General features: G+C 49.3%; 3 protein-coding genes and 3 pseudogenes across 3 annotated transcripts; all 6 read left to right on the top strand.

Annotated features, from left to right (window-relative positions):
• Positions 1 to 4,586, top strand: part of LOC142912324 (uncharacterized) — a 4,869-nt pseudogene extending 283 nt beyond the window's left edge.
• Positions 4,587 to 5,303: 717 nt separating this feature from the next.
• LOC142912348 (uncharacterized) lies at positions 5,304 to 18,325 on the top strand (annotated as a pseudogene).
• Positions 18,326 to 31,640: 13,315 nt separating this feature from the next.
• On the top strand, positions 31,641 to 37,230 carry LOC142912347 (uncharacterized). Its single transcript, XM_076060518.1, has 3 exons — positions 31,641 to 32,550; positions 32,716 to 32,938; positions 37,227 to 37,230. Exons 1-3 carry the CDS (start codon positions 31,671 to 31,673, stop codon positions 37,228 to 37,230), a joined length of 1,107 nt encoding a protein of 368 aa, XP_075916633.1. The 5' UTR covers positions 31,641 to 31,670.
• A 36-nt stretch (positions 37,231 to 37,266) lies between these two features.
• On the top strand, positions 37,267 to 39,906 carry LOC142912346 (uncharacterized; annotated as a pseudogene).
• Positions 39,907 to 41,859: 1,953 nt separating this feature from the next.
• On the top strand, positions 41,860 to 105,673 carry LOC142912323 (uncharacterized). Its single transcript, XM_076060489.1, has 11 exons — positions 41,860 to 42,002; positions 44,293 to 44,491; positions 45,424 to 45,602; positions 90,148 to 90,626; positions 90,829 to 90,994; positions 91,747 to 92,106; positions 102,540 to 102,842; positions 103,347 to 103,500; positions 103,635 to 103,695; positions 105,153 to 105,254; positions 105,443 to 105,673. The coding sequence occupies exons 1-11, from the start codon at positions 41,909 to 41,911 to the stop codon at positions 105,488 to 105,490; spliced, it is 2,145 nt and encodes a 714-aa protein (XP_075916604.1). The 5' UTR covers positions 41,860 to 41,908; the 3' UTR covers positions 105,491 to 105,673.
• A 10,428-nt stretch (positions 105,674 to 116,101) lies between these two features.
• On the top strand, positions 116,102 to 135,470 carry LOC142912345 (protein phosphatase 1D-like). Its single transcript, XM_076060517.1, has 4 exons — positions 116,102 to 116,601; positions 117,358 to 117,443; positions 118,500 to 118,707; positions 135,346 to 135,470. Exons 2-4 carry the CDS (start codon positions 117,366 to 117,368, stop codon positions 135,468 to 135,470), a joined length of 411 nt encoding a protein of 136 aa, XP_075916632.1. The 5' UTR covers positions 116,102 to 116,601; positions 117,358 to 117,365.
• The last annotated feature ends 8,709 nt before the right edge of the window (positions 135,471 to 144,179 follow it).

Genomic DNA, 144,179 nt, shown 5'->3' with positions numbered 1-144,179 from the left:
GCTCGCCACTTTGTAACTTTGTTTTATTGTCAATATTCACGCAGTTTTTATTTTATTTTGTTAGCAGGCCAAGCCCCCTTGAGCTGCTATACCGCTCTTGTTATCAGAAGCGACCTGCCCACAACAACACAAGGTGAGGCTTTGTCAACGTGTGTGAATGTTTTGACTTAAAACTTTGGTGACTGCAGGAATTAATATTCTTGGTTCTTTCGGTAAAGTCACGTAGATAGAAAATAAAATTAAAATAACAGATAATCATTTTTCTTTTTTTACAATGAAGCAAAAAACCCCACAACGTTTCTATGGCAACATTAATGTTGAAGATGCGAGGGCTTACAGGAATATTTATGACATTTGCCCTCTCATTGCGTGCCATGACAGTGCTGTTTGCACAGTCACACATAGTCACTGTAAGATGATTTTCTTGGTTGTGTTGTTGTTTTGTTGCTTGTTGTGGTTGCACCCGATTCAAGAGCCGAATGGCTCACGGGACTATAACCAAAATAAATCAAACTGAAAATAAAAAAACTGAAACCGCGTGATGAATTTGGGAAAGTTTTTCACTGCATCTCCAAATATATATAAAAGGCAAAGTTGTGATTGTGTGTGTCCGTTCAAAATGTTTAGCGTACTTCCCGACATGCAACAAACTGTAAATGTGCCATGTGGGTACTTTCCAGACTGTACACCGTGCAAACATTATACAAATACACTTTTGTGTTTTTAGGGGGGGAGGGGAGCTCAATAATGTATAGATTTTTTGGACGGCAAGTGAGCTGTGACGTCAAATCTGTCACGTGACCCTCGCATGTGGAAGAGTAACGCGTTGTAGTGTAGTGGTTAGCGTTGTCTGTGTGTGTGTATGTGTGTCTGTGTGTGTGTATCTGTGTGTGTGTGTCTGTGTGTGTGTCTGTGTGTGTGTCTGTGTGTGTGTCTGTGTGTGTCTGTGTGTGTGTATCTGTGTCTATGTGTCTGTGTGTGTGTGTGTCTGTGTGTGTATGTGTCTGTGTGTATGTGAAAGCGTAACGCATTGCAGTGTAGCGGTTAGCGCTACGCCGCACTACGAACCCGGTGACCCGAGTTCGATTGCCGCTCACGGCCACCACCGGCGACGATTATTTGAACCGCTTCTGGGCCTCCCCTAGGTCGACTCAGCCTCAAACGAGTAACTGCTGTGGTGTGAACATCGCCACTGGGGAGACAAAGGCGGCCGGACGTGGTGGATCCAAGTCCCGGGCGAAGCCGGATAGTACAGCTAGTCATGAATACATGAATGAATATAGACGTGTAAGCCACGTGTGACTGTATATATTAATTCCTCCATGGCTCGATACTGACGTGTAGATGGTGTGGATATTCTTATTTTCTGTCTGCACCTGACGCTGGTCTGATGGAGCAAAGGCAGTCAGCACAGCAAGCCGGGACGACAAGTCAACAATGCGACCAGCGTGCATACAGCACGGATCGGACTGGAAATTTGACACAGCACCAGAGAACTCGCAAAGAAGAGAAACCCTTCAAGTGCAGTGTGTGTGACAAGGCATTTGCATGGCCATCAGTTCTTGAGACCCACCAGAGAACACACACAGGAGAGAAACCCTTCAAGTGCACTGTGTGTGGGAAGGCATTTTCACAGTCATCTGCTCTTAAAATACACCAGAGAACACACACGGGAGAGAAACCTTTCAAGTGCAGTGTTTGTGGGAAGACATTTTCAGATTCATCTACTCTTAAAACACACCAGAGAACACACACGGGAGAGAAACCCTTCAAGTGCAGTGTGTGTGGGAAGGCATTTTCAGATTCATCTCATCTTCAAAGACACCAGAGAACACACACGGGAGAGAAACCCTTCAAGTGCAGTGTGTGTGGGAAGACATTTTCAGATTCATTTGCTCTTAAAACACACCAGAGAACACACACGGGAGAGAAACCCTTCAAGTGCAGTGTGTGTGTGGAAAGGCATTTTCACAGTCATTTGCTCTTAAAAAACACCAGAGAACACATACGGGAGAGAAACCCTTCAAATGCACTGTGTGTGGGAAAACATTTTCAGATTCATCTACTCTTAAAACACACCAGAGAACACACACGGGAGAGAAACCCTTCAAGTGCAGTGTGTGTGGGAAGACATTTTCATGGTCATCTGCTCTTAAAACACACCAGAGAACACACACGGGAGATAAACCCTTCAAGTGCAGTGTGTGTGGGAAGACATTTTCAGATTCATCTACTCTTAAAAAACACCACAGAACACACACGGGAGAGAAACCCTTCAGGTGCAGTGTGTGTCGGAAGACATTTTCAGGTTCATTTGCTCTTAAAACACACCAGAGAACACACACGGGAGAGAAACCCTTCAAGTGCAGTGTGTGTGGGAAGGCATTTTCAGATTCATCTCATCTTCAAAGACACCAGAGAACACACACGGGAGAGAAACCCTTCAAGTGCAGTGTGTGTGACAAGGCATTTGCATGGCCATCAGTTCTTAAGACCCACCAGAGAACTCACACAGGAGAGAAACCCTTCAGGTGCAGTGTGTGTGGGAAGGCATTTTCACGGTCATCTGCTCTTAAAATACACCAGAGAACACACACGGGAGAGAAACCCTTCAAGTGCAGTGTGTGTGTGAAGGCATTTTCAGATTCATCTACTCTTAAAAAACACCAGAGAACACACACGGGAGAGAAACCCTTCAGGTGCAGTGTGTGTGCGAAGACATTTTCATGGTCATCCGCTCTTAAAACACACCAGAGAACACACACAGGAGAGAAACCCTTCAGGTGCAGTGTGTGTGGGAAGACATTTTCAGATTCATCTACTCTTAAAACACACCAGGGATCACACACGGGAGAGAAACCCTTCAGGTGCAGTGTGTGTGGGAAGACATTTTCAGGTTCATTTGCTCTTAAAACACACCAGAGAACACACACGGGAGAGAAACCCTTCAAGTGCAGTGTGTGTGGGAAGACATTTTCAGGTTCCTCTGCTCTTAAATCACACCAGAGAACACACACGGGAGAGAAACCTTTCAAGTGCAGTGTGTGCGGGAAGGCGTTTGCACATTCATCAAATCTTCAAGTACACCAGAGTACACACACGGGAGAGAAACCCTTCAAGTGCAGTGTGTGCGGGAAGGCATTTGCACATTCATCAAATCTTCAAGTACACCAGAGAACACAGAAGCATCAAAAGATCTGCAAGGAGTGGAGTCTGAAATCAGCTTGTGAAAGTCAAAGTGCCGCAATGAGCCCATCCCTCATGAAACACGAACCGGAAGAAAATCCCAGCCTGGACACTTTTAAAGGTATCGAGCTGAAATATGAAGAGGTGAAGGTAAAATGTGAAGAGGTGAAGAGGGAAGAAGTGATGGTGAAGAACGAAGAAGTGAAGGTGAAATGTGAAGATGAAGATTAAACACCAAAATGGGACCTTCACATCGATGGAGGCGACGTAAAGCAGGAGGAGAATTCTGACTGTGAGGGAGAGCGAGGCAACTCCCAGCAGTTTGTGGAAGTGGAGGTGTGGGTGGACTTCCTCCGAGACAATACAAAGTCAAGTGGAGACCCGGTAGATGTGTAAGCCAGAGACGATGTCGCTACAATAGATGCACCTTTGTCACAGGCCTTTAATGACAGGAATGTGAAGTTGAACACTCATTTCTTAGGTTCATCCTGCAGAGTAAGGGCGGCCAGTTTTTGTGGACCTGTGGGTTGGGTAGATCTCTAACCAGGAGCGAGAGACAATAAGCTCCCAAGCATTCACTATGTTATAACAATTGCATTTACACGGTGCTTGCTTTATCGCCTCAGCAACTCAAAGTTTCGTGTCGTACCTCGTCTGAAACACTCGAAGAGCATCCCCAAGTTGCAGCTGCCCCTGTGTGGCACAAGGTGGTGGCCCTGCACCGGCCTGCATGTGGACAAGAGCCTGTCAGTAGGGGGCGATGATTGATGTGTCATCCCAGTTGTGTAGTTTGTAGGCAATCTTGATTCCAAGCTTTCGTGACTGCAGGAATCCACACTCTTGAGTTCTTTCGGTAAAGTCACCACGTGGGTAGAAACATAACACATCACGGCATTTAGATCACAACACAAGCAATCGTCATCAGGTGGGACAACCACAGCAAGAGAAACTGCTGAAGAAGTAGGCGCCTACTCCAGCAGTTTCTTCTTGCTGCTGTGCTTGTCCCACCTGATGACGATTGCTTGTGTTGCCATCGAAACGCCGTGATTTATTATTTGTAGCGTAATGGTTTGAATTTGCTACATTTTGACCCAGACGCCAGCATGCAACGGCCTACTCATTTTGAATGACGCAACAATAGTACGTTGTACATACACTGTTAAGCAGACGGTGCGCATTTGTAAAATAACTTCTTGTTAATGCGATGTAACGTGATGCAGTCAATTTCGCTGCAGTAATTCAATGTTGTTAATATGCCCGTCAATGATTTAGAATGAATACTTGTCTGATTGTGCGCGTGCATGTAACATTTTGTCTGAGGGTCAAACATTGAATAAGTGATGTTAGGACAATGTGTGTGTGTGTGTTTTGGAAGTAACCTGTACAGAGAACTCGGGTGAGACCCGTTGTTCTTGTGATACAGGTCAAAGGGTACTTTTGTGTTTCACGAAGCGTCTGCCTCTGGAGCAACTCATTGTCTTTGAAATAGGGAGCACGCTCGGATCATTCATCAGTTACAAGGCATACCACTTGAAAGTTACACGTATAGGAGGAGGTACATTCTCTACAACACGAATTGTAGTTTTGTCTTACGTGTTGACGTAGATTTTGTCTTACTGGGACTATAAATGCTCCTTGCTGATTCACGTCTGGATGTTCGTACCTATCGGTTGAAGCAAACCCCACTGCTGTTGTTGAGACGCTGTGCACCAATGAGGGTCCAAGCATTTTAGGGCCTTCGGCCAGGAAAGTCACAACATTTACGGCACACGAAGGACGCATTCACGCCAGCGCCCCGTGCTCCGTTTTGAAGTTTTAAAATGAAACATCTTTGAATCGTGTTGTGTTTTGAATTAGATGATTGTTATTTCTTCATTAAAAGCTTATTTCATATTACATCCAGAAGGCTTCGTTGAGAAGGATATTTCGCGTGAATTTTCTCTCGTCGTTAAGTAGGCGGCCTTGCCGGGGGTTCGGTTCGATGCGGACTTTCACCTGTTTGGGATTGCGAGATCGAGATAAGGTGACACGGAGCTGCTGGCCGTCTGCAGATCGATTCCAACGTAATCGAACGTCTGTCCCTGCGCCTCCGTCGTTGGTACAGGGGGTGCTCGATAATGATTGGAATCACCCCAATTTTGACCGTGACACCAACATGCGTTGTGAATGACGCAACGTTATGTTTTACATCTGCCGTTTAGCAGACTGCGCATATTGTGGTGAATGTTACTGGGGTAGCCAGGTGTGCCTGTCCGTCGTTCGCATGCAGGGGGTGCGTGTAGGTTTACAGCGCCCCCTGCGTGAAAACGACGGAAAGGGCAGCGTTCGTCACGGTTAAAGTTGTGCGCTTTTATTTTAAATGTTATTCTTTTATAAGGTGATGTTGATATCGAAAACTGACACATAGCTGGCATGCCATAAATAGGAAATTAACTCTGCTTATTCGAATCAATGTATTCATATATGTTGATGAACTGTTTTCAAGCAGATTGTCTCTAACGGCGACTACAGGGACCACGTGATTGTTTAAAAATGTCTTTGATTATAACTATAATTGCCTACAATTCGTCATGTGTAGCTTATTTAGACTATAATTTATTCACTACCCAAAATGTATTTACTTGAAAACATAGAGCTGATATTTATTCTTGTTCTTTCGGTAAAGTCACGTAGAAGGGAAACAATAAAATAACAAAAATATAAAACAATTACATTCTCACGACAATTCGACTGCAACACAAGCAATCATCATCAGGTGTCACACACAGGCACACACACAGAGACACAGGCACACACAGATACAGGCACACAGTGTGTACACACACACAGTGTACACACATAGTGTACACACACACAGTGTAGACACAGTGTACACACACACTGTACACACAGTGTATACACAGTGTGTGTACACACACACTGTGTGTACACACACAGTATATACATATAGTGTACACACAGAAACAGTGTGTACACACAGTAATGTCCACGTTGTAGTTGCTGAGCTCACGCACCCAAGGGGTCTCTGTTCAAGAGATGGAGCAATGGAAAATGAATCTAAATCAACTTAAACTCCATTCCCGCTCTGTGACGTCACCACTCAGCATGACCTCATCGCTGTGAAACGCCAGGGGGAGGTGTGCCTCGCTAGTGACGTCATGTCACCAAGGTATTCACCCCACCCCCGTCCACCGCGCCCTTGAGCGTGACATCACCTCTGCTTGGTCACTGCCGATATGTTCCGGTACAATCCTTATTTGGGCAAAGCTACGCCCAGTGACTGGCGGCTCATTAACATAATGTGTTCGTGAAAGCCGTCGCGAGTTTATTGGGACGGGTTCAGCACCCACGCCCCCATCCCTCGACATATGGCCCGGCCTCATTAACATAATTTATTCATATTCTTAGTTTTTTCGGTAAAGTCACGTTGAAGAGAAACAACAAAATAACAAAATATATATAAAACAATAAAAAATTCTCACGACGTTTCGACCATAACTCAAACGGTCATCATCAGGTGTGTCGGTTTGCACACACCTTAAAATATACACCAGAGAACACACACAGGAGAGAAACCCTTCAAGTGCACTGTGTGTGTGAAGGCATTTTCACAGTCATCTGCTCTTGTAACACACCAGAGAACACACACGGGAGAGAAACCCTTCAAGTGCAGTGTGTGTGGGAAGGCATTTGCGCAGTCATCTGCTCTTGTAGCACACCAGAGAACTCACACGGGAGCGAAACCCTTCAAGTGTAGTGTGTGTGGGAAGGCATTTGCGCAGTCATCTGCTCTTGTAACACACCAGAGAATTCACACGGGAGAGAAACCCTTCAAGTGCACTCTGTGCAGGCAGATGTTTGCAAATTCATCAAATTTTCAAGTACACCAGAGAACACAGAAGCATCAGAAGATTCACAAGGAGTGGAGTCTGAAATCGGCTTGTGAAAGTCAAAGTGCCGCAATGAGCCCATCCCTCATGAAACACGAACCGGAAGAAAATCCCAGCTTGGACACTTTTAAAGGTATCGAGGTGAAATATGAAGAGGTGAAGGTGAAATGTGAAGAAGTGAAGAGCGAAGAAGTGAAGGTGAAATGTGAAGATGAAGATTCATCTCCAGAATGGGACCTTTACATTGATGAAGGCAACGTGAAGCAGGAGGAGAATCCTGACTGAGGCAGAGCGAGGCAACTCCCAGCAGTTTGTGGAGGTGTGGGTGGACTTCCGAGACAATCCAAAGTCAAGTTGAGACCCGGTAGATGTGTAAGCCAGAGACGATGTCGCTACAATAGATGCACCTTTGTCACAGGCCTTTAATGACAAGAACGTTAAGTTGAACACTCAATTCCTAGGTTCATCCTGCAGAGTAAGAGCGAGCGGACAGTCTTTGTGGACCTGTGGGTTGGGTAGATCTCTAACCAGGAGCAAGAGCCAATAAGCTCCCAAGCATTCACTATGTTATAATTGCTTTTACATGGTGCTTGCTTAATCGCCTCAGCAACTCGGAGTTTTGTGTCGTACCTCGCCTGAAACACTCGAAGAGCATCCCCAAGTAGCAGCTGCCCCTGTGTGGCACAAGGTGGTGGCCCTGCACCGGCCTGCATGTGGACAAGAGCCTATCAGTAGGGGGCGATGATTGATGTGTAATCTTAGTTGTGTAGTTTGTAGGTAATGTTTAGAATTTGCTACATTTTCACTCAGACGCCAGCATGCAATGGCCTACTCGTTTTGAATGACACAATAGTATGTTTTACATACACTGTTAAGCAGACGGCGCATTTTTTTTTAAATAGCTTAATCAGATGTTATCTGATGCAGTATATTTCACTGCAGTAATTAAATTTGTAACTTTGTTTTATTGTAAATATTCACGCAGTTTTTATTTTCTTTTGTTAGCAGGCCAAGCCCGCTTGAGCTGCTATACCGCTCTTGTTATCAGAAGCGACCTGCCTACAACAACACAAGGTGAGGCTTTGTCAACGTGTGTGAATGTTTTGACTTAAAACTTTGGTGACTGCAGGAATTAATATTCTTGGTTCTTTCGGTGAAGTCACGTAGATAGAAAATGAAATTAAAATAACGTGATAATTTTTCTTTTTTAAATGAAGCAAAACACCCCACAACGTTTCTATGGCAACATTAATGTTGAAGATGCGAGGGCTTACAGGAATATTTATGACATTTGCCCTCTCATTGCGTGCCATGACAGTGCTGTTTGCACAGTCACACATAGTCACTGTAAGATGATTTTCTTGGTCGTGTTTTTGTTTTTTTGCTTGTTGTGGTTGCACCCGATTCAAGAGCCGAATGGCTCACGTTACTATACCAAAATAAATCAAACTGAAAATAAAAAAACTGAAACCGCGTGATGAATTTTGGGAAAGTTTTTCACTGCATCTCCAAATATATATAAAAGGCAAAGTTGTGATTGTGTGTGTTGTCTGTTCAAAATGTTTAGCGTACTTCCCGACATGCAACAAACTGGAAATTTGCCATGTGGGTACTTTCCAGACTGTACACCGTGCAAACGTTATACAAATACACTTTTGTGTTTTTGTTGGGGGTGGGGAGGGGAGTTCAATAATGTATAGATTTTTTGCACGGCAAGTGAGCTGTGACGCCAAATCTGTCACGTGACCCTCGCATGTGGAAGCGTCACGCATTGTAGTGTAGCGGTTAGCGTTGTCTGTGTGTGTCTGTGTGTGTCTGTGTGTGTGTGTGTCTGTGTGTGTGTCTGTGTGTGTGTGTCTGTGTGTGTGTGGAAGCGTAACGCATTGTAGTGTATCGGTTAGCGCTACGCCGCGCTACGAACCCGGCGACCTGAGTTCGATTCCCGCTCACGGCCACCACTGGCGACGATTATTTGAACCGCTTCTGGGCCTCTCCTAGGTCGACTCAGCCTCAAACGAGTAACTGTTGTGGTGTGAACATTGCCACTGGGGAGACAAAGGCGGCCGGACGTGGTGGATCCAAGTCCCGGGCGAAGCCGGGTAGTACAGCTAGTCATGAATACATGAATGAATATAGACGTGTAAGTCACGTGTGACTGTATATATTAATTCCTCCATGGCTTGATACTGACGTGTAGATGGTGTGGATGTTCTTATTTTCTGTCTGCAGCTGACACTGGTCTGATGGAGCAAAGGCCCTCAGCGCAGCAGCTCGGTACGACAAGTCAACATTGCGACCAGCGTGCATACAGCACGGATCAGCCTGGAAATTTGACACAGCACCAGAGAACTCACACAGGAGAGAAACCCTTCAAGTGCACTGTGTGTGGGAAGACATTTTCAGATTCATCGACTCTTAAAACACACCAGAGAACACACACGGGAGAGAAACCCTTCAGGTGCAGTGTGTGTGGGAAGACATTTTCATGGTCATCCGCTCTTAAAACACACCAGAGAACACACACGGGAGAGAAACCCTTCAGGTGCAGTGTGTGTGGGAAGACATTTTCAGATTCATCTACTCTTAAAACACACCAGAGAACACACACGGGAGAGAAACCCTTCAAGTGCAGTGTGTGTGGGAAGACATTTTCAGATTCATCTACTCTTTAAAGACACCAGAGAACACACACAGGAGAGAAACCCTTCAGGTGCAGTGTGTGCGTGAAGGCATTTGCACAGTCATCTGATCTTGTAAAACACCAGAGAACACACACAGGAGAGAAACCCTTCAAGTGTGCTCTGTGCAGGAAGCCGTTTGCAGATTCATCAAATCTTCGAAGACACCAGAGAACACAAAAGCATCACAAGGAGCGGAGTCGGAGTCTGAAATCAGCTTGTGAAAGTCAAAGTGCCGCAATGAGCCCATCCCTCATGAAACAAGAACTGGACGAAAATCCCAGTTTGGACACTTTTAAAGGTATAAAGGTGAAATATGAAGATGTGATGAGCGAAGAAGTGAAGGTAAAATGTGAAGATGACGATTCAACTCCAAAATGGGACCTTCACATCGTGAAGCAGGAGGAGAATTCTGACTGTGAGGCAGAGTGAGGCAACTCCCAGCAGTTTGTGGAAGTGGAGGTGTGGGTGCACTTGCTCCTAGACAATACAAAGTCAAGTGGAGACCCGGTAGATATGTAAGCCAGAGACGATGTTGCTCCAATAGATGCACCTTTGTCACAGGCCTTTAATGACTAGAATGTGAAGTTGAACATCAGTTCCTAGGTTCATCCTGCAGAGTAAGGGCGGCCAGTCTTTGTGGGCCCGTGGGTTGGGTAGATCTCTAACCAGGAGCAAGAGCCAATAAGCTCCCAAGCATTCACTATGTTATAATAATTTATTTTACACGGTGCTTGCTTAACTGCCTCAGCAACTCGGAGTTTTGTGTCGTACCTCCTCTGAAACACTCGAAGAGCATCCCCAAGTAGCAGCTGCCCCTGTGTGGCACAAGGTGCTGGCCCAGCACCGGCCTGCATGTGGACAAGAGCCTGTCAGTAGGGGGCGATGATTGATGTGTCATCTCAGTTGTGTAGTTTGTAGGTAATGTTTAGAATTTGCTACATTTTCACTCAGACGCCAGCATGCAATAGCCTACTCGTTTTGAATGACACAATAGTTTGTTTTACATACACTGTGCAGCAGACTATGCCACTTTTTTTAAAAGCTTCTTGTTAATACGATGTAACGTGATGCAGTATATTTCACTGCAGTAATCCAATTTTGTTAATATGCCTGTCAATAATTTAGAATGTATACTTGTCTGGTTTTGTGCATACTTGTAACATTTGATCTATAAGGGTCAAACATTGAATAAGTGATGTTAGGACAAAGTGTGTGTGCGTGTTTGAAAGTAACCTGTACAGAGAACTCAGGTGAGACCCGTTGTTCTTGTGATACAGGTCAAACGGTGTTTTTGTGTTCCACGAAGCATCTGGAGCAACTCATTGTCTTTGAAATAGGTAGTACGCTCGGATCATTTATCAGTTACAAGGCATGCCACTTAAAGGTTACACGTATAGGAGGAGGTACATTCTCTACAACACGAATTGTAGTTTTGTCTTATGTGTTGACATAGATTTTGTCTAACTGGGACTAGAAATGCTCCTTGCTGACTGACGTCTGCATGTTCGTAACCATCGGTTGAAGCAAACCCCACTGCTATTGTTGAGACGCTGTTCACCAATAAGGGTCCAACACATTGACGGCCTTCAGGCCAGGAAAGTCACAACATTTGCACACGAAGGACGCATTCACGCAAGTACCCCATGCTCCGTTTTGAAGTTTTAAAATGAAACATCTTTGAATTGTGTTGTGTTTTGAATTAGATGATTTTATTTCCTCATTAAAAGCTTATATCAATTTACATGTGGAAGACTTCATTGAAAAGGACATTTCGTGTGAATTTTCTCTCGTCGTTAAGTAGATGGCCTTGCCGGGGGTTCGGTTCGATGCGGACTTTCACCTGTTTGGGATTGCGGGATCGAGATAAGGCGACACGGAGCTGGCCGTGTGAGAAGACCGCCGTCTGCAGATCGATTCCAACGTAATCGAACGTCTGTCCCTGCGCCTCCGTCGTCCATGCAGGGGGTGCGTAGGTTTGCAGCGCCCCCTGCATGAAAACAACGGAAAGTGCAGCGCTCATCACAGATAGACAAAGTTGTGCGCTTATATTTAAAATGTCATTCTTTTATAAGGTGATGTTGAAATCGGAAAGTGTTTAGCCAGTTGATGATTTCAATCAGATTGATTCATTTATTATGCACCACATATCCGAGCTTTTGTGGTCCTGTTGAGCTAAAGTTGGAAAAAGTCCGTGACTATAACTTCGCTCAATATTGTAAACGTGTTTCTGTTATTTAGTTATTGTTTAATACAAACTACTTCAGATAATGGGTTTCAAGATGTACTTGAATGGCACGTTCGTTGTTCCGGTGTTTAATAGCTTGGACGTCATGGCAAATGGCTTTGATCGATGTGGAAGTCAATGGTGGATGATAATTTGACATTTTGGTGTTGATTTGGAGTAGATTGTTTAACTGTTGCATACCGGGTGGTGAAATGCTTTGCCGAGTACCTGAACTGTTTGACCAAGTGAATTCATGAAGAGTTCGATACGAGTTTGAGCGTTAACATTCTTGCGGAACAACGAAGATCGGAAATTTTAAAGATTCCTGATCGTACGTTTATTGCGACAATGTTCAAGGGGAACACGTGTGGATGCGAGTTCCAGGTGAAGTCTCCCCTTACCTGGCAACCATGGTGGCTGTCTGCTGATCACTCTCACTCCGTCACAGCTACAAGCTGTAGGAATCAGGACTCTCTGCCCTGGCACTGTTTTAATTCACAGCACCAAGAGCGGAGAGCCTCATCCCTGCAGTTCCCTCCTGTCGTGCCACATCATTTACCGCGTAACGAGGCAATGTTTTCATGAGCAGTGCGTTCCACTACACACCCACACGAGCGAACCATGTGCGTACATACAGACACGAACAAACACGCGGGTGCACATACACACATGAGCGCTTACTTGCAAACACGGACGAGTGGAGATGCACGCACGAGTGTGGTCACCACCTGGCTAGCTACACTAGTCACGTGATAACTAGTATACTAAACTATACACTTCACTGTACACTACACTACTATACACTACACTATACACTACACTAAACACTATTATACACTACACTACTATACACTACACTATACACTTATACACTACAATATGCACTACTATACACTATACAATACACTATTATACACTACACTATTATACACTACACTATGCACTTATACACTACAATATACACTACAATATCCACTACTATACACTACACTGTACACTACACTATACACTACACTATACACTACAATATACACTACTATACACTACAATATGCACTACACTATACACTACAATATACATACACTATACACTACACTATACACTACTATAAACTACACTATACACTACACTATACACTACTATACACTACACTATACTATACACTACAATATACACTATAATATGTACTACTATACACTACACTACTATACACTACACTATACACTTATACACTACAATATACACTACAATATACACTTCACTATACACTACACTATACACTACACTATAAACTACACTATACACTACACTATACACTACACTATAGACTACTATATACACTACACTATACTACTATACACTACACTATACACTACTATACACTACACTATACACTACTATAAACTACACTATACACTACAATATGCACTACTATACACTACACTATACACTACTATACACTACAATATACACCACAATATGTACAACTATACACTACTATACACTGCACTATACACTACACACTAGTGCTGTACTAGTATACTACACTATACACTACTATACACTACACTATACACTACTATACACTAGACTACTATACACTACTATACACTTATACACTACAATATGCACTACTATACACTACACTATACACTACTATACACTACACTACTGTACACTAATATACACTACACTATACACTACACACTAGTACTGTACTAGTATACTACACTATTCACTACACTATACACTACACTACTATACACTACTATACACTACACTATACACTTATACACTACAATATACACTACACTGTACACTACTATACACTACACTATACACAACTATACACTACACTATACACTACTATACACTATACACTACTATACACTACACTACACACTACTATACACTACACTATACACTACTATACACTACACACTATACACTACACTACTATGCACTACTATACACTACACTATACACTTATACACTACAATATACACTACACTGTACACTACTATACACTACACTATACACAACTATACACTACACTATACACTACTATACACTATACACTACTATACACTACACTACACACTACTATACACTACACTATACACTACTACACTACACACTATACACTACACTACTATACACTACACTATACACTACTACACACTAGTGCTGCACTAGTCCCCAAACTGCAAAGACAAAGGCTCCCCAATGTAGACTGACGCATCCACAGACCCACACGTGGACCCACGGACTCGCACAGAAACCCACGGACTCATCGACTCCCACTGGGCGTGCGCTGTTAGCGAGCACCGGTGAGGGTCGCAATGGAACAACACCAGGGGCTGGTGTGGACAGAACCACGGCTGGCCGCTTGTCTCTCAAATTCTGATGTTAGCACCCCCACCCACCTCACCACCTCCTTAATTATGGCTGAGTCAACCTAAGTGACGCTCAGGACTGCTTCAGGTAAGGGGCCGACCTTAAATGACGTCACGCGATTTTAGAGGATTTTTGACCCCCCATCGTCACACGATGTCATACGACGTCACACAAAGTCAGACCCCTCCCCCTCAATTATGACGTCACAAAGTTCTGCCCCCCTCCCCCCCCCAAAAAAACATGCTTCAAATCCCTTTAAACTGTTGTCATTGTAGTGCGTATTTAATGTAGCGCTGCACTCTGTGTGTGTGTGTACACACACACACACAGAGTGTACACAATAATGTCCACGTTGTTGTTGCTGAGTTCACGCACCCAAGAGAGGGGGCAATGGAAAATGAATCTAAATCAACTTAAACTCCATCCCCGCTCTGTGACGTCACCACTCAGCATGATCTCATCGGCATGAAGTGCCAGCGGGAGGTGTAACTCGCTAGTGACGTCATGTCACCAAGGTATTCAAACTCCCCCAACTCCGTCCACGGCGCTCTTGAGCGTGACGTCACCTCCGCTTGGGTCACTGCCGATATCAATCCAGTGCCAATCCTTATTTGGGCAAAGGTACGCCCAGTGACTGGCGGTTCATTAACATAATGTGTTCGTTGAAGCCGTTGAGTGTTTATTGCGACGGGTTCTGCAGCCACGCCCCATCCCTCGACATATGGCCCGGACTCATTAGCATAATTTATTCAGTTACAGAGCCGCTCATTGTGGGAGGAGCGTGTCTCTTACCCCGGACGTGACGTCATGTTACCTGCTTGAACTGAAATCCGAGGTGAGAAATTCTCATCGTTGTGGTGGTGGTGGTCGTTGTGGTGGTGGTTTTTGTTTACCAGGGTAGAGCCTCTCTCTCTCGTAGGGATGTCAGTTGAGTAGCAGTGAGCATGGGAATCGATGTCCAGGTTGGAACTTTACAACGCGGGGCCTAGCCACGCGGGGCCTTGCCTCCTGCCCTCGCCTGATTGCATTCACTTTAATTATCTCGCTTAAGTTTAATTTGTCTTCACCCGGAACGCCACTTTGTAACTTTGTTTTATTGTAAATATTCACGCTGTTTTTATTTTCTTTTGTTAGCAGGCCAAGCCCGCTTGAGCTGCTATACCGCTCTTGTTATCAGAAGCGACCTGCCCACAACAACACAAGGTGAGGCTTTGTCAACGTGTGTGAATGTTTTGACTTAAAACTTTGGTGACTGCAGGAATTAATATTCTTGGTTCTTTCGGTAAAGTCACGTAGATAAAAAATACAATGAAAATAAAATAATTTTTTTAAAATAAAGCAAAAAACCCACGACGTTTCGATCGTAACACAAGTGGTCTTTATCTTATTAAATTTAATCTGTTATTTTTATTTTCTATCTACGTGACTTTACTGAAAGAACCAACAATACGTGTGTCAATGTATCTATCGGTCAAAGACGCTAAGCGCGTGCCGCTGTTGACTCTGAATGTGTGGAGGGGAACACCTTCACCACGGGGAGAGAGAGACAGAGACACGGATAGCCTCGGCTGTGTTGATTGGTCCTCGATTCATTACTTGGTGGAGTGAGGAAGAATTGATGCTGAGCAGATGAAGGTGGCCAGGCATGGTTCTGGTCACACCACCACCTGTTTACTCATGGCAGTGTGTGACAGTGTCAAGTTTGTGTTTGCAGTAAAGTCTATTAACTCTGTTGAACACGGAGGTTATATCAAAACAATAGTTTATTTTTGTTTTCCTCTGGAACTCTTTATACGAATAGAAACAGGAGGTGAACACAGCACACACATGCATCTGAGCCTGGATTCACACCTCTAAGTTGCGATTGAACATTGATTTATGCATTTCTGCATAACACAAATAGTATTGTTTTCAACACCCTTTGCTATGTCAGCTGAATTTAGCTCTCATAAATATTCCTTTTGTAGTCAGACAGCCGAAATTGTGTGCTTAGAGTTTTGGGTTAACATTCATCTTGAAGATATGAAGGCTTCCAGGCATATTAATGACATTTGCCCTCTCATTGTGTGCCATAGCAGCCCGTGGAGAGAAACCCTTCAGGTGTACTCTGTACGTGAAGGCGTTTGCACGTTCATCAAATCTGATGAATTTGGGAAACTTTTTCACTACATCATGAATATATTAATAAGTATAGACGTGTAAGTCACGTGTGCATTCCTCTGTGCCTGACGTGTAGATGGTGTGGATATTCTTTTTTATGTCTGCAGCTGACGCTTCCTCTGCAGAATTGGTCTGATGGAGCAAAGGCAGTCAGCCCAGCAGCTCGGTACGACAAGTCAACAATGCGACCAGCATGCATACAGCACGGATCGGACTGGAAATTTGACACGGCACCAGAGAACTCACACAGGAGAGAAACCCTTCAAGTGCACTGTGTGTGACAAGGCATTTGCATGGCCATCAGTTCTTGAGACCCACCAGAGAACTCACACAGGAGAGCAACCCTTCAAATGTACTGTGTGTGGGAAGGCATTTTCACGGTCATCTGCTCTTAAAAAACACCAGAGAACACACACAGGAGAGAAACCCTTCAGGTGCAGTGTTTGTGGGAAGACATTTTCATGGTCATCTACTCTTAAAAAACACCAGAGAACACACACAGGAGAGAAACCCTTCAAGTGCAGTGTGTGTGGGAAGACATTTTCAGATTCATATAATCTTGTAACACACCAGAGAACACACACGGGAGAGAAACCCTTCAGGTGCACTCTGTGCGGGAAGGCGTTTGCACAGTCACCACATCTTAAAGTACACCAGAGAACACACACGGGAGAGAAACCCTTCAAAGTGCAGTGTGTGCGTGATGGCGTTTGCACATTCATCTGCTCTTGTAAAACACCAGAGAACACACACGGGAGAGAAACCCTTCAGGTGCACGATGTACGGGATGGCGTTTACACAGTCATCAACTTTTCGAAGACACCAGAGAACACAAAAGCATTGGAAGATCCACAAGGAGCGGAGTCGGAGTCTGAAATCAGCTTGTGAAAGTCAAAGTGCCGCAATGATCCCATCCCTCATGAAACAAGAACCGGACGAAAATCTCAGCTTGGACACTTTTAAAGGTATAAAGGTGAAATATGAAGAGGTGATGGTGAAATGTGAAGAAGTGATGAGCGAAGAAGTGAAGGTAAAAAGTGAAGATGAAGATTCAACTCCAAAATGGGACCTTCACATCGTGAAGCAGGAGGAGAATTCTGACTGTGAATCAGAGTGAGGCAACTCCCAGCAGTTTGTGGAAGTGGAGGTGTGGGTGGACTTGCTCCTAGACAATACAAAGTCAAGTGGAGACCCGGTAGATGTGTAAGCCAGAGACGATGTTGCTACAATAGATGCACCTTTGTCACAGGCCTTTAATGACAAGAACGTGAATTTGGACACTCAATTCCTAGGTTCAACCTGCAGAGTAAGGGCAGCCAGTCTTTGTGGGCCCGTGGGTTGGGTAGACCTCTAGCCAGGAGCAAGAGCGAATAAGCTTCCATTATGTTATAATAATTGCTTTTACATGGTGCTTGCTTAATTGCCTCAGCAACTCGGAGTTTTGTGACGTACCTCGCCTCAAACACTCGAAGAGCATCCCCAAGTAGCAGCTTCCCCTGTGTGGCACAAGGTGGTGGCCCTGCACCGGCCTGCATGTGGACAAGAGCCTGTCAGTAGGGGGCGATGATTGATGTGTCATCTCAGTTGTGTAGTTTGTAGGTAATGTTTAGAATTTGCTACATTTTCACTCAGACGCCAGCATGCAATGGCCTACTCGTTTTGAATGACACAATAGTATGTTTTACATACACTGTGAAGCACAATGTGCAACTTTTTTTAAAAGCTTCTTGTTAATACGATGTAACGTGATGCAGTATATTTCACTGCAGTAATCCAATTTTGTTAATATGCCTGTCAATAATTTAGAATGTATACTTGTCTGGTTTTGTGCATACTTGTAACATTTGATCTATAAGGGTCAAACATTGATTAAGTGATGTTAGGACAAAGTGTGTGTGTGTGTTTGAAAGTAACCTGTACAGAGAACTCAGGTGAGACCCGTTGTTCTTGTGATACAGGTCAAACGGTGTTTTTGTGTTCCACGAAGCATCTGGAGCAACTCATTGTGTTTGAAATAGGTAGCACGCTCGGATCATTCATCAGTTACAAGGCATACCACTTAAATGTTACACGTATAGGAGGAGGTACATTCTCTACAACATGAATTGTTGTTTTGTCTTACGTGTTGACGTAGATTTTGTCTAGCTAGGACTAGAAATGCTCCTTGCTGATTCACGTCTGGATGTTCGTAACCATCGGTTGAAGCAAACCCCACTGCTGTTGTTGAGATGCTGTGCACCAATAATGGTCAAACACATTGACGGCCTTCAGGCCAGGAAAGTCACAACATTCGCACACGAAGGACGCATTCACGCAAGTACCCCATGCTCCGTTTTGAAGTTTTAAAATGAAACATCTTTGAATTGTGTTGTGTTTTGAATTAGATGATTTTATTTCCTCATTAAAAGCTTGTATCAATTTACATCTTGAAGACTTCATTGCAAAGGACATTTCGTGTGAATTTTCTCTCGTCATTAAGTAGATGGCCTTGCCGGGGTTTCGGTTCAATGTGGACACAGTGTACACACACAGTGTACACACAGTTTATACACACAGTGTACACACACACAGTGTATACACACAGTGTACACACACACAATGTACACACACAGTGTACACACACACTGTACACAGTGTACACACTGTACACAGTTTATACACACAGTGTACACACACAGGGTACACACACAGTGTACACACACACAGTGTATACACACAGTGTACACACAGTGTATACACAATAATGTCCACGTTGTTGTTGCTGAGCTCACACACCCAAGGGAGGGAGCAATGGAAAATGAATCTAAATCAACTTAAACTCCAACTCTGTGACGTCACCACTCTGCATTACCTCATTGGCGTGAAACGCCAGGGGGAGGTGTCCCTCGCTAGTGACGTCATGTCACCAAGGTATTCACCCCGCCCCGTCTACCGCGCCCTTGAGCGTGACGTCACCTCTGCCTGGGTCACTTCCGTTATCTGTTCAAGTACAATCCTTATTTGGGCAAAGCTACGCCCGGTGACTGGCGGCTCATTAACATAATATATTCGTGAAGGCCGTCGCGAGTTTATTGCGACGGGTTTCAGCACCCACGCCCCATCCCTCCACGTATGGGCCGGGCTCATTAACATAATTTATTTAAATCAAAACCCGCTCGGTGCAGGAGGAAAGTGTCTTGTACCACGCGAGTGACGTCACCCATCCTGCTGCCGCGTGACGTCACGAGGTAACAGAAATCTGCCGCTCCGCGCGTGAACTGAAATCCGAGGTGAGAAATTCTCATTGCGATTGTGGTTGTTGTGGTGGTGGTTGTGGTGGTTGTTGTTGTTTACCAAGGTAGAGCCTCGCTCTCTCTCGTAGGGATGTCAGTTGAGTAGCAGCGAGCATGGGAATCGATGTCCAGGTTGGAACTTTACAACGCGGGGCCTAGCCACGCGGGGCCTTGCCTCCTGCCCTCGCCTGATTGCGTTTACTTTAATTATCTCGCTTAAGTTTAATTTGTCTTCACCCGGCTCGCTACTTTGTAACTTTGTTTTATTGTAAATATTCACGCAGTTTTGATTTTCTTTTGTTACCAGGCCAAGCCCGCTTGAGCTGCTATACCTCTCTTGTTATCAGAAGCGACCTGCCCACAACAACACAAGGTGAAGCTTTGTCAACGTGTGTGAATGTTTTGACTTTTTTACAATGAAGCAAAAAACCCCACAACGTTTCTATGGCAACATTAATGTTGAAGATGCGAGTGCTTACAGGAATATTTATGACATTTGCCCTCTCATTGCGTGCCATGACAGTGCTGTTTGCACAGTCACACATAGTCACTGTAAGATGTTTCTCTTGGTCGTGTTTTTGTTTTGTTGCTTGTTGTGGTTGCACCCGATTCAAGAGCCGAATGCCTCACGGGACTATAACCAAAATAAATCAAACTGAAAATCAAAAAACTGAAACCGCGTGATGAATTTGGGAAATCTTCTTTGGTTCTTTCGGTAAAGTCACGTAGAATGAGAATAAAATAATAAATTGATAAAATAAAATAACACAATAATATTCTGACGACGTTTCGGCCACAACACAAGCGGCCTTCATCAGGTGAAGGGGGCGAGATTGTCTGGTAGGACAGCGCTGGAGTGAGAGAGCCACGTTCAGATCACGGCTTTTAAGCTGTGTGAGAGGAACAAAGAGCCTTGACAAAGCAATTAGCATAAAATTTAGCATTGAAATGGCTGAATGATTAGCTTGTGACTGGTCACAGAAATAGCTATGTTAAAAGTTAAAGCATACACATCCGCAGAGGCACCCATTGTTAAAAGGAATTAGCATAGAATTTAGCATTGAAATAGCTAAGTTAAGGCATACACATCCGCAGAGGCACCCCTTGACAATGGGATTAGCCTAGAATTTAGCATTGAAATGGCTGAGTGATTCGCTTGTAACTGCTACAGAAATAGTTACGTTGAAGTCAGAGCATACACATTCACCGAGGCACTTAGTGCAAATCAAACAGGATAATTTAGCATTGAAATAACTAGGCGAATTTAGCATTGAAATAACTGGGTGATTTGCTAGTGACTGGTCACAGAAATGACTACACATCTGAGCTATTCACAGTACTATATAGTGAACCAATAAAAACTAAAATATAAATTACCTTCATGTTATCAATAAACTCTATATTCTCCAATCAGCTAAGCTACCAACCATAAGTCGTTATATATCACAATGCTATATGGCGAAAAAATGGGTGGATTCTTACCCTCAAATTTCCGTACCACGGATAGCTACGGGCCCCGTTCAGACGGACGAGTTCGTCCATGGTCGGAACAGAGGAGGGGGAGAGAGACAGCTGCGAAGCCCTAGTATACTCCATGTTGTAAACCATACCATTAACCGTGGTGTGAGAGGTATTAAGAGGCAATGCTGGCGAAAGAGCTGCGGTCTGAAGGTCATCGTAAAATTACAATTAATTAAGAACAGAAATGATTTAACACATCTTTCCAGTGGTTACTAAGCCTGAATCCATCTTCTCGGTTGAAATTGTCTCTGTGCTTGTATATGTGAATGGCCTCATGAACGAATCTCTCATGGTAGCCAGTTGGTTTGCAAAGAACCTCCGTCTTGGAGAAGTCAATGTCATGTGAGCCCACTGAATTGTAACAGTGATCTGCCACGGCAGAGGAGTTCGTCTTACCGTGTTTCAAGTCTGCTTTATGTTCGTGGATGCGGTCCGAGATATGTCTTTTGGTTTCTCCAATGTAGCTACTACCACAGAGGCACTTTAGTTTGTAAACGCCCGGGTACTGTATGTCTGGAAGAGCATCTTTTACAGATGGAACTAAATCACGGATTTTGTGTACTGTGTTGAATCGGACCTGGATCTTGTGTTTATTCAGGATTTTGGAGATCTTTTTAGTGACCCCTGCAATGTAGGGTAAGGTGATGGTTTTGAGTGGCTCCACAAGAGGATCCTTCTTCATGACTGGAGTGATGGCTTTGCGGATTGTGTAGTCGGAGTAGCCATTAGCCCTGAGAGCCTGGTGTACGTGCTTGAGTTCACTGGTAATGTGTTCCTGGTCGGAAATGCATTGGGCTCTATGGTATACAGTCTTGATGAGGCAGTTCTTCTGGGATGGATGGTGGTGGGAATCCGGTTTCAAGTAAGCATCTGTATGGGTAGCTTTCCTGTAGACAGAGTGGCTCATTGAACCATCATGTCTCCTTTTAATTAAGACATCCAGAAAGGGTAGTTTGCCATCTTTTTCGACCTCCATGGTAAATCTGATGGCTGGGTGTATGGAATTGATGTGGTCGCGGAATTGGTCTAGAGCAGGCTGGCCATGTGGCCAGATGACAAAGGTGTCATCAACGTACCTCTTCCATAAGGTCGGGCGTAGAGTGGCAGTCTGGATGGCGTCAGTTTCAAATTTTTCCATGAATACGTTGGCTACAACCGGAGATAGGGGGGAGCCCATTGGGGTGCCCTCAGTTTGTTTGTAGAAAGTTCCATTCCAGGTGAAGTATGTGTTGGTTAAGCAATGTCTCACCAGGGGGGGTACATCAGTATGCAGTCCTTGATGAACCAGGTCTTCAATGATAGCGATGGTGTCAGGTACCGGGACTTTGGTGAACAAGGACACCACATCAAAACTGACAAGCAGGTCGTTTGGGGACAGGGAAATGTCTTTGATTGTCGATACCAGGTGAGTAGAATTTAGTACCGCAGAGGTGGTTCTTCCAGTGAAAGGTCGCAGTATATCAGCCAGAAAACGTGCCAGTTTGTAGGTGGGGGAGCTGATAGTAGAGACGATGGGACGAAGGGGTGTATCTTCTTTGTGTATCTTTGGAAGGCCATATAATCTTGGTGGTCTGGCAGCAGAGGGTTTCAACGAGAACTGTTTGATCTCATCAATTAATGCTGTTGAATCAGAGATAATTTTGTTCGTTTTGGTGACCAGGCTGTTGGTGGGATCTCTTTTTATTTTTGTATAGCTGCCATCGTTGAGTAGTTCTTGAATTTTGTTGTTATATTCTGTTTTGTCCATGATGACAGTGGCATTGCCTTTGTCGGCTGAGAGAACGACAATATCATCCCTCTTTTTTAATTGAGATAATTCAAAACGTTCGTCTTTGCTGATGTTGCTAGGTGGCAACTTATCGTTTTTGAGGGTTGCACGTTGATGACACCTTTGTCATCTGGCCACATGGCCAGCCTGCTCTAGACCAATTCTGCGACCACATCAATTCCATACACCCAGCCATCAGATTTACCATGGAGGTCGAAAAAGATGGCAAACTACCCTTTCTGGATGTCTTAATTAAAAGGAGACATGATGGTTCAATGAGCCACTCTGTCTACAGGAAAGCTACCCATACAGATGCTTACTTGAAACCGGATTCCCACCACCATCCATCCCAGAAGAACTGCCTCATCAAGACTGTATACCATAGAGCCCAATGCATTTCCGACCAGGAACACATTACCAGTGAACTCAAGCACGTACACCAGGCTCTCAGGGCTAATGGCTACTCCGACTACACAATCCGCAAAGCCATCACTCCAGTCATGAAGAAGGATCCTCTTGTGGAGCCACTCAAACCCATCACCTTACCCTACATTGCAGGGGTCACTAAAAAGATCTCCAAAATCCTGAATAAACACAAGATCCAGGTCCGATTCAACACAGTACACAAAATCCGTGATTTAGTTCCATCTGTAAAAGATGCTCTTCCAGACATACAGTACCCGGGCGTTTACAAACTAAAGTGCCTCTGTGGTAGTAGCTACATTGGAGAAACCAAAAGACATATCTCGGACCGCATCCACGAACATAAAGCAGACTTGAAACACGGTAAGACGAACTCCTCTGCCGTGGCAGATCACTGTTACAATTCAGTGGGCTCACATGACATTGACTTCTCCAAGACGGAGGTTCTTTGCAAACCAACTGGCTACCATGAGAGATTCGTTCATGAGGCCATTCACATATACAAGCACAGAGACAATTTCAACCGAGAAGATGGATTCAGGCTTAGTAACCACTGGAAAGATGTGTTAAATCATTTCTGTTCTTAATTAATTGTAATTTTACGATGACCTTCAGACCGCAGCTCTTTCGCCAGCATTGCCTCTTAATACCTCTCACACCACGGTTAATGGTATGGTTTACAACATGGAGTATACTAGGGCTTCGCAGCTGTCTCTCTCCCCCTCCTCTGTTCCGACCATGGACGAACTCGTCCGTCTGAACGGGGCCCGTAGCTATCCGTGGTACGGAAATTTGAGGGTAAGAATCCACCCATTTTTTCGCCATATAGCATTGTGATATATAACGACTTATGGTTGGTAGCTTAGCTGATTGGAGAATATAGAGTTTATTGATAACATGAAGGTAATTTATATTTTAGTTTTTATTGGTTCACTATATAGTACTGTGAATAGCTCAGATGTGTAGTCATTTCTGTGACCAGTCACTAGCAAATCACCCAGTTATTTCAATGCTAAATTCGCCTAGTTATTTCAATGCTAAATTCTCCTGTTTGATTTGCACTAAGTGCCTCGGTGAATGTGTATGCTCTGACTTCAACGTAACTATTTCTGTAGCAGTTACAAGCGAATCACTCAGCCATTTCAATGCTAAATTCTAGGCTAATCCCATTGTCAAGGGGTGCCTCTGCGGATGTGTATGCCTTAACTTAGCTATTTCAATGCTAAATTCTATGCTAATTCCTTTTAACAATGGGTGCCTCTGCGGATGTGTATGCTTTAACTTTTAACATAGCTATTTCTGTGACCAGTCACAAGCTAATCATTCAGCCATTTCAATGCTAAATTTTATGCTAATTGCTTTGTCAAGGCTCTTTGTTCCTCTCACACAGCTTAAAAGCCGTGATCTGAACGTGGCTCTCTCACTCCAGCGCTGTCCTACCAGACAGTCTCGCCCCCTTCACCTGATGAAGGCCGCTTGTGTTGTGGCCGAAACGTCGTGAGAATATTATTGTGTTATTTTATTTTATCAATTTATTATTTTATTCTCATTCTACGTGACTTTACCGAAAGAACCAAAGAAGATGAATCATTACAGTCACGAAAGCTTTAAATCGAAATTTAACCGCCTCTACGGGGAGGGATTCCACACATCCTTAAGATCATTCAACAGACTTCGGGATAAGAAGGCTCAACTAATCGAGTCTCTCACCTTTCTGAAGAGATGCCGTGACTCTAAGGTAATACCAACCGCATTTACACTAACCTCTGCTGTTGCAACTTCTCTCAATGCAAAACGAATTCTAGCTAGAACTAGCTTCGCTCTTATCTCGTAAAAAATCAGACTTACACGCACCGAACTCGATCAGTTAGACAAGACACTCTACAAATCACACTTAAAATTGACAGCAACAATGTCTACATCGGATTGGGAACATGTAGACAATATGACTACCTCTTCGGCTGCCACTATGTCGAACAAATGTAGGGACAATTTGATTTCCAAATTCAATCACCTCTCCAGCAAAAAATCGGATCCACACACCGAAAAGATAGACGTCAACAAAGTCGTAATTAATCGCAGTAACAGTTCCATTTCTGATGGTCTGAAATCCGTTTTAGCTAAAGGTCTAAACTTTGCTGTCACACCGAGACACTTACCGGTTAATTATATCATTGCCCATGTCGACGTTGCACTCAAGGGCTTGAGTCACATCTCTGCAGACGTAGCAAGATCTGAAATCGCTGCAACCCTCAAAAACGCTAAGTTGCCACCTAGCAACATCAGCAAAGACGAACGTTTTGAATTATCTCAATTAAAAAAGAGGGATGATATTGTCGTTCTCTCAGCCGACAAAGGCAATGCCACTGTCATCATGGACAAAACAGAATATAACAACAAAATTCAAGAACTACTCAACGATGGCAGCTATACAAAAATAAAAAGAGATCCCACCAACAGCCTGGTCACCAAAACGAACAAAATTATCTCTGATTCAACAGCATTAATTGATGAGATCAAACAGTTCTCGTTGAAACCCTCTGCTGCCAGACCACCAAGATTATATGGCCTTCCAAAGATACACAAAGAAGATACACCCCTTCGTCCCATCGTCTCTACTATCAGCTCCCCCACCTACAAACTGGCACGTTTTCTGGCTGATATACTGCGACCTTTCACTGGAAGAACCACCTCTGCGGTACTAAATTCTACTCACCTGGTATCGACAATCAAAGACATTTCCCTGTCCCCAAACGACCTGCTTGTCAGTTTTGATGTGGTGTCCTTGTTCACCAAAGTCCCGGTACCTGACACCATCGCTATCATTGAAGACCTGGTTCATCAAGGACTGCATACTGATGTACCCCCCCTGGTGAGACATTGCTTAACCAACACATACTTCACCTGGAATGGAACTTTCTACAAACAAACTGAGGGCACCCCAATGGGCTCCCCCCTATCTCCGGTTGTAGCCAACGTATTCATGGAAAAATTTGAAACTGACGCCATCCAGACTGCCACTCTATGCCCGACCTTATGGAAGAGGTACGTTGATGACACCTTTGTCATCTGGCCACATGGCCAGCCTGCTCTAGACCAATTCCGCGACCACATCAATTCCATACACCCAGCCATCAGATTTACCATGGAGGTCGAAAAAGATGGCAAACTACCCTTTCTGGATGTCTTAATTAAAAGGAGACATGATGGTTCAATGAGCCACTCTGTCTACAGGAAAGCTACCCATACAGATGCTTACTTGAAACCGGATTCCCACCACCATCCATCCCAGAAGAACTGCCTCATCAAGACTCTATACCATAGAGCCCAATGCATTTCCGACCAGGAACACATTACCAGTGAACTCAAGCACGTACACCAGGCTCTCAGGGCTAATGGCTACTCCGACTACACAATCCGCAAAGCCATCACTCCAGTCATGAAGAAGGATCCTCTTGTGGAGCCACTCAAACCCATCACCTTACCCTACATTGCAGGGGTCACTAAAAAGATCTCCAAAATCCTGAATAAACACAAGATCCAGGTCCGATTCAACACAGTACACAAAATCCGTGATTTAGTTCCATCTGTAAAAGATGCTCTTCCAGACATACAGTACCCGGGCGTTTACAAACTAAAGTGCCTCTGTGGTAGTAGCTACATTGGAGAAACCAAAAGACATATCTCGGACCGCATCCACGAACATAAAGCAGACTTGAAACACGGTAAGACGAACTCCTCTGCCGTGGCAGATCACTGTTACAATTCAGTGGGCTCACATGACATTGACTTCTCCAAGACGGAGGTTCTTTGCAAACCAACTGGCTACCATGAGAGATTCGTTCATGAGGCCATTCACATATACAAGCACAGAGACAATTTCAACCGAGAAGATGGATTCAGGCTTAGTAACCACTGGAAAGATGTGTTAAATCATTTCTGTTCTTAATTAATTGTAATTTTACGATGACCTTCAGACCGCAGCTCTTTCGCCAGCATTGCCTCTTAATACCTCTCACACCACGGTTAATGGTATGGTTTACAACATGGAGTATACTAGGGCTTCGCAGCTGTCTCTCTCCCCCTCCTCTGTTCCGACCATGGACGAACTCGTCCGTCTGAACGGGGCCCGTAGCTATCCGTGGTACGGAAATTTGAGGGTAAGAATCCACCCATTTTTTCGCCATATAGCATTGTGATATATAACGACTTATGGTTGGTAGCTTAGCTGATTGGAGAATATAGAGTTTATTGATAACATGAAGGTAATTTATATTTTAGTTTTATTGGTTCACTATATAGTACTGTGAATAGCTCAGATGTGTAGTCATTTCTGTGACCAGTCACTAGCAAATCACCCAGTTATTTCAATGCTAAATTCGCCTAGTTATTTCAATGCTAAATTCTCCTGTTTGATTTGCACTAAGTGCCTCGGTGAATGTGTATGCTCTGACTTCAACATAACTATTTCTGTAGCAGTTACAAGCGAATCACTCAGCCATTTCAATGCTAAATTCTAGGCTAATCCCATTGTCAAGGGGTGCCTCTGCGGATGTGTATGCCTTAACTTAGCTATTTCAATGCTAAATTCTATGCTAATTCCTTTTAACAATGGGTGCCTCTGCGGATGTGTATGCTTTAACTTTTAACATAGCTATTTCTGTGACCAGTCACAAGCTAATCATTCAGCCATTTCAATGCTAAATTTTATGCTAATTGCTTTGTCAAGGCTCTTTGTTCCTCTCACACAGCTTAAAAGCCGTGATCTGAACGTGGCTCTCTCACTCCAGCGCTGTCCTACCAGACAGTCTCGCCCCCTTCACCTGATGAAGGCCGCTTGTGTTGTGGCCGAAACGTCGTGAGAATATTATTGTGTTATTTTATTTTATCAATTTATTATTTTATTCTCATTCTACGTGACTTTACCGAAAGAACCAAAGAAGATGAATCATTGCAGTCACGAAAGCTTTAAATCGGAATTTGGGAAAGTTTTTCACTGCATCTCCAAATTTATATAAAAGGCAAAGTTGTGATTTTGTGCGTCTGTTCAAAATGTTTAGCGTACTTCCCGACATGCAACAAACTGGAAATTTGCCATGTGGGTACTTTCCAGACTGTACACCGTGCAAACATTATACAAATACACTTTTGTGTTTTTTGTTGCGGGGGGGAGGGGAGCTCAATGCATTTATTTTTTGCACGGCAAGTGAGCTGTGACGTCAAATCTGTCACGTGACCCTCGCATGTGGAAGAGTAACGCATTGTAGTGTAGCAGTTAGCGTTGTCTGTGTCTGTCTGTGTGTGTATGCGGTCAAGGGATGGCTCTCTATTGCTCAACCACGTTATGTATGCTGATGATTTGGTAATAGCTGCACATTCGGAGGAGTTAGAGACGCTGCTGCTGAGACTGGAGCGTGCCACTAAGAGGTGGGGCCTTACCATCAGCCCCACCAAAACTAAGCACCTGCCTGGGTATTTTGTACCATCGGACACTCCACCCCCACAAATCCCAATCGGTGATGGGGCAGTTGTGGAGAGAGTGGAGAGTTTCCCATACCTGGGCAGTGTGCTTATGACCGGCTCCAGTTTAACAGCAGAGGTCTCACTCCCAATCAGTCGAGCGGCAATATCTTTTCATCGGTTGCGTAACGCTGTGCGGAAGCTACCTGGTCTGTCGCTCCGCACTAAGCTTCAGGTCTTCTCGGCCACGGTCATTCCCTCCCTTCTCTACGCTTGAGAAACGTGGACCCCCCTAATGGAACATCTTCGCCGGTTAGAAACATTTAGGCTGGCCTGCCTACGATCCATCCTGGGTTTAACCAAACTGGATTGTGTGAGGAGCTCACAAATCCTTGAAAGATCTGGGCAAGGTCCCATCGGTGAGCTCCGGCGGGCAAGGCTTCGATGGCTGGGTCATGTAACCCGCATGCCCAGACACCGCATGCCGAAACAGCTTTTGTTTGGCCGGATTGAGGGGGCTAAGCGGGCGCGGCACGGGCTAGAGAAGAGATGGAGTGATGTGGTACAGGAGGACGTGGAGCTGAGTGGACTTGCCGATGACTGGTACCAGCGGTGTCAAGATCGGCCTCTGTGGAGGAGGCTCGTGAAGGATGCTACTGGGCAGTTGGAGGCAGTCGCCCTCCAACAACAACGGAGGACGGAGGAGCGACGCTCAGAACAACGAGCGGAGCGCCAGGTGGCTAAAGCACAGCAGGTTGGCACAGTAGGGGGCACAGGTGGTGCATCAGCCAGTCATCTCAGTCAGTCGACCCGTGGCACTTGGGTCTGCCCCGTGACCTCCTGCCAGCGGGCGTTCGACACTTCACGTGGCCTCAGGGTGTGTATGTGTGTGTGTGTCTTGTGTGTGTGTGTGTCTTGTGTGTGTGTGTATGTGTGTATGTGCATCTCCTCACCTCTGCGTGCCCTCACAGGTGTGTGTGTGTGTCTGTGTGTGTGTGTCTGTGTGTGTGTGTCTGTATGTGTGTGTGTGTCTTGTGTGTGTGCGTGTGTCTGTGTGTGTGTCTGCATCTCCTCACCTGCCCGTGCCCCCACAGGTGTGTGTGTTCGTGTGTGTGTGTCTTGTGTGTGTCTGTGTGTGTGTGTCTGTGTGTGTGTGTCTGTATGTGTGTGTGTGTCTTGTGTGTGTGCGTGTGTCTGTGTGTGTGTGCATCTCCTCACCTGCCCGTGCCCCCACAGGTGTGTGTGTTCGTGTGTGTGTGTCTTGTGTGTGTGTGTGTCTGTGTGTGTGTGTGTGTCTGTGTGTGTGTGTCTGTGTGTGTGTAGTCCGGCAAAACAACCCCCTACCTCCTCGCGGTGCCGGACGGGCAACTCTGTCGTGGACAGTGCTGTGGGGGGAGATCCAATTTTGATTGGCTCCTCCCCTCATGGCATATGTGTCCAACACAGGGGCTAAACGGGGGCTCTGGACGGGTGCGAGGGGCTGGTAACCCCTTCACCTTCAATTAATTACCACGAAACCACGAGTTAAACTGAAATATGTAACTAATAAGCTTGTGCCGGAGGCCCCAGGGGGCCAGGCGTCTATGACTTCTGGCCAAACCCCAATTGGCGGAGCCAGGAGATTGAATACCTACCCTCGGGGCTACTCCAGAAACAACGAAAAGCCACTACGGGTGGCCACGTGGAATGTTCGAACGCTCACTGTAGAGGAGAGGCTGCCACTCCTCTGTCGGGAGCTGGACCGGTACCGCCTGGATCTATGCGGCATTCAGGAGGTCCGGTGGACCGGCTCTGGCTCCTGCCACCGTGAGGGGTGGACAGTCCTCTACTCGGGGCAGCAGACTGCCAAACAACAGGGTGTGGGTCTTCTTTTGAACAAAAGAATGAAGGGGACGTGGGAGCGTGGCGGTGAGGTGTGGGAAGCTGTAAGCCCCAGGCTACTTTGGGCTCGCCTTCCCATCAACCGGAGGTGAGGAATGGTGGTCGTGGTTACTTATGCCCCCACCGAAGATGAACATCCGTGGAGGGATGCAGGCAAAGACGATGAGTCAGATGCCTTCTATGACCTCCTGTCACAAGCGCCGGGTGGCTAAAGCACAGCAGGTTGACACAGGAGGCACAGGTGGTGCATCAGCCAGTCATCTCAGTCAGTCGACCCGTGGCACCTGGGTCTGCCCCGTGACCTCCTGCCAGCGGGCGTTCAACACTTCACGTGGCCTCAGGGTGCACATAGCCTGGCACAAGCGTCGTCGTGACGTCACCGCCACTTAGTGGCGAATGGCGGTTGTTGTTGTCTGTGTGTGTGTCTGTGTGTGGAAGCGTAACGCATTGTAGTGTATCGGTTAGCGCTACGCCGTGCTCCGAACCCGGTGACCCGAGTTCGATTCCCGCTCACGGCCACCACCGGTGACGATTATTTTAACCGCTTCTGGGCCTCCCCTAGGTAGACTCAGCCTCAAACGAGTAACTGCTGTAACTGACGTGGTGGATCCAAGTCTCGGGCGAAGCCGGGTAGTACAGCTAGTCGTGAATACATGAATGAATATAGACGTGTAAGTCACGTGTGACTGTATATATTAATTCCTCCATGGCTCGATACTGACGTGTAGATGGTGTGGATATTCTTATTTTCTGTCTGCAGCTGACGCTGGTCTGATGGAGCAAAGACACTCAGCACAGCAAGCCGGGATGACAAGTCAACAATGCGACCAGCGTGCATACAGCACAGATCGGACTGGGAATTTGACACAGCACCAGAGAACTCGCACAGGAGAGAAATCCTTCAAATGCACTGTATGTGGGAAGACATTTTCAGATTCATCTACTCTTAAAACACACCAGAGAACACACACGGGAGAGAAACCTTTCAAGTGCAGTGTGTGTGGGAAGGCATGTTCAGATTCATCTACTCTTAAAAAACACCAGAGAACACACACGGGAGAGAAACCCTTCGAGTACAGTGTGTGGGGGAAGGCATTTTCAGATTCATTTGCTCTTAAAACACACCAGAGAACACACACGGGAGAGAAACCCTTGAAGTGCAGTGTGTGTGGGAAGGCATTTTCAGATTCATCTCATCTTCAAAGACACCAGAGAACACACACGGGAGAGAAACCCTTCAAGTGCAGTGTGTGTGGGAAGACTTTTTCAGATTCATCTACTCTTAAAACACACCAGAGAACACACACGGGAGAGAAACCCTTCAAGTGCAGTGTGTGTGGGAGGACATTTTCAGATTCATCTACTCTTAAAAAACACCAGAGAACACACACGGGAGAGAAACCCTTTAGGTGCAGTGTGTGTCGGAAGACATTTTCAGGTTCATTTGCTCTTAAAACACACCAGAGAACACACACGGGAGAGAAACCCTTCAAATGCAGTGTGTGTGGGAAGACGTTTTCAGATTCATCTACTCTTAGAACACACCAGAGAACACACACGGGAGAGACACCCTTCAAGTGCAGTGTGTGTGTGAAGGCATTTTCACGGTCATCTGCTCTTAAAACACACCAGAGAACACACACGGGAGAGAAACCCTTGTGCAGTGTGTGTGGGAAGACATTTTCTGATTCATCTGCTCTTAAAAACACCAGAGAACACACACGGGAGAGAAACCCTTCAAGTGCAGTGTTTGTGGGAAGACATTTTCACAGTCATCTGCTCTTAAAAAACACCAGAGAACACACACGGGAGAGAAACCCTTCAAGTGCACTGTGTGTGAAGGCATTTTCACAGTCATCTGCTCTTAAAACACACCAGAAAACACACACGGGAGAGAAACCCTTCAAGTGCAGTGTGTGTGGGAAGGCATTTTCACAGTCATCTGGTCTTAAATCACACAAGAAAACACACACGGGAGAGAAACCCTTCAAGTGCACTGTGTGTGGGAAGGCATTTTCACAGTCATCTGGTCTTAAATCACACCAGAGAACACACATGGAAGAGAAACCCTTCAAGTGCAGTGTGTGTGGGAAGGCATTTTCACAGTCATCTGCTCTTAAAAAACACCAGAGCACACACGGGAGAGAAACCCTTCAAGTGCAGTGTGTGCGGAAAGGCATTTGCACATTCATCAAATCTTCTAGTACACCAGAGAACACAGACAGGAGAGAAACCCTTGAGGTACACTCTGTGTGGGATGATGTTTGCACAGTCATCACATCTTAAAGTACACCAGAGAACACACACGGGAGAGAAACCCTTCAGGTGCACTCTGCGGGAAGGCGTTTGCACATTCATGAAAATCTTCAAGTACACCAGAAAACACGGAAGCATCAGAAGAGCTGCAAGGAGTGGAATCTGAAATCAGCTTGTGAAAGTCAAAGTGCCACAATAAGCCCATCCCTCATGAAACAAGAACCGGACGAAAATCGCAGCTTGGACACTTTTAAAGGTATCGAGGTGAAATATGAAGAGGTGATGGTGAAGAGGGAAGAAGTGATGGTGAAGAGGGAAGAAGTGAAGGTGAAATGTGAAGATGAAGATTCAACTCCAAAATGGGACCTTCACATCGATGGAGGCAACGTAAAGCAGGAGGAGAATTCTGACTGAGGCAGAGCGAGGCAACTCCCAGCAGTTTGTTGAGGTGTGGGTGGACTTCCTCCGAGACAATCCAAAGTCAAGTGGAGACCCGGTAGATGTGTAAGCCAGAGACGATGTCGCTACAATAGATGCACCTTTGTCACAAGCCTTTAATGACAATGTGAAGTTGAACACTTTGTGGGCCCGTGGGTTGGGTAGATCTCTAACCAGGAGCAAGAGCCAATAAGCTCCCAAGCATTCACTATGTTATAATTGCTTTTACACGGTGCTTGCTTAATCGCCTCAGCAACTCGGAGTTTTGTGTCGTACCTCGCCTGAAACACTCAAAGAGCATCCCCAAGTAGCAGCTGCCCCTGTGTGGCACAAGGTGGTGGCCCTGCACCGGCCTGCATGTGGACAAGAGCCTGTCAGTAGGGGGCGATGATTGATGTGTCATCTCAGTTGTGTGGTTTGTAGGTAATGTTTAGAATTTGCTACATTTTCACTCAGACGGCCAGCATGCAATGGCCTACTCGTTTTAAATGACACAATAGTATGTTTTACATACACTGTGAAGCAGACTGTGCAACTTTTTTTAAAAGCTTCTTGTTAATACGATGTAACGTGATGCAGTATATTTCACTGCAGTAATCCAATTTTGTTAATATGCCTGTCAATAATTTAGAATGAATACTTGTCTGGTTTTGTCCATACTTGTAACATTTGATCTATAAGGGTCAAACATTGAACAAGTGATGTTAGGACAAAGTGTGTGTGTGTTTGAAAGTAACCTGTACAGAGTTCTCAGGTGAGACCCGTTGTTCTTGTGATACAGGTCAAACGGTGTTTTTGTGTTCCACGAAGCATCTGGAGCAACTCATTGTCTTTGAAATAGGTAGTACGCTCGGATCATTCATCAGTTACAAGGTATACCACTTAAAGGTTACACGTATAGGAGGAGGTACATTCTCTACAACACGAATTGTAGTTTTGTCTTACGTGTTGACGTAGATTTTGTCTAACTGGGACTAGAATGCACCTTGCTGATTCACGTCTGGATGTTCGTACCTATCGGTTGAAGCAAACCCCACTGCTGTTGTTGAGACGCTGTGCACCATTTAAGGGTCCAACACATTGACGGCCTTCAGGCCAGGAAAGTCACAACATTTGCACACGAAGGACGCATTCACGCAAGTACCCCATGCTCCATTTTGAAGTTTTAAAATGAAACATCTTTCAATTGTGTTGTGTTTTGAATTAGATGATTTTATTTCTTCATTAAAAGCTTGTATCAATTTACATCTGGAAGACTTCATTGCAAAGGACATTTCGTGTGAATTTTCTCTCAACGTTAAGTAGATGGCCTTGCAGGGGGTTCGGTTCAATGTGGACACAAACAGTGTACACACACACAGTGTACACACACACAGTGTACACACAGTGTGTACATACAGTGTACACACACACAGTGTATACACAATAATGTCCACGTTATTGCTGAGCTCACACACCCAAGGGAGGGAGCAATGGAAAATTAATCTAAATCAACTTAAACTCCAACTCTGGGACGTCACCACTCTGCATTACCTCATCGGCGTGAAACGCCAGGGTGAGGTGTACCTCGCTAGAGACGTCATGTCACCAAGGTATTCACCCCTCCCCCGTCCACCGCGCTCTTGAGCGTGATGTCACCTCCGCATTGGTCACTGCCGATATCGGTCCAGTGGAAATCCTTATTTGGCCACAGCTACGCCCAGTGGCTAGCGGCTCATTAACAATGTTTCCGTTAAAGCCGTCGCGAGTTTCGACGAGTTCAGCGCCGACGCCCCCATCCCTCGACGTATGGGCCGGTCTCATTAACATAATTTATTCAGTTACAGAGCCGCTCGTGGGAGGGAAGTGACGTCATACTACTTCCTGCTGTCGCGAGGTAACAGGAAGCTGCCGCGTGCGCGCTTGCACTGAAATCCGAGGTGAGAAATTCTCATCGTTGTGGTGGTGGTCGTTGTTGTGGTGGTTGTTGTTGTTGTTTACCAAGGTAGAGCCTCTCTCTCGTAGGGATGTCAGTTGAGTAGCAGCGAGCATGGGAATCGATGTCCAGGTTGGAACTTTACAACGCGGGGCCTAGCCACGCGGGGCCTTGCCTCCTGCCCTCGCCTGATTGCATTCACTTTAATGATCTCGCTTAAGTTTAATTTGTCTTCACCCGGCTCGCCACTTTGTAACTTTGTTTTATTGTAAATATTCACGCAGTTTTTATTTTCTTTTGTTAGCAGGCCAAGCCCACTTGAGCTGCTATACCGCTCTTGTTATCAGAAGCGACCTGCCCACAACAACACAAGGTGAGGCTTTGTCAACGTGTGTGAATGTTTTGACTTAAAACTTTGGTGACTGCAGGAATTAATATTCTTGGTTCTTTCGGTAAAGTCACGCAGATAGAAAGTTAAATAAAAATAACAATGAAAATAAATAAAAATAAATTGTAAATAGAGCAAAACAACTCACGTTGTTTTGATCGCAACACAAGTAGTCTTTAATTTTCGATTTAAAGCTTTCGTGACTGCAAGGATTCATCTTCTTTGGTTCTTTCGGTAAAGTCACGTAGAATGAGAATAAAATAATAAATTGCTAAAATAGAATAACACAATAATATTCTCACGACGTTTCGGCCACAACGATGAAGGCCGCTTGTGTTGTGGCCGAAACGTCGTGAGAATATGATTGTGTTATTTTATTTTATCAATTTATTATTTTATTCTCATTCTATGTGACTTTACCGAAAGAACCAAAGAAGAAGTAGTCTTTATTTAATGTAATTGTATTATCTGTTATTGTTATTTTCTATCTACGTAACTTTACCGAAATCAACAAGAATACGTGTGTCAATGTCTATCGGTCAAAGACGCTAAACGGAGTGACGCGCAAACTCCAAATATACAGCAGGCGTCACGGTCGGGATCGAACCCACGACTTCCTGTATACCAGGTGAGGTAGTTAACATCTCAACACGCAGAGAGACACGCAAACTCCAGTTAGCCTCGGCTATGTTCGTTGATCCTCAATTACTTGGTGGAGTGAGGAAGCATTCATGCCAAGCAGATGAAGGTGGCCAGGCATGATTCTAGACACGCCACCGCCTGTTTACCCAGTGACAGTGTACAGTTTGTGTTTGCAGTAACGTCTATTAACTCTGTTGAACACGGAGGTTATATCATAACAGTAGTTTACTTTTGTTTTCCTCTGGAACGCTTTATAAGAATGGAAACAGGAGGTGAACACAGCACACACATTCAGCTGAAGTTTGAACTGTTCATCCCAGCATTTAAGGACATCTGAGCCTGGATTCACACCTCTAAGTTGCGATTGAACATTAATTTATGCATAACACAAATGGTATTGTTTTAAACACCCTTTGCTATGTCAGCTGAATTTAGCTCTCATAAATATTCCTTTTGTAGCCAGACAGCCGAAATTATGTGCTCGGAGTTTTGGGTGAACATTCATTTTGAAGATACGAGGGCTTCCAGGCATGTTTACGACCATTTGCCCTCTCATTGCGTGCCATAACAGCCCTGTGATGAATATGGGAAACTTTTTCACTGCATCATGAATATATGAATAAGTATAGACGTGTAAGTCACGTGTTACTGTGAATGTATGCATTCCTCTGTGCCTCGATACTGACGTGTAGATGGTGTGGATATTATTTTTTTCTGTCTGCAGCTGACGCTTCCTCTGACGCTTCCTCCGCAGAATTGGTCTGATGGAGCAAATGCACTCAGCGCAGCTCGGTATGACATGTCAACAATGCGACCAGCGTGCATACAGCACGGATCGGACTGGAAATTTGACACGGCACCAGAGAACTCACACAGGAGAGAAACCCTTCAAATGTACTGTGTGTAACAAGACATTTCCACAGTCATCTGTTCTTAAAATACACCAGAGAACACACACGGGAGAGAAACCCTTCAAGTGCAGTGTGTGTGTGTGAAGGCATTTTCACAGTCATCTACTCTTGTAGCACACCAGAGAACTCACACGGGAGAGAAACCCTTCAAGTGCAGTGTGTGTGGGAAGGCATTTGCAGGGTCATCTGCTCTTGTAGAACACCAGAGAACACACACGGGAGAGAAACCCTTCAAGTGCAGTGTGTGTGGGAAGGCATTTGCGCAGTCATCTGCTCTTGTAGCACACCAGAGAACTCACACGGGAGAGAAACCCTTCAAGTGCAGTGTGTGTGGGAAGGCATTTGCACAGTCAGCTGCTCTTATAGTACACCAGAGAACACACACAGGAGAGAAACCCTTCAAGTGTACTCTGTGCAGGCAGATGTTTGCAAATTCATCAAATCTTCAAGTACACCAGAGAACACAGAAGCATCAGAAGATCCACAAGGAGTTTAATCTGAAGTCAGCTTGTGAAAGTCAAAGTGCCGCAATGAGCCCATCCCTCATGAAACAAGAACCGGAGGAAAATCGCAGCTTTGACACTTAAAGGTATCGAGGTGAAATGTGAAGAGGTGATGGTGAAGAGCGAAGAAGTGAAGGTAAAATGTGAAGATGAAGATTCACCAAAATGAGACCTTCTCATCGATGGAGGCAACGTGAAGCAGGAGGAGAATTCTGACTGAGACAGAGCGAGGCAACTCCCAGCAGTTTGTGGAGGTGTGGGTGGACTTCCTAGACAATACAAAGTTAAATGGAGACCCGGTAGATGTGTAAGCTTGAGACAATGTCGTTACAATAGATGCACCTTTGTCACAGGCCTTTAACGAAAAGAATGCGATGTTGAACACTCAGGTCCTAGGTTCATCCTGCAGAGTAAGAGCGAGCGGCCAGTCTTTGTGGACCTGTGTGTTGGGGAGATCTCTGACCAGGAGCGAGAGCCAATAAGCTCCCAAGCATTCACTATGTTATAATAATTGCTTTTACACGGTGCTTGCTTAATTGCCTCGGCAACTCGGAGTTTTGTATCTCGTCTGAAACACTCGAAGAGCATCCCCAAGTAGCAGCTGCCCCTGTGTGGCACAGGGTGGTGGCCCTGCACCGGCCTGCATTTATTATTTTTTCCGCCTGAGGACGACCGCTTGTGTTACGATCGAAACGTCGTGATCTATTATTATTTTTTGTACCTACATGACTTTACTGAAAGAACCAAAGAGTATGTGAACAAGAGGCTGTCAGTAGGGGACGATGATTGATGTTTCATCTCAGTTTTGTAATTTGTCGCTAATGTTTAGAATTCGCCAGCATGCAATGGTCTACTCGTTTTGAATGACACAATAGTATGTTTTACATCCACTGTTAAGCAGACGGTGCATATTTTTTTAAATAGCTTTTTAATCAGATGTTATCTGATGCAGTAGATTTCACTGCAGTAATTAAATTTTGTTAAAATTCCAGTCAATAATTTAGAATGAACATCTTCTTTGGTTCTTTCGGTAAAGTCACGTAGAATGAGAATAAATTAATAAATTAATAAAATAACACTAAAATTCTCACGACGTTTCGGCCACAACACAAGTGGCCTACAGGTGAAAGGAACAAACCTGTCGGGACGACAGAGCTTCAATGAACGCTGTTAAGATTTGTAGCGTCTTTTAAGCTGGTTTAGAGAGGTCAGGCACCTTGACAAAGGGGTTTACATATAAAACAGGAGACTTTAGCATTGAAATAGCTGAGTGATTAGCTTGTGACTGGTCATAGAAATAGACTGGTCATAGAAATAGCTTTATTGTGTTATTTTATTATTTTATTCTCATATTCTCATTCTACGTGACTTAAGATGAATCCTTGCAGTCACGAAAGCTTTAAATCGAAATTTAGAATGAACACTTGTCTGATTGTGTGTGTACATGCATCACTTTATTTTTTATAAGGGTCAAACATTGAATAAGTGATGTTAGGACAAAGTGTGTGTGTGTTTTTGGACGTAACCTGTACAGAGAACTCAGGTGAGACCCGTTGTTCTTGTGATACAGGTCAAAGGGTACTTTTGTGTTTCAGGAAGCATCTGGAGCAACTCATTGTCTTTGACATAGGAAGCACACTCGGATCATTCATCAGTTACAAGCCATACCACCTTAAAGTTACACGTAGAGGAGATACATTCTCTACAACACGAATTATAATTTTGTCTTACGTGTTGACGTAGATTTTGTCGAACTCGGACTAGAAATGCTCCTTGCTGATTAACGTCTGGATGTTCACAACCATGGCTTGAAGCAAGCCCCACTGCTGTTGAGACATTGTCCACCAAAACCGGTCCACAGTTGGCTTGTACTTAAGCAATGCTGCAGTTATTATGGACTCGCACGAAGGCCGTGGGATTTATATTTCGTGTTAAACATTCCTTTGTTTCGTGGAGAGACCGATTAAATTAAAGACGTCTTGTCTGCTGATCTTGTTCATATCTGTGTACATCGATATCCCACATTGCTTGCACGTACACACCACACACAATTAAATCAATAAGAATAAGAACGACTTCCGGGCATTGCTAAGATCGAGGAATCTCTTTCAATGGAGCGAGTTCAGTTTGTTCGATTTAACATCTCTCTGTCCGTCTGTGTCATCTGTTTGCCTCTGTGTTTCTCTCTGCCTGTGTTTCTCTGTCGTCTCTGTGTTCCTCTTGTCTGTCCGCCTGTCTTGTCTCTGTCTCTCTAGCAGCGTCTATCCAACCGTATTCAACGACTGTCAGTAGCAACACGCGCCCGGTCAACTTCCACGGCCCGCGACTCAAACTTGTTTATCTGTAACTTTCGCACCATACCTAGCCAACCTTGTGTGAGTCTGTGAGTCTCTGTGTGTGTATCTGTGTGAATCTCTGTGTGTGTATCTGTGTGAATCTCTGTGTGTGTATCTGTGTGTGTATCTGTGTGAGTCTCTGTGTGTGTGTATCTGTGTGTATCTGTGTATCTGTGCGAGTCTCTGTGTGTGTATCTGTGTGTGTATCTGTGTGAGTCTCTGTGTGTGTATCTGGAACTTATTTCGCACCGTACGTAACCGAACCTGCCCAGGAGGAGCGGCTGGTATCATAAGTCGCTTGCCTTATTGCCTCAGCAACTCGGTGTTTCGTATCGAACCTCATCTCAAACAATGGAAGGGCGCCCCCTAGTGGCAGCTGCCCCTGTGTGGCACAAGGTGGCCCTGCACCGGCCTGCACGTGGACATGAGTCTGTCGGTAGGAGGCGATCATTGACGCGTCATCTCCCTTGTGGAGTTTCTGGATAGTGTTACTGGAATTGCCACAATTTTGACCGTGACACCAACATGCAATGTGTGTTGTGAGTGACACAGTGGCTTGTTTGACATCCGCTGTTAAGCAGACTGCACAGAGGATGTACTTTCTACGGCAGCTGAAGAAATTCAACCTGCCAAAGACAATGATGGTGCAATTCTATACAGCGATCATTGAATCCATCCTCACCTCCTCCATAACCGTCTGGTACGCTGCTGCCACTGCCAAGGACAAGAGCAGACTGCAGCGTATCATCCACACTGCTGAGAAGGTGATTGCCTGCAATCTACCAACCCTCGAGGACCTGCACACGACAAGGACCATGAGGCGAGCGAGGAAGATTATGGCCGATTCCTCCCACCCTGGACACTCTCTGTTTCAGCTACTCCCCTCCGGCAGAAGGCTTCGGTCCATCAGGACCAAAACCTCACGCCATAAAAACAGCTTCTTCCCATCTGCTGCTGGCCTGTTAAACAAGGCCAAGGGCTAACACTGTTTTTAACATTTTATCTACATGATGAAACCTTGCCGATATTAACTATGTTAACCTATTTGTATTTTTTATTTTTAAATTACTTAAAGCTATTTTATATTCGATATTTATTCAATTTTATATACTTCAGCCCCTTGGTGTTAGACTTTTAACCCTTATTATAGTAAGACTTGTTTAAAACTTATTTAAGATTTTAGATTCCTATATGTTGAATGTATGCACCATCCTGCCAAAGTAAATTCCGTGTTGGTGTGAACTTTCATGGCGAATAAAACCCTTTCTGATTCATAGACTACAATGTTATCTCAATAGGAATCGATTCTAAACGCTCTCCTTTTCTAACAATCGATTCTCATGGTAGGTATCCCAATGGGATTCGATTTTATGCGCTTTAAATCACTAGCTAGATCGATTCCTAAGTTATTAGAACAAATCGCCATAATCAATTCCCATGTTATCGAAAATGTATTCGATTCCATTTTACACTCACGACCAACGTCAATTCCAATGCAGTCCCAATAGGGATCGATGCCATCGGCTACATTTTTGACCACTATCGATTCGCATTTGTTATCCCCATAGGAATCGATCTGAGTTTTAATTAAACCTTGAATCGATTTCCTCAGCACGTGACTTGGGTGAGGCGGCCACGTGGCTGCGTGTGGGGTTAATGGCGATGTCGAAACTCTACAAACTTGGCCTACTCTTCCCCTTCATCCTGCCTCTCCTCCACCACCACCACCTCGTCACGTGCAGCAGCCACGGTGAGCAGAGCCCGAGGTGATCGATAAATCGAGCAGAGCCCGAGGAGTGGTGGTGCAGTGGTTAGCGCACTGTGTGTGTGTGGGGAGTGGTGGTGCAGTGGTTAGCGCACTGTGTGTGTGTGAGGAGTGGTGGTGCAGTGGTTAGCGCACTGTATAAGTGTGAGTGTGGAGTGGTGGTGCAGTGGTTAGCGCACTGTGTGTGTGTGAGTGGGGAGTGGTGGTGCAGTGATTAGCGCAGTGTGTGTGAGTGGGGAGTGGTGGTGCAATGGTTAGCGCACTGTGTGTGTGGGGAGTGGTGGTGCAGTGGTTAGCGCACTGTGTGAGTGGGGAGTGGTGGTGCAGTGGTTAGCGCACTGTGTGTGAGTGAGGAGTGGTGGTGCAGTGGTTAGCGCACTGTGTGTGAGTGTGTGGGGAGTGGTGGTGCAGTGGTTAGCGCACTGTGTGAGTGGGGAGTGGTGGTGCAGTGGTTAGCGCACTGTGTGTGTGAGTGGTGGTGCAGTGGTTAGCGCACTGTGTGATTGTGGGGGGAGTGGTGGTGCAGTGGTTAGCGCACTGTGTGTGTGTGTGGGGAGTTGTGGTGCAGTGGTTAGCGCACTGTGTGTGAGTGAGGAGTGGTGGTGCAGTGGTTAGCTCACTGTGTGTGAGTGGGGAGTGGTGGTGCAGTGGTTAGCGCACTGTCTGTGAGTGGGGAGTGGTGGTGCAGTGGTTAGCGCACTGTGTGTGTGAGTGGTGGTGCAGTGGTTAGCGCACTGTGTGATTGTGGGGGGAGTGGTGGTGCAGTGGTTAGCGCACTGTGTGTGTGTGTGGGGAGTTGTGGTGCAGTGGTTAGCGCACTGTGTGTGAGTGAGGAGTGGTGGTGCAGTGGTTAGCTCACTGTGTGTGAGTGGGGAGTGGTGGTGCAGTGGTTAGCGCAGTCTGTGAGTGGGGAGTGGTGGTGCAGTGGTTAGCGCACTGTGTGTGTGTGTGTGTGGAGTGGTGGTGCAGTGGTTAACGCACTGTGTGTGAGTGTGTGGGGAGTGGTGGTGCAGTGGTTAGCGCACTGTGTGTGTGTGTGTGTGGAGTGGTGGTGCAGTGGTTAACGCACTGTGTGTGAGTGTGTGGGGAGTGGTGGTGCAGTGGTTAGCGCACTGTGTGTGTGAGTGAGGAGTGGTGATGCAGTGGTTAGCGCACTGTGTGTGTGTGAGTGGGGAGTGGTGGTGCAGTGATTAGCGCAGTGTGTGTGAGTGGGGAGTGGTGGTGCAATGGTTAGCGCACTGTGTGTGTGGGGAGTGGTGGTGCAGTGGTTAGCGCACTGTGTGAGTGGGGAGTGGTGGTGCAGTGGTTAGCGCACTGTGTGTGAGTGAGGAGTGGTGGTGCAGTGGTTAGCGCACTGTGTGTGAGTGTGTGGGGAGTGGTGGTGCAGTGGTTAGCGCACTGTGTGAGTGGGGAGTGGTGGTGCAGTGGTTAGCGCACTGTGTGTGTGAGTGGTGGTGCAGTGGTTAGCGCACTGTGTGATTGTGGGGGGAGTGGTGGTGCAGTGGTTAGCGCACTGTGTGTGTGTGTGGGGAGTTGTGGTGCAGTGGTTAGCGCACTTTGTGTGAGTGAGGAGTGGTGGTGCAGTGGTTAGCTCACTGTGTGTGAGTGGGGAGTGGTGGTGCAGTGGTTAGCGCAGTCTGTGAGTGGGGAGTGGTGGTGCAGTGGTTAGCGCACTGTGTGTGTGTGTGGAGTGGTGGTGCAGTGGTTAACGCACTGTGTGTGAGTGTGTGGGGAGTGGTGGTGCAGTGGTTAGCGCACTGTGTGTGTGAGTGAGGAGTGGTGGTGCAGTGGTTAGCGCACTGTGTGTGAGTGTGGAGTGGTGGTGCAGTGGTTAGCGCACTGTGTGTGTGAGTGGTGGTGCAGTGGTTAGCGCACTGTGTGATTGTGGGGGGAGTGGTGGTGCAGTGGTTAGCGCACTGTGTGTGTGTGTGGGGAGTTGTGGTGCAGTGGTTAGCGCACTGTGTGTGAGTGAGGAGTGGTGGTGCAGTGGTTAGCTCACTGTGTGTGAGTGGGGAGTGGTGGTGCAGTGGTTAGCGCACTGTCTGTGAGTGGGGAGTGGTGGTGCAGTGGTTAGCGCACTGTGTGTGTGTGGAGTGGTGGTGCAGTGGTTAACGCACTGTGTGTGAGTGTGTGGGGAGTGGTGGTGCAGTGTTAGCGCACTGTGTGTGTCAGTGAGGAGTGGTGGTGCAGTGGTTAGCGCACTGTGTGTGAGTGTGTGAGGAGTGGTGGTGCAGTGGTTAGCGCACTCTTGAGTGTTTTTTCCCCATCTGCCCAGCTCCGCTGTTCCCACTGAATGTTCGTTTGGAGTCTCGAGACCTCCTGGCGACCCTTTGCTGGGACCCCGTTGAAGCGGCTCCCAGTGGGGATGGAGGGGATAGACCCCCACTTGTTGATCCTTTCACCATCAACTCGACCACCACGACCACGACCAACTCAACGTTCCTGAATGTTACATACACAGTTCAGAGCAAACTGTGAGATGCTCACTCACTCACTCAGCCACTCACTCACCAACCCACTCACTCACCAACCCATTCACTCACCCATTCACTCAGCCACTCACTCACCAACCCACTCACTCACCCACTCACTCACCAACCCACTCACCAACCCACTCACCCACTCACTCACCCACTCACTTACTCACCCACTCACTCACCAACCTACTCACCCACTCACTCACCAACCCACTCACCCACCCACTCACCAACCAATTACCCACTCACTCACCAACCCACTCACCCACCCACTCACCCACTCACTCACCAACCCACTCACTCACCCACTCACCAACCAACTTACCCACTCACTCACCAACCCACTCACTCACCCACTCACCAACCAACTTACCCACTCACTCACCAACCCACTCACCCACCCACTCACCCACTCACTCACCAACCCACTCACCAACCCACTCACTCACCAACCCACTCACTCACCCACTCACTCACCAACCCACTCACTCATCCACTCACCAACCAACTTACCCACTCACTCACCAACCCACTCACCCACCCACTCACCCACTCACTCACCAACCCACTCACCAACCCACTCACTGACCAACCCACTCACTCACCCACTCACTCACCAACCCACTCACCAACCCCCTCACCCACTCACTCACCAACCCACTCAATCACCCACTCACTCACCCACTCAATCACCCACTCACCCATTCACCCACTCACTCACCAACCCATTCACCCACTCACCAACCCACTCACCCACTCACTCACCAACCCACTCACCCACCAACCCACTCACTCACACACACACCCATTCACCCACTCACTCACCAACCCACTCACCCACCAACCCACTCACACACACACACACGTCTCTCTCACCCACTGGCTCCTCACCACCCTCACCACTCCTCCCTGTGTCACTGTCTGCGCAGCTTCAGACGAGCCCGCTGGCAGACCGTCTGCGCTGCCACAACGGAGACGCGGTGCGACGTCTCCTCGGCGCTGGACGATCCCGGTGGCCGCTACCTCCTCCGTGTGAGATTCTCCTTCTCATCCTCGCCATCGCGATCCTCACCCTGGGTAGCGGTTGTGGTCGTGCCCTTGAGGGAAAGTGAGTGGCACGAGATTGTACATATGCCTGTGTCTTTGTGTGTGTCTCTCTCTCTGTGTCTCTGTGTGTGTGTCTCTCTCTGTGCCTGTCTGGTGCTCACTAACAGCACTTGCCCCAACGGTGTTTGTCAGGCTACACGGAGGATCTTTGTCATCTTTGTCTGTGTGTGTCTCTCTGTGTGTTTGTGTCTCTGTGTATGTCTGTGACTTTTTCTGCCTGTGTGTGTGTCTTCGGCTCACAGGGGGAGATCACACAAACTCCACTCACTCGCTGTGTAGGACAGGGGAAGATCACACAAACTCCACTCACACTGTAGAACAGGGGGAGATCACACAAACTCCACTCACTCGCTGTGTAGGACAGGGGGAGATCACACAAACTCCACTCACACTCTCTGTAGGACAGGGGGAGATCACACAAACTCCACTCGCTCTGTAGGACAGGGGGAGATCACACAAACTCCACTCACTCTGTAGAACAGGGGGAAATCACACAAACTCCACTCACTCAATCTGTAGAACAGGGGGAGATCACACAAACTCCACTCACTCTGTAGAACAGGGGGAGATCACACAAACTCCACTCACACACTCTGTAGGACAGGGGGAGATCATACAAACTCCACTCACACACTCTGTAGGACAGGGGGAGATCATACAAACTCCACTCACTCTGTAAAACAGGGGGAGATCACACAAACTCCACACACTCCTTCTGTAGAACAGGGGGAGATCACACAAACTCTACTCACTCTGTAGGACAGGGGGAGATCATACAAACTCCACTCACTCACTGTAGAACAGGGGGAGATCACACAAACTCCACTCACTCTGTAGAACAGGGGGAGATCACACAAACTCCACTCACTCTGTAGGACAGGGGGAGATCACACAAACTCCACTCACTCACTCTGTAGGACAGGGGGAGATCACACAAACTCCACTCACTCGCTGTGTAGGACAGGGGGAGATCACACAAACTCCACTCACTCTGTAGAACAGGGGGAGATCACAAACTCCATTCACTCACTCTGTAGGACAGGGGGAGATCATACAAACTCAACTCACTCACTCACTCTGTAGGACAGGGGGAGATCACACAAACTCCACTCACTCACTCTGTAGGACAGGGGGAGATCACACAAACTCAACTCACTTGCTGTGCAGGACAGGGGGAGATCACACAAACTCCACTCACACTGTAGAACAGGGGGAGATCACACAAACTCCACACACTCACTCTGTAGAACAGGGGGAGATCACACAAACTCCACTCACTCACTCTGTAGGACAGGGGGAGATCACACAAACTCCACTCACTCTGTAGAACAGGGAGAGATCACACAAACTCCACTCACTCACTCTGTAGAACAGGGGGAGATCACACAAACTCCACTCACTCACTCTGTAGGACAGGGGGAGATCATACAAAGTCCACTCTGTAAAACAGGGGGAGATCACACAAACTCCACACACTCACTCTGTAGAACAGGGGGGGATCACACAAACTCCACTCACTCTGTAGGACAGGGGGAGATCATACAAACTCCACTCACTCACTCTGTAGGACAGGGGGAGATCATACAAACTCCACTCACACACTCTGTAGAACAGGGGCAGATCATACAAACTCCACTCACTCACTGCACAACAGGGGGAGATCACACAAACTCCACTCACTCACTCTGTAGGACAGGGGGAGATCACACAAACTCCACTCACTCTGTAGAACAGGGGGAGATCACACAAACTCCACTCACTCTGTAGAACAGGGGGAGATCACACAAACTCCACTTACTCAATCTGTAGAACAGGGGGGAAATCATACAAACTCCACTCACTCTGTAGTACAGGGGGAGATCACACAAACTCCACTCACTCTGTAGAACAGGGGGAGATCACACAAACTCCACTCACACACTCTGTAGGACAGGGGGAGATCATACAAACTCCACTCACACACTCTGTAGGACAGGGGGAGATCACACAAAGTCCACTCACACTCACTCTGTGGAACAGGGGGAGATCACACAAACTCCACTCACTCTGTAGAACAGGGGGAGATCACACAAATTCCACTCACTCTGTAGAACAGGGGGAGATGACACAAACTCCACTCACTCACACTGTAAGACAGGGGGAGATCATACAAACTCTACTCACACACTCTGTAGGACAGGGGGAGATCATACAAACTCCACTCACACACTCTGTAGGACAGGGGGAGATCATACAAACTCCACTCACTCACTGTAGAACAGGGGGAGATCACACAAACTCCACTCACTCTGTAGAACAGGGGGAGATCACACAAACTCCACTCACTCTGTAGGACAGGGGGAGATCACACAAACTCCACTCACTCACTCTGTAGGACAGGGGGAGATCACACAAACTCCACTCACTCGCTGTGTAGGACAGGGGGAGATCACACAAACTCCACTCACTCTGTAGAACAGGGGGAGATCACAAACTCCATTCACTCACTCTGTAGGACAGGGGGAGATCATACAAACTCAACTCACTCACTCACTCTGTAGGACAGGGGGAGATCACACAAACTCCACTCACTCACTCTGTAGGACAGGGGGAGATCACACAAACTCAACTCACTTGCTGTGCAGGACAGGGGGAGATCACACAAACTCCACTCACACTGTAGAACAGGGGGAGATCACACAAACTCCACACACTCACTCTGTAGAACAGGGGGAGATCACACAAACTCCACTCACTCACTCTGTAGGACAGGGGGAGATCACACAAACTCCACTCACTCTGTAGAACAGGGAGAGATCACACAAACTCCACTCACTCACTCTGTAGAACAGGGGGAGATCACACAAACTCCACTCACTCACTCTGTAGGACAGGGGGAGATCATACAAAGTCCACTCTGTAAAACAGGGGGAGATCACACAAACTCCACACACTCACTCTGTAGAACAGGGGGGGATCACACAAACTCCACTCACTCTGTAGGACAGGGGGAGATCATACAAACTCCACTCACTCACTCTGTAGGACAGGGGGAGATCATACAAACTCCACTCACACACTCTGTAGAACAGGGGCAGATCATACAAACTCCACTCACTCACTGCACAACAGGGGGAGATCACACAAACTCCACTCACTCACTCTGTAGGACAGGGGGAGATCACACAAACTCCACTCACTCTGTAGAACAGGGGGAGATCACACAAACTCCACTTACTCAATCTGTAGAACAGGGGGGAAATCATACAAACTCCACTCACTCTGTAGTACAGGGGGAGATCACACAAACTCCACTCACTCTGTAGAACAGGGGGAGATCACACAAACTCCACTCACACACTCTGTAGGACAGGGGGAGATCATACAAACTCCACTCACACACTCTGTAGGACAGGGGGAGATCACACAAAGTCCACTCACACTCACTCTGTGGAACAGGGGGAGATCACACAAACTCCACTCACTCTGTAGAACAGGGGGAGATCACACAAATTCCACTCACTCTGTAGAACAGGGGGAGATGACACAAACTCCACTCACTCACACTGTAAGACAGGGGGAGATCATACAAACTCTACTCACACACTCTGTAGGACAGGGGGAGATCATACAAACTCCACTCACACACTCTGTAGGACAGGGGGAGATCATACAAACTCCACTCACTCTGTAAAACAGGGGGAGATCACACAAACTCCACACACTCCTTCTGTAGAACAGGGGGAGATCACACAAACTCTACTCACTCTGTAGGACAGGGGGAGATCATACAAACTCCACTCACTCACTGTAGAACAGGGGGAGATCACACAAACTCCACTCACTCTGTAGAACAGGGGGAGATCACACAAACTCCACTCACTCTGTAGGACAGGGGGAGATCACACAAACTCCACTCACTCACTCTGTAGGACAGGGGGAGATCACACAAACTCCACTCACTCGCTGTGTAGGACAGGGGGAGATCACACAAACTCCACTCACTCTGTAGAACAGGGGGAGATCACAAACTCCATTCACTCACTCTGTAGGACAGGGGGAGATCATACAAACTCAACTCACTCACTCACTCTGTAGGACAGGGGGAGATCACACAAACTCCACTCACTCTGTAGGACAGGGGGAGATCACACAAACTCCACTCACTCACTCTGTAGGACAGGGGGAGATCACACAAACTCCACTCACTCGCTGTGTAGGACAGGGGGAGATCACACAAACTCCACTCACTCTGTAGAACAGGGGGAGATCACAAACTCCACTCACTCACTCTGTAGGACAGGGGGAGATCACACAAACTCAACTCACTTGCTGTGTAGGACAGGGGGAGATCACACAAACTCCACTCACACTGTAGAACAGGGGGAGATCACACAAACTCCACACACTCACTCTGTAGAACAGGGGGAGATCACACAAACTCCACTCACTCACTCTGTAGGACAGGGGGAGATCACACAAACTCCACTCACTCTGTAGAACAGGGAGAGATCACACAAACTCCACTCACTCACTCTGTAGAACAGGGGGAGATCACACAAACTCCACTCACTCACTCTGTAGGACAGGGGGAGATCATACAAAGTCCACTCTGTAAAACAGGGGGAGATCACACAAACTCCACACACTCACTCTGTAGAACAGGGGGGGATCACACAAACTCCACTCACTCTGTAGGACAGGGGGAGATCATACAAACTCCACTCACTCACTCTGTAGGACAGGGGGAGATCATACAAACTCCACTCACACACTCTGTAGAACAGGGGCAGATCATACAAACTCCACTCACTCACTGTAGAACAGGGGGAGATCACACAAACTCCACTCACTCACTCTGTAGGACAGGGGGAGATCACACAAACTCCACTCACTCTGTAGAACAGGGGGAGATCACACAAACTCCACTCACTCTGTAGAACAGGGGGAGATCACACAAACTCCACTTACTCAATCTGTAGAACAGGGGGGAAATCATACAAACTCCACTCACTCTGTAGTACAGGGGGAGATCACACAAACTCCACTCACTCTGTAGAACAGGGGGCGATCACACAAACTCCACTCACACACTCTGTAGGACAGGGGGAGATCATACAAACTCCACTCACACACTCTGTAGGACAGGGGGAGATCACACAAAGTCCACTCACACTCACTCTGTGGAACAGGGGGAGATCACACAAACTCCACTCACTCTGTAGAACAGGGGGAGATGACACAAACTCCACTCACTCACACTGTAAGACAGGGGGAGATCACACAAACTCCACTCACTCTGTAGAACAGGGGGAGATCACACAAACTCCACTCACTCTGTAGGACAGGGGGAGATCACACAAACTCCACTCACTCTGTAGGACAGGGGGAGATCACACAAACTCCACTCACTCACTCTGTAGGACAGGGGGAGATCACACAAACTCCACTCACTCTGTAGGACAGGGGGAGATCACACAAACTCCACTCACTCGCTGTGTAGGACAGGGGGAGATCACACAAACTCCACTCACACTCTCTGTAGGACAGGGGGAGATCACACAAACTCCACTCGCTCTGTAGGACAGGGGGAGATCACACAAACTCCACTCACTCTGTAGAACAGGGGGAGATCACACAAACTCCACTCACTCTGTAGAACAGGGGGAAATCACACAAACTCCACTCACTCAATCTGTATAAACAGGGGGAGATCATACAAACTCCACTCACTCTGTAGTACAGGGGGAGATCACACAAACTCCACTCACTCTGTAGAACAGGGGGAGATCACACAAACTCCACTCACACACTCTGTAGGACAGGGGGAGATCATACAAACTCCACTCACACACTCTGTAGGACAGGGGGAGATCATACAAACTCCACTCACTCACTGTAGAACAGGGGGAGATCACACAAACTCCACTCACTCTGTAGGACAGGGGGAGATCACACAAACTCCACTCACTGACTCTGTAGGACAGAGGGAGATCACACAAACTCCACTCACTCTGTAGAACAGGGGGAGATCACACAAACTCCACTCACTCTGTAGAACAGGGGGAGATCACACAAACTCCACTCACTCTGTAGGACAGGGGGAGATCACACAAACTCCACTCACTCACTCTGTAGGACAGGGGGAGATCACACAAACTCCACTCACTCGCTGTGTAGGACAGGGGGAGATCACACAAACTCCACTCACTCTGTAGAACAGGGGGGGATCACAAACTCCATTCACTCACTCTGTAGGACAGGGGGAGATCATACAAACTCAACTCACTCACTCACTCTGTAGGACAGGGGGAGATCACACAAACTCCACTCACTCACTCTGTAGGACAGGGGGAGATCACACAAACTCAACTCACTTGCTGTGTAGGACAGGGGGAGATCACACAAACTCCACTCACACTGTAGAACAGGGGGAGATCACACAAACTCCACACACTCACTCTGTAGAACAGGGGGAGATCACACAAACTCCACTCACTCACTCTGTAGGACAGGGGGAGATCACACAAACTCCACTCACTCTGTAGAACAGGGAGAGATCACACAAACTCCACTCACTCACTCTGTAGAACAGGGGGAGATCACACAAACTCCACTCACTCACTCTGTAGGACAGGGGGAGATCATACAAAGTCCACTCTGTAAAACAGGGGGAGATCACACAAACTCCACACAGTCACTCTGTAGAACAGGGGGGGATCACACAAACTCCACTCACTCTGTAGGACAGGGGGAGATCATACAAACTCCACTCACTCACTCTGTAGGACAGGGGGAGATCATACAAACTCCACTCACACACTCTGTAGAACAGGGGCAGATCATACAAACTCCACTCACTCACTGTAGAACAGGGGGAGATCACACAAACTCCACTCACTCACTCTGTAGGACAGGGGGAGATCACACAAACTCCACTCACTCTGTAGAACAGGGGGAGATCACACAAACTCCACTCACTCTGTAGAACAGGGGGAAATCACACAAACTCCACTTACTCAATCTGTAGAACAGGGGGGAAATCATACAAACTCCACTCACTCTGTAGTACAGGGGGAGATCACACAAACTCCACTCACTCTGTAGAACAGGGGGAGATCACACAAACTCCACTCACACACTCTGTAGGACAGGGGGAGATCACACAAACTCCACTCTGTAGAACAGGGGGAGATCACACAAACTCCACTCACTCTGTAGAACAGGGGGAGATCACACAAACTCCACTCACTCAATCTGTAGAACAGGGGGGAAATCATACAAACTCCACTCACTCTGTAGTACAGGGGGAGATCACACAAACTCCACTCACTCTGTAGGACAGGGGGAGATCACACAAACTCCACTCACTCACTCTGTAGGACAGGGGGAGATCACACAAACTCCACTCACTCTGTAGGACAGGGGGAGATCACACAAACTCCACTCACTCGCTGTGTAGGACAGGGGGAGATCACACAAACTCCACTCACACTCTCTGTAGGACAGGGGGAGATCACACAAACTCCACTCGCTCTGTAGGACAGGGGGAGATCACACAAACTCCACTCACTCTGTAGAACAGGGGGAGATCACACAAACTCCACTCACTCTGTAGAACAGGGGGAAATCACACAAACTCCACTCACTCAATCTGTATAAACAGGGGGAGATCATACAAACTCCACTCACTCTGTAGTACAGGGGGAGATCACACAAACTCCACTCACTCTGTAGAACAGGGGGAGATCACACAAACTCCACTCACACACTCTGTAGGACAGGGGGAGATCATACAAACTCCACTCACACACTCTGTAGGACAGGGGGAGATCATACAAACTCCACTCACTCACTGTAGAACAGGGGGAGATCACACAAACTCCACTCACTCTGTAGGACAGGGGGAGATCACACAAACTCCACTCACTGACTCTGTAGGACAGAGGGAGATCACACAAACTCCACTCACTCTGTAGAACAGGGGGAGATCACACAAACTCCACTCACTCTGTAGAACAGGGGGAGATCACACAAACTCCACTCACTCTGTAGGACAGGGGGAGATCACACAAACTCCACTCACTCACTCTGTAGGACAGGGGGAGATCACACAAACTCCACTCACTCGCTGTGTAGGACAGGGGGAGATCACACAAACTCCACTCACTCTGTAGAACAAGGGGAGATCACAAACTCCATTCACTCACTCTGTAGGACAGGGGGAGATCATACAAACTCAACTCACTCACTCACTCTGTAGGACAGGGGGAGATCACACAAACTCCACTCACTCACTCTGTAGGACAGGGGGAGATCACACAAACTCAACTCACTTGCTGTGTAGGACAGGGGGAGATCACACAAACTCCACTCACACTGTAGAACAGGGGGAGATCACACAAACTCCACACACTCACTCTGTAGAACAGGGGGAGATCACACAAACTCCACTCACTCACTCTGTAGGACAGGGGGAGATCACACAAACTCCACTCACTCTGTAGAACAGGGAGAGATCACACAAACTCCACTCACTCACTCTGTAGAACAGGGGGAGATCACACAAACTCCACTCACTCACTCTGTAGGACAGGGGGAGATCATACAAAGTCCACTCTGTAAAACAGGGGGAGATCACACAAACTCCACACAGTCACTCTGTAGAACAGGGGGGGATCACACAAACTCCACTCACTCTGTAGGACAGGGGGAGATCATACAAACTCCACTCACTCACTCTGTAGGACAGGGGGAGATCATACAAACTCCACTCACACACTCTGTAGAACAGGGGCAGATCATACAAACTCCACTCACTCACTGTAGAACAGGGGGAGATCACACAAACTCCACTCACTCACTCTGTAGGACAGGGGGAGATCACACAAACTCCACTCACTCTGTAGAACAGGGGGAGATCACACAAACTCCACTCACTCTGTAGAACAGGGGGAGATCACACAAACTCCACTTACTCAATCTGTAGAACAGGGGGGAAATCATACAAACTCCACTCACTCTGTAGTACAGGGGGAGATCACACAAACTCCACTCACTCTGTAGAACAGGGGGAGATCACACAAACTCCACTCACACACTCTGTAGGACAGGGGGAGATCACACAAACTCCACTCTGTAGAACAGGGGGAGATCACACAAACTCCACTCACTCTGTAGAACAGGGGGAGATCACACAAACTCCACTCACTCAATCTGTAGAACAGGGGGGAAATCATACAAACTCCACTCACTCTGTAGTACAGGGGGAGATCACACAAACTCCACTCACTCTGTAGAACAGGGGGAGATCACACAAACTCCACTCACACACTCTGTAGGACAGGGGGAGATCATACAAACTCCACTCACACACTCTGTAGGACAGGGGGAGATCATACAAACTCCACTCACACACTCTGTAGGACAGGGGGAGATCATACAAACTCCACTCACTCTGTAAAACAGGGGGAGATCACACAAACTCCACACACTCCTTCTGTAGAACAGGGGGAGATCACACAAACTCTACTCACTCTGTAGGACAGGGGTAGATCATACAAACTCCACTCACTCACTGTAGAACAGGGGGAGATCACACAAACTCCACTCACTCTGTAGAACAGGGGGAGATCACACAAACTCCACTCACTCTGTAGGACAGGGGGAGATCACACAAACTCCACTCACTCACTCTGTAGGACAGGGGGAGATCACACAAACTCCACTCACTCGCTGTGTAGGACAGGGGGAGATCACACAAACTCCACTCACTCTGTAGAACAGGGGGAGATCACAAACTCCATTCACTCACTCTGTAGGACAGGGGGAGATCATACAAACTCAACTCACTCACTCACTCTGTAGGACAGGGGGAGATCACACAAACTCCACTCACTCTGTAGGACAGGGGGAGATCACACAAACTCCACTCACTCACTCTGTAGGACAGGGGGAGATCACACAAACTCCACTCACTCGCTGTGTAGGACAGGGGGAGATCACACAAACTCCACTCACTCTGTAGAACAGGGGGAGATCACAAACTCCACTCACTCACTCTGTAGGACAGGGGGAGATCACACAAACTCAACTCACTTGCTGTGTAGGACAGGGGGAGATCACACAAACTCCACTCACACTGTAGAACAGGGGGAGATCACACAAACTCCACACACTCACTCTGTAGAATAGGGGGAGATCACACAAACTCCACTCACTCACTCTGTAGGACAGGGGGAGATCACACAAACTCCACTCACTCTGTAGAACAGGGAGAGATCACACAAACTCCACTCACTCACTCTGTAGAACAGGGGGAGATCACACAAACTCCACTCACTCACTCTGTAGGATAGGGGGAGATCATACAAAGTCCACTCTGTAAAACAGGGGGAGATCACACAAACTCCACACACTCACTCTGTAGAACAGGGGGGGATCACACAAACTCCACTCACTCTGTAGGACAGGGGGAGATCATACAAACTCCACTCACTCACTCTGTAGGACAGGGGGAGATCATACAAACTCCACTCACACACTCTGTAGAACAGGGGCAGATCATACAAACTCCACTCACTCACTGTAGAACAGGGGGAGATCACACAAACTCCACTCACTCACTCTGTAGGACAGGGGGAGATCACACAAACTCCACTCACTCTGTAGAACAGGGGGAGATCACACAAACTCCACTCACTCTGTAGAACAGGGGGAGATCACACAAACTCCACTTACTCAATCTGTAGAACAGGGGGGAAATCATACAAACTCCACTCACTCTGTAGTACAGGGGGAGATCACACAAACTCCACTCACTCTGTATAACAGGGGGAGATCACACAAACTCCACTCACACACTCTGTAGGACAGGGGGAGATCATACAAACTCCACTCACACACTCTGTAGGACAGGGGGAGATCACACAAAGTCCACTCACACTCACTCTGTGGAACAGGGGGAGATCACACAAACTCCACTCACTCTGTAGAACAGGGGGAGATCACACAAACTCCACTCACTCTGTAGAACAGGGGGAGATGACACAAACTCCACTCACTCACACTGTAAGACAGGGGGAGATCACACAAACTCCACTCACTCTGTAGAACAGGGGGAGATCACACAAACTCCACTCACTCTGTAGGACAGGGGGAGATCACACAAACTCCACTCACTCTGTAGGACAGGGGGAGATCACACAAACTCCACTCACTCACTCTGTAGGACAGGGGGAGATCACACAAACTCCACTCACTCTGTAGGACAGGGGGAGATCACACAAACTCCACTCACTCGCTGTGTAGGACAGGGGGAGATCACACAAACTCCACTCACACTCTCTGTAGGACAGGGGGAGATCACACAAACTCCACTCGCTCTGTAGGACAGGGGGAGATCACACAAACTCCACTCACTCTGTAGAACAGGGGGAGATCACACAAACTCCACTCGCTCTGTAGGACAGGGGGAGATCACACAAACTCCACTCACTCTGTAGAACAGGGGGAGATCACACAAACTCCACTCACTCTGTAGAACAGGGGGAAATCACACAAACTCCACTCACTCAATCTGTATAAACAGGGGGAGATCATACAAACTCCACTCACTCTGTAGTACAGGGGGAGATCATACAAACTCCACTCACTCACTGTAGAACAGGGGGAGATCACACAAACTCCACTCACTCTGTAGGACAGGGGGAGATCACACAAACTCCACTCACTGACTCTGTAGGACAGAGGGAGATCACACAAACTCCACTCACTCTGTAGAACAGGGGGAGATCACACAAACTCCACTCACTCTGTAGAACAGGGGGAGATCACACAAACTCCACTCACTCTGTAGGACAGGGGGAGATCACACAAACTCCACTCACTCACTCTGTAGGACAGGGGGAGATCACACAAACTCCACTCACTCGCTGTGTAGGACAGGGGGAGATCACACAAACTCCACTCACTCTGTAGAACAGGGGGAGATCACAAACTCCATTCACTCACTCTGTAGGACAGGGGGAGATCATACAAACTCAACTCACTCACTCACTCTGTAGGACAGGGGGAGATCACACAAACTCCACTCACTCACTCTGTAGGACAGGGGGAGATCACACAAACTCAACTCACTTGCTGTGTAGGACAGGGGGAGATCACACAAACTCCACTCACACTGTAGAACAGGGGGAGATCACACAAACTCCACACACTCACTCTGTAGAACAGGGGGAGATCACACAAACTCCACTCACTCACTCTGTAGGACAGGGGGAGATCACACAAACTCCACTCACTCTGTAGAACAGGGAGAGATCACACAAACTCCACTCACTCACTCTGTAGAACAGGGGGAGATCACACAAACTCCACTCACTCACTCTGTAGGACAGGGGGAGATCATACAAAGTCCACTCTGTAAAACAGGGGGAGATCACACAAACTCCACACACTCACTCTGTAGAACAGGGGGGGATCACACAAACTCCACTCACTCTGTAGGACAGGGGGAGATCATACAAACTCCACTCACTCACTCTGTAGGACAGGGGGAGATCATACAAACTCCACTCACACACTCTGTAGAACAGGGGCAGATCATACAAACTCCACTCACTCACTGTAGAACAGGGGGAGATCACACAAACTCCACTCACTCACTCTGTAGGACAGGGGGAGATCACACAAACTCCACTCACTCTGTAGAACAGGGGGAGATCACACAAACTCCACTCACTCTGTAGAACAGGGGGAGATCACACAAACTCCACTTACTCAATCTGTAGAACAGGGGGGAAATCATACAAACTCCACTCACTCTGTAGTACAGGGGGAGATCACACAAACTCCACTCACTCTGTAGAACAGGGGGAGATCACACAAACTCCACTCACACACTCTGTAGGACAGGGGGAGATCATACAAACTCCACTCACACACTCTGTAGGACAGGGGGAGATCACACAAAGTCCACTCACACTCACTCTGTGGAACAGGGGGAGATCACACAAACTCCACTCACTCTGTAGAACAGGGGGAGATCACACAAACTCCACTCACTCTGTAGAACAGGGGGAGATGACACAAACTCCACTCACTCACACTGTAAGACAGGGGGAGATCACACAAACTCCACTCACTCTGTAGAACAGGGGGAGATCACACAAACTCCACTCACTCTGTAGGACAGGGGGAGATCACACAAACTCCACTCACTCTGTAGGACAGGGGGAGATCACACAAACTCCACTCACTCACTCTGTAGGACAGGGGGAGATCACACAAACTCCACTCACTCTGTAGGACAGGGGGAGATCACACAAACTCCACTCACTCGCTGTGTAGGACAGGGAGAGATCACACAAACTCCAGTCACACTCTCTGTTGGACAGGGGGAGATCACACAAACTCCACTCACTCTGTAGGACAGGGGGAGATCACACAAACTCCACTCACTCTGTAGAACAGGGGGAGATCACACAAACTCCACTCACTCTGTAGAACAGGGGAAAATCACACAAACTCCACTCACTCAATCTGTATAAACAGGGGGAGATCATACAAACTCCACTCACTCTGTAGTACAGGGGGAGATCACACAAACTCCACTCACTCTGTAGAACAGGGGGAGATCACACAAACTCCACTCACACACTCTGTAGGACAGGGGGAGATCATACAAACTCCACTCACACACTCTGTAGGACAGGGGGAGATCATACAAACTCCACTCACTCAATGTAGAACAGGGGGAGATCACACAAACTCCACTCACTCTGTAGGACAGGGGGAGATCACACAAACTCCACTCACTGACTCTGTAGGACAGGGGGAGATCACACAAACTCCACTCACTCTGTAGAACAGGGGGAGATCACACAAACTCCACTCACTCTGTAGAACAGGGGGAGATCACAAACTCCATTCATTCACTCTGTAGGACAGGGGGAGATCATACAAACTCCACTCACTCACTCTGTAGGACAGGGGGAGATCACACAAACTCAACTCACTTGCTGTGTAGGACAGGGGGAGATCACACAAACTCCACTCACACTGTAGAACAGGGGGAGATCACACAAACTCCACACACTCACTCTGTAGAACAGGGGGAGATCACACAAACTCCACTCACTCACTCTGTAGGACAGGGGGAGATCACACAAACTCCACTCACTCTGTAGAACAGGGAGAGATCACACAAACTCCACTCACTCACTCTGTAGGACAGGGGGAGATCACACAAACTCCACTCGCTCTGTAGGACAGGGGGAGATCACACAAACTCCACTCACTCTGTAGAACAGGGGGAGATCACACAAACTCCACTCACTCTGTAGAACAGGGGGAAATCACACAAACTCCACTCACTCAATCTGTAGAACAGGGGGAGATCATACAAACTCCACTCACTCTGTAGTACAGGGGGAGATCACACAAACTCCACTCACTCTGTAGAACAGGGGGAGATCACACAAACTCCACTCACACACTCTGTAGGACAGGGGGAGATCATACAAACTCCACTCACACACTCTGTAGGACAGGGGGAGATCATACAAACTCCACTCACTCACTGTAGAACAGGGGGAGATCACACAAACTCCACTCACTCTGTAGGACAGGGGGAGATCACACAAACTCCACTCACTGACTCTGTAGGACAGGGGGAGATCACACAAACTCCACTCACTCTGTAGAACAGGGGGAGATCACACAAACTCCACTCACTCTGTAGGACAGGGGGAGATCACACAAACTCCACTCACTCACTCTGTAGGACAGGGGGAGATCACACAAACTCCACTCACTCGCTGTGTAGGACAGGGGGAGATCACACAAACTCCACTCACTCTGTAGAACAGGGGGAGATCACAAACTCCATTCACTCACTCTGTAGGACAGGGGGAGATCATACAAACTCAACTCACTCACTCACTCTGTAGGACAGGGGGAGATCACACAAACTCCACTCACTCACTCTGTAGGACAGGGGGAGATCACACAAACTCAACTCACTTGCTGTGTAGGACAGGGGGAGATCACACAAACTCCACTCACACTGTAGAACAGGGGGAGATCACACAAACTCCACACACTCACTCTGCAGAACAGGGGGAGATCACACAAACTCCACTCACTCACTCTGTAGGACAGGGGGAGATCACACAAACTCCACTCACTCTGTAGAACAGGGAGAGATCACACAAACTCCACTCACTCACTCTGTAGAACAGGGGGAGATCACACAAACTCCACTCAATCACTCTGTAGGACAGGGGGAGATCATACAAAGTCCACTCTGTAAAACAGGGGGAGATCACACAAACTCCACACACTCACTCTGTAGAACAGGGGGGGATCACACAAACTCCACTCACTCTGTAGGACAGGGGGAGATCATACAAACTCCACTCACTCACTCTGTAGGACAGGGGGAGATCATACAAACTCCACTCACACACTCTGTAGAACAGGGGCAGATCATACAAACTCCACTCACTCACTGTACAACAGGGGGAGATCACACAAACTCCACTCACTCACTCTGTAGGACAGGGGGAGATCACACAAACTCCACTCACTCTGTAGAACAGGGGGAGATCACACAAACTCCACTCACTCTGTAGAACAGGGGGAGATCACACAAACTCCACTTACTCAATCTGTAGAACAGGGGGGAAATCATACAAACTCCACTCACTCTGTAGTACAGGGGGAGATCACACAAACTCCACTCACTCTGTAGAACAGGGGGAGATCACACAAACTCCACTCACACACTCTGTAGGACAGGGGGAGATCATACAAACTCCACTCACACACTCTGTAGGACAGGGGGAGATCACACAAAGTCCACTCACACTCACTCTGTGGAACAGGGGGAGATCACACAAACTCCACTCACTCTGTAGAACAGGGGGAGATCACACAAACTCCACTCACTCTGTAGAACAGGGGGAGATGACACAAACTCCACTCACTCACACTGTAGGACAGGGGGAGATCATACAAACTCTACTCACACACTCTAGAGGACAGGGGGAGATCACACAAACTCCACTCACACTCACTCTGTGGAACAGGGGGAGATCACACAAACTCCGCTCACTCTGTAGAACAGGGGGAGATCACACAAACTCCACTCTGTAGAACAGGGGGAGATCACACAAACTCCACTCACTCTGTAGGACAGGGGGAGATCACACAAACTCCACTCACTCTGTAGGACAGGGGGAGATCACACAAACTCCACTCACTCACTCTGTAGGACAGGGGGAGATCACACAAACTCCACTCACTCTGTAGGACAGGGGGAGATCACACAAACTCCACTCACTCGCTGTGTAGGACAGGGGGAGATCACACAAACTCCACTCACACTCTCTGTAGGACAGGGGGAGATCACACAAACTCCACTCGCTCTGTAGGACAGGGGGAGATCACACAAACTCCGCTCACTCTGTAGAACAGGGGGAGATCACACAAACTCCACTCACTCTGTAGAACAGGGGGAAATCACACAAACTCCACTCACTCAATCTGTAGAACAGGGGGAGATCATACAAACTCCACTCACTCTGTAGAACAGGGGGAGATCACACAAACTCCACTCACACACTCTGTAGGACAGGGGGAGATCATACAAACTCCACTCACACACTCTGTAGGACAGGGGGAGATCATACAAACTCCACTCACTCACTGTAGAACAGGGGGAGATCACACAAACTCCACTCACTCTGTAGGACAGGGGGAGATCACACAAACTCCACTCACTGACTCTGTAGGACAGGGGGAGATCACACAAACTCCACTCACTCTGTAGAACAGGGGGAGATCACACAAACTCCACTCACTCTGTAGGACAGGGGGAAATCACACAAACTCCACTCACTCACTCTGTAGGACAGGGGGAGATCACACAAACTCCACTCACTCGCTGTGTAGGACAGGGGGAGATCACACAAACTCCACTCACTCTGTAGAACAGGGGGAGATCACAAACTCCATTCACTCACTCTGTAGGACAGGGGGAGATCATACAAACTCAACTCACTCACTCACTCTGTAGGACAGGGGGAGATCACACAAACTCCACTCACTCACTCTGTAGGACAGGGGGAGATCACACAAACTCAACTCACTTGCTGTGTAGGACAGGGGGAGATCACACAAACTCCACTCACACTGTAGAACAGGGGGAGATCACACAAACTCCACACACTCACTCTGCAGAACAGGGGGAGATCACACAAACTCCACTCACTCACTCTGTAGGACAGGGGGAGATCACACAAACTCCACTCACTCTGTAGAACAGGGAGAGATCACACAAACTCCACTCACTCACTCTGTAGAACAGGGGGAGATCACACAAACTCCACTCACTCACTCTGTAGGACAGGGGGAGATCATACAAAGTCCACTCTGTAAAACAGAGGGAGATCACACAAACTCCACACACTCACTCTGTAGAACAGGGGGGGATCACACAAACTCCACTCACTCTGTAGGACAGGGGGAGATCATACAAACTCCACTCACTCACTCTGTAGGACAGGGGGAGATCATACAAACTCCACTCACACACTCTGTAGAACAGGGGCAGATCATACAAACTCCACTCACTCACTGTACAACAGGGGGAGATCACACAAACTCCACTCACTCACTCTGTAGGACAGGGGGAGATCACACAAACTCCACTCACTCTGTAGAACAGGGGGAGATCACACAAACTCCACTCACTCTGTAGAACAGGGGGAGATCACACAAACTCCACTTACTCAATCTGTAGAACAGGGGGGAAATCATACAAACTCCACTCACTCTGTAGTACAGGGGGAGATCACACAAACTCCACTCACTCTGTAGAACAGGGGGAGATCACACAAACTCCACTCACACACTCTGTAGGACAGGGGGAGATCATACAAACTCCACTCACACACTCTGTAGGACAGGGGGAGATCACACAAAGTCCACTCACACTCACTCTGTGGAACAGGGGGAGATCACACAAACTCCACTCACTCTGTAGAACAGGGGGAGATCACACAAACTCCACTCACTCTGTAGAACAGGGGGAGATGACACAAACTCCACTCACACTCACTCTGTGGAACAGGGGGAGATCACACAAACTCCGCTCACTCTGTACAACAGGGGGAGATCACACAAACTCCACTCTGTAGAACAGGGGGAGATCACACAAACTCCACTCACTCTGTAGGACAGGGGGAGATCACACAAACTCCACTCACTCTGTAGGACAGGGGGAGATCACACAAACTCCACTCACTCACTCTGTAGGACAGGGGGAGATCACACAAACTCCACTCACTCTGTAGGACAGGGGGAGATCACACAAACTCCACTCACTCGCTGTGTAGGACAGGGGGAGATCACACAAACTCCACTCACACTCTCTGTAGGACAGGGGGAGATCACACAAACTCCACTCGCTCTGTAGGACAGGGGGAGATCACACAAACTCCACTCACTCTGTAGAACAGGGGGAGATCACACAAACTCCACTCACTCTGTAGAACAGGGGGAAATCACACAAACTCCACTCACTCAATCTGTAGAACAGGGGGAGATCATACAAACTCCACTCACTCTGTAGAACAGGGGGAGATCACACAAACTCCACTCACACACTCTGTAGGACAGGGGGAGATCATACAAACTCCACTCACACACTCTGTAGGACAGGGGGAGATCATACAAACTCCACTCACTCACTGTAGAACAGGGGGAGATCACACAAACTCCACTCACTCTGTAGGACAGGGGGAGATCACACAAACTCCACTCACTGACTCTGTAGGACAGGGGGAGATCACACAAACTCCACTCACTCTGTAGAACAGGGGGAGATCACACAAACTCCACTCACTCTGTAGGACAGGGGGAAATCACACAAACTCCACTCACTCACTCTGTAGGACAGGGGGAGATCACACAAACTCCACTCACTCGCTGTGTAGGACTGGGGGAGATCACACAAACTCCACTCACTCTGTAGAACAGGGGGAGATCACAAACTCCATTCACTCACTCTGTAGGACAGGGGGAGATCATACAAACTCAACTCACTCACTCACTCTGTAGGACAGGGGGAGATCACACAAACTCCACTCACTCACTCTGTAGGACAGGGGGAGATCACACAAACTCAACTCACTTGCTGTGTAGGACAGGGGGAGATCACACAAACTCCACTCACACTGTAGAACAGGGGGAGATCACACAAACTCCACACACTCACTCTGTAGAACAGGGGGAGATCACACAAACTCCACTCACTCACTCTGTAGGACAGGGGGAGATCACACAAACTCCACTCACTCTGTAGAACAGGGAGAGATCACACAAACTCCACTCACTCACTCTGTAGAACAGGGGGAGATCACACAAACTCCACTCACTCACTCTGTAGGACAGGGGGAGATCATACAAAGTCCACTCTGTAAAACAGGGGGAGATCACACAAACTCCACACACTCACTCTGTAGAACAGGGGGGGATCACACAAACTCCACTCACTCTGTAGGACAGGGGGAGATCATACAAACTCCACTCACTCACTCTGTAGGACAGGGGGAGATCATACAAACTCCACTCACACACTCTGTAGAACAGGGGCAGATCATACAAACTCCACTCACTCACTGTAGAACAGGGGGAGATCACACAAACTCCACTCACTCACTCTGTAGGAAAGGGGGAGATCACACAAACTCCACTCACTCTGTAGAACAGGGGGAGATCACACAAACTCCACTCACTCACTCTGTAGGACAGGGGGAGATCACACAAACTCAACTCACTTGCTGTGTAGGACAGGGGGAGATCACACAAACTCCACTCACTCACTCACTCTGTAGGACAGGGGGAGATCACACAAACTCCACTCACTCACTCTGTAGGACAGGGGGAGATCACACAAACTCAACTCACTTGCTGTGTAGGACAGGGGGAGATCACACAAACTCCACTCACACTGTAGAACAGGGGGAGATCACACAAACTCCACACACTCACTCTGTAGAACAGGGGGAGATCACACAAACTCCACTCACTCACTCTGTAGGACAGGGGGAGATCACACAAACTCCACTCACTCTGTAGAACAGGGAGAGATCACACGAACTCCACTCACTCACTCTGTAGAACAGGGGGAGATCACACAAACTCCACTCACTCACTCTGTAGGACAGGGGGAGATCATACAAAGTCCATTCTGTAAAACAGGGGGAGATCACACAAACTCCACACACTCACTCTGTAGAACAGGGGGGGATCACACAAACTCCACTCACTCTGTAGGACAGGGGGAGATCATACAAACTCCACTCACTCACTCTGTAGGACAGGGGGAGATCATACAAACTCCACTCACACACTCTGTAGAACAGGGGCAGATCATACAAACTCCACTCACTCACTGTAGAACTGGGGGAGATCACACAAACTCCACTCACTCACTCTGTAGGACAGGGGGAGATCACACAAACTCCACTCACTCTGTAGAACAGGGGGAGATCACACAAACTCCACTCACTCTGTAGAACAGGGGGAGATCACACAAACTCCACTTACTCAATCTGTAGAACAGGGGGGAAATCATACAAACTCCACTCACTCTGTAGTACAGGGGGAGATCACACAAACTCCACTCACTCTGTAGAACAAGGGGAGATCACACAAACTCCACTCACACACTCTGTAGGACAGGGGGAGATCATACAAACTCCACTCACACACTCTGTAGGACAGGGGGAGATCACACAAAGTCCACTCACACTCACTCTGTGGAACAGGGGGAGATCACACAAACTCCACTCACTCTGTAGAACAGGGGGAGATCACACAAACTCCACTCACTCTGTAGAACAGGGGGAGATGACACAAACTCCACTCACTCACACTGTAGGACAGGGGGAGATCATACAAACTCTACTCACACACTCTGTAGGACAGGGGGAGATCACACAAACTCCACTCACACTCACTCTGTGGAACAGGGGGAGATCACACAAACTCCGCTCACTCTGTAGAACAGGGGGAGATCACACAAACTCCACTCACTCTGTAGAACAGGGGGAGATCACACAAACTCCACTCACTCTGTAGGACAGGGGGAGATCACACAAACTCCACTCACTCTGTAGGACAGGGGGAGATCACACAAACTCCACTCACTCACTCTGTAGGACAGGGGGAGATCACACAAACTCCACTCACTCTGTAGGACAGGGGGAGATCACACAAACTCCACTCACACACTCTGTAGGACAGGGGGAGATCACACAAACTCCACTCACCCTGTAGGACAGGAGGATATCACACAAGCTCGACTCATTCACTCTGTAGGACAGGGGGATCACACAAACTCCACTCACACACTCTGTCGGACAGGGGCAGATCATACAAACTCCACTCACTCACTGTAGAACAGGGGGAGATCACACAAACTCCACTCACTCACTCTGTAGGACAGGGGAGATCACACAAACTCCACTCACTCTGTAGAACAGGGGGAGATCACACAAACTCCACTCACTCTGTAGAACAGGGGGAAATCACACAAACTCCACTCACTCAATCTGTAGAACAGGGGGAGATCATCCAAACTCCACTCACTCTGTAGTACAGGGGGAGATCACACAAACTCCACTCACTCTGTAGAACAGGGGGAGATCACACAAACTCCACTCACACACTTTGTAGGACAGGGGGAGATCATACAAACTCCACTCACACACTCTGTAGGACAGGGGGAGATAACACAAACTCCACTCACACTCACTCTGTGGAACAGGGGGAGATCACACAAACTCCACTCACTCTGTAGAACAGGGGGAGATCACACAAACTCCACTCACTCTGTAGAACTGGGCGAGATCACACAAACTCCACTCACTCACACTGTAGGACAGGGGGAGATCATACAAACTCCACTCACACTCACTCTTTGGAACAGGGGGAGATCACACAAACTCCACTCACTCTGTAGAACAGGGGGAGATCGCACAAACTCCACTCACTCTGTAGAACAGGGGGAGATCACACAAACTCCACTCACTCTTTAGGACAGGGGGAGAACACACAAACTCCACTCACTCTGTAGGACAGGGGGAGATCACACAAACTCCACTCACTCACTCTGTAGGACAGGGGGAGATCACACAAACTCCACTCACTCTGTAGGACAGGGGGAGATCACACAAGCTCCACTCATTCACTCTGTAGGACAGGGGGAGATCACACAAACTCCACTCACATACTCTGTCGGACAGGGGGAGATCACACAAACTCCACTCACTCTGTAGGACAGGGAGAGATCACACAAACTCCACTCACTCACTCTGTAGTACAGGGGGAGATCACACAAACTCCACTCATTCACTCTGTAGGACAGGGGGAGATCATACAAACTCCACTCACTCTGTAAAACAGGGGGAGATCACACAAACTCCACACACTCCTTCTGTAGAACAGGGGGAGATCACACAAACTCTACTCACTCTGTAGGACAGGGGGAGATCATACAAAGTCCACTCTGTAAAACAGTGGGAGATCACACAAACTCCACACACTCACTCTGTAGAACAGGGGGGGATCACACAAACTCCACTCACTCTGTAGGACAGGGGGAGATCATACAAACTCCACTCACTCACTCTGTAGGACAGGGGGAGATCATACAAACTCCACTCACACACTCTGTAGAACAGGGGGAGATCATACAAACTCCACTCACTCACTGTAGAACAGGGGGAGATCACACAAACTCCACTCACTCACTCTGTAGGACAGGGGGAGATCACACAAACTCCACTCTGTAGAACAGGGGGAGATCACACAAACTCCACTCACTCTGTAGAACAGGGGGAGATCACACAAACTCCACTCACTCAATCTGTAGAACAGGGGGGAAATCATACAAACTCCACTCACTCTGTAGTACAGGGGGAGATCACACAAACTCCACTCACTCTGTAGAACAGGGGGAGATCACACAAACTCCACTCACACACTCTGTAGGACAGGGGGAGATCATACAAACTCCACTCACACACTCTGTAGGACAGGGGGAGATAACACAAACTCCACTCACACTCACTCTGTGGAACAGGGGGAGATCACACAAACTCCACTCACTCTGTAGAACAGGGGGAGATCACACAAACTCCACTCACTCTGTAGAACAGGGGGAGATGACACAAACTCCACTCACTCACACTGTAGGACAGGGGGAGATCATACAAACTCTACTCACACACTCTGTAGGACAGGGGGAGATCACACAAACTCCACTCACACTCACTCTGTGGAACAGGGGGAGATCACACAAACTCCGCTCACTCTGTAGAACAGGGGGAGATCACACAAACTCCACTCACTCTGTAGGACAGGGGGAGATCACAAAACTCCACTCACTCACTCTGTAGGACAGGGGGAGATCACACAAACTCCACTCACTCTGTAGGACAGGGGGAGATCACACAAACTCCACTCACACACTCTGTAGGACAGGGGGAGATCACACAAACTCCACTCACCCTGTAGGACAGGAGGATATCACACAAGCTCGACTCATTCACTCTGTAGGACAGGGGGAGATCACACAAACTCCACTCACACACTCTGTCGGACAGGGGCAGATCATACAAACTCCACTCACTCACTGTAGAACAGGGGGAGATCACACAAACTGCACTCACTCACTCTGTAGGACAGGGGGAGATCACACAAACTCCACTCATTCACTCTGTGGGAAAGGGGGAGATCATACAAACTCCACTCACTCTGTAAAACAGGGGGAGATCACACAAACTCCACACACTCCTTCTGTAGAACAGGGGGAGATCACACAAACTCTAATCACTCTGTAGGACAGGGGGAGATCACACAAACTCCACTCACTCTGTAGAACAGGGGGAGATCACACAAACTCCACTCACTCTGTAGAACAGGGGGAGATCACACAAACTCCACTCACTCTTTAGGACAGGGGGAGAACACACAAACTCCACTCACTCTGTAGGACAGGGGGAGATCACACAAACTCCACTCACTCACTCTGTAGGACAGGGGGAGATCACACAAATTCCACTGACTCTGTAGGACAGGGAGAGATCACACAAGCTCCACTCATTCACTCTGTAGGACAGGGGGAGATCACACAAACTCCACTCACACACTCTGTCGGACAGGGGGAGATCACACAAACTCCACTCACTCTGTAGGACAGGGAGAGATCACACAAACTCCACTCACTCACTCTGTAGTACAGGGGGAGATCACACAAACTCCACTCATTCACTCTGTAGGACAGGCGGAGATCATACAAACTCCACTCACTCTGTAAAACAGGGGGAGATCACACAAACTCCACACACTCCTTCTGTAGAACAGGGGGAGATCACACAAACTCTACTCACTCTGTAGGACAGGGGGAGATCATACAAAGTCCACTCTGTAAAACAGTGGGAGATCACACAAACTCCACACACTCACTCTGTAGAACAGGGGGGGATCACACAAACTCCACTCACTCTGTAGGACAGGGGGAGATCATACAAACTCCACTCACTCACTCTGTAGGACAGGGGGAGATCATACAAACTCCACTCACACACTCTGTAGAACAGGGGCAGATCATACAAACTCCACTCACTCACTGTAGAACAGGGGGAGATCACACAAACTCCACTCACTCACTCTGTAGAACAGGGGGAGATCACACAAACTCCACTCACTCTGTAGAACAGGGGGAGATCACACAAACTCCACTCACTCAATCTGTCGAACAGGGGGGAAATCATACAAACTCCACTCACTCTGTAGTACAGGGGGAGATCACACAAACTCCACTCACTCTGTAGAACAGGGGGAGATCACACAAACTCCACTCACACACTCTGTAGGACAGGGGGAGATCATACAAACTCCACTCACACACTCTGTAGGACAGGGGGAGATCACACAAACTCCACTCACACTCACTCTGTGGAACAGGGGGAGATCACACAAACTCCACTCACTCTGTAGAACAGGGGGAGATCACACAAACTCCACTCACTCTGTAGAACAGGGGGAGATGACACAAACTCCACTCACTCACACTGTAGGACAGGGGGAGATCATACAAACTCTACTCACACACTCTGTAGGACAGGGGGAGATCACACAAACTCCACTCACACTCACTCTGTGGAACAGGGGGAGATCACACAAACTCCGCTCACTCTGTAGAACAGGGGGAGATTACACAAACTCCACTCACTCTGTAGGACAGGGGGAGATCACAAAAACTCTACTCACTCACTCTGTAGGACAGGGGGAGATCACACAAACTCCACTCACTCTGTAGGACAGGGGGAGATCACACAAACTCCACTCACACACTCTGTAGGACAGGGGGAGATCACACAAACCCCACTCACCCTGTAGGACAGGAGGATATCACACAAGCTCGACTCATTCACTCTGTAGGACAGGGGGAGATCACACAAACTCCACTCACACACTCTGTCGGACAGGGGCAGATCATACAAATTCCACTCACTCACTCACTGTAGAACAGGGGGAGATCACACAAACTCCACTCACTCACTCTGTAGGACAGGGGGAGATCATACAAACTCCACTCACTCTGTAAAACAGGGGGAGATCACACAAACTCCACACATTCCTTCTGTAGAACAGGGGGAGATCACACAAACTCTAATCACTCTGTAGGACAGGGGGAGATCATACAAACTCCACTCACTCTGTAGAACAGGGGGAGATCACACAAACTCCACTCACTCTGTAGAACACGGGGAGATCACACAAACTCCACTCACTCAATCTGTAGAACAGGGGGGAAATCATACAAACTCCACTCACTCTGTAGTACAGGGGGAGATTACACAAACTCCACTCACTCTGTAGAACAGGGGGAGATCACACAAACTCCACTCACACACTCTGTAGGACAGGGGGAGATCATACAAACCCCACTCACACACTCTGTAGGACAGGGGGAGATCACACAAACTCCACTCACACTCACTCTGTGGAACAGGGGGAGATCACACAAACTCCACTCACTCTGTAGAACAGGGGGAGATCACACAAACTCCACTCACTCTGTAGAACAGGGGGAGATCACTCAAACTCCACTCACTCTGTAGAACAGGGCGAGATCACACAAACTCCACTCACTCACACTGTAGGACAGGGGGAGATCATACAAACTCCACTCACACTCACTCTTTGGAACAGGGGGAGATCACACAAACTCCACTCACTCTGTTGAACAGGGGGAGATCACACAAACTCCACTCACTCTGTAGAACAGGGGGAGATCACACAAACTCCACTCACTCTTTAGGACAGGGGGAGAACACACAAACTCCACTCACTCTGTAGGACAGGGGGAGATCACACAAACTCCACTCACTCACTCTGTAGGACAGGGGGAGATCACACAAACTCCACTCACTCTGTAGGACAGGGGGAGATCACACAAGCTCCACTCATTCACTCTGTAGGACAGGGGGAGATCACACAAACTCCACTCACACACTCTGTCGGACAGGGGGAGATCACACAAACTCCACTCACTCTGTAGGACAGGGAGAGATCACACAAACTCCACTCACTCACTCTGTAGTACAGGGGGAGATCACACAAACTCCACTCATTCACTCTGTAGGACAGGGGGAGATCATACAAACTCCACTCACTCTGTAAAACAGGGGGAGATCACACAAACTCTACTCACTCTGTAGGACAGGGGGAGATCATACAAAGTCCACTCTGTAAAACAGTGGGAGATCACACAAACTCCACACACTCACTCTGTAGAACAGGGGGGGATCACACAAACTCCACTCACTCTGTAGGACAGGGGGAGATCATACAAACTCCACTCACTCACTCTGTAGGACAGGGGGAGATCATACAAACTCCACTCACACACTCTGTAGAACAGGGGCAGATCATACAAACTCCACTCACTCACTGTAGAACAGGGGGAGATCACACAAACTCCACTCACTCACTCTGTAGGACAGGGGGAGATCACACAAACTCCACTCTGTAGAACAGGGGGAGATCACACAAACTCCACTCACTCTGTAGAACAGGGGGAGATCACACAAACTCCACTCACTCAATCTGTAGAACAGGGGGGAAATCATACAAACTCCACTCACTCTGTAGTACAGGGGGAGATCACACAAACTCCACTCACTCTGTAGAACAGGGGGAGATCACACAAACTCCACTCACACACTCTGTAGGACAGGGGGAGATCATACAAACTCCACTCACACACTCTGTAGGACAGGGGGAGATCACACAAACTCCACTCACACTCACTCTGTGGAACAGGGGGAGATCACGCAAACTCCACTCACTCTGTAGAACAGGGGGAGATCACACAAACTCCACTCACTCTGTAGAACAGGGGGAGATCACACAAACTCCACTCACTCACACTGTAGGACAGGGGGAGATCATACAAACTCTACTCACACACTCTGTAGGACAGGGGGAGATCACACAAACTCCACTCACACTCACTCTGTGGAACAGAGGGAGATCACACAAACTCCGCTCACTCTGTAGAACAGGGGGAGATCACACAAACTCCACTCACTCTGTAGGACAGGGGGAGATCACACAAACTCCACTCACTCTGTAGGACAGGGGGAGATCACAAAAACTCCACTCACTCACTCTGTAGGACAGGGGGAGATCACACAAACTCCACTCACTTTGTAGGACAGGGGGAGATCACACAAACTCCACTCACACACTCTGTAGGACAGGGGGAGATCACACAAACTCCACTCACCCTGTAGGACAGGAGGATATCACACAAGCTCGACTCATTCACTCTGTAGGACAGGGGGAGATCACACAAACTCCACTCACACACTCTGTCGGACAGGGGCAGATCATACAAACTCCACTCACTCACTGTAGAACAGGGGGAGATCACACAAACTCCACTCACTCACTCTGTAGGACAGGGGGAGATCACACAAACTCCACTCACTCACTCTGTAGTACAGGGGGAGATCACACAAACTCCACTCATTCACTCTGTAGGACAGGGGGAGATCATACAAACTCCACTCACTCTGTAAAACAGGGGGAGATTACACAAACTCCACACACTCCTTCTGTAGAACAGGGGGAGATCACACAAACTCTAATCACTCTGTAGGACAGGGGGAGATCACACAAACTCCACTCACTCTGTAGAACAGGGGGAGATCACACAAACTCCACTCACTCTGTAGAACAGGGGGAGATCACACAAACTCCACTCACTCTTTAGGACAGGGGGAGAACACACAAACTCCACTCACTCTGTAGGACAGGGGGAGATCACACAAACTCCACTCACTCACTCTGTAGGACAGGGGGAGATCACACAAACTCCACTCACTCTGTAGGACAGGGGGAGATCACACAAGCTCCACTCATTCACTCTGTAGGACAGGGCGAGATCACACAAACTCCACTCACACACTCTGTCGGACAGGGGGAGATCACACAAACTCCACTCACTCTGTAGGACAGGGAGAGATCACACAAACTCCACTCACTCACTCTGTAGTACAGGGGGAGATCACACAAACTCCACTCATTCACTCTGTAGGACAGGGGGAGATCATACAAACTCCACTCACTCTGTAAAACAGGGGGAGATCACACAAACTCCACACACTCCTTCTGTAGAACAGGGGGAGATCACACAAACTCTACTCACTCTGTAGGACAGGGGGAGATCATACAAAGTCCACTCTGTAAAACAGTGGGAGATCACACAAACTCCACACACTCACTCTGTAGAACAGGGGGGGATCACACAAACTCCACTCACTCTGTAGGACAGGGGGAGATCATACAAACTCCACTCACACACTCTGTAGAACAAGGGCAGATCATACAAACTCCACTCACTGTAGAACAGGGGGAGATCACACAAACTCCACTCACTCACTCTGTAGGACAGGGGGAGATCACACAAACTCCACTCTGTAGAACAGGGGGAGATCACACAAACTCCACTCACTCTGTAGAACAGGGGGAGATCACACAAACTCCACTCACTCAATCTGTAGAACAGGGGGGAAATCATACAAACTCCACTCACTCTGTAGTACAGGGGGAGATCACACAAACTCCACTCATTCACTCTGTAGGACAGGGGGAGATCATACAAACTCCACTCACTCTGTAAAACAGGGGGAGATTACACAAACTCCACACACTCCTTCTGTAGAACAGGGGGAGATCACACAAACTCTAATCACTCTGTAGGACAGGGGGAGATCACACAAACTCCACTCACTCTGTAGAACAGGGGGAGATCACACAAACTCCACTCACTCTGTAGAACAGGGGGAGATCACACAAACTCCACTCACTCTTTAGGACAGGGGGAGAACACACAAACTCCACTCACTCTGTAGGACAGGGGGAGATCACACAAACTCCACTCACTCACTCTGTAGTACAGGGGGAGATCACACAAACTCCACTCATTCACTCTGTAGGACAGGGGGAGATCATACAAACTCCACTCACTCTGTAAAACAGGGGGAGATCACACAAACTCTACTCACTCTGTAGGACAGGGGGAGATCATACAAAGTCCACTCTGTAAAACAGTGGGAGATCACACAAACTCCACACACTCACTCTGTAGAACAGGGGGGGATCACACAAACTCCACTCACTCTGTAGGACAGGGGGAGATCATACAAACTCCACTCACTCACTCTGTAGGACAGGGGGAGATCATACAAACTCCACTCACACACTCTGTAGAACAGGGGCAGATCATACAAACTCCACTCACTCACTGTAGAACAGGGGGAGATCACACAAACTCCACTCACTCACTCTGTAGGACAGGGGGAGATCACACAAACTCCACTCTGTAGAACAGGGGGAGATCACACAAACTCCACTCACTCTGTAGAACAGGGGGAGATCACACAAACTCCACTCACTCAATCTGTAGAACAGGGGGGAAATCATACAAACTCCACTCACTCTGTAGTACAGGGGGAGATCACACAAACTCCACTCACTCTGTAGAACAGGGGGAGATCACACAAACTCCACTCACACACTCTGTAGGACAGGGGGAGATCATACAAACTCCACTCACACACTCTGTAGGACAGGGGGAGATCACACAAACTCCACTCACACTCACTCTGTGGAACAGGGGGAGATCACGCAAACTCCACTCACTCTGTAGAACAGGGGGAGATCACACAAACTCCACTCACTCTGTAGAACAGGGGGAGATCACACAAACTCCACTCACTCACACTGTAGGACAGGGGGAGATCATACAAACTCTACTCACACACTCTGTAGGACAGGGGGAGATCACACAAACTCCACTCACACTCACTCTGTGGAACAGAGGGAGATCACACAAACTCCGCTCACTCTGTAGAACAGGGGGAGATCACACAAACTCCACTCACTCTGTAGGACAGGGGGAGATCACACAAACTCCACTCACTCTGTAGGACAGGGGGAGATCACAAAAACTCCACTCACTCACTCTGTAGGACAGGGGGAGATCACACAAACTCCACTCACTTTGTAGGACAGGGGGAGATCACACAAACTCCACTCACACACTCTGTAGGACAGGGGGAGATCACACAAACTCCACTCACCCTGTAGGACAGGAGGATATCACACAAGCTCGACTCATTCACTCTGTAGGACAGGGGGAGATCACACAAACTCCACTCACACACTCTGTCGGACAGGGGCAGATCATACAAACTCCACTCACTCACTGTAGAACAGGGGGAGATCACACAAACTCCACTCACTCACTCTGTAGGACAGGGGGAGATCACACAAACTCCACTCACTCACTCTGTAGTACAGGGGGAGATCACACAAACTCCACTCATTCACTCTGTAGGACAGGGGGAGATCATACAAACTCCACTCACTCTGTAAAACAGGGGGAGATTACACAAACTCCACACACTCCTTCTGTAGAACAGGGGGAGATCACACAAACTCTAATCACTCTGTAGGACAGGGGGAGATCACACAAACTCCACTCACTCTGTAGAACAGGGGGAGATCACACAAACTCCACTCACTCTGTAGAACAGGGGGAGATCACACAAACTCCACTCACTCTTTAGGACAGGGGGAGAACACACAAACTCCACTCACTCTGTAGGACAGGGGGAGATCACACAAACTCCACTCACTCTCTCTGTAGGACAGGGGGAGATCACACAAACTCCACTCACTCTGTAGGACAGGGGGAGATCACACAAGCTCCACTCATTCACTCTGTAGGACAGGGCGAGATCACACAAACTCCACTCACACACTCTGTCGGACAGGGGGAGATCACACAAACTCCACTCACTCTGTAGGACAGGGAGAGATCACACAAACTCCACTCACTCACTCTGTAGTACAGGGGGAGATCACACAAACTCCACTCATTCACTCTGTAGGACAGGGGGAGATCATACAAACTCCACTCACTCTGTAAAACAGGGGGAGATCACACAAACTCCACACACTCCTTCTGTAGAACAGGGGGAGATCACACAAACTCTACTCACTCTGTAGGACAGGGGGAGATCATACAAAGTCCACTCTGTAAAACAGTGGGAGATCACACAAACTCCACACACTCACTCTGTAGAACAGGGGGGGATCACACAAACTCCACTCACTCTGTAGGACAGGGGGAGATCATACAAACTCCACTCACTCACTCTGTAGGACAGGGGGAGATCATACAAACTCCACTCACACACTCTGTAGAACAAGGGCAGATCATACAAACTCCACTCACTGTAGAACAGGGGGAGATCACACAAACTCCACTCACTCACTCTGTAGGACAGGGGGAGATCACACAAACTCCACTCTGTAGAACAGGGGGAGATCACACAAACTCCACTCACTCTGTAGAACAGGGGGAGATCACACAAACTCCACTCACTCAATCTGTAGAACAGGGGGGAAATCATACAAACTCCACTCACTCTGTAGTACAGGGGGAGATCACACAAACTCCACTCATTTACTCTGTAGGACAGGGGGAGATCATACAAACTCCACTCACTCTGTAAAACAGGGGGAGATTACACAAACTCCACACACTCCTTCTGTAGAACAGGGGGAGATCACACAAACTCTAATCACTCTGTAGGACAGGGGGAGATCACACAAACTCCACTCACTCTGTAGAACAGGGGGAGATCACACAAACTCCACTCACTCTGTAGAACAGGGGGAGATCACACAAACTCCACTCACTCTTTAGGACAGGGGGAGAACACACAAACTCCACTCACTCTGTAGGACAGGGGGAGATCACACAAACTCCACTCACTCACTCTGTAGGACAGGGGGAGATCACACAAACTCCACTCACTCTGTAGGACAGGGGGAGATCACACAAGCTCCACTCATTCACTCTGTAGGACAGGGCGAGATCACACAAACTCCACTCACACACTCTGTCGGACAGGGGGAGATCACACAAACTCCACTCACTCTGTAGGACAGGGAGAGATCACACAAACTCCACTCACTCACTCTGTAGTACAGGGGGAGATCACACAAACTCCACTCATTCACTCTGTAGGACAGGGGGAGATCATACAAACTCCACTCACTCTGTAAAACAGGGGGAGATCACACAAACTCCACACACTCCTTCTGTAGAACAGGGGGAGATCACACAAACTCTACTCACTCTGTAGGACAGGGGGAGATCATACAAAGTGCACTCTGTAAAACAGTGGGAGATCACACAAACTCCACACACTCACTCTGTAGAACAGGGGGGGATCACACAAACTCCACTCACTCTGTAGGACAGGGGGAGATCATACAAACTCCACTCACTCACTCTGTAGGACAGGGGGAGATCATACAAACTCCACTCACACACTCTGTAGAACAAGGGCAGATCATACAAACTCCACTCACTGTAGAACAGGGGGAGATCACACAAACTCCACTCACTCACTCTGTAGGACAGGGGGAGATCACACAAACTCCACTCTGTAGAACAGGGGGAGATCACACAAACTCCACTCACTCTGTAGAACAGGGGGAGATCACACAAACTCCACTCACTCAATCTGTAGAACAGGGGGGAAATCATACAAACTCCACTCACTCTGTAGTACAGGGGGAGATCACACAAACTCCACTCACTCTGTAGAACAGGGGGAGATCACACAAACTCCACTCACACACTCTGTAGGACAGGGGGAGATCATACAAACTCCACTCACACACTCTGTAGGACAGGGGGAGATCACACAAACTCCACTCACACTCACTCTGTGGAACAGGGGGAGATCACACAAACTCCACTCACTCACTCTGTAGGACAGGGGGAGATCACACAAACTCCACTCACTCTGTAGAACAGGGGGAGATGACACAAACTCCACTCACACTGTAGGACAGGGGGAGATCATACAAACTCTACTCACACACTCTGTAGGACAGGGGGAGATCACACAAACTCCACTCACACTCACTCTGTGGAACAGGGGGAGATCACGCAAACTCCGCTCACTCTGTAGAACAGGGGGAGATCACACAAACTCCACTCACTCTGTAGGACAGGGGGAGATCACACAAACTCCACTCACTCTGTAGGACAGGGGGAGATCACACAAACTCCACTCACTCACTCTGTAGGACAGGGGGAGATCACACAAACTCCACTCACTCTGTAGGACAGGGGGAGATCACACAAACTCCACTCACACACTCTGTAGGACAGGGGGAGATCACACAAACTCCACTCACCCTGTAGGACAGGAGGATATCACACAAGCTCGACTCATTCACTCTGTAGGACAGGGGGAGATCACACAAACTCCACTCACACACTCTGTCGGACAGGGGCAGATCATACAAACTCCACTCACTCACTGTAGAACAGGGGGAGATCACACAAACTCCGCTCACTCTGTAGAACAGGGGGAGATCACACAAACTCCACTCACTCTGTAGGACAGGGGGAGATCACAAACTCCACTCACTCTGTAGGACAGGGGGAGATCACACAAACTCCACTCACTCACTCTGTAGGACAGGGGGAGATCACACAAACTCCACTCACACACTCTGTAGGACAGGGGGAGATCACACAAACTCCACTCACCCTGTAGGACAGGAGGATATCACACAAGCTCGACTCATTCACTCTGTAGGACAGGGGGAGATCACACAAACTCCACTCACACACTCTGTCGGACAGGGGCAGATCATACAAACTCCACTCACTGTAGAACAGGGGGAGATCACACAAACTCCACTCACTCACTCTGTAGGACAGGGGGAGATCACACAAACTCCACTCACTCACTCTGTAGTACAGGGGGAGATCACACAAACTCCACTCATTCACTCTGTAGGACAGGGGGAGATCATACAAACTCCACTCACTCTGTAAAACAGGGGGAGATCACACAAACTCCACACACTCCTTCTGTAGAACAGGGGGAGATCACACAAACTCTAATCACTCTGTAGGACAGGGGGAGATCATACAAACTCCACTCACTCTGTAGAACAGGGGGAGATCACACAAACTCCACTCACTCTGTAGAACACGGGGAGATCACACAAACTCCACTCACTCAATCTGTAGAACAGGGGGGAAATCATACAAACTCCACTCACTCTGTAGTACAGCGGGAGATTACACAAACTCCACTCACTCTGTAGAACAGGGGGAGATCACACAAACTCCACTCACACACTCTGTAGGACAGGGGGAGATCATACAAACCCCACTCACACACTCTGTAGGACAGGGGGAGATCACACAAACTCCACTCCCACTCACTCTGTGGAACAGGGGGAGATCACACAAACTCCACTCACTCTGTAGAACAGGGGGAGATCACACAAACTCCACTCACTCAGTAGAACATGGGGAGATGACACAAACTCCACTCACTCACACTGTAGGACAGGGGGAGATCATACAAACTCTACTCACACACTCTGTAGGACAGGGGGAGATCACACAAACTCCACTCACACTCACTCTGTGGAACAGGAGGAGATCACACAAACTCCGCTCACTCTGTAGAACAGGGGGAGATCACACAAACTCCACTCACTCTGTAGGACAGGGGGAGATCACACAAACTCCACTCACTCTGTAGGACAGGGGGAGATCACAAAAACTCCACTCACTCACTCTGTAGGACAGGGGGAGATCACACAAACTCCACTCACTCTGTAGGACAGGGGGAGATCACACAAACTCCACTCACACACTCTGTAGGACAGGGGGAGATCACACAAACTCCACTCACCCTGTAGGACAGGAGGATATCACACAAGCTCGACTCATTCACTCTGTAGGACAGGGGGAGATCACACAAACTCCACTCACACACTCTGTCGGACAGGGGCAGATCATACAAACTCCACTCACTCACTGTAGAACAGGGGGAGATCACACAAACTCCACTCACTCACTCTGTAGGACAGGGGGAGATCACACAAACTCCACTCACTCACTCTGTAGTACAGGGGGAGATCACACAAACTCCACTCACTCACTCTGTAGGACAGGGGGAGATCATACAAACTCCACTCACTCTGTAGGACAGGGGGAGATCACACAAACTCCACTCACTCTGTAGGACAGGGGGAGATCACACAAACTCCACTCACTCTGTAGGACAGGGGGAGATCACACAAACTCCACTCTGTAGAACAGGGGGAGATCACACAAACTCCACTCACTCTGTAGGACAGGGGGAGATCACACAAACACCACTCACTCTGTAGGAGAGGGGGAGATCACACAAACTCCACTCACTCACTGTGTAGGACAGGGGGAGATCACACAAACTCCACTCACTCACTCTGTAGGACAGGGGGAGATCACACAAACTCCACTCACTCTGTAAAACAGGGGGAGATCACACAAACTCCACACACTCACTCTGTAGGACAGGGGGAGATCACACAAACTACACTCACTCACTGTAGGACAGGGGGAGATCACACAAACTCCACTCACACACTCTGTAGGACAGGGGGAGATCACACAAACTCCACTCACTCACTCTGTAGGACAGGGGGAGATCACACAAACTCCACTCACTCACTCTGTAGTACAGGGGGAGATCACACAAACTCCACTCATTCACTCTGTAGGACAGGGGGAGATCATACAAACTCCACTCACTCTGTAAAACAGGGGGAGATCACACAAACTCCACACACTCCTTCTGTAGAACAGGGGGAGATCACACAAACTCTAATCACTCTGTAGGACAGGGGGAGATCATACAAACTCCACTCACTCTGTAGAACAGGGGGAGATCACACAAACTCCACTCACTCTGTAGAACACGGGGAGATCACACAAACTCCACTCACTCAATCTGTAGAACAGGGGGGAAATCATACAAACTCCACTCACTCTGTAGTACAGGGGGAGATTACACAAACTCCACTCACTCTGTAGAACAGGGGGAGATCACACAAACTCCACTCACACACTCTGTAGGACAGGGGGAGATCATACAAACCCCACTCACACACTCTGTAGGACAGGGGGAGATCACACAAACTCCACTCACACTCACTCTGTGGAACAGGGGGAGATCACACAAACTCCACTCACTCTGTAGAACAGGGGGAGATCACACAAACTCCACTCACTCTGTAGAACAGGGGGAGATGACACAAACTCCACTCACTCACACTGTAGGACAGGGGGAGATCATACAAACTCTACTCACACACTCTGTAGGACAGGGGGAGATCACACAAACTCCACTCACACTCACTCTGTGGAACAGGGGGAGATCACACAAACTCCGCTCACTCTGTAGAACAGGGGGAGATCTCACAAACTCCACTCACTCTGTAGGACAGGGGGAGATCACACAAACTCCACTCACTCTGTAGGACAGGGGGAGATCACAAAAACTGCACTCACTCACTCTGTAGGACAGCGGGAGATCACACAAACTCCACTCACTCTGTAGGACAGGGGGAGATCACACAAACTCCACTCACTCTGTAGGACAGGGGGAGATCACACAAACTCCACTCACTCTGTAGGACAGGGGGAGATCACACAAACTCCACTCTGTAGAACAGGGGGAGATCACACAAACTCCACTCACTCTGTAGGACAGGGGGAGATCACACAAACACCACTCACTCTGTAGGAGAGGGGGAGATCACACAAACTCCACTCACTCACTGTGTAGGACAGGGGGAGATCACACAAACTCCACTCACTCACTCTGTAGGACAGGGGGAGATCACACAAACTCCACTCACTCTGTAAAACAGGGGGAGATCACACAAACTCCACACACTCACTCTGTAGGACAGGGGGAGATCACACAAACTACACTCACTCACTGTAGGACAGGGGGAGATCACACAAACTCCACTCACACACTCTGTAGGACAGGGGGAGATCACACAAACTCCACTCACTCACTCTGTAGGACAGGGGGAGATCACACAAACTCCACTCACTCACTCTGTAGTACAGGGGGAGATCACACAAACTCCACTCATTCACTCTGTAGGACAGGGGGAGATCATACAAACTCCACTCACTCTGTAAAACAGGGGGAGATCACACAAACTCCACACACTCCTTCTGTAGAACAGGGGGAGATCACACAAACTCTAATCACTCTGTAGGACAGGGGGAGATCATACAAACTCCACTCACTCTGTAGAACAGGGGGAGATCACACAAACTCCACTCACTCTGTAGAACACGGGGAGATCACACAAACTCCACTCACTCAATCTGTAGAACAGGGGGGAAATCATACAAACTCCACTCACTCTGTAGTACAGGGGGAGATTACACAAACTCCACTCACTCTGTAGAACAGGGGGAGATCACACAAACTCCACTCACACACTCTGTAGGACAGGGGGAGATCATACAAACCCCACTCACACACTCTGTAGGACAGGGGGAGATCACACAAACTCCACTCACACTCACTCTGTGGAACAGGGGGAGATCACACAAACTCCACTCACTCTGTAGAACAGGGGGAGATCACACAAACTCCACTCACTCTGTAGAACAGGGGGAGATGACACAAACTCCACTCACTCACACTGTAGGACAGGGGGAGATCATACAAACTCTACTCACACACTCTGTAGGACAGGGGGAGATCACACAAACTCCACTCACACTCACTCTGTGGAACAGGGGGAGATCACACAAACTCCGCTCACTCTGTAGAACAGGGGGAGATCTCACAAACTCCACTCACTCTGTAGGACAGGGGGAGATCACACAAACTCCACTCACTCTGTAGGACAGGGGGAGATCACAAAAACTGCACTCACTCACTCTGTAGGACAGCGGGAGATCACACAAACTCCACTCACTCTGTAGGACAGGGGGAGATCACACAAACTCCACTCACACACTCTGTAGGACAGGGGGAGATCACACAAACTCCACTCACCCTGTAGGACAGGAGGATATCACACAAGCTTGACTCATTCACTCTGTAGGACAGGGGTAGATCACACAAACTCCACTCACACACTCTGTCGGACAGGGGCAGATCATACAAACTCCACTCACTCACTGTAGAACAGGGGGAGATCACACAAACTCCACTCACTCACTCTGTAGGACAGGGGGAGATCACACAAACTCCACTCACTCACTCTGTAGTACAGGGGGAGATCACACAAACTTCACTCATTCACTCTGTAGGACAGGGGGAGATCATACAAACTCCACTCACTCTGTAAAACAGGGGGAGATCACACAAACTCCACACACTCCTTCTGTAGAACAGGGGGAGATCACACAAACTCTAATCACTCTGTAGGACAGGGGGAGATCATACAAACTCCACTCACTCTGTAGGACAGGGGGAGATCACACAAACTCCACTCACTCTGTAGGACAGGGGGAGATCACACAAACTCCACTCACTCTGTAGGACAGGGGGAGATCACACAAACTCCACTCTGTAGAACAGGGGGAGATCACACAAACTCCACTCACTCACTCTGTAGGACAGGGGGAGATCACACAAACACCACTCACTCTGTAGGACAGGGGGAGATCACACAAACTCCACTCACTCACTCTGTAGGACAGGGGGAGATCACACAAACTCCACTCACTCACTCTGTAGGACAGGGGGAGATCACACAAACTCCACTCACTCTGTAAAACAGGGGGAGATCACACAAACTCCACACACTCACTATGTAGGACAGGGGGAGATCACACAAACTACACTCACTCACTGTAGGACAGGGGGAGATCACACAAACTCCACTCACACACTCTGTAGGACAGGGGGAGATCACACAAACTCCACTCACTCTGTAGGACAGGGGGAGATCACACAAACTCCACACACTCTGTAGGACAGGGGGAGATCACACAAACTCCACTCACTCTGTAGAACAGGGGGAGATCACACAAACTCCACTCACACACTCTGTAGGACAGGGGGAGATCACACCAACTCCACTCACTCTGTAGGACAGGGGGAGATCACACAAACTCCACACACTCTGTAGAACAGGGGGAGATCACACAAACTACACTCACTCACTGTAGGACAGGGGGAGATCACACAAACTCCACTCACACACTCTGTAGGACAGGGGGAGATCACACAAACTCCACTCACTCTGTAGGACAGGGGGAGATCACACAAACTCCACACACTCTGTAGGACAGGGGGAGATCACACAAACTCCACTCACTCTGTAGAACAGGGGGAGATCACACAAACTCCACTCACACACTCTGTAGGACAGCGGGAGATCACACAAACTACACTCACTCACTGTAGGACAGGGGGAGATCACACAAACTCCACTCACACACTCTGTAGGACAGGGGGAGATCACACAAACTCCACTCACTCTGTAGGACAGGGGGAGATCACACAAACTCCACTCACACTCACTCTGTAGGACAGGGGGAGATCACACAAACTCCAACACTCTGTAGAACACGGGGAGATCACACAAACTCCACTCACTCTGTAGGACAGGGGGAGATCACACAAACTCCACTCACTCTGTAGAACACGGGGAGATCACACAAACTCCACTCACTGTAGAACAGGGGGAGATCACACAAACTCCACTCACACACTCTGTAGGACAGGGGGAGATCATACAAACCCCACTCACACACTCTGTAGGACAGGGGGAGATCACACAAACTCCACTCCCACTCACTCTGTGGAACAGGGGGAGATCACACAAACTCCACTCACTCTGTAGAACAGGGGGAGATCACACAAACTCCACTCACACACTCTGTAGGACAGGGGGAGATCATACAAACCCCACTCACACACTCTGTAGGACAGGGGGAGATCACACAAACTCCACTCCCACTCACTCTGTGGAACAGGGGGAGATCACACAAACTCCACTCACTCTGTAGAACAGGGGGAGATCACACAAACTCCACTCACTCTGTAGAACATGGGGAGATGACACAAACTCCACTCACTCACACTGTAGGACAGGGGGAGATCATACAAACTCTACTCACACACTCTGTAGGACAGGGGGAGATCACACAAACTCCACTCACACTCACTCTGTGGAACAGGAGGAGATCACACAAACTCCGCTCACTCTGTAGACCAGGGGGAGATCACACAAACTCCACTCACTCTGTAGGACAGGGGGAGATCACACAAACTCCACTCACTCTGTAGGACAGGGGGAGATCACAAAAACTCCACTCACTCACTCTGTAGGACAGGGGGAGATCACACAAACTCCACTCACTCTGTAGGACAGGGGGAGATCACACAAACTCCACTCACACACTCTGTAGGACAGGGGGAGATCACACAAACTCCACTCACCCTGTAGGACAGGAGGATATCACACAAGCTCGACTCATTCACTCTGTAGGACAGGGGGAGATCACACAAACTCCACTCACACACTCTGTCGGACAGGGGCAGATCATACAAACTCCACTCACTCACTGTAGAACAGGGGGAGATCACACAAACTCCACTCACTCACTCTGTAGGACAGGGGGAGATCACACAAACTCCACTCACTCACTCTGTAGTACAGGGGGAGATCACACAAACTCCACTCACTCACTCTGTAGGACAGGGGGAGATCATACAAACTCCACTCACTCTGTAGGACAGGGGGAGATCACACAAACTCCACTCACTCTGTAGGACAGGGGGAGATCACACAAACTCCACTCACTCTGTAGGACAGGGGGAGATCACACAAACTCCACTCTGTAGAACAGGGGGAGATCACACAAACTCCACTCACTCTGTAGGACAGGGGGAGATCACACAAACACCACTCACTCTGTAGGAGAGGGGGAGATCACACAAACTCCACTCACTCACTCTGTAGGACAGGGGGAGATCACACAAACTCCACTCACTCACTCTGTAGGACAGGGGGAGATCACACAAACTCCACTCACTCTGTAAAACAGGGGGAGATCACACAAACTCCACACACTCACTCTGTAGGACAGGGGGAGATCACACAAACTACACTCACTCACTGTAGGACAGGGGGAGATCACACAAACTCCACTCACACACTCTGTAGGACAGGGGGAGATCACACAAACTCCACTCACTCACTCTGTAGGACAGGGGGAGATCACACAAACTCCACTCACTCACTCTGTAGTACAGGGGGAGATCACACAAACTCCACTCATTCACTCTGTAGGACAGGGGGAGATCATACAAACTCCACTCACTCTGTAAAACAGGGGGAGATCACACAAACTCCACACACTCCTTCTGTAGAACAGGGGGAGATCACACAAACTCTAATCACTCTGTAGGACAGGGGGAGATCATACAAACTCCACTCACTCTGTAGAACAGGGGGAGATCACACAAACTCCACTCACTCTGTAGAACACGGGGAGATCACACAAACTCCACTCACTCAATCTGTAGAACAGGGGGGAAATCATACAAACTCCACTCACTCTGTAGTACAGGGGGAGATTACACAAACTCCACTCACTCTGTAGAACAGGGGGAGATCACACAAACTCCACTCACACACTCTGTAGGACAGGGGGAGATCATACAAACCCCACTCACACACTCTGTAGGACAGGGGGAGATCACACAAACTCCACTCACACTCACTCTGTGGAACAGGGGGAGATCACACAAACTCCACTCACTCTGTAGAACAGGGGGAGATCACACAAACTCCACTCACTCTGTAGAACAGGGGGAGATGACACAAACTCCACTCACTCACACTGTAGGACAGGGGGAGATCATACAAACTCTACTCACACACTCTGTAGGACAGGGGGAGATCACACAAACTCCACTCACACTCACTCTGTGGAACAGGGGGAGATCACACAAACTCCGCTCACTCTGTAGAACAGGGGGAGATCTCACAAACTCCACTCACTCTGTAGGACAGGGGGAGATCACACAAACTCCACTCACTCTGTAGGACAGGGGGAGATCACAAAAACTGCACTCACTCACTCTGTAGGACAGCGGGAGATCACACAAACTCCACTCACTCTGTAGGACAGGGGGAGATCACACAAACTCCACTCACACACTCTGTAGGACAGGGGGAGATCACACAAACTCCACTCACCCTGTAGGACAGGAGGATATCACACAAGCTCGACTCATTCACTCTGTAGGACAGGGGGAGATCACACAAACTCCACTCACACACTCTGTCGGACAGGGGCAGATCATACAAACTCCACTCACTCACTGTAGAACAGGGGGAGATCACACAAACTCCACTCACTCACTCTGTAGGACAGGGGGAGATCACACAAACTGCACTCACTCACTCTGTAGTACAGGGGGAGATCACACAAACTCCACTCATTCACTCTGTAGGACAGGGGGAGATCATACAAACTCCACTCACTCTGTAAAACAGGGGGAGATCACACAAACTCCACACACTCCTTCTGTAGAACAGGGGGAGATCACACAAACTCTAATCACTCTGTAGGACAGGGGGAGATCATACAAACTCCACTCACTCTGTAGGACAGGGGGAGATCACACAAACTCCACTCACTCTGTAGGACAGGGGGAGATCACACAAACTCCACTCACTCTGTAGGACAGGGGGAGATCACACAAACTCCACTCTGTAGAACAGGGGGAGATCACACAAACTCCACTCACTCACTCTGTAGGACAGGGGGAGATCACACAAACACCACTCACTCTGTAGGACAGGGGGAGATCACACAAACTCCACTCACTCACTCTGTAGGACAGGGGGAGATCACACAAACTCCACTCACTCACTCTGTAGGACAGGGGGAGATCACACAAACTCCACTCACTCTGTAAAACAGGGGGAGATCACACAAACTCCACACACTCACTCTGTAGGACAGGGGGAGATCACACAAACTACACTCACTCACTGTAGGACAGGGGGAGATCACACAAACTCCACTCACACACTCTGTAGGACAGGGGGAGATCACACAAACTCCACTCACTCTGTAGGACAGGGGGAGATCACACAAACTCCACACACTCTGTAGGACAGGGGGAGATCACACAAACTCCACTCACTCTGTAGAACAGGGGGAGATCACACAAACTCCACTCACACACTCTGTAGGACAGGGGGAGATCACACAAACTCCACTCACTCTGTAGGACAGGGGGAGATCACACAAACTCCACACACTCTGTAGAACAGGGGGAGATCACACAAACTACACTCACTCACTGTAGGACAGGGGGAGATCACACAAACTCCACTCACACACTCTGTAGGACAGGGGGAGATCACACAAACTCCACTCACTCTGTAGGACAGGGGGAGATCACACAAACTCCACACACTCTGTAGGACAGGGGGAGATCACACAAACTCCACTCACTCTGTAGAACAGGGGGAGATCACACAAACTCCACTCACACACTCTGTAGGACAGCGGGAGATCACACAAACTACACTCACTCACTGTAGGACAGGGGGAGATCACACAAACTCCACTCACACACTCTGTAGGACAGGGGGAGATCACACAAACTCCACTCACTCTGTAGGACAGGGGGAGATCACACAAACTCCACTCACACTCACTCTGTAGGACAGGGGGAGATCACACAAACTCCACACACTCTGTAGAACACGGGGAGATCACACAAACTCCACTCACTCTGTAGGACAGGGGGAGATCACACAAACTCCACTCACTCTGTAGAACACGGGGAGATCACACAAACTCCACTCACTGTAGAACAGGGGGAGATCACACAAACTCCACTCACTCTGTAGAACACGGGGAGATCACACAAACTCCACTCACTCTGTAGAACAGGGGGAGATCACCCAAACTCCACTCACTCACTCTGTAGGACAGGGGGAGATCACACAAACTCCACACACTCTGTAGGACAGGGGGAGATCACACAAACATCCCTCGCCATGACCCCCCCTCTCCCGTGTCTCAGCTGTGCTCAGCGCTCCGTCGTTCACCCTGAGGCTCGAAAAACTGACGCTGGGGAAGGAGGAGGAGGGCGATGGTCATGGTGAGGAGGAGAAGGATGAGGAGTGCGGTGTTGTGGGTGACGATGAAGACAACGACGATGATGGCTACAACGACAACGACGATGACGATGTCCGTGACGGCGGTGATGACGACCGCCGTGACTTTAACGTTGAGGTCGATGGCGACGACTACGATGACGATGGCCGTGACGGCGGTGACGGTGACCGCCGTGACTACGAGGTCGAGGTCGATGGCGACAACCTCGACGACGATGGTCCTGGGGAGGCTGGGGAGTTGGAGGCGGTGGTTGACCGAGAGCCGGAGGTGTGGAAGCTGTCGTTGTTGGTCTCCGTCGGGCGTGGGTTGAGGACGCTGGTGTCCCACGACGTGGAGTTCCACCATCAGGTTGACATCTCGACAAGAGGCGGCGTTCGACACACGGTGAGAGGTTGCCGGAGTTGTGACGGGGGTCGGGAGGTTGTGGCGGGAGATGTGTGTGGTTGAGTGGGTGGGTGGTGATGCTGCTACTGATGATGAAGATACTACCAATGACACTACTACTGATGATGCTACTACTACTGATGATGATGCTGTTGCTGCTACTACTGCTGCTACTACTGATGATGATGATGCTTACTGCCAGGAGCGCTTCATCGGATGCCGGTACCAACACCAAATGATGCTTCTGCCGGGACGCGAGGATGAGTACTGCGTCCGCGTGAGAATAGTAGCCGACTTCCCACGGTGGAAGGCAGGGGAGTGGTCTCCACTGTCGTGTGTCTCCGTCCCTCCACCACACAGCACCGTGGGTGAGTGGGTGGCTGGGTGAATGAGTGAGAGGTATTTTTGTGCGTGTGAAGTGGGTCTCTGTGTGAGTAGCCTTGTGGGTCTCTATGAGTGGTCTATGGGTCTCTGTGTGAGTAGTCTATGGGTCTCTATGAGTAGTCTATGGGTCTCTATGAGTAGTCTATGGGTCTCTGCGTGAGTAATCTATGGGTCTCTGCGTGAGTAGTCTATGGGTCTCTGCGTGAGTAGTCTATGGGTCTCTGCGTGAGTAGTCTATGGGTCTCTGCGTGAGTAATCTATGGGTCTCTGAGTAGTCTATGGGTCTCTGCGTGAGTAGTCTATGGGTCTCTGCGTGAGTAGTCTATGGGTCTCTGCGTGAGTAGTCTATGGGTCTCTGTGTGAATAGTCTATGGGTCTCTGTGTGACTAGTCTATGGGTCTCTGTGTGAGTGGTCTATGGGTCTCTATGAGTAGTCTTTGTGTCTCTGCGTGAGAAGTCTATGGGTCTCTGTGTGAGTAGTCTATGGGTCTCTGTGTGAGTAGTCTATGGGTCTCTATGCGAGTAGTCTATGGGTCTCTGTGCGAGTAGTCTATGGGTCTCTGTGTGAGTAGTCTATGGGTCTTTGTGTGAGTAGTCTATGGGTCTCTGTGAGTAGTTTATGGGTGTCTGTGTGAGTAGTTTATGGGTCTCTGCGTGAGTAGTCTATGGGTCTCTATGAGTAGTCTATGGGTCTCTATGAGTAGTCTATGGGTGTCTGTGTGGTCTTCCCACCCAGCCCCTCGTGTGGGTGTCGAAACGGACGGCCAGGTCACGGCGGTCGTCGGCCAGAAGGTGGCGCTGCTGCGCTGCGTCCTGTGGGGTGCGGCCGTAGTGGTGGTGCAGGCCAACTGGCTGAAGGCCTCCCGTGACGACGTCTGGGCGGGGGCCAATTTGGCCACGCTCAGCCCGCTGCACGGCACGGCGTACTCCAACTCGTCCCTCGCGGACCGACTTCGGTTCCGCGTTTGGGGGCCTCCCGGCGACGTCTCGCTGGAAATGCTGGACGTGCGGGCTGGCGACGGGGGTCTCTTCCTCTGCCACGTGGCCACCTTCCCCCACGGCAACTTCGAGGGGAGGGTCAACCTCTCTGTCATCGGTGAGGATTGGCACTGCCCCACGCAGAGACCCATAGACTCATCACACAGACACCCATAGACTACTCACACAGAGACCCATAGACTCATCACGCAGAGACCCATAGACTACTCACGCAGAGACCCATAGCCTACTCACACAGACACCCATAGACTACTCACACAGAGACCCATAGACTACTCACACAGAGACCCATAGACGACTCACACAGACACCCATAGACTACTCACACAGAGACCCATAGACTACTCACACAGAGACCCATAAACTACTCACTCAGAGACCCATAGACTACTCAACACAGAGACCCATAGACTCACACAGACACCCATAGACTACTCACACAGAGACCCATAGACTACTCACAGAGAGACCCATAGACTCACACAGAGACCCATAGACTACTCACACAGAGACCCATAGACTCATCACACAGAGACCCATAGACTACTCACACAGAGACCCATAGACTACTGACACAGAGACCCATAGACGCATCACACGGAGACCCATAGACTCACACTGAGACCCATAGACTACTCACACAGACACCCATAGACTACTCACACAAAGACCCATAGACTCATCACACAGACACCCATAGACTACTCACACAGAGACCCATAGACTCATCACACAGAGACCCATAGACTCACACAGAGACCCATAGACTACTCACGCAGAGACCCATAGACTACTCACACAGACACCCATAGACTACTCACACAGACACCCATAGACTAGTCACACAGAGACCCATAGACTACTCACACAGAGACCCATAGACTACTCACACAGACACCCATAGACTACTCACACAGACTCCCATAGACTACTCACACAGAGACCCATAGACTACTCACACAGACACCCATAGACTAAATTTCGATTTAAAGCTTTCGTGACTGCAAGGATTCATCTTCTTTGGTTCTTTCGGTAAAGTCACGTAGAACGAGAATAAATAATAAATTGATAAAATAAAATAACACGATAAAATTCTCATGACGTTCTGGCCACAACACAAGCGGCCTTCATCAGGTGAAGGGACGAGACTGTCTGGAGGACAGCGCTGGAGCGAACAAAGCCATGCTCAGATCGCGACCTTTAAGCTGTGTGAGAAGAAACAAAGCGCCTTGACAAAGGAATTAGCATAGAATTTAGCATTGAAATAGCTGAGTGATTAGCTTGTGACTGGTCACAGAAATGGCTATGTTAAAGTCAAAGCATACACATCTACAGAGGCACCCCTTGACAAAGGAATTAGCATAGAATTTAACATTGAAATAGCTGAGTGATTAGCTTGTGACTGGTCACAGAAATGGCTATGTTAAAGTCAAAGCATACACATTCACAGAGGCACCTAGTGAAAATCAAACAGGAGAATTTAGCATTGAAATAATTAGGAGAATTTAGCATTGAAATAACTGAGTGATTAGCTTGTGACTGGTCACAGAAATAGCTATGTTAAAGTCAAAGCCTACACATCTGAGCTATTCACAGTAACTGGGTATACACTACACTATATAATGAAAAATACATAGTAAACCAATAAAAAACTAAAATATAAATTACCTGAATGTTATCAATAAACTCTATATATTCTCCAATCAGCTAAGCTACCACAATAAGTCGTTATATATCACAATGCTATCTGGCAAAAAAATGGGTGGATTCTTACCCTCAACTTTAGCACCACGGATAGCTACGAGCCCCGTTCAGACGGACGAGTTCACCCATGGTCGGAACGGAGGAGGGGGAGAGAGACAGCTGCGAGGCGCTGTTATACTCCATGTTGTAAACCACACCATTAACCGTGGTGTGAGAGGTATTAAGAGTCAATGCCAGCGAAAGAGCTGCGGTCTGAAGGTCATCGTAAAATACAATTAATTAAGAACGGAAATGGTTTAAAACATCTTTCCAATGGTTACTAAGCCAGAATCCATCTTCTCGGTTGAAATTGTCTCTGTGCTTGTATATGTGAATGGCCTCATGAACGAATCTCTCATAGTAGCCACTGTCATCATGGACAAAACAGAATATAACAACAAAATTCAAGAACTACTCAACGATGGCAGCTATACAAAAATAAAAAGAGATCCCACCAACAGCCTGGTTACCAAAACGAACAAAATCATCTCCGATTCAACAGCATTAATTGATCAGACCAAACAGTTCTTGTTGAAACCCTCTGCTGCCAGACCACCAAGATTATATGGCCTTCCAAAGGTACACAAAGAAGATACACCCTTACGTCCCATCGTCTCTACTATCAACTCCCCCACCTATAAATTGGCACGTTTTCTTGCTGATATACTGCGACCTTTCACTGGAAAAACCACCTCTGCGGTACTAAATTCGACTCACCTGGTATTGACAATCAAAGGCATTTCCCTGTCCCCAAACGACCTGCTTGTCAGTTTTGATGTGGTGTCCTTGTTCACCAAAGTCCCGGTACCTGACACCATCGCTATCATTGAAGACCTGGTTCATCAAGGACTGCATACTGATGTACCCCCCCTGGTGAGACATTGCTTAACCAACACATACTTCACCTGGAATGGAACTTTCTACAAACAAACTGAGGGCACCCTAATGGGCTCCCCCCTATCTCCGGTTGTAGCCAACGTATTCATGGAAAAATTTGAAACTGACGCCATCCAGACTGCCACTCTACGCCCGACCTTATGGAAGAGGTACGTGGATGACACCTTTGTCATCTGGCCACATGGCCAGCCTGCTCTAGACCAATTCCGCGACCACATCAATTCCATACACCCAGCCAACAGATTTACCATGGAGGTCGAAAAAGATGGCAAATTACCCTTTTTGGATGTCTTAATTAAAAGGACACATGATGGTTCAATGAGCCACTCTGTCTACAGGAAAGCTACCCATACAGATGCTTACTTGAAACCGGATTCCCACCACCATCCATCCCAGAAGAACTCCCTCATCAAGACTCTATACCATAGAGCCCAATGCATTTCCAACCAGGAACACATTACCAGTGAACTCAAGCACGTACACCAGGCTCTCAGGGCTAATGGTTACTCCGACTACACAATCCGCAAAGCCATCAATCCAGTCATGAAGAAGGATCCTCTTGTGGAGCCACTCAAAACCATCACCTTACCCTACACTGCAGGGGTCACTCAAAAGATCTCCAAAATCCTGAATAAACACAAGATCCAGGTCCGATTCAACACAGTACGTGAAATCCGTGATCTGGTTCCATCTGTAAAAGATGCTGTTCCAGACATACAGTGCCCGGGCGTTTACAAACTAAAGTGCCTCTGTGGTAGTAGCTACATTGGAGAAACCAAACGACATATCTCGGACCGCATCTGCGAACATAAAGCAGACTTGAAACACGGTAGAACGAACTCCTCTGCCGTGGCAGATCACTGTTATAATTCAGTGGGCTCACATGACATTGACTTCTCCAAGACGGAGGTTCTTTCCAAACCAACCGGCAACCATGAGAGATTCGTTCATGAGGCCATTCACATATACAAGCACAGAGACAATTTCAACCGAGAAGATGGATTCTGGCTTAGTAACCATTGGAAAGATTTTTTAAACCATTTACGTTCTTAATTAATTGTATTTTACAATGACCTTCAGACCGCAGCTCTTTCGCTGGCATTGACTCTTAATACCTATCACACCACGGTTAATGGTATGGTTTACAACATGGAGTATTAACAGCGCCGCGCAGCTGTCTCTCTCCCCCTCCTCTGTTCCGACCATGGATGAACTCGTCCGTCTGAACGGGGCTCGTAGCTATCAGTGGTGCTAAAGTTGAGGGTAAGAATCCACCCATTTTTTCGCCATATAGCATTGTGATATATAACGACTTATTGTTGGTAGCTTAGCTGATTGGAGAATATAGAGTTTATTGATAACATTGGGGTAATTTATATTTTAGTTTTTTATTGGTTTACTATGTAGTATTCATTATATAGTGTAGTGTATACCCAGTTACTGTGAATTGCTCAGATGTGTAGGCTTTGACTTTAACATAGCCATTTCTGTGACCAGTCACAAGCTAATCACTCAGTTATTTCAATGCTAAATTCTCCTAGTTATTTCAATGCTAAATTATCCTGTTTGATTTGTACTAGGTGCCTCTGTGAATGTGTATGCTTTGACTTTAACATAGCCATTTCTGTGACCAGTCACAAGCTAATCACTCAGCCATTTCAATGCTAAATTCTATGCTAATTCCTTTGTCAAGGCGCTTTGTTTCTTCTCACAGCTTAAAGGTTGCGATCTCAGCGTGGCTTTGTTCGCTCCAGCGCTGTCCTCCAGACAGTCTCGTCCCTTCACCTGATGAAGGCCGCTTGTGTTGTGGCCGAAACGTCGTGAGAATTTTATTGCGTTTTTTTTATTTTATAAATGTATTATTTTATTCTCATTCTACGTGACTTTACCGAAAGAACCAAAGAAGACCCATATACTACTCACACAGAGACCCATAGACTACTCACACAGAGACCCACAGACTCACACAAAGACCCATAGACTACTCACATAGAGACCCATAGACTACTCACACAGAGACCCATAGACTCACCACACAGACACCCATAGACTACTCACACAGAGACCCATAGACTACTCACAGAGAGACCCATAGACTCACACAGAGACCCATAGACTACTCACACAGAGACCCATAGACTCATCACACAGAGACCCATAGACTACTCACACAGAGACCCATAGACTACTCACACAGAGACCCCTAGACTACTCACACAGACACCCATAGACTACTCACACAGAGACCCATAGACTACTGACACAGAGACCCATAGACTCATCACACGGAGACCCATAGACTCACACTGAGACCCATAGACTACTCACACAGACACCCATAGACTACTCACACAGAGACCCATAGACTCATCACACAGACACCCATAGACTACTCACACGGAGACCCATAGACTCATCACACAGAGACCCATAGACTCACACAGAGACCCATAGACTACTCACGCAGAGACCCATAGACTACTCACACAGACACCCATAGACTAGTCACACAGAGACCCATAGACTACTCACACAGAGACCCATAGACTACTCACACAGACACCCATAGACTACTCACACAGACACCCATAGACTACTCACACAGAGACCCATAGACTACTCACACAGACTCCCATAGACTACTCACACAGAGACCCATAGACTACTCACACAGACACCCATAGACTAAATTTCCATTTAAAGCTTTCGTGACTGCAAGGATTCATCTTCTTTGGTTCTTTCGGTAAAGTCACGTAGAACGAGAATAAATAATGAATTGATAAAATAAAATAACACAATAAAATTCTCATGACGTTCTGGCCACAACACAAGCGGCCTTCATCAGGTGAAGGGACGAGACTGTCTGGAGGACAGCGCTGGAGCGAACAAAGCCATGCTCAGATCGCGACCTTTAAGCTGTGTGAGAAGAAACAAAGCGCCTTGACAAAGGAATTAGCATAGAATTTAGCATTGAAATAGCTGAGTGATTAGCTTGTGACTGGTCACAGAAATGGCTATGTTAAAGTCAAAGCATACACATCTACAGAGGCACCCCTTGACAAAGGAATTAGCATAGAATTTAACATTGAAATAGCTGAGTGATTAGCTTGTGACTGGTCACAGAAATGGCTATGTTAAAGTCAAAGCATACACATTCACAGAGGCACCTAGTGAAAATCAAACAGGAGAATTTAGCATTGAAATAATTAGGAGAATTTAGCATTGAAATAACTGAGTGATTAGCTTGTGACTGGTCACAGAAATAGCTATGTTAAAGTCAAAGCCTACACATCTGAGCTATTCACAGTAACTGGGTATATACTACACTATATAATGAAAACTACATAGTAAACCAATAAAAAACTAAAATATAAATTACCTCAATGTTATCAATAAACTCTATATATTCTCCAATCAGCTAAGCTACCACAATAAGTCGTTATATAGCACAATGCTATCTGGCGAAAAAATGGGTGGATTCTTACCCTCAACTTTAGCACCACGGATAGCTACGAGCCCCGTTCAGACGGACGAGTTCACCCATGGTCGGAACGGAGGAGGGGGAGAGAGACAGCTGCGAGGCGCTGTTATACTCCATGTTGTAAACCACACCATTAACCGTGGTGTGAGAGGTATTAAGAGTCAATGCCAGCGAAAGAGCTATGGTCTGAAGGTCATCGTAAAATACAATTAATTAAGAACGGAAATGGTTTTAAACATCTTTCCAATGGTTACTAAGCCAGAATCCATCTTCTCGGTTGAAATTGTCTCTGTCCTTGTATATGTGAATGGCCTCATGAACGAATCTCTCATGGTAGCCACTGTCATCATGGACAAAACAGAATATAACAACAAAATTCAAGAACTACTCAACGATGGCAGCTATACAAAAATAAAAAGAGATCCCACCAACAGCCTGGTTACCAAAACGAACAAAATCATCTCCGATTCAACAGCATTAATTGATCAGACCAAACAGTTCTTGTTGAAACCCTCTGCTGCCAGACCACCAAGATTATATGGCCTTCCAAAGGTACACAAAGAAGATACACCCTTACGTCCCATCGTCTCTACTATCAACTCCCCCACCTATAAACTGGCACGTTTTCTTGCTGATATACTGCGACCTTTCACTGGAAAAACCACCTCTGCGGTACTAAATTCGACTCACCTGGTATTGACAATCAAAGGCATTTCCCTGTCCCCAGACGACCTGCTTGTCAGTTTTGATGTGGTGTCCTTGTTCACCAAAGTCCCGGTACCTGACACCATCGCTATCATTGAAGACCTGGTTCATCAAGGACTGCATACTGATGTACCCCCCCTGGTGAGACATTGCTTAACCAACACATACTTCACCTGGAATGGAACTTTCTACAAACAAACTGAGGGCACCCTAATGGGCTCCCCCCTATCTCCGGTTGTAGCCAACGTATTCATGGAAAAATTTGAAACTGACGCCATCCAGACTGCCACTCTACGCCCGACCTTATGGAAGAGGTACGTGGATGACACCTTTGTCATCTGGCCACATGGCCAGTCTGCTCTAGACCAATTCCGCGACCACATCAATTCCATACAACCAGCCAACAGATTTACCATGGAGGTCGAAAAAGATGGCAAATTACCATTTTTGGATGTCTTAATTAAAAGGACACATGATGGTTCAATGAGCCACTCTGTCTACAGGAAAGCTACCCATACAGATGCTTACTTGAAACCGGATTCCCACCACCATCCATCCCAGAAGAACTCCCTCATCAAGACTCTATACCATAGAGCCCAATGCATTTCCAACCAGGAACACATTACCAGTGAACTCAAGCACGTACACCAGGCTCTCAGGGCTAATGGTTACTCCGACTACACAATCCGCAAAGCCATCACTCCAGTCATGAAGAAGGATCCTCTTGTGGAGCCACTCAAAACCATCACCTTACCCTACATTGCAGGGGTCACTCAAAAGATCTCCAAAATCCTGAATAAACACAAGATCCAGGTCCGATTCAACACAGTACGTAAAATCCGTGATCTGGTTCCATCTGTAAAAGATGCTGTTCCAGACATACAGTGCCCGGGCATTTACAAACTAAAGTGCCTCTGTGGTAGTAGCTACATTGGAGAAACCAAACGACATATCTCGGACCGCATCTGCGAACATAAAGCAGACTTGAAACACGGTAGAACGAACTCCTCTGCCGTGGCAGATCACTGTTATAATTCAGTGGGCTCACATGACATTGCCTTCTCCAAGACGGAGGTTCTTTCCAAACCAACCGGCAACCATGAGAGATTCGTTCATGAGGCCATTCACATATACAAGCACAGAGACAATTTCAACCGAGAAGATGGATTCTGGCTTAGTAACCATTGGAAAGATTTTTTAAACCATTTCCGTTCTTAATTCATTGTATTTTACGATGACCTTCAGACCGCAGCTCTTTCGCTGGCATTGACTCTTAATACCTATCACACCACGGTTAATGGTATGGTTTACAACATGGAGTATTAACAGCGCCGCGCAGCTGTCTCTCTCCCCCTCCTCTGTTCCGACCATGGATGAACTCGTCCGTCTGAACGGGGCTCGTAGCTATCAGTGGTGCTAAAGTTGAGGGTAAGAATCCACCCATTTTTTCGCCATATAGCATTGTGATATATAACGACCTATTGTTGGTAGCTTAGCTGATTGGAGAATATAGAGTTTATTGATAACATCGGGGTAATTTATATTTTAGTTTTTTATTGGTTTACTATGTAGTATTCATTATATAGTGTAGTGTATACCCAGTTACTGTGAATTGCTCAGATGTGTAGGCTTTGACTTTAACATAGCCATTTCTGTGACCAGTCACAAGCTAATCACTCAGTTATTTCAATGCTAAATTCTCCTAGTTATTTCAATGCTAAATTATCCTGTTTGATTTGTACTAGGTGCCTCTGTGAATGTGTATACTTTGACTTTAACATAGCCATTTCTGTGACCAGTCACAAGCTAATCACTCAGCCATTTCAATGCTAAATTCTATGCTAATTCCTTTGTCAAGGCGCTTTGTTTCTTCTCACAGCTTAAAGGTTGCGATCTCAGCGTGGCTTTGTTCGCTCCAGCGCTGTCCTCCAGACAGTCTCGTCCCTTCACCTGATGAAGGCCGCTTGTGTTGTGGCCGAAACGTCGTGAGAATTTTATTGCGTTTTTTTATTTGATAAATTTATTATTTTATTCTCATTCTACGTGACTTTACCGAAATAACCAAAGAAGACCCATAGACTACTCACACAGAGACCCATAAACTACTCACACAGAGACCCACAGACTCACACAGAGACCCATAGACTACTCACATAGAGACCCATAGACTACTCACACAGAGACACACAGACTCACACAGAGACCCATAGACTACTCACACAGAGACCCATAGACTACTCACACAGAGACCCATAGACTCATCACACAGACACCCATAGACTACTCACAGAGAGACCCATAGACTCACACAGAGACCCATAGACTCATCACACAGACACCCATAGACTACTCACACAGAGACCCATAGACTCACACAGAGACCCATAGACTCATCACACCGAGACCCATAGACTACTCACATAGAGACCCATAGACTACTCACACAGAGACCCATAGACTCACCACACAGACACCCATAGACTACTCACACAGATACCCATAGACTACTCACACAGAGACCCATAGACTCATCACACAGACACCCATAGACTACTCACACAGAGACCCATAGACTACTCACACAGAGACCCATAGACTCACACAGACACCCATAGACTCACACAGAGACCCATAGACCACTCACACAGAGACCCATAGACTCACACAGAGACCCATAGACTCATCATACAGACACCCATAGCCTACTCACACAGACACCCGTAGACTACTCACACAGAGACCCATAGACTCACACAGAGACCCATAGACTACTCACACAGAGACCCATAGACTCATCACACAGACACCCATAGACTACTCACACAGACACCCATAGACTTCTCAGACAGAGACCCATAGACTCACAGAGACCCAAAGCTGATGTAGATGCTACTGGTTCTTCACGTTCTGCAGATGTAGATGCCACTGGTTCTTCACGTTCTGCAGATGTAGATGCCACTGGTTCTTCACGTTCTGCAGCTGTAGATGCCATTTGTTCTTCACCTTTTACAGATGTAGATTACACTAATTCTTCACGCTCTGCAGATGTAGATGCCACTGGTTCTTCACGCTCTGCAGATGTAGATGCCACTAATTCTTCACGTTCTGCAGATGTAGATGCCACTGGTTCTTCACGTTCTGCAGATGTAGATGCCACTGGTTCTTCACGTTCTACAGATGTAGATGCCGCTGGTTCTTCACGCTCTGCAGATGTAGATGCCACTGGTTCTTCACGTTCAGCAGATGTAGATGCCACTGATTCTTCACGTTCTGCAGATTAGATGCCGCTGGTTCTTCACGCTCTGCAGATGTAGATGCCACTGGTTCTTCACTGTCTGCAGATGTAGATGCCACTGGTTCTTCACGCTCTGCAGATGTAGATGCCACTGGTTCTTCATGTTCTGCAGATGTAGAGGCCACTGGTTCTTCGCGTTCTGTAGATGTAGATGCCACTGGTTCTTCACGTTCTACAGATGTAGATGCCACTGGTTCTTCACGTTCTGCAGATGTAGATGCCACTGGTTCTTCACGTTCTACAGATGTAGATCCCACTGGTTCTTCACGTTCTGCAGATGTAGATGCCACTGGTTCTTCACATTCTGTAGATGTAGATGGCACTGGTTCTTTACGTTCTGCAGATGTACATGTCACTGGTTTTTCGTATTATGTTGATATTAATGTCACTGGTTCTTCTCGTTTTGCAGATGTAGATGCCACTGGTTCTTCACCTTCTGGAGATGTAGATGCCACTGGTTCTTCACCTTCTGGAGATGTAGATGCCACTGGTTCTTCACGTTCTACAGATGTAGAGGCCACTGGTTCTTCACGTTCTGCCACTGGTTCTTCACGTTCTACAGATGTAAATGACACTGGATCTTCACGTTCTACAGATGTAAATGACACTGGATCTTCACGTTCTACCGATGTAGACGCCACCACCGCCGTCTGTTGCACGCCGGTTGAACTCACGACTTTCGGTCTGAACAGGCAACTGGACACACGAACAGGTTTGTTCGCATCTCTGAATGTTGCATGTGTGTGTGTCCGTGTACATTTGTGCGTGCATGCACGTGTGTTGCTGCGTGTCTGTCCGTGTGCGTGTGCATGGTTGTCTGTCCGTATGCGTGTGTGTGTGTGTGCGTGCGTGTCCGCGTGCGTGCGTGTGTGTGTGTGCGTGCGTGTCCGTGTGTGTGTGTGCGTGTCCGTGTGTGTGTCCGTGTGTGTTTCCCTGTTCTGGCCACCCATCCCCTCGTTTGTCACAATCACGGCCTTCACAGCTGCTGATACTCGCTAACGGCACCCGCCCCGACAGTCCGCCGGGGCCTTTATGGGGGAGACTTTGTCTCCGTCCGTCCCTTCGTCTCGCTCCCTCGACCCGCAACGCCCGGGTGCGAGCGCCACGAGCCTCGAAGCGCACCTAGCCTGGCGCGTGTGGTCATCGCGGCGGTTGTTGTCGTCGTGCTACGGCGGCACGCTGACGCCACGCGGGGGATCGTTGTTGTGCCACGCAGAGAAGGCGGCGGCGGCGGGCCGGGCCAGCTGGGCCGCTCCGGCCGCGATCCTCGCCGTGTCCCTTGCCCTGGTGGCCACGCTGCTGCTGCTGCTGCTCTACCGCCGCCGACGCCGCCGGCAGCAGCAGCATTGGCAGGAGCCCTGGGGCCCCACGTGAGTCGCTCGCTTCTCTCGGACATGGGGCGGACGTCGGCGGTGCCCGCGGGGTCATCTTTGTGACGACCTGCCGCTGTGCCCCCCCTCACCACCCCCCCCCCACTACCCCCTCACTACCCACATGCGTGCAGGGAGGATTCCCCCACTCTCCCCAAGGCACCGCGGAGAAACGCGGAGGGCGACCGTGGCTACGTGAGTGGCACACCGCCAGGACACAGAGGGGTGTATAGTGTAGTGTATAGTGTAGTGTGTAGTGTAGTGTGTAGTGTAGTGTATAGTGTAGTGTGTAGTGTAGTGTATAGTTTAGTGTGTAGTGTAGTGTATAGTTTAGTGTGTAGTGTAGTGTATAGTGTAGTGTATAGTGTAGTGTATAGTAGTGTATAGTGTAGTGTGCAGTGTAGTGTATAGTGTAGTGTGTAGTGTATAGTGTAGTGTATAGTGTAGTGTATAGTGTAGTGTATACTAGTGTAGTGTGTATAGTATAGTGTAGTGTATAGTAGTGTAGTGTATAGTAGTGTGTAGTGTAGTGTATCGTGTAGTGTATAGTGTAGTGTATAGTAGTGTAGTGTATAGTGTAGTGTATAGTGTAGTGTATATATAGACACACTTAGACTCGACCTAAAGCTTTCGTGACTGCAGGAATTAATTTTCTTTGGGTCTTTCGGTAATGTTGTGCCCACTTCGTTTATCACCCTTGGGCTACACCCAACTTTAAAACTTTAAAACAGCCTGCTGCCTGCTCAGCAGCTTTCTTACCCCTCGTTTCTCCTCCTGATGACGATTGCCAAAATAATACCCACAGACTCACCACACAGAGACCCACAGACTCACCACACAGAGACCCATAGACTCACCACACAGAGACCCATAGACTCACCACACAGAGACCCATAGACTCACCACACAGAGACCCATAGACTCACCACACAGAGACCCATAGACTCACAACACAGAGACCCATAGACTCACCACACAGACACCCACAGACTCACCACACAGACCCACAGACTCACCACACAGACACCCACAGACTCACCACACAGACACCCACAGACTCACCACACAGAGACCCACAGACTCACCACACAGACACCCACAGACTCACCACACAGACACCCACAGACTCACCACACAGAGACCCACAGACTCACCACACAGAGACCCATAGACTCACCACACAGAGACCCACAGACTCACCACACAGAGACCCACAGACTCACAACACAGAGACCCACAGACTCACCACACAGAGACCCACAGACTCGCCACACAGAGACCCACAGACTCACCACACAGAGACCCATAGACTCACCACACAGAGACCCACTGACTCACCACACAGACACCCACAGACTCACCACACAGACACCCACAGACTCACCACACAGAGACCCACAGACTCACCACACAGAGACCCATAGACTCACCACACAGAGACCCACAGACTCACCACACAGAGACCCACAGACTCACAACACAGAGACCCACAGACTCACCACACAGAGACCCACAGACTCGCCACACAGAGACCCACAGACTCACCACACAGAGACCCATAGACTCACCACACAGAGACCCACTGACTCACCACACAGAGACCCACAGACTCACCACACACTGTGCGTGTTGTGGGGATGCTCCGTGTGTAGTTGCTAACGCTAGAGAGTGGCAACACGGCGGATATGGAGCTGCACGAGTTGCCACCGCAGCCTCAGCACCAAGACAGCGGAGCTGGCAGCTACGACTACACGGTGAGGAGGGGTGGGTGGCGAGCGAGCGGTGAGCGAGCGGTGAGCGAGCGGTGAGTGAGTGTCCGCCCACATCACCGATGCTCCTGCTTAGGCTGAGTGAGCGATCCGCTTCTGGCCACCCCAGTGGGTGGGTGGGGGGTGGGGGTGGGGTCGGTCACCGTCTCTCTAATTTATTCCGACCCCCGCAGGTTTTCACAGACGAAGATGACGACGAGGAGTGGAAGGAAGATTTTTGAGAAGCGGCTCGGGGTGGGGGGCGGGGGGGAGCGAGAGTGCTCCACCTTGCCGTGCTCCACCTTGCCGTGCTCCACCTTGCCGTGCTCCACCTTGCCGTGCCCCACCTTGCCGTGGTTGCCGGCGGCAACGCCGGGGATTGTCGCTTCGCGAGCGGGTGAACACCCCCCCCCCCCCCGAAAGAACCAAGAAGAATTGTTGTTGTTTGATCCCAACTGAGCGATGTTTTTCAGCATTGGGGGATATTTGCCTCGTGCCGGTTACAATCGGTGCCCCGAGTTTGGCTTTTCACTTTTTTTTTTTGGGTGGGGTGGGGGTGGGAATTTTGTTTTACGAAAGAGCTCTCCGTTAACCGGACGCAGTGTTTTTGTTATTTTATTTTAGTCTTCGCGACGGTCTCTCACCTCCCAGCGCTTTCCCCCGGCGTTGGTGTGCCGCTGGACGGGAGGCGACTGGGCGTCGTGCCAGGGAGCCAGGGAGAGGGGGGTGGGGTGGGGGGTGGGGGGAGAATTTAAATTCTCCCTCGCGTGGCCGGGGGTCAACGAGCAGCGACATTGGCACGGTCCGTCGCGACGTCCGGCACCGAGAGGGAGTTCCGCGTGTTTATATTATTGTTTTACCGGGGCGACAAGCGGCGTCACGATGGCGCGTACAACGCCGTGAGCCTTCGTGCGCCACGTCAGCGTCTCGGTTTTTTTATTTCTCCCCGAACCCGGCCAGTTTCATCGGCCGCTCCCGCGATGCCGCAGCACTTTCGTAGTTTGACACTGTTGGTTTTCGGCGAGCCGATATCAGCCGGGTTAGTTTGTGTGAATGAATAAATGCACAAATGTGGCTGTCGCCTGACGAAGCTGGTTGTTGTGATTGCTGGCGAAATGTCACGGTGTCCAGAGTGCAAATGTTGTTGCTTGGCTCGCTAACCCACCAGTGTGATGTGCTAGTGTACTACACTACACACTACACTATGCATTACACTATACACTTCACTATATATACTACACTATACTATACACTACACTATACACTACACTATACATTACACTATACACTACACTATACACTACACTATACTCTACACTATACAATACACTGTACACTACACTATACACTACTATACACTACACGATACACTACACTATACACTACACTATACACTATACACTACACCATACACTACACTATACACAGGTTGAAATTGTGTCTGCTGTGTATATGGATGGCTTCATGAACGAATCTTTGTTGATGGCCATCGTCTTAGAGAAATCAACTTCGTGTGAGCCAGCCGTAGTATTAAAATAATCATCAGCCACGGTAGAAGCGTTGGTCCTACCGTGTTACCAAATCTGCCTTCTGCTCACGAACACGGTCCGAGACACGTCGCTTAGTTTCCCCAATGTAACTGCAGACACAGCTTAGTTTGTAGACGCCGGGATATTGCATGTCAGGAATCTTGTCTTTCACAGATGGGATCAGATCGCGAATTTTATGTACTGTGTTAAATCGTACCTGGATCTTGTGTTTGTTCATGATTTTGGAAATCCTTTTGGTTACCCCTGCTATGTATGGCAGGGTGATGGTTTTTATTGGATCCTCAGATGGCTCCTTCCTCACGTACTCTTTGGTTCTATTCGGTAAAGTCACGTAGGTTAAAAAAATAAAACAACAAAAATCACGACGTTTCGGGCCACAACACAAGCGGCCTTCATCAGGTGAAGGGACCGGGCTGTCTCGAGGACAGAGCTGGAGTGAAACACAGCCACGCTCAGGCCGCGACCTTTAAGCTGTGTGCGAGGAAACAAGGTGCCTTGACAAAGGAATTAGCGTAAAAAAATAGCATTTGATTGGCCGACTTAGCATGATGAACGGTGTACATGCGGGTGCACATGCCGGTTGGCGCGGGGGGGGGGGGGGGGGGGGAGGGGGAGTTTACATATTGATGGTGTGAAAAGAGAATTTTTAAGAACTGCGAAAGTTTGGGGTACCACTACTTTGCGGATTGTGTAGTCAGACAATCCATTCGCCTTGAGGGCTTGGTGTACGTGTTTTGAGTTCACTGGTCAGGCGTTCGTGGCCGGAGATGCACTGAGCTCTGTGGTGTAGCGTTTTGACGAGGAAATTCTTCCGGGATGGATGGTGCTGGGATTCGGGTTTTAGGTAGCCGTCAGTCTGGGTTACTCTCCTGTAGACAGAATGGCTCATTGAGCCATCTGGTCTCTCTTTGATTGAGACATACAAGAAAGGTAGCATGCCATCCGTTTCTACCTCCGTGGTGAATTTGATGGCTGGGTTTATGGAATTGATGTGGTTGAGGAATTTTATTTTGAGCCGGTCGGCCATGTGGCCAGATGACAAACGTGTCATCCACATAGCTCTTCCACAAGGACGGACGTAGAGTGGATGCCTGGATGGCGTCCGTCTCAAAAATTTTCCATAAAAACATTGGCCACAACCGGTAATAAGGGAGAACCCATAGGGGTGCCTTCAACTTGTTTGTCGAATGTTCCATTCCGGGTGAGGCAGTGTCTCGCCAGGACCGGTACATCGGCATTCAATCCTCGTTGGACCAAATCCTCAATGATTGCAATGGGTATCGGGCACAGGAACTTTGGTGAACAAAGAAACTACATCGAAACTGACGAGTAAGTCACCTGGGAACAGTGAGATGTCTTTCATTGACGATACCAGGTGAGCTGAGTTAAGTACAGAAGAGGTGGTCTTACCAGTGAATGGCTGAAGGTCTCAGATATCGGGCCAGTTCGTAGGTGGGTGAGCCAATGGTGGAGACGATGGGACGGAGTGGTGTACCTTCTTTATGGATTTTTGGTAAGCCATATAATCTGGGTGGTCTAGCAGCAGAAGGTTTTAAGGAAAACCGTTTTGGTCTGTTCAATTAATGAAGCTGAATCAGTGATGATGCTGTTCGTTTTTGTAACGAGGCTGTTGGTGGGATCTCTTTAATTTTTTTGTGTAGCTACCATCATTAAGTAGCTCCTGAATTGTTATTGTTCTATGTGATTTTGTCCATGATGACCGTGGCATTGCCCTTATCGGCTGAGAGGATCACGATATCATCTCTCTTTTTCAATTGAGATTATACATGTATTTATTTACTGCCAAGATGGCGCCGATGATGGCAGCCTCGGCCGGTTGGTGCGCCCTGTTTTGTCCAGTTTTGTCTTGAGAGGGGCTTGCTGTTCAACACACTCGTGCTGGTGAGAGAGGCCTGCTGTTCATCACACCCGTGATGGTGAGAGAGGCCTGCTGTTCAGTACACCCGTGTTGAGGGGCCTGCTGTTCAGCACACCCTTGCTGGTGAGAGAGGCTTGCTGTTGAGAGGCCTGCTGTTCAGCACACCTGCGCTGGTGAGAGAGGCCTGCTGTTGAGGGGCCTGCTTTTCAGCACACCCGTGCTGGTGAGAGGGGCCTGCTGTTCAACACACCCGTGTTGAGGGGCCTGCTGTTCAGCACACCCGTGCTGGTGAGAGGGGCCTGCTGTTCATCACATCCGTGTTGGTGAGAGGGGCCTGCTGTTCAGCACAACCGTGCTGGTGAGAGAGGCCTGCTGTTCAGCATACCCGTGTTGAGGGGCCTGCTTTTCAGCACACCCGTGTTGGTGAGAGAGGCCTGCTGTTCAGCACACCCGTGCTGGTGAGAGAGGCCTACTGTTGAGGGGCCTACTGTTCAGCACACCCGTGTTGGTGAGAGAGGCCTGCTGTTCAGCACACCCGTGCTGGTGAGAGAGGCCTGCTGTTCAGCACACCCGTGTTGAGGGGCCTGCTGTTCAGCACACCCGTGCTGGTGAGAGGGGCCTGCTGTTGAGGGGCCTACTGTTCAGCACACCCGTGTTGGTGAGAGAGGCCTGCTGTTCAGCACACCCGTGCTGGTGAGAGAGGCCTGCTGTTCAGCACACCCGTGTTGAGGGGCCTACTGTTCAGCACACCCGTGCTGGTGAGAGGGGCCTGCTGTTCAACACACCCGTGCTGGTGAGAGGGGCCTACTGTTCAGCACACCCGTGCTGGTGAGAGGGGCCTGCTGGTCAACACACCCGTGCTGGTGAGAGGGGCCTGCTGTTCAACACACCCGTGCTGGTGAGAGGGGCCTGCTGTTCAACACACCCGTGCTGGTGAGAGGGGCCTGCTGTTCAACACACCCGTGCTGGTGAGAGGGGCCTGCTGTTCAACACACCCGTGCTGGTGAGAGAGGCCTACTATTCATCACACCCGTGCTGGTGAGAGGGGCGTGCTGTTCAGCACACCCGTGCTGGTGCGAAGATGGCGCTGATGATGGTAGCCTCAGCCGGTCGGTGCGCCCTGTTTTGTCTTGTTTTGTCTGTCAATTCAGTGTTTTGCCAAGATTTTCGGAGTTCTCTAACAAGAGATGAACTTTTAAATATCAGGGAAACAACTCCTGTGGATTTAATTCCTACTTTTCTGCTTCCAGCGGCAGAATTAGTAGGCATTCTAGTCAATGCCGCGCTAGGCTTTGCTCAAGCAACGAAACGCCGCCCAAGGGGTAAACGGTCGGGGGCTCTAGTATGGCTACGCAGACGCGGAATCCGAACAGTGCTGCCGAGCTTTTTCCTCTCCAATGTACGTTCACTGTACAACAAAATGGATGAACTTCAGCTACTGATGGTAAACAACAAAGACTTTCTTTCAGCTTCTGCATTGTGCTTCACGGAAACATGGCTGTGTGATTTGATTCCGGACACTTCGCTACAACTAGCAGGATTCCATCTTGTAAGATCGGATCGTGACATAGCACTCTCCGGCAAGACGAAAGGCGGTGGTATTTGTTTTTACATTAACAGTGGCTGGTGTGTAGATGTCACAGTGATTCTGCAACATTGTTCTCCACTCCTTGAATCAATTTTTATAACCTGTAAACCGTTTTACTCGCCTCGCGAGTTCGCGTCGCTCATTTTGGTCGGAGTTTATTTGCCGCCTTGTCCTCAGGTTAAAGAGGCCCAACGCATGCTCGCCGATCAGATTCTGAGTGTGGAGCGAGCAAATCCAGATTCGTTGGTTATCGTACTTGGCGACTTTAACAAAGGTAATCTCAGCCACGAACTCCCCAAATACATACAATTCATTAAATGCCCAACCAGAGAAGGGAACACTCTGGATCACTGCTACACTACAGTCAGTAGAGCCTACCACGCCGTCCCCCGAGCAGCACTAGGACACTCTGACCATGCCATGGTCCACCTGATTCCTGCATACAGGCAGAAACTAAAACTCTGTAAACCTGCTGTCAGGACATCTAAACAGTGGACCAGTGAGGCTGTGGAAGATTTGCGGGCGTGCTTAGATTGTACTGACTGCTACCAATAGTCTGGATGAACTCACAGAGGCTGTGACGTCCTACATCAGCTTCTGTGAGGACTGCTGTATCCCAACACGTACCAGGGTGAACTTTAACAACAATAAGCCCTGGTTCTCAGCAAAGCTCAGAAGGTTGAGGTTGGAGAAGGAGGAAGCATTTAGGAGTGGAGATAGAGACAGATTCAAGGAGTCGAAGAACAGGTTTAGCAAAGCGGTGAGAGAGGCTAAACGACTGTACTCAGAGAGACTAAAACACCAGTTCTCTACAAAAGACGCTGCTTCTGTCTGGAGAGGGCTCAGGCAGATCACCAACTACAAACCCAGAGCCCCCCACACCACTAACGACTCCCGCCTAGCCAACGACCTGAACGAGTTCTACTGTAGATTTGAAAGACAATTGGACTGTCCTGAACCACCCCTTCCGACCCAAGAGGCCCCATCCCCCACCAATACTACAGAGACGACTATCTCCCTTCGGGAGGGAGAAGTTAATAGACTTTTCAAGAGGCAGAATCCACGCAAAGCAGCCGGGCCAGACTCTGTCTCTCCAGCCACCCTCAGGCACTGCGCTGACCAGCTGTCTCCAGTGTTCACCAACATCTTTAACACCTCCCTGGAGACATGCCATGTACCAGCCTGTCTCAAGTCCTCCACCATCATCCCTGTGCCCAAAAAGCTAAGGCCAACAGGACTAAATGATTACAGACCGGTCGCCCTTACATCTGTGGTAATGAAGTCTTTTGAGCGCCTGGTCCTGGCACACCTCAAAGCCATCACAGACCCTCTCCTGGACCCCCTTCAGTTTGCCTACAGAGCCAACAGGTCTGTGGACGATACAGTTAACATGGCCCTCCACTTCACCCTACAGCATCTGGACGCCCCAGCATCCTACGCCAGGATCCTGTTTGTGGACTTCAGCTCTGCCTTCAACACCATCATCCCTGCCCTGCTTCAGGACAAGCTCTTCCAGCTGAATGTGCCATACACCACCTGTAAATGGATCACAGACTTCCTGTCTGACAGGAAGCAGTGCGTTAAGCTGGGAACACAAGTCTCTGACTCCAGGTCCATCAGCACCGGAACTCCTCAGGGCTGCGTCCTTTCCCCTCTGCTCTTCTCCCTGTATACCAACAGCTGCACCTCCAATCATTTGTCCGTCAAACTATTGAAGTTTGCGGATGACACCACCCTCATTGGGCTGATCTCTGGTGGGGATGAGTCTGACTATAGGTGGGAAGCTGACAATCTGGTGACCTGGTGTAGCCAGAACAACTTAGAGCTAAATGCTCTAAAGACAGTTGAGATGGTTGTGGACTTCAGGAAGAATACAGCACCACTCACCCCCATCACCCTGTTAAACTCCCCAGTCAAAATTGTAGAGTCCTTCCGCTTCCTGGGCACTATTCTCTCCCGGGACCTTAAGTGGGAATTGAACATCAGCTCCCTCACCAAGAAAGCTCAACAGAGGATGTACTTTCTACGGCAGCTGAAGAAATTCAACCTGCCAAAGACAATGATGGTGCAATTCTATACAGCGATCATTGAATCCATCCTCACCTCCTCCATAACCGTCTGGTATGCTGCTGCCACTGCCAAGGACAAGAGCAGACTGCAGCGTATCATCCACACTGCTGAGAAGGTAATTGCCTGCAATCTACCAACCCTCGAGGACCTGCACACGACAAGGTCCATGAGGCGAGCGAGGAAGATTATGGCCGATTTCTCCCACCCTGGACACTCTCTGTTTCAGCTACTCCCCTCCGGCAGAAGGCTTCGGTCCATCAGGACCAAAACCTCACGCCATAAAAACAGTTTCTTCCCATCTGCTGCTGGCCTGTTAAACAAGGCCAAGGGCTAACACTGTTTTTAACATTTGATCTACAGAACGACACCTTACCGATATTAACTATGTTACCCTATTTGTATTTTTAAATTATATCTTAAAGCTATTTTATATTCGATATTTATTTAATTTTATATACTTCAGCCCCTTGGTGTTAGACTTTTAACCCTTATTATAGTAAGACTTGTTTAAAACTTATTTAAGATTTTAGATTCCTATATGTTGAATGTATGCACCATCCTGCCAAAGTAAATTCCGTGTCGGTGTGAACTTACATGGCGAATAAAACCCTTTCTGATTCAAAACGCTCATCCTTACTGACGTTGCTGGCTGGCATCTTAGCGCTCTTGAGGGTTGCAGCGATCTCAGATCTTGTCGCGTCTGCAGCCACGTGTCCCCAAACCCTTAAGAGCGACATGGACCTGGGCAACGATATCATCCGCTGGTTTGTGTTTGTGGTGACTACAAAGTTTAACCGTTAGCCAAAGCCGGCTTCAGACCGTTGCAAATAGGGCTATTACTCAAGATGAATAACAACCTCGTCAACGTCAAACTTTTTAACGTGTTGATTTGACTTCTTCTTGGAAAGGAGGTTGAACTTGGAAATCAGGTTATCTTTACATTCAGCTGACACGTTATCTACACGTTCCCAATCAGACGTAGACATTTTATTTCCCCCCCGTCATTGTTAAGTGCGATTTCCAGAGTGTCTCGTCCGCGTGATCTAGTTCTGCGCGTAGCAGTCTAATTCTCTCTTAGATCAGGGGCCAAGCTATAGGCCCCTGAACAAGATTCGTTTGGCATTGGAAGACGTGATGTGTGGTGCCACCGGAGCGGGGCAGCTCGGCCTCCCCCCCCCCACGAACGCACGCACGCCCCCACTAAACACTCGCATGCACCCCCCTAGGGTCTCGAGGAGGGATCACTTGGTACGATGGGTTTTCACCCGAAGACCCCACTAGCAGGGATCACGTGGTACGATGGGTTTTCACCCGAGGACTCCGCTAGCAGGGATCACGTGGTACGATGGGTTTTCACCCGAGGACCCCGCTAGCAGGGATCATGTGGTACGATGGGCTTTCACCCGAGGACCCCACTAGCAGGGATCACGTGGTATGATGGGTTTTCACCCGAGGACTCCACTAGTAGGGATCACGTGGTACGATGGGTTTTCACCCGAAGACCCCACTAGCAGGGATCACGTGGTACGATGGGTTTTCATCCGAGGACCCCACTAGCGGGGACGTTCCACGGCTTCCCCGGACCAGGAAATTTTCCGAGCCCCCCCAGACAGGATTATGTGGCGCCCTCCCCCCACAAAAAAGGGGGGCATAGAGCTTAGAGCTTTACAGGCCGGCCGCGATGAAGCATACACAACACGTGGGGGGTGGTGGGAACTTCATCCAGCACCCAGCGTCAGAGTAAACAGCGGGCTGGGAGGGTTAAAGCAACAGGCCGATAATAAGTAGACACACAGAGAGAGAGAGACAATGGGGAGGGGGGTGGATGACGCGACCACCCCCTCCCCCCATCCCCAACGGCCAGAGCGCTCCTAACGGCCGCAAAGAGGATTCGATTGGATGCGCAGGATGACGTCACATGACCCGGGGAAGGGGGTGGGGGGGATTCGATTATATGCACAGGATGACGTCATATGACCCGGGGGGGTGGGGGGCGGAGTTAAGGGGCTTGGGACATATATAAGGGTGGTGCAGGAGGGAGAATTTGTGGCAGAGTCCTTCTGGAGCGGCGGCGGTGGCGGGAGACAAGTTAGCCGTCCTCAGGGTCCGCGCTCGGGACGCCCGCAGGGTGGAGCTGAGAGCGATCGACGAGACAAAGTCCCCCAAGGAGAGAGAGAGAGAACATCTCCCTCGGCCCCGTTGGGCAGCGGCGGCAGCGGCCGCAGAGGTGAGCGGCGGACACGGACAAAGGAGGTCAGTTCGGTCGGCTCGGGCTCAGGTGGTGGACGCACTCTGAGACGGGTAGGTGAGAGAGGAGGAAGGGCTGCTGCTGGCTGGAGGGGGACATACACGGGAAAAAAATCTTAGCGCAGACTACTGACTTTGTGACGCATGTGTGTGCGTGTGTGTGTGTGTGAAGAGCGGTGGGACAGCGATTGGCGTACGACGGTGTGCGTGTGTGTGCATGTGTGAAGAGCGGTTACGGCCTTCATAGGTGCTGCTCGCTAACAGCACTTGCCCCTACAGTCTGTTAAGGCTATATGGGGGATCTTTGTGAAGAGCGGTGGGACAGCGATCGGCGTACCACGCTGTGCGTGTGTGTGGGTGGCTTTAATCAGCATAGGCACCCGTAAATAAATAATTAAACAGAGGGACGTTTGACTTTCACCGCGAGCGCGTGCAGAGATTAATTAATTAATTGCTTACCCAGCGCGTGCATATTAAACTACCCTACTACGGCTGCCCGCACCCACGCGCGTGGGTGGTCGCGCGCGTGGGTGGGGGGGTCACGTGGGTGGGGGAGGGCCGTCCAGCGCCCGTTGGCTGTTGACACAACGGCTTAGTATAAATAAATAATTATCTCTGAGCAGCCGCCAGCGGCAAGTGGGGGGGGTGGAGGGGTGCTGATGTCACCCCACCCGCTCGCGGGGGAGGGGGGAGGGGAAGATCAGCCCCCCCCCCACCTAGTGGGGAGTGGGGAGGGGGAGATCAGTCCCCCCCCACCTAATGGGGAGTGTGGAGGGGGGCATTAGCCCCCCACAGATGGAACCAGGGGGGTCAGTGTGTAAATGAGACCGGCGTTCCCTTTGAGAGTGGCTCACATCTCTTCAGGACACGTGAGCGACTCGATCGGGATGAGCTTTCTTGTGCTCGGGAGTTTGTTAAAAGATCTTCACGGCGACGTGGAAACGCTCCCCGTAGAGGCTTCACAGCTCTTGGGATTCTCCTCCTGCAAGCTGAACACAACAGCAGCCTCCATCTGTCACGCACCGGGGCTGTGGGCGGGGCTGTGGGTGGGGCTGTGGGCGGGGCTGTGGGCGGGGGCGGAGCCTTGAGGGGCGGGGCTTTGTGGGGTAGTGAGTGTGTGTGGAGTGTGACCTCTGTGGAGGGGGAGGCTCGTGAAGGACGCTGCTGCTGCTGGGTAGTTGGAGGCAGTCGCCCTCCAACAACAACGAAGGGTGGAGAAGCGACGCTCAGAACAACGAGCGGAGCGCCGGGTGGCTAAAGCACAGCAGGTTGGCACAGTAGGGGGCACAGGTGGTGCATCAGCCACTCATCTCGGTCACCCGTGGCACCTGCTGGGTCTGCCCCGTGACCTCCTGCCATCGGGCGTTCGACACTTCACGTGGCCTCACAGTGCACATAGCCTGGCACAAGCGTCGTGGTGACGTCACGTTGTGTAGTGTGAGGCTGTGTGTGTGGTGTGAGGCTGTGTGTGTGTGGTGTGAGGCTGTGTGTAGTGTGAGGCTGTGTGTGTGTAGTGTGAGGCTGTGTGTGGTGTGGGCTGTGTAGTGTGAGGCTGTGTGTGTAGTGTGAGGCTGTGTGTGTGGTGTGAGGCTGTGTGTAGTGTGAGGCTGTGTGTGTGTAGTGTGAGGCTGTGTGTGTACTGTGAGGCTGTGTGTAGTGTGAGGCTGTGTGTGTGGTGTGAGGCGTGTGTTGCCCTGGCTTGCCCTGGCTTGCCCCGGCAACGTCACGGGGTGTGTCTCGTGACTGCTGCTGCTGCCACCACAACACGCTTAGGGCTTTAAGGCTTTTCTGTTTATTATTAATCTGTCATTTTCCATGATTAGTCTGTGGTTTTCATTATTAATCTGTCATTGTTCATTATGAGTCTGTCATTAATCTGTCATTTTTCATTATTAACCTAATTTGTGTTTATTATTAATCTGTCATTTTTCATTATTAACCTAATTTTTGTTTATTATTAATCTGTCATTTTACGATGGCAAAAACGTGGTAGTCACGGAGACATTTGTCATCAGTGTTGTGAGTAGCCCGCAGTGAGAGCACGACTACACACACACAGACATACACACACACAGACACACAGGTTGTGTGTGTGTGTGGGGTGAGGTTGCACAAGAGACACACACACAGACAGACACAGACACACAGAGACACACACACAGGTTGTGTGTGTCTGTGTGTGTGTGTCTCTTGTGCAACCTCACCCCACACACACAGGTTGTGTGTGTGGGGTGAGGTTGCACCACAGACACACACACACAGAGACACAGACACACACAGACACACACACACAGACACAGAGGTGGTTGTGTGTGTGGGGTGAGGTTGCACCAGAGACACACACACACAGACACACACACAGCCACACAGAGAGACACACACACAGACACACAGAGGTTGTGTGTGTGTGGGGGGTGAGGTTGCACCAGAGACACACACACAGACACACACAGAGACACACAGACACACACAGACTCACAGAGACACACACACAAACACACACACAGACACACACAGGTTATTGTGTGTGTATGTGTGGGGTAAGGTTGCACCAGAGACACACACAGACACACACACACAGAGACACAGGTTGTTGTGTGTGTGTTTGTGTGTGTGTCTGTGTGTATCTGTGTTTGTGTGTCTGTGTGTGTGTCTGTGTGTGTGTGTCTGTGTGTGTGTCTGTGTGTGTGTCTCTGTGTGTGTGTCTGTGTGTGTGTGTATGTGTGTGTGTCTCTGTGTGTCTGTATGTGTCTGTCTGTGTGTGTGTGTGTTAAGGTTGCACCATGTCGAGCCCATTGAAGCTGATCGTGAGCGCCGATTCCAACCGTGGGGGGCGGCGCTACATGGAGGACATCACAGAGGTGGGCGGAGTCTCTGTGTGTGTGTGTCTGTGTGTGTGTGTCTGTGTGTCTCTGTGTGTGTCTGTGTGTGTCTCTGTGTGTGTGTCTCTGTGTGTGTGTCTCTGTGTGTGTGTGTCTCTGTGTGTGTGTCTGTGTGTGTCTCTGTGTGTCTCTGTGTTTGTCTGTGTGTGTGTCTCTGTGTGTGTGTCTGTGTGTGTGTGTCTCTGTGTGTGTCTCTGTGTGTGTCTCTGTGTGTGTGTCTCTGTGTGTGTCTGTGTGTGTGTCTGTGTGTGTATCTGTGTGTGTTTCTGTGTGTGTGTCTGTGTGTGTCTGTGTGTGTGTGTCTGTGTGTGTGTCTGTGTGTGTGTCTCTGTGTGTGTGTCTGTGTGTGTCTCTGTGTTTCTCTGTGTGTGTCTGTGTGTGTCTGTGTGTCTCTGTGTGTCTCTGTGTGTGTCTGTGTGTATGTGTGTCTCTGTGTGTCTGTGTGTGTCTCTGTGTGTGTCTCTGTGTGTGTCTGTGTGTGTGTGTCTGTGTGTGTGTCTGTGTGTGTCTGTGTGTGTGTCTGTGTGTGTGTCTGTGTGTGTGTCTGTGTGTGTCTGTGTGTCTGTGTGTGTGTCTGTGTGTGTCTGTGTGTGTGTGTCTCTGTGTGTGTCTGTGTGTGTGTGTCTCTGTGTGTTTGGGGAGCGATAGTGTAGCGGTTAGCGCGCTGCACTATGAACCTGGCGACCCCGAGTTCGATTCCCGCTCACGGCCAACGCCCAGTGGCGATTATCTGAACCGGTCCTGGGCCTCCCCCTAGGTCGATTCGGCCTCAAACGAGTACCCGGTGCGGTGCGTGAACATCGCCACCGGGGAGACAAAGGCGGCCGGGCGTGGTGCCGGCCACCCACCCCCTCGTGTGCCCTCGCGGCCATCGCTGGCGCCGCTCGCTAACGGCACTCGCCTCTACGGTCCGCCAAGGCTGCACGGGGGATCTTTGTCCTCTCTGTCCGCCGGGTCGCCGGTCGAGGCCTAGGACCGACCCACAATGCACCGCTCGCGTCACGTGACGTTCCCCTCGCCGCCCCGTGCCCGCAGGTCTCCACCGAGGGCGACGGGGACGCCATCTTCCTGGCCGTGTTCGACGGCCACGGCGGCCCCCAGGCCGCTCGATTCGCCCGCCGCTGCCTCTGGCCCTCGATCCGCGCCCAGCCCGGGCTGTGGGGCGCCGCCGACCCCGTGGGAGTTTGCCACGCCATCCGTGACGGCTTTCTGGCGTGCCAGCGCGCCATGGGGGAGGAGCTGGGTGGGTCTCACGCGTGCTGCGCTATACACTACACTATACACTACTATACACTACTATATACACTACTATACTATACACTACACTACTATACACTACTATATACACTACACTATACACTACACTATACACTACACTATACACTACACTATACACTACACTATACACTACTATACACTACACTACTATACACTACACTATATACTACACTATACACTACACTATACACTACACTACTATACATTACTATACACTACACTATACACTACACTACTATACACTACTATACACTACACTATACACTACTATACACTACTATGCACTACACTACTATACACTACACTATACACTACACTATACACTACTATACACTACTATACACTACTATACACTACACTATACACTACACTATACACTACTATACACTACTATGCACTACACTACTATACACTATACTATACACTACACTACTATACACTACACTACTATACACTACACTATACACTACACTATACACTACACTATACACTACTATCCACTACTATACACTACACTATACACTACACTATACACTACTATACACTACACTACACTATATACTACACACTACACTACACACTACATTACACTATACACTACACTATACACTACACTAAATTAACGTTTTGTTCCACCATTTGAACCTCGTTTGCCTGTAGCACAATATGATAAAAACATTTTTAACCCTTTCATCTGGCAACAAAACTGACACCATTTTTTTCGTGTACAAGGAGTCATTGTTTGTGCATTGAGCACAATACCTGCGGTCGGAATGCAAACACAAAACACACAGCTCTGATAATGCATTGGCGGTGGAATTGATAAGTCCACACCCGAGACAGCTTCCCTTAGAGCCTCGTCTCACACATGACGTCTCACACGCGGTGTTAGACCAGATGATGATGATGACGTCTCACACTTGCGGTGTTAGACCAGGTGATGATGACGTCTCACACGCGGTGTTAGACCAGATGATGATGACGTCTCACACTTGCGGTGTTAGACCAGGTGATGATGACGTCTCACACTTGCGGTGTTAGACCAGGTGATGATGACGTCTCACACACGCGGTGTTAGACCAGATGATGATGTCTCACACGCTGTGTTAGACCAGGTGATGACGACGTCTCACACTTGCGGTGTTAGACCAGGTGATGATGACGTCTCACACTTGCGGTGTTAGACCAGATGATGATGACGTCTCACACGTGGTGTTAGACCAGATGATGATGATGACGTCTCACACTTGCGGTGTTAGACCAGGTGATGATGACGTCTCACACTTGCGGTGTTAGACCAGATGATGATGACGTCTCACACTTGCGGTGTTAGACCAGGTGATGATGACGTCTCACACTTGCGGTGTTAGACCAGGTGACGATGACGTCTCACACTTGCGGTGTTAGACCAGGTGATGATGACGTCACACACTTGCGGTGTTAGACCAGGTGATGATGACGTCTCACACTTGCGGTGTTAGACCAGGTGATGATGACGTCTCACACTTGCGGTGTTAAAGCAGATGATGATGACGTCTCACACTTGCGGTGTTAGACCAGATGATGATGACGTCTCACACGCGGTGTTAGACCAGATGATGATGATGACGTCTCACACTTGCGGTGTTAGACCAGATGATGATGACGTCTCACACTTGCGGCGTTAGACCAGATGATGATGATGACGTCACACACTTGCGGCGTTAGACCAGGTGATGATGACGTCTCACACTTGCGGTGTTAGACCAGGTGATGATGACGTCTCACAAACGCAGTGTTAGACCAGATGATGATGATGTCTCACACTTGCGGTGTTAGACCAGGTGATGATGACGTCTCACACACGCAGTGTTAGACCAGGTGATGATGATGTCTCACACAGGCGGTGTTAGACCAGGTGATGATGTCTCACGCTTGCGGTGTTAGACCAGATGATGATGATGTCTCACACTTGCGGTGTTAGACCAGGTGATGATGACGTCTCACACTTGCGGTGTTAGACCAGGTGATGACGTCACACACACGGTGTTAGACCATATGATGATGACGTCTCACACTTGCGGTGTTAGACCAGGTGATGATGACGTCTCACACTTGCGGTGTTAGACCAGATGATGATGACGTCTCACACTTGCGGTGTTAGACCAGGTGATGATTACGCCAAAAGGCGCAACGTTTTGTTGTGTGATTGGGGCCAAATGTAGCTGATAGAGGCAAAATAAACATTGAAATTGGTTTAATTTGTGGATCAGGGAAGGCTCTAAGAAAAGCCGTCTCGGGTGTGGACCAATCAAATTCAAGGACAGTCCCAATATTATTATCAGAGTTGTCTCTTTTGTTTGCATTTTGACTGCTTGTGTTGTGGTTATTGCAAACATGATGCCTTGAATAAAGGTGTCAGTTTTTCTGCCAGTTAAAAGGGTAAAACCTATTACTATATCTTGTTACTGGCAAAGGAGGTCTCATAATGAATTTGATCTTCTCCGATGGATGCTGCTTGATAGCGGAGAGTGAAGAAACGTGAGTGTGGCTGATGCTGTCTGAAGTTACTTAGGAAATAACGAAGAGCAAAGAGAAGTGGTAGAGTTACCAATAAATTGATCAGAGTCTAATTTTATTTTGTCTCAATGTAATGGCAGGGAATATTGACAGAAATAATGTCATCAAACACTTCGCTGCATTTCACTGTAGCACTGCATTAATGGCAGTGAATGTTGCACAATAAATTTATTTCACCCATGGCTAATGTGTAAGAGATTCTCGCAACATTTTTCATATTTGATATATTTTTGTTCAATAACATTGAAAATTGTAAAACGTTTCAAAATACCAAAAAACTTTTACAATTTAATTTTTGTTATAACAAATTTAATAACATAAAATTCCGAGCAACAATTGTCCATCTTACCTTCCAGAGGTTTTTTTGGCACACCACCCACCCACTCAATCACTCACCCACCCACCCACTCACACAGTCACTCACCCACTCAGTCACTAACCCACCCACACAGTCACTCACCCACCCACTCACACAGTCACTCACCCACCCACACAGTCACTCACCCACTCAGTCACTAATCCACCCACACAGTCACTCACCCACCCACTCAATCACTCACCCACCCACCCACTCACACAGTCACTCACCCACTCAGTCACTCACCCACCCACACAGTCACTCACCCACTCAGTCACTCACCCACCCACTCAGTCACTCACCCATCCACCCACCCACTCATACAGTCACTCACCCACTAATTCACCCACCCACTCAATCACTCACCCACCCACTCACTCACACAGTCACTCACCCACTCAGTCACTCACTCACCCACCCACCCACCCACACAGTCACTAACCCACTCAGTCACTCACCCACCCACTCAATCACTCACCCACCCACCCACTCACACAGTCACTCACCCACCCACCCACTCAATCACTCACCCACCCACCCACTCAGTCACTAACCCACTCAGTCACTCACCCACCTACTCAGTCACTCACCCACCCACCCACTCACACAGTCACTCACCCACTCAGTCACTCACCCACCCACTCAATTACTCACCCACCCACTCACACAGTCACTCAATCACCCACCTACCCACCCACTCAGTCACTCACCCACACCTCTGTCTAACCCCCCCCCCCCACAGTTAACTGGCCGCGCACACCGCAGGGCCATCCCAGCACCGCAGGCACCACGGCTTGCTGCTGCCTCATCAGGGGCGGTGACGAGCTCTACGTCGCCCACGTGGGAGACTCGCGAGCCGTCATCGCCCAGCGGCACCCCCGGGGGGGGGGCACCCCCGCCGACGGACCCCCCCCCCCTTCAATGCACCCCGTCTATTCATTGGCCCCCCCTTCCTCACTGCAACCCATTTATTCAGCGGGCCCCCCTTCTTCCTTGCGCCCCATTTATTCAGCGGACCCCCCTTCGGACATGGGCCCCCCTTCTGTGAAGGCCCACCTAGCCTGGGACGGAACCCCACCTACGCATGGCCAAGTTGTGGCGGACTTCATAGCGCCCATCGGCCAAGCCGTGGCAACACCGCAACCACCGCCACTGTCACAACCACCACAACTACAACCACAACCACCACTGTCACAACCACCACAACCACCACCACCACTGTCACAACCACCACCACCACTGTCACAACCACCACCACTGTCACAACCACCACCACCACCACGGCCACCACTGTCACAACCACCACCACCACCACTGTCACAACCACCACCACCACCACCACCACGGCCACCACCACTGTCACAACCACCACCACCACTGTCACAACCACCACCACCCCTGTCACAACCACCACCACTGTCACAACCACCACCACCACGGCCACCACCACTGTCACAACCACCACTGTCACAACCACCACTGTCACAACCACCACCACTGTCACAACCACCACCACCACCACGGCCGCCACCACTGTCACAACCACCACCACCACGGCCACCACCACTGTCACAACCACCACCACCACGGCCACCACTGTCACAACCACCACGGCCACCACCACTGTCACAACCACCACCACCACCACGGCCACCACCTCTGTCACAACCACCACCACCACTGTCACAACCACCACCACTGTCACAACCACCATCACCACCGCCACCACTGTTACAACCACCACCACCACTGTCACAACCACCACCACCACCGCTGTCACAACCACCACCACCACTGTCACAACCACCGCCACCACCACGGCCACCACTGTCACAACCACCACCACTACAACCACCGCCACGGCCACCACTGTCACAACCACCACCACCACTGTCACAACCACCACCACTGTCACAACCACCACCACCACTGTCACAACCACCGCCACCACCACGGCCACCACTGTCACAACCACCACCACCACCGCCCCGGCAGGAGGTGGACAAGGAGGAGGTGGTGGACGAGGTGGAGGAGGAGGTGGACGAGGTGGTGGACGAGATGGAAGAGGAGGAGGTGGACAAGGAGGTGGTGGTGGACAAGGAGGTGGACAAGGTGGTGGAGGTGGACGAGGTGGTGGAGGAGGTGGACGAGGTGGTGGATGAGGAGGTGGACGAGGTGGAGGAGGAGGTGGTGGACGAGGTGGTGGACGAGGTGGTGCCGCTACTTGCCGTGGCGTTGACGCGCGACCACAAGCCGGAGGATCCAGTGGAGAGGGAACGCATCGAGAGGTTGGGCGGGCGGTAAGACATTCGTGTGTATGTGTGTGTGTGCCTATGATACCATCAGTAGGCCTGGGCTCTGGGTCGTTCTTCGTGCTTTTGGAGTACCTGACCCTCTGCTCACGATCATTAAGGACCTTCATGATGGTGAGCGGGCCCGGGTAAAACTACGTGGCCGGGAGTCAGAGCCATTCCCTGTACACCTTGGGGTGCGACAGGGATGTCCTCTGGCTCCCACATTATTTAACATCTATTTTGACCGCGTAGTTCGTGAAGCCTTCAGTAGCTGTACCGGGGGAATCTTCATATGGTACAGATATAATGGGAGGCTGATCGATGCCCGGGTGCGGTCAAAGGATGGCTCCCTATTGCTCAACCACGTTATGTATGCTGATGATTTGGTAATAGCTGCTCATTCAGAGGAGGAATTGGAGACGCTGCTGCTGAGACTGGAGCGTGCCACTAAGAGGTGGGGCCTTACCATCAGCCCCACCAAAACTAAGCACCTGCCTGGGTATTTTGTACCATCGGACACTCCACCCCCACAACTCCCAATTGGTGATGGGGCAGTTGTGGAGAGAGTGGAGAGTTTCCCATACCTGGGCAGTGTGCTTATGACTGGCTCCAGTTTAACAGCAGAGGTCTCACTCCGAATCAGTCGAGCGGCAATATCTTTTCATCGGTTGCGTAACGTGTGGAAGCTACCTGGTCTGTCGCTCCACACTAAGCTTCAGGTCTTCTCGGCCACGGTCATTCCCTCCCTTCTCTACGCTTGCGAAACGTGGACCCCCCTAATGAAACATATTCGCCGGTTAGAAACATTTAGGCTGGCCTGCCTACGATCCATCCTGGGTTTAACCAGACTGGATTGTGTGAGGAGCTCACAAATCCTTGAAAGATCTGGGCAAGGTCCCATCGGTGAGCTCCTCCGGCGGGCAAGGCTGCGATGGCTGGGTCATGTAGCCCGCATGCCCAGCCAACGCATGCCGAAACAGCTTTTGTTCAGCCGGATTGAGGGGGCTAAGTGGGCACGGCACGGGCTAGAGAAGAGATGGAGTGATGTGGTACAGGAGGACGTGGAGCTGAGTGGACTTGCCGATGACTGGTACCAGCGGTGTCAAGATCGGCCTCTGTGGAGGAGGCTCGTGAAGGATGCTACTGGGCAGTTGGAGGCAGTCGCCCTCCAACAACAACGGAGGGCGGAGGAGCGACGCTCAGAACAACGAGCGGAGCGCCGGGTGGCTAAAGCACAGCAGGTTGGCACAGTAGGGGGCACAGGTGGTGCATCAGCCAGTCATCTCAGTCAGTCGACCCGTGGGGCCTGGGTCTGCCCCGTGACCTCCTGCCAGCGGGCGTTCGACACTTCACGTGGCCTCAGGGTGCACATAGCCTGGCACAAGCGTCGTGGTGACGTCACCGCCACTTAGTGGCGAATGGCGGTTGTTGTTGTTGTGTGTATGTGGAGCCAGGAGATTGAATATCTACCCTCGGGGCTCCTCCAGAAACAACGAAAAACCACTACGGGTGGCCACGTGGAATGTTCGAACGCTCACTGCGGAGGAGAGGCTGCCACTCCTCTGTCGGGAGCTGGACCGGTACCGCCTGGATCTATGTGGCATTCAGGAGATCCGGTGGACCGGCTCTGGCTCCTGCCACCATGAGGGGTGGACAGTCCTATACTCGGGGCAGCAGACTGCTAAACAACAGGGTGTGGCTCTTCTTTTGAACAAAATAATGAAGGGGGTGTGGGAGCGTGGCGGTGAGGTGTGAGAAGCTGTAAGTCCCAGGCTACTTTGGGCTCGCCTTCCCATCAACCGGAGGCGAGGAATGGTGGTCGTGGTTACTTATGCCCCCACCGAAGATGAACATCCGTGGAGGGATGCAGGCAAAGCCGATGAGTCAGATGCCTTCTATGACCTGTTACAGGTGCTGGCTAAAGTGGGCCCTCGGGATAGAGTCATCATGTTGGGTGACTTCAATGCCCGAGTTGGTCATGATACTGGCACCTGGTCTGGAGTGATTGGAGAGCATGGGCCAGATCAGCTCAATAACAACGGTAGGAGGCTACTAGATTTTTGTGCAGCCCATGGGCTTGTAATTTCCAACACGCTGTTCCGGCATCGGCGCATCCACACAACATCATGGATGCATGCCGGGTCCAAGCAAGAACATCTGCTGGACTACCTAGTGACGGACCAGCGGATGCGAGCCCATGTCCTTGACACCAGGACCTACCATGGAGCTGATCTGCCCTCTGACCATCGACTAGTCATCTGTAAGATGCGCCTGCCATTCTTCCACTCTGGTGGTGGGTGTACACCCAGGACCCCATTACAACCTAAAGTGGCCTGGTCTCAGTTATTTGATGAAAGTTGCAAGCGAGAATTTCATCATCGCTTGCGGCTGGGATTGGCATCGTCCCCGACTCCTCCTGATGTCGAGGGTAAATGGGCGAGGTTTAGGACTGTGGCTCATGTAGCTGCAATGGCTGCTTTGGGTACGCAGTCCAGACCTCCCCAGAGACCCTGGCTGACAGAGGAGGTGTTCAGGATGGTTGAGAAAAAGCGACAGGCCCACTGTCATCGGCTACAGAATCCCACGTCAGAGAATGAGGAGGCTTACCGCAGCCTTCGCTCGGAAGTTCGGAGAGCCGTGAGGCGCTGCAAGGATGGGTGGTGGTCGCGGGTTGCTGAGGAGATGGAGTCTGCCTCAGTGGCCCGTGATCACAAATCTCTATTTAACTCCATCAAAAAAGTAACCTGCAGCGCCACACCTATTACCATCATTAGGGGAAAAAACGGTGATCCAATCTCCGACCCCCAGGAACAGGTTTACAGATTTGCTGAGCATTTCTGTGAGGTCTTGGGGGAGGGAAAATCCCTCAGCCAGGAAAACATCGTGGCACAAAGGGAGGATGACCCTGCTGAGGCTGCGGTGCCTCAAATATTGGAAGAAGTCACCCCCTGTGAGTGGCTGGCTGAGGTGCCATCTGTTGAGGAAGTACTGAAGGCGATCCGGAGTCTGAGATCAGGAAAGGCAGCGGGCAGAGATGATCTCCCAAGCGAAATGCTGAGGGAGGGCGGCGTTTGTGCACAGACTGCCCTATATGACATCATAACAACAGTCTGGACCACTGGATGGGTTCCGCAGGATTGGAAGGATGCCCTGGTGGTCCCCCTTTTTAAGAAGGGGGACCGCACAGACTGTAACAACTACAGAGGCATCTCACTCCTCAGTGTGCCGGGAAAGGTCCTGGCAAGGATTATTCAACATCGCCTTGCCAGGCACGCTGAGGAGTGGCTTGCGGAGCCCCAATGCGGTTTCAGGAAAGGGCGGTCCTGCACAGATGCCATATTTTCTGTCCGTCTGCTACAGCAGAGGTGTAGGGAATTCCAAAAAGACCTACATATCTGCTTTCTTGACCTGGTCAAGGCCTATGATACCATCAGTAGGCCTGGGCTCTGGGTTGTTCTTCGTGCTTTTGGAGTACCTGACCCTCTGCTCAAGATCATTAAGGACCTTCATGATGATGAGCGGGCCCGGGTAAAACTACGTGGCCGGGAGTCAGAGCCATTCCCTGTACACCTTGGGGTGCGACAGGGATGTCCTCTGGCTCCCACATTATTTAACATCTATTTTGACCACGTAGTTCGTGAAGCCTTCAATAGCTGTACCGGGGGAATCTCCATATGGTACAGATATAATGGGAGGCTGATCGATGCCCAGGTGCGGTCAAGGGATGGCTCCCTATTGCTCAACCACGTTATGTCTGCTGATTTGGTAATAGCTGCTCATTCAGAGGAGGAGTTGGAGACGCTGCTGCTGAGACTGGAGCGTGCCACTAAGAGGTGGGGCCTTACCATCAGCCGCACCAAAACTAAGCACCTGCCTGGGTATTTTGTACCATCGGACACTCCACCCCCACAACTCCCAATCGGTGATGCGGCAGTTATGGAGATTGTGGAGAGTTTCCCATACCTGGGCAGTGTGCTTATGACCGGCTCCAGTTTAACAGCAGAGGTCTCACTCCGAATCAGTCGAGCGGCAATATCTTTTCATCGGTTGCGTAACGCTGTGTGGAAGCTACCTGGTCTGTCGCTCCGCACTAAGCTTCAGGTCTTCTCGGCCACGGTCAATCCCTCCCTTCTATACGCTTGCGAAACATGGACCCCCCTAATGGAACATCTTTGCCGGTTAGAAACATTTAGGCTGGCCTGCCTACGATCCATCCTGGGTTTAACCAGACTGGATTGTGTGAGGAGCTCACAAATCCTTGAAAGATCTGGGCAAGGTCCCATCGGTGAGCTCCTCCGGTGGGCAAGGCTGCGATGGCTGGGTCATGTAGCCCGCATGCCCAGCCACCTCATGCCGAAACAGCTTTTGTTCGGCCAGATTGAGGGGGCTAAGCGGGCGCAGCACGGGCTAGAGAAGAGATGGAGTGATGTGGTACAGGAGGACGTGGAGCTGAGTGGACTTGCCGATGACTGGTACCAGCGGTGTCAAGATCGGCCTCTGTGGAGGAGGCTCGTGAAGGACGCTACTGGGCAGTTGGAGGCAGTCGCCCACCAACAACAACGGAGGGCAGAGGAGCGACGCTCACAACAACGAGCGGAGCGCCGGGTGGCTAAAGCACAGCAGGTTGGCACAGTAGGGGGCACAGGTGCTGCATCAGCCAGTCATCTCAGTCAGTCGACCCGTGGCACCTGGGTCTGCCCCGTGACCTCCTGCCAGCGGGCGTTCGACACTTCACGTGGCCTCAGGGTGAACATAGCCTGGCACAAGCGTCGTGGTGACGTCACCGCCACTTAATGGCGAATGGCGGTTGTTGTTGTTCTTGTGTATGTGTGTGTATGTGTGTGTGTCTGTGTGTGTGTGTGTATGTGTGTGTGTATGTGTGTATGTGTGTGTATGTGTGTGTGTCTGTGTGTATGTGTGTGTCTGTGTGTCTGTGCGTGTGTGTGTATGTGTGTCTGTGTGTGTTTATGTGTATAATACCCAGGCACCTGCCTGGGTATTTTGTACCATCGGACACTCCACCCACACAACTCGCAATCGGTGATGGGGCAGTTGTGGAGAGAGTGGAGAGTTTCCCATACCTGGGCAGTGTGCTTATGACCGGCTCCAGTTTAACAGCAGAGGTCTCACTCCGAATCAGTCCAGCGACAATATCTTTTCATCGGTTGTGTAACGCTGTGTGGAAGCTACCTGGTCTGTCGCTCCACAGTAAGCTTCAGGTCTTCTCGGCCATGGTCATTCCCTCCCTTCTCTACGCTTGCGAAACGTGGACCCCCCTAATGGAACATCTTCGCCGGTGTGAAACATTTAGGCTGGCCTGCCTACGATCCATCCTGGGTTTAACCAGGCTGGATTGTGTGAGGAGCTCACAAATCCTTGAAAGATCTGGGCAAGGCACCATCGGTGAGCTCCTCCGGCAGGCAAGGCTGCGATGGCTGGGTCATGTAGCCCGCATGCCCAGCCACCGCATGCCAAAACAGCTTTTGTTCGGCCGGATTGAGGGGGCTAAACGAGCGCGGCACGGGCTAGAGAAGAGATGGAGTGATGTGGTACAGGAGGACGTGGAGCTGAGTGGACTTGCCGATGACTGGTGCCAGCGGTGTCAAGATCGGCCTCTGTGGAGGAGGCTTGTGAAGGACGCTTCTGGGCAGTTGGAGGCAGTCGCCCTCCAACAACAACGGAGGGCGGAGGAGCGACGCTCACAACAATGAGCGGAACGCCGGGTGGCTAAAGCACAGCAGGTTGCCACAGTAGGGGGCACAGGTGGTGCATCAGCCAGTCGTCTCAATCAGTCGACCCGTGGCACCTGGGTCTGCCCCGTGACCTCCTGCCCGCGGGCGTTCGAGACTTCACGTGGCCTCAGGGTGCACATAGCCTGGCACAAGCGTCGTGGTGACGTCACCGCCACTTAGTGGCGAATGGCGGTTGTTGTTGTGTGTGTGTATATATGTGTGTGTATGTGTGTGTGTATGTGTGTATGGGTGTATGGGGAGGAGTAGTGTAGTGGTTTGCGCGCTGTGCTACGAACCTGATGACCCGGGTTCGATTCCCGCTCACAGCCAACACCAGTCACGATTATCTGAACCGGTCCAGGGCCTCCCCTAGGTCGACTAAGCCTCAAATGAATACCTGGTGCGGTGTGTAAACATCGCCACTAGGGATACAAAGGCGGCCGGGCGTGGTGCTGGGCACCCACCCCCTCGTGTACCTTTCCGGCATTCGTAGGTGCTGCTCGCTAACAGCACTTGCCCCTACAGTCTGTTACAGGCTACACGGGGGATCTTTGTCTTTGTGTGTGCTCGCTAACAGCACTTGCCCCTACAGTCTGTTACAGGCTACACAGAGGATCTTTGTCTTTGTGTGTGCTCGCTAACAGCACTTGCCCTACAGTCTGTTACAGGCTACACGGGGGATCTTTGTCTTTGTGTGTGCTCGCTAACAGCACTTGCCCGTACAGTCTGTTAAGGCTACACGGGGGATCTTTGTCTTTGTGTGTCTGCCCACCAGGGTGATGAGGAAGCCAGGGGGGCCTTGCCGTGTGGCCTGGAGGAGGCCCCTTGTGGCTCACTGCGGCCCTGGGCAGCAAAGCTCAGCCACGGAGGACATCCCCTTCCTGGCCATGTCACGCTCCCTCGGTACACACACACACACCTACACACACACCTACACACACACCTACACACACACACACACCTACACACACACACAGCTACACACACACCTACACAACAACAACAACAACCGCCATTCGCCACTAAGTGGCGGAGACGTCACCACGACGCTTGTGCCAGGCTATGTGCACCCTGAGGCCACGTGAAGTGTCGAACGCCCGCTGGCAGGAGGTCACGGGGCAGACCCAGGTGCCACGGGTCGACTGACTGAGATGACTGGCTGATGCACCACCTGTGCCCCCTACTGTGCCAACCTGCTGTGCTTTAGCGACCCGGCGCTCCGCTCGTTGTTCTGAGCGTCGCTCCTCCGCCCTCCGTTGTTGTTGGAGGGCGACTACCTCCAACTGCCCAGTAGCATCCTTCACGAGCCTCCTCCACAGAGGCCGATCTTGACACCGCTGGTACCAGTAATCGGCAAGTCCACTCAGCTCCACGTCCTCCTGTACCACATCACTCTATCTCTTCTCTAGCCCGTGCCGCGCTCGTTTAGCCCCCTCAATCCGGCCGAACAAAAGCTGTTTCGGCATGCGGTGGCTAGGCATGCGGGCTACATGACCCAGCCATCACAGCCTTGCCCGCCGGAAGAGCTCACCGATGGTGCCTTGCCCAGATCTTTCAAGGATTTGTGAGCTCCTCACACAATCCAGCCTGGTTAAACCCAGGATGGATCGTAGGCAGGCCAGCCTAAATGTTTCACACCGGCGAAGATGTTCCATTAGGGGGGTCCACGTTTCGCAAGCGTAGAGATGGGAGGGAATGACCGTGGCCGAGAAGACTTGACGCTTAGTGCGGAGCGACAGACTAGGTAGCTTCCACACAGCGTTACGCAACCGATCAAAAGATATTGCCGCTCGACTGATTCGGAGTGAGACCTCTGCTGTTAAACTGGAGCCGGTCATAAGCACACTGCCCAGTTATGGGAAACTCTCCACTCTCTCCACAACTGCCCCATCACCGATTGGGAGTTGTGGGGGTGGAGTGTCCGATGGTACAAAATACCCAGGCAGGTGCTTAGTTTTGGTGGGGCTGATGGTAAAGCCCCACCTCTTAGTGGCACGCTCCAGTCTCAGCAGCAGCGTCTCCAACTCCTCCTCTGAATGAGCAGCTATTACCAAATCATCAGCATACATGACGTGGTTGAGCAATAGGGAGCCATCCCTTGACCGCACCCGGGCATCGATCAGCCTACCATTATATATGTACCATATGGAGAGTCCCCCGGTACAGCTATTGAAGGCTTCACGAACTACATGGTCAAAATAGATGTTAAATAATGTGGGAGCCAGAGGACATCCCTGTCGCACCCCAAGGTGTACAGGGAATGGCTCTGACTCCCGGCCACGTAGTTTTACCCGGGCCCGCTCACCATCATGAAGGTCCTTAATGATCGTGAGCAGAGGGTCAGGTACTCCAAACGCACGAAGAACAACCCAGAGCCCAGGTCTACTGATGGTATCATAGGCCTTGACCAGGTCAAGAAAGCAGATATGTAGGTCTTTTTGGAATTCCCTACAACTCTGCTGTAGCAGACGGACAGAAAATATGGCATCTTTGCAGGACCGCCCTTTCCTGAAACCGCATTGGGGCTCCGCAAGCCTCTCCTCAGCGTGCCTGGCAAGGCGATGTTGAATAATCCTTGCCAGGACCTTTCCCGGCACACTGAGGAGTGAGATGCCCCTGTAGTTGTTACAGTCCTGCGGAACCCGTCCAGTGGTCCAGACTGTTGTTATGATGTCATATAGGGCAGTCTGTGCACAAACGCCGCCCTCCCTCAGCATTTCGCTTGGGAGATCATCTCTGCCCGCTGCCTTTCCTGGTCTCAGACTCCGGATCGCCTTCAGTACTTCCTCAACAGATGGCACTTCAGCCAGCCACTCACAGGAGGTGACTTCTTCCAATATTTGAGGCACCGCAGCCTCAGCAGGGTCATCCTCACTTTGTGCCACGATATTTTCCCGGCTGAGGGATTTTCCCTCCCCCAGGACCTCACAGAAATGCTCAGCAAATCTGCAAACCTGTTCCTGGGGGTCGAAGATTGGGTCACCGTTTTTTCCCCTAATGATGGTAATAGGTGTTGCGCTGCAAATTACTTTTTGGATAGAGTTAAATAGAGATTTGTGATCACGGGCCACTGAGGCAGACTCCATCTCCTCAGCAACCCGCGACCACCACCCATCCTTGCAGCACCTCATGGCTCTCCGAACCTCCGAGCGAAGGCTGCGGTAAGCCTCCTCATTCTCTGACGTGGGATTCTGTAACCGATGACAGTGGGCCTGTCGTTTTTTCTCAACCATCCTGAACACCTCCTCTGTCAGCCAGGGTCTCTGGGGAGGTCTGGACCGCGTACCCAAAGCAGCCATTGCAGCTGCATGAGTCACAGTCCTAAACCTCGCCCATTTACCCTCGACATCAGGAGGAGTCGGGGACGATGCCAATCCCAGCCGCAAGCGATGATGAAATTCTCGCTTGCAACTTTCATCAGATAACTGAGACCAGGCCACTTTAGGTTGGAATGGGGTCCTGGGTGTACACCCACCACCGGAGTTGAAGAATAGCAGGCACATCTTACAGATGACTAGTCGGATGGTCAGAAGGCAGATCAGCTCCACGGTAGGTCCTGGTGTCAAGGACATGGGCTAGCATCCGCTGGTCCGTCACTATGTAGTCCAGCAGATGTTCTTGCTTGGACCCGGCATGCATCCATGATGTTGTGTGGATGCGCCGATGCCGGAACAGCGTGTTGGTAATTACTAGCCCATGGGTTGCACAAAAATCTAGCAGCCTTCTACCGTTGTTATTGAGCTGATCTGGCCCATGCCCTCCAATCACTCCAGACCAGGTGCCAGTATCATGACCAACTCGGGCATTTAAGTCACCCAACATGATGACTCTATCCCGAGGGGCCACTTTAGCCAGCACCTGTGACAGGAGGTCATAGAAGGCATCTGACTCATCGGCTTTGCCTGCATCCCTCCACGGATGTTCATCTTCGGTGGGGGCATAAGTAACCACGACCACCATTCCTCGCCTCCAGTTGATGGGAAGGCGAGCCCAAAGTAGCCTGGGACTTACAGCTTCCCACACCTCACCGCCATGTTCCCACGCCCCATTATTCTTTTGTTCAAAAGAAGAGCCACACCCTGTTGTTTGGCAGTCTGCTGCCCCGAGTAGAGGACTGTCCACCCCTCATAGTGGCAGGAGCCAGAGCCGGTCCACCGGACCTCCTGAATGTCACATAGATCCAGGCGGTACCGGTCCAGCTCCCGACAGAGGAGTGGCAGCCTCTCTTCCGCAGTGAGTGTTCGAACATTCCACGTGGCCACCCGTAGTGGTTTTTCGTTGTTTCTGGAGGAGCCCCGAGGGTAGATATTCAATCTCCTGGCTCCGCCAATTGGGGTTTGGCCAGGAGACGTCATAGACGCCTGGCCTCCCGGGGCCTCCGGCACAAGCTTATTAGTTATATATTCTTAATTCGTGGTTTAGTGGTAATTAATTGAAGGTGGAGGGGTTACCAGCCCCTCACATCCATCCAGAGCCCCCGTTTAGCCCCTGTGGTGGACACATATGCCATGAGGGGAGGAGCCAATCAAAATTGGACCTCCCCCCACAGCACTGTCCACGACAGAGTTGCCCGTCCGGCACACACACCTACACACACACCTACACACACCTACACACACACCTATACACACACCTACACACACCTACACACACCTACACACACACCTACACACACACCCCTACACACACACACCTACACACACACCTACACACACACCTACACACACCTACACACACACCTACACACACACCTATACACACCCGTGGCACCTCCTGGCGACCTCCTGCCAGCGGGCATTCGACACTTCATCTGGCGTTAAAAGTGCACGTAGCCTGGCACAGGCGCCCTGGTTATGTCATCGCCACCTAGTGGCGAATGGCGGTTGTTGTGAAACGTGTGTTCATGTATATGTGTGTGTACGCGTAGGTGTGTTTACGTGTGTGTTTACGAGTGTGTGTACGCGTGTGTACGTGTGTGTGTGTACGTGTGTGTGTGTGTACGTGTGTGTGTACGTGTGTGTACGTGTGTGTGTACGTGTGTGTACGTGTGTGCGTGTGTACGTGTGTGTGTACGTGTGTCCGTGTGTGTACGTGTCCGTGTGTGTGTGTACGTGTGTGTGTGTGTACGTGTGTGTACGTGTGTGTACGTGTGTGTGTGTGTACGTGTGTAAGTGTGTGTGTACGTGTGTGTGTGTACATGTGTGTGTGTACGTGTGTGTGTGTACGTGTGTGCGTACGTGTGTACGTGTGTGTGTGTGTACGTGTGTACGTGTGTGTGTGTACGTGTGTGTGTGTACGTGTGTGTGTGTGTACGTGTGTGTGTACGTGTGTGTGTGTACGTGTGTGTGTGTGTACGTGTGTGAGTGTGTACGTGTGTGAGTGTGTACGTGTGTGTGTGTACGTGTGTGTGTACGTGTGTGTGTGTGTACGTGTGTGTGTACGTGTGTGTGAGTGTGTACGTGTGTGAGTGTGTACGTGTGTGAGTACGTGTGTGTGTGTACGTGTGTGTGTGTGTACGTGTGTGTGTACGTGTGTGTGAGTGTGTACGTGTGTGAGTGTGTACGTGTGTGAGTACGTGTGTGTGTGTACGTGTGTGTGTGTGGTACGTGTGTGTGTGTACGTGTGTACGTGTGTGTGTGTGTGTTGGCGATATCCCACAGGGGACCTCTGGAGCTACGACTTTGCGAGCTCCCAGTTTGTGGTCTCCCCCGAGCCGGACGTCAGCGCCTACAGGCTGGACCCAGGGCACCACCGCTACCTGGTGCTGGCCACCGACGGAGTCTAGGATGTCCTCACGCCCACAGAGGCCGTGGCGCTCTGTCATCGTGCGGACGCACAGCAGCAGCAGCGAGCACGGGCACGTCTACATACACACACACACACGTCTACATACACACAAACGTCTACATACACACACACACGTCTACATACATACACACACACACGTCTACATACACACACACACACACACGTCTACATACACACACACACACGTCTACATACACACACACACACACGTCTACATACACACACACACACGTCTACATACACACACACACGTCTACATACACACACGTCTACATACACACACACACGTTTACACACACACTATACACACACACACGTCTACATACACTCACACACGTCTACATACACGCACACACGTCTACATACACACACACGTCTACATACACACACACGTCTACATACACACACGTCTACACACACACACACGTCTACATACACACAACAACAACCGCCATTCGCCACTAAGTGGCGGTGACGTCACCACGACGCTTGTGCCAGGCTATGTGCACCCTGAGGCCACGTGAAGTGTCGAACGCCCGCTGGCAGGAGGTCACGGGGCAGACCCAGGTGCCACAGGTCGACTGACTGAGATGACTGGCTGATGCACCACCTGTGCCCCCTACTGTGCCAACCTGCTGTGCTTTAGCCACCCGGCGCTCCGCTCGTTGTTCTGAGCGTCGCTCCTCCGCCCTCCGTTGTTGTTGGAGGGCGACTGCCTCCAACTGCCCAGTAGCATCCTTCACGAGCCTCCTCCACAGAGGCCAATCTTGACACCGCTGGTACCAGTCATCGGCAAGTCCACTCAGCTCCACGTCCTCCTGTACCACATCACTCCATCTCTTCTCTAGCCCATGCCGCGCCCGCTTAGCCCGCTCAATCTGGCCAAACAAAAGCTGTTTCGGCATGCGGTGGCTGGGCATGCGGGCTACATGACCCAGCCATCGCAGCCTTGCCTGCCGGAGGAGCTCACCGATGGGACCCTGCCCAGATCTTTCAAGGATTTGTGAGCACCTCACACAATCCAGTCTGGTTAAACCCAGGATGGATCGTAGGCAGGCCAGCCTAAATGTTTCCAACCGGCGAGAGAAGGGAGGGAATGACCGTGGCCGAGAAGACCTGAAGCTTAGTGCGGAGCGAGAGACCAGGTAGCTTCCACACAGCGTTACGCAACCGATGAAAAGATATTGCCGCTCGACTGATTCGGAGTGAGACCTCTGCTGTTAAACTGGAGCCAGTCATAAGCACACTGCCCAGGTATGGGAAACTCTCCACTCTCTCCACAACTGCCCCATCACCGATTGGGAGTTGTGGGGGTGGAGTGTCCGATGGTACAAAATACCCAGGCAGGTGCTTAGTTTTGGTGGGGCTAATGGTAAGGCCCCACCTCTTAGTGGCACGCTCCAGTCTCAGCAGCAGCGTCTCCAACTCCTCCTCTGACTGAGCAGCTATTACCAAATCATCAGCATACATAACGTGGTTGAGCAATAGGGAGCCATCCCTTGACCGCACCCGGGCATCGATTAGCCTCCCATTATATCTGTACCATATGGAGATTCCCCCGGTACAGCTATTGAAGGCTTCACGAACTACGTGGTCAAAATATATGTTAAATAATGTGGGAGCCAGAGGACATCCCTGCCGCACCCCAAGGTGTGCAGGGAATGGCTCTGACTCCCGGCCACGTAGTTTTACCCGGGCCCGCTCACTATCATGAAGGTCCTTAATGATCGTGAGCAGAGGGTCAGGTACTCCAAAAGCACGAAGAACGACCCAGAGCCCAGGCCTACTGATGGTATCATAGGCCTTGACCAGGTCAATAAAGCAGAGATGTAGGTCTTGTTGGAATTCCCTACACCTCTGCTGTAGCAGACGGACAGAAAAATGGCATCTGTGCAGGACCGCCCTTTCCTGAAACCGCATTGGGGTTCCGCAAGCCTCTCCTCAGCGTGCCTGGCAAGGCGATGTTGAATAATCCTTGCCAGGACCTTTCCCGGCACACGGAGGAGTGAGATGCCCCTGTAGTTGTTACAGTCTGTGCGGTCCCCCTTCTTAAAAAGGGGGACCACCAGGGCATACTTCCAATCCTGCGGAACCCGTCCAGTGGTCCAGACACACACACACATATACACACACACGTCTACATACACACACACACGTCTACATACACACACACGTCAACATACACACACACACGTCTACATACACACACACATGTCTACATACACACACACACGTCTACATACACACACACGTCTACATACACACACACACGTCTACATACACACACACACGTTTACATACACACACATGTCTACATACACACACACACTATATATACACACACACACACGTCTACATACACACACACACGTCTACATACACACACACACGTCTACACACACACAAAGACAAAGACAAAGATCCCCCATATAGCCTGTAACAGACTGTAGGGGCAAGTGCTGTTAGCGAGCACCTATGAAGGCCGAAACGGTACACGAGGGGGTGGGTGGCCAGCACCACGCCCGACCGCCTTTGTCTCCCTAGTGGCGATGTTTACACACCGCACCAGGTACTCATTTGAGGCTGAGTCGACCTAGGGGAGGCCCGGGACCGGTTCAGATAATCGTCACTGGTGTTGGCCGTGAGCGGGAATCGAACCCGGGTCGCCAGGTTCATAGCGCAGCGCGCTAACCGCTACACTATCGCTACACACACACACACGTCTACACACACACACGTCTACACACACACACGTCTACACACACACACATACACTATCGCTACACACACACACACGTCTACACACACACACACGTCTACATACACGCACACACGTCTACATACACACACACATATACACACACACGTCTACATACACACACACACGTCTACATACACACACACGTCTACATACACACACACACACACGTATATATACACACACACGTCTACACACACACACACACGTCTACATACACACACACACGTCTACATACACACACACACGTCTACACACACACACGTCTACATGCACACACACACACTATACATACACACACTATATACACACACACACACGTCTACACACACACACGTCTACATGCACACACACGTCTACATACACACACACACGTCTGCATACACACACACGTCTACATACACACACACACATATACACACACACGTCTACATACACACACACACGTCTACATACACACACACACGTCTACATACACACACACACGTCTACACACACACACGTCTACATGCACACACACACACTATACATACACACACTATATACACACACACACACGTCTACACACACACACGTCTACATGCACACACACGTCTACATACACACACACACGTCTGCATACACACACATCTACATACACACACACACACATATACACACACACGTCTACATACACACACACACACACGTCTACACACACACACGTCTACATACACACACACACGTCTACATACACACAAACACGTCTACACACACACACGTCTACATACACACACACACGTCTACATACACACAACAACAACCGCCATTCGCCACTAAGTGGCGGTGACGTCACCACGACGCTTGTGCCAGGCTATGTGCACCCTGAGGCCACGTGAAGTGTCGAACGCCCGCTGGCAGGAGGTCACGGGGCAGACCCAGGTGCCACGGGTCGACTGACTGAGATGACTGGCTGATGCACCACCTGTGCCCCCTACTGTGCCAACCTGCTGTGCTTTAGCCACCCGGCGCTCCGCTCGCTGTTGTGAGCGTCGCTCCTCCGCCCTCCGTTGTTGTTGGAGGGCGACTGCCTCCAACTGCCCAGTAGCATCCTTCACGAGCCTCCTCCACAGAGGCCGATCTTGACACCGCTGGTACCAGTCATCGGCAAGTCCACTCAGCTCCACGTCCTCCTGTACCACATCACTCCATCTCTTCTCTAGCCCGTGCCGCGCCCGCTTAGCCCCCTCAATCCGGCCAAACAAAAGCTGTTTCGGCATGCGGTGGCTGGGCATGCGGGCTACATGACCCAGCCATCGCAGCCTTGCCTGCCGGAGGAGCTCACCGATGGGACCCTGCCCAGATCTTTCAAGGATTTGTGAGCTCCTCACACAATCCAGTCTGGTTAAACCCAGGATGGATCGTAGGCAGGTCAGCCTAAATGTTTCTAACCGGCGAAGATGTTCCATTAGGGGGGTCCACGTTTCGCAAGCGTAGAGAAGGGAGGAAATGACCGTGGCCGAGAAGACCTGAAGCTTAGTGCGGAGCGACAGACCAGGTAGCTTCCACACAGCGTTACGCAACCGATGAAAAGATATTGCTGCTCGACTGATTCGGAGTGAGACCTCTGCTGTTACACACACGTCTACATACACACACGTCTACATACACACACACAATATACACACACACACACACGTCTACATACACACACACACGTCTACATACACACACACACGTCTACATGCACACACACACACTATGTCTACACACACACGTCTACATATACACACACGTCTACACACACACGTCTACGCACACACACGTCTACGCACACACACTATATACATACACACACACACGTCTACATGCACTTACACGTCTCATCCTGCAGGCCAGCGGCGGTGGTGCCGGTGGTTGTGCTGCTGGTGGTGCCGGTGGTTGTGCTGGTGGTGGTGCCGGTGGTTGTGCTGGTGGTGCTGCCAGTGGTTGTGCTGCTGGTGGTTCCGGTGGTTGTGCTGGTGGTGCTGCCGGTGGTTGTGCCGGTGGTTGTGCTGCTGGTGGTGCTGGTTGTTGTGCCGGTGGTGCCAGCAGCAGCAGCAGCAGCAACAGCAGCAGCAGCAGCGGTGTAGACCTGACGCTGGCGCAGGCGCTGGTGGCGGAGGCGCTGTCCCGCTGGCACCGGCTCGGCACCAAGGCCGACAACGTGAGCGCCGTGGTGGCGCGGCTGTGCCCGTCGGCGGCGTCGCCGGCGCCCCGGCTCGGTGCCGACGGCGCCGCCGGCGCCGAGCTCGTTGCCGGCGGAGGAGGAATGGTCGCTGGTGGTGGTGGTGGTGGTGGCGCTGTCCGTGCGTCAGCCCTGGCCAGGAGTGGAACCGAGGTTCTACGAGGGCCGGGCACCGAGGAGCTACCCAGCAACAACAGCAGCAGCAGCAACAACAACAGCAGCAGCAGCGGCAACAGCAGCAGTGGGAAGTTCACTCCACTGCTGGCTGACCTGGTGAGGGCACCGTCACGATGCGTGGTGTGTGTGTGTACGTGTGTATGTGTGTGCGTGTGTGTGTGTTTGTGTGTATGTGTGCGTGTTTGTGTGTGTGTACGTGTGTACGTGTGCGTGCGTGTGCGTGTGTGTGTGCGTGTACGTGTGTTTGTGTGTATGTGTGTACGTGTGTGTGTTTGTGTGTATGTGTGCGTGTTTGTGTGTGTACGTGTGTGTGTATATGTGTTTATGTGTGTTTGTGTGTATGTGTGCGTGTTTGTGTGTGTATGTGTGTGTGTGTATATGTGTTTGTGTGTGTATGTGTGTTTGTGTGTATGTGTGTGTGTTTGTGTGTACGTGTGTGTGTGCGTGTGTGTGTGGATGTGTACGTGTGTGTGTGTACGTGTGTTTGTGTGTATGTGTGTTTGTGTGTAAGTGTGCGTGTGTTTGTCTGTCCAGCGAAACGATCCCCTACCTCATTGGTGTCGGACGGTAATGCTGTGACACAAGATCCAGGTCCGTTTCAACACATTACATAAAATCCGTGATCTGGTTCCGTCTGTAAAAGATGTGATTCCGGACATACAATACCCTGGTGTCTACAAACTAAGTTGCCTCTGTGGTAGTAGTTACATTGGAGAAACCAAACGCCATATCTCGGACCGCATTCGTGAACATAAAGCAGACCTTAAACACGGTAGGACCAACACCTCGGCCGTAGCAGATCATTGTTCTAATTCAGTAGGCTCACATGCCATTGACTTTTCCAAGACGGAGGTTCTTTGTAAGCCATCTGGCTTCCATGAGAGATTCGTTCATGAGGCTATCCACATATACAAACACAGAGACAATTTCAACCGAGAAGATGGATTCTATCTTAGCAATCATTGGAAAGATTTGATAAATCATTTCAGTTCTTGATTGATTGTTCACGCTTACAGTGGCTTTCACACAGCATACATAAAAACAAATTTCGTCTCCCCCCTCCTCTTTTCAAAAAATAGATGGACTAGTCCTGGCAAACAGCCAATCGTTGCGCGTGACGCAAACGTTATTTTTATATAAATAAATAAATAAATATGCCGTTTTCAAAATCAATTTATGCAAACCGACACACCTGATAATGACCGTTTGAGTTATGGTCGAAACGTGGTGAGAATTTTTATTGTTTTATATATATTTTGTTATTTTGTTGTTTCTCTTCAACGTGACTTTACCGAAAAAACTAAGAATATGAATTATTGCAGTCACGAAAGCTTTAAATCAAAATTTAATCGCCTCTACGGGGAGGGTTTTCACATAACTTTAAGATCCTTCAACAAACTCCGGGATAAGAAAGCTCAGCTGATCGAGTCTCTCACCTTCCTGAAGAGATGCCGCGACTCTGGGGTAATACCAATCGCATTTACACTCACCTCTGCTACTGTAACTTCTTCTAATGCGAAACGAATTCTTTTCAAAACTAGCTTAGCTCTTATCTCAGAAAAAATCAGACTTATACGCACAGAACTAGATCAGTTAGACAAGACACTCTACAAATCACACTTATCATTGACGGCAATAATGTCCACATCGGATTGGGAACATGTAGACAATATGACTGCCTCTTCAGCTGCTACTATGTCGACCAAATGTAAGGAAAACCTGAATTCCAAATTTAACCTCCTCTTTAACAAAAGACCGGACCCACACACCAAAAAGTTAGACGTTAATAAAGTCGTAATTAATCGCAGTAACAGTTCTATTTCCGATGGTCTGAAATCCGTTTTAGCTAAAGGTCTAAACTTTGCAGTCACACCTAAACACATACCAGTTAATGATATAATTGCCCAAGTAGACGTTGCTCTCAGGGGCCTGGGTCACATCGCTGCAGACGTAGCAAGATCTGAAATCGCTGCAACCCTCAAAAACGCTAAGATGCCAGCTAGCAACCTCAGCAAAGATGAGCGTTTTGAATTATATAAATTAAAAAAGAGGAATGATATTGTAGTTCTCTCAGCTGACAAAGGCAATGCTACTGTCATCATGGATAAAATAGAATACAACAACAAAATTAAAGAATTACTCGACGATGGTAGTTATACAAAAATAAAAAGAGATCCCACCAACAGCCTCGTCACACAAACCAACAAAATAATTTCTGATTCAACCGCATTAATTGATCAATCTAAACAGTTTTCGTTGAAACCTTCTGCTGCCAGGCCACCAAGATTATACGGCTTACCAAAAATACATAAAGTTGATACACCTCTTCGTCCCATAGTCTCTACTATCAGCTCCCCCACCTACAAACTAGCTCGTTTTTTGTCTGAAATCCTGCGTCCTTTCACTGGAAAGACCACCTCTGCGGTACTAAATTCTACTCACCTGGTATCAACAATCAAGGGTATTTCCCTGTCCCCAGACGACCTGCTTGTCAGTTTTGATGTAGTTTCCTTATTCACCAAGGTTCCTGTACCTGACACCATTGCAATCATTGAAGACTTGGTTCATCAAGGACTAAACACTGAGGTACCCCCCCTGGTGAGACACTGTTTAACCAATACATACTTCACTTGGAATGGAACTTTCTACAAACAAACTGAGGGCACCCCAATGGGCTCCCCCCTTTCTCCAGTTATAGCTAACATTTTCATGGAGAAATTTGAGACTGACGCCATCCAGACTGCCACTCTGCGCCCAACCTTATGGAAGAGGTACGTGGATGACACTTTTGTCATCTGGCCACATGGCCGGCCTGCTCTAGACCAATTCTTCGACCACATCAATTCCATACACCCAGCCATCAGATTTACCATGGAAGTCGAAATAGATGGCAAGATACCTTTTTTGGATGTCCTAATTAAAAAGAGACCTGATGGTTCAATGAGCCACTCTGTCTACAGGAAAGCTACCCATACGGATGCTTATCTGAAACCGGATTCCCACCACCATCCATCACAGAAGAATTCTCTCATCAAGACTCTGTATCATAGAGCCCAATGCATATCCGACCAGGAACACATAAGCAGTGAACTCAAGCACGTACACCAAGCTCTTAAGGCTAATGGTTACTCCGACTATACAATCCGCAAAGCTATCACTCAAACCATGAAGAAGAACCCTCTTGAGGAGCCTTTCAAAACCATCACTTTACCCTACATTGCTGGGATCACAAAAAAGATCTCCAAAATCTTGAATAAACACAAGATCCAGGTCCGTTTCAACACATTACATAAAATCCGTGATCTGGTTCCGTCTGTAAAAGATGTGATTCCGGACATACAATACCCTGGTGTCTACAAACTAAGTTGCCTCTGTGGTAGTAGTTACATTGGAGAAACCAAACGCCATATCTCGGACCGCATTCGTGAACATAAAGCAGACCTTAAACACGGTAGGACCAACACCTCGGCCGTAGCAGATCATTGTTCTAATTCAGTAGGCTCACATGCCATTGACTTTTCCAAGACGGAGGTTCTTTGTAAGCC

Source organism: Petromyzon marinus, unplaced genomic scaffold (assembly GCF_048934315.1).
Source record: "Petromyzon marinus isolate PM22_M1 ecotype Great Lakes invasive population unplaced genomic scaffold, UKy_Petmar_22M1.pri1.0 PM_G_Scaffold_2, whole genome shotgun sequence".
Classification (NCBI taxonomy): Eukaryota; Metazoa; Chordata; class Hyperoartia; order Petromyzontiformes; family Petromyzontidae; genus Petromyzon; species Petromyzon marinus.
This window is presented reverse-complemented; position numbering and strand designations above follow the sequence as displayed.

Bases quoted from the DNA above. Each gene is read 5' to 3' on its own strand.
- LOC142912345 (XM_076060517.1), top strand. From the start codon at position 117,366: ATGTCGAGCCCATTGAAGCTGATCGTGAGCGCCGATTCCAACCGTGGG. The intron at 117,444-118,499 runs GTGGGCGGAGTC...CCGTGCCCGCAG, and splicing joins ACATGGAGGACATCACAGAG to GTCTCCACCGAGGGCGACGG. The intron at 118,708-135,345 runs GTGGGTCTCACG...GATATCCCACAG, and splicing joins CGCCATGGGGGAGGAGCTGG to GGGACCTCTGGAGCTACGAC.
- LOC142912323 (XM_076060489.1), top strand. From the start codon at position 41,909: ATGGCGATGTCGAAACTCTACAAACTTGGCCTACTCTTCCCCTTCATC. The intron at 42,003-44,292 runs GTGAGCAGAGCC...CCATCTGCCCAG, and splicing joins CGTCACGTGCAGCAGCCACG to CTCCGCTGTTCCCACTGAAT. The intron at 102,843-103,346 runs GTTTGTTCGCAT...TGTGCCACGCAG, and splicing joins GCAACTGGACACACGAACAG to AGAAGGCGGCGGCGGCGGGC.
- LOC142912347 (XM_076060518.1), top strand. From the start codon at position 31,671: ATGACAAGTCAACAATGCGACCAGCGTGCATACAGCACAGATCGGACT. The intron at 32,551-32,715 runs ATTCATCTGCTC...AGGCATTTTCAC, and splicing joins GTGTGGGAAGACATTTTCTG to AGTCATCTGCTCTTAAAACA.